The sequence below is a fragment of the Dermacentor andersoni genome, chromosome 9, assembly GCF_023375885.2.
Source record: "Dermacentor andersoni chromosome 9, qqDerAnde1_hic_scaffold, whole genome shotgun sequence".
Taxonomy (NCBI): domain Eukaryota; kingdom Metazoa; phylum Arthropoda; class Arachnida; order Ixodida; family Ixodidae; genus Dermacentor; species Dermacentor andersoni.
In genome coordinates this window covers 120,445,776-120,589,954 of record NC_092822.1, presented here as the reverse complement: position 1 = coordinate 120,589,954, position 144,179 = coordinate 120,445,776, and the positions used below count along the sequence as shown (strand labels likewise).

The 144,179-nt window shown below is 46.7% G+C and overlaps 2 long non-coding RNA genes, 1 other non-coding gene and 1 pseudogene across 3 annotated transcripts; 3 read left to right on the top strand and 1 right to left on the bottom strand.

Moving 5' to 3' along the window:
* The first annotated feature begins 34,669 nt into the window (after nt 1–34,669).
* LOC126529814 (U2 spliceosomal RNA) lies at nt 34,670–34,798 on the top strand (annotated as a pseudogene).
* A 22,317-nt stretch (nt 34,799–57,115) lies between these two features.
* On the top strand, nt 57,116–99,310 carry LOC140213259 (uncharacterized). The gene is made up of 3 exons (XR_011890215.1): nt 57,116–57,206; nt 68,632–68,735; nt 99,235–99,310. It is a non-coding gene; the product is annotated as an uncharacterized lncRNA (long non-coding RNA).
* Nucleotides 99,311–100,559: 1,249 nt separating this feature from the next.
* On the top strand, nt 100,560–121,299 carry LOC129384422 (uncharacterized). Its single transcript, XR_011890214.1, has 3 exons — nt 100,560–100,823; nt 116,737–116,769; nt 121,001–121,299. It is a non-coding gene; the product is annotated as an uncharacterized lncRNA (long non-coding RNA).
* Nucleotides 121,300–130,101: 8,802 nt separating this feature from the next.
* TRNAS-UGA (transfer RNA serine (anticodon UGA)) lies at nt 130,102–130,174 on the bottom strand. The gene has a single exon. It is a non-coding gene; the product is annotated as a tRNA-Ser (tRNA).
* Between the last annotated feature and the right edge of the window lie 14,005 nt (nt 130,175–144,179).

The following is a 144,179-nucleotide window of genomic DNA, read 5'->3' as shown; positions in this document are numbered from 1 at the left end:
GCTGGTGTGGTAATAATGGGTCGTGTTACTGTTGATGTAAGTGACATTAATTTTTCTTCTTGTTAGGAATATGTGTCTTGTTTTGCTAGTTATAGTTAGTCATTGCTTGTAGACAAACCAATGCGTGTAACAAAACACAGTAGTACACTTATAGACCACCTGTTTTCTAACACTCCTGTTTTCAAATATGCGCAAGCTTTAGATGTTAATATTACTGATCACTACCGTGTGCTTTTTGTAATGTCGAACTGCCTGAACTGAGGCAAGAAGTGTTTTACCAGGACATTATTTAACGCTGTGTATTTGCAAATAATGTACGTGCAATTGATTGGTCCCGTGTATACTCTTCCAAATGTTGTAGCTATAGTTATGACATGTTTGTAGACATGTTTACTGAGGCGATAACCACGGCCTCCACCACTTACTGTGTGCGCAATAGACATGCAATCCCGCGAGATCCTGGGGTAACGGGCGCGTTCTTGCGCTCTATTAAAACGAAATATACCATGTATAGGAAATTAAAAAGGCGACCTTATAACACTTCCTTGAAGGAGAGATACCCTAACTATTCGCAAATTTTTAATAGGACACTTTATGAAGAAAAGAAAGCTTATTTTAGCAATCGCATTGAACAGAACGGGAAGGATTCGAAAAAAAAAATAACTGGTGCCTTCTCACCCCCTTTCTAGGGTGAGACGCAAAACCACATCCCCCAGAAAAAAGAATATAGAATGACGTTGTCTACACTACACCCGAAAGTATCTGCAATGCTTTCAATGCCTATTTTTCGTCCCACATTAACTCAACTGGTAAGGATTTTGATGCAACGTACATTCCACGTACGAATGCTTCTTTTTATCTTTACCCTACAGATAAGCTTGAGCTGGCTTCAGTTATTTCTCATTTGCGAAACACAGCCTCTGGAATTGACAATGTTTCGGTGCATGTAGTTAAACTTGTAACTGACATCGTGTCACCAGTTCTCGCGCATATCCTCAATACTATATTCGTCACGGGTGTGTTTCGAGAACGGATGAAAATTGCCAAGGTGCTGCCACTGTACAAGTCAAAGTACAAGCATAGAATAGAAAACTACCGTCCAATTTCAGTGCTACCGTTCTTCAGCAATATACCCAAAAAAATATTCGCGAGCCGCCTTAATGACTACCTGAAAATGCACATAAATTTTTTCGCGGCACCAATTTGGTTTTAGAAACGACCTTTCGACACAAATTGCAGTATCAACATTTACAGACTTAATTAGAAAATCAATAGACAATGGTCATCTTGTCGCGGGATTGTTTATAGATTTTGCGAAAGCTTTCGATTCCTTCGATCATTTTTTATTGAGCGCTAAATTGCTTCATTACGGAATTAATGGAATACCTTTGACGTTAATTCGGAGTTACTTAGAAAACCAGCAACCAATTGTTCAACTTGGTGATTTTCACCAAAGAGGCCCAATGCTCTATTTGAAGTTGGATCGCACCACAATTCGACGGCACACAAAGAAGAGTAACACACCCAGCAGAGCGTTCTGCTGTGTGTATTTCTCTTCTTTGTGTCCCGTCGAATTGTGGTGCAATTCAGCTACAAGCTTCTATACCGATACAACGAGTCTTCAACCTCACCAATGATCTAGTTATTAAGCCACAATGGCACACATCTTTGAAATGTCCCAACACGAATTAGCTCTCCAACAAATCACCGCAAGCATAAAATTTTGCAGCACAGGTGTATGTACGTGCCATATTCTGTACCACTGAACTCGCAGGAATTAAATGGGCAAGCATTAACCAGCCTTACTGCTGCCGTTACTATCATCATCATGACACCAATAGAAAGACAGTGCTGCGTTTCAGTAAAGGGAGTGCTGGAGGGAAAGGCGTGACAGCGAGGCTTGAGGCTTACAATAAAAATAGCATTTACAAGACATGTTCAATGCCAAAATATGCTGCATATCACTCATCCTACTTTGGAATTGCGGCAAGCTTTTACACGTTTGAGCATGTCACAGTTTGTGTAATCATTGCTCTAAAGCTGTACAAAAGGTCTATTCAATCTGCAATCTTTATTTTTATCATGGCGGGTTAAAGACCCACTTTTCATTGGCATTTGCACCACATTTCTCCCGATATGTAATTTTGCCTTGGTGGTTCACGACATCTTCACGCACACCGAGTTCTGCAGAGCATTGGATCTGCATTGTTCTACTGCTGAAGAATTAGAGCCCTATATGAGACGAAAATATACGATTTGTCCATACAGAACAATGCTGCCCCCCCCCCCCAAAAGAAATACACTGAACCACTGGCACATGCACCAACAGTGCACACAGCAAACACTCTGAAGTATTTTCTTCATGCAAGCCAGCACACTAAGATTCTCAATGCATTTTCATTTTGCCATAAATGCATAGGCACAACCGGCTTGGCGCGACATCCGCATCTCGCACTGCAACAAATTGTGCAATGCCTTACTGTTTCATAGTGTGGCCGATAGATGACGCATGACCAAAATTCAGCATTATGCATACTAAGTAACTTGTACTAAGTACTAAGTAATCTCATAAAAAAACCCAAGTTCTTTATGAGATTAGCATTCACAGGGTACTTCACACAATTTGTGATATCCATTTATCTATTTATACTTCATTAACCTCTTTCCCCAAAAAAGTGAGCCATTTGGAAGGCACCCTGCTAGACGAGTAGAACAATCCGTAAAAAGTCAGCAACCGGCGAAAAAGTCAGTATCATAGGAAGTCAGTATCATAGGCTGCCGCATGTGTGACGTCGGAAACACAAAATTTAAGTCGGCTACAGAGAAGTGACAAATTTGGCAATATGGTGCGTCTAGACATTGCTTCAATGCTAATCACAGTAACGCTGACATTGAAGGCACCTTAATTCCTACGTACGTTGCGTCGACACACCCGACTACGTTCGTAATGTTTCCGCGAAGTAAGAAGCGTTTTTTTTATAAATGCCCGCTCAGCCGCAGTCTTCAGGAAAGCCAGTCACCGCTTCCGCACTGCCGCATCAATAAGCGCATCAGACATCTCTGACACAGAGGCTCGCAATAGTTTGATGACGTCCAATGTAACGCTCGGCGCCGACGCTTCCCTGAAAACTCCCAGTCCCGTAGAAACGGAGGGCGCAGAGGACTTGCTCTTCAACGGTGAGCGAATGAAGCCCGCCACGCTGTCTCCACAGACAAGAGTCTTCGCCTAGCTCGTCACACAGCCAGCGCACTGATGTCTTCGACAGGCCAAAATGACGCTGAAACTCCACGGCGGTCATGTACGCGAACGGGTCCAGACGGTCATACTGACGCTTGCTGCCGCTGGGTGCAATAACACAGGCTGCTGCTGCCGCCGCCATGTTCTCGAGTTGAACTCGGAGGGGGTTTCGCGATGTACGAGTTTAGCACGAGTTCGCCTGTCAATCAAAGCCAAAGGTCACGCCCCGCGCGAGGCATGTAACTCTAGTGCGCGCACCCACCACGGTTGGGCCACGCCCAACTTATCTTTCGGCAACAGCGACGCGGTGCCGAGCTGAGAGGCATCAACAATATTCACCACCGACATAAAACACGCACAACACACTGTCATCGGTGATGTACTGTGCACTACTATCAAAAACAAAGCGTTGACTGTCGCTGGCTTCTCGGGCTGAGATGGCCCCACAGCATGGTTTCATTGCCTGCATTGTGGCGACGTAGCGCACAGTAAATAATTATCGGCACGTCACTGTAGCTGCTTGCAAGGCGTCGATGCGCCGAGGGTGACGACGATGCTGAGGAGTTCGTATCGCAGCAGTCGTTTGAGATGGCTGCTCCGTCATCGGTGATGTATCGGAGCCACAACGTCGTAAACACGATCAGCGTCCGATAATCGCTCGCTCTTCAAGACCCAGGGCAATGGCATTTCTTCATCACAAGCACTGCGCACTCAACAGTTCCACCACCTTCCTCAGTTCGAAGACTCATTTCATAACCGCACACAAGAGCCCTCACCTGCCAAAATGCGATTGCTGCGGTGTCGTTACGATATCCTTCTGCGATCGCTGCTGGCTCCAGAATAAGTAATCCGCAAGCACCTTGGTGCGCACAAAACACTCAAATACTGCGTACATGCGCTCAGAGGCACTTTCAGTGGGCAAGCGATGACAAGCGATGAATTGTGTCGATGGGAAGCACGCACTTCTTCGCAATGCATCGCCGAGGCTTCGCGCACAAAGATAAACTGGTACATTTTCACTAAACTGCGTCACTACGGGCACTACCGACCACCATTTTGTAGCGACAGCCGTTGCTCCCGTATTTATGACTAGTGCGTCGTTTTTAGTTGGTAAAGCGCCTGCGATGAACAGCCGTACCACGGCGCTGCGTTTCTATTCCCCTAATAGAGAAAGAGTGGTGATGACTGACATTATTGAGAATAGCACTGTAGCGCCCCTAGGCGACTTCTCACCGTATGAACTGCCTCGTGCGTGCGACCCGCTTCAATGTATCCGCTTCTAATCTTTCGCCTCACTGTCGCCACTCGCGGCAAGAAGTGCAAAATTTAATACTTTGCTCGATCTCTGTTTGTCATCAGAAATTTCTAGCATTCAAAACGAAAAACAGACACTTAAAGAAATAAAAATGTTCGTTATTTTATTTGTTTTATTTTAACGTATTCGTTTGAGCGAAAGCGTAGGTGCAAGAATGCGCCCCATGTACCCTGTTCGCATTCGATCGAGGATATAAAGATAGTTGCCGAAAGAGGAGACACGCCCTTGACGCGCCCGGGAAAGGCGTGGCAAGCGGCTCACGGCAAGTCTGCAGACAGACAGCGGGACAGTCACGGTATTGCTAAGCTGCGATAATCTGTTGATAACAATACGCGGCGCTGGCGAGTTTCGTTGTGCAGCCGTCTGCGCTTGAAACGTGCAAGCAGCGTGCCGCGCAGGGTGCGCTCATATTGTCATACGCGGCTTTTTGTCTACATATTTTCTTGCCTGCAGCCTTTGCGCGTTTCACGCTATCTCCGTTCACTGACTGCCATCAAGCAAACTCGGGTAAAATTCGGGTGAACGAGAAACTCGGCGCATCCTGCATAGCACCCCAGGCCTGCAGTGCCATTCAGGTAGCTTAGTAGGGCCTGGGCGAGAGCTAGTTAGTGCGATACCTTAAAAGTAAAACAGTGCTAGAAGTGCGCGGACAAGAGAAGAACGCAAGGACGAGCTCTGACTGCCAACAAGAGGTGTTATTGTAAGTGAATAAATGTATTTCTCGGAAACTGGGAAAGGGGGGAGGCAAGGGTCGAGTGATGGTCAGATACCTCTTTCTCTTGTTTGGGCACTTACGTAAGGCGGGCCTTTCTTCAACATCTACAATGCTTCGAAAATTTTCCTTGCTACAGGAACTGTTTATCTGCGCAAAGCTCGTGTGTCTTCGGGTGAAGCGGCGCAGCCGCACTTGGCACAACGAATAGAAAGATTGCTTCCATTCTTGCACATCAAGTTGTTCGAATGGTCTCGACGATGGTCGCTTAGACAGTGTCCCGTTTGGTCTATATACTATCTGCGACAAGACGTGGGAGTTCGTAGATTTCTCTGTTGCAAAGAACAGCCTGTGACAGGGTTGCCTTTCATTCACTTCTTGCACAAGGTGCCTGATTTGTTGCGCCCTGAAGAAAAAACAATAGGTACAGATGCGCGCCCAGCTGTTTACTTGACTCGATGTGAAACATTGTGTTCCTATGCTATCACCACGACAGCAGAACAGGACCTTGGGAAGGTCCTGTTAAGATCTGGCCTCGTCTTTGGTGGCCCATACTTCCTGCAGTAGAGCTTCTGATAGTGAAGAAAGCACTATGATAAACTCCTATAACAGCACTTCAAGCACATCGGTCACCAAAAATACTTTCACTACGCAGATAATTTTTTTGCGGAATTCGGAGCCAAATCTGAGGAATACTCTCGCCAAATTGAACTTGTGTTCTGCGCTTTCCAGACCATTATCGTAGGGTTGTCCTTCAAGTGGGAATTGCCTGTTGAAGGCAACAACCACTTTTTAAACCTCGAGATCCTCCTCTGCAAACGCCACACCTGTTGGTTGTACGGGCAGCGCTTATAATTATTTCAACGTAGCGAACAGAGCTAGCGCTTTTGGTGCGCTCAGGATCGCCCTCTCGAATCCTGTAGCCACCCTATCAACAGGAGCTTCGACAAACAACGACTACATGCAAACAACAACCAAGCAGCACCTTCTTTCGTTACTGTATCATGTTCTACTACGGGAAGTTCCGACAACCACTGACAAGGCAAGACAAAACAGGACATTTCCAAGTTCGTGGTGATACCTTATGCACACAATGCCCCACATCGAGTCAAGAAAGCAGCTTGGTGCGTCCGTGTTCGTGTTTATTTAGGCCACAACAAATTAGGCACCTTGTGGATGTGAAGGTGAATGTGCATTAAGGTGACCTCGACCACAGGCGGTGCAGCAAAAAGCATTCATCGCTCTTGTTTTTTTTTTCTTTTTAACACAGCAGTCGTCTACGAAATTCCCACGTCTTGTGGCAGATCCTATATATGCTTATGCCAAACGAGATGCTGTCTAATCGACCGTCTGCGGGAGCATGTGCCGAACATGGCGTCTAACAATGGCAGTAATTTCCGCATTCATTGTGTCAAGTGTTGCCGCGCCCCTGCACTCGCAGACGCACAAATTTTTCGCTAGAACGATCCTGTATCCAGGGAAATTTTCGAAGCATTCTCGATGTTAAGAAGGCCTCGTCTTGCGTAAGTGTCGTAAGATCGCCCTCTTAGACAACGAGCGCAGTTTTCTCCAATGGAATAATGTGAAAGTGTTATATGCCCCATTACACAAAAATCAGGCGTTTTCGGTGGCGGCGTGACCTAAAGATGGAACCAAAAATGGCCGATGGCGTGACGAATGAAAACACGTAAAAAATGCTCTTATTGATGTCAAATTTGCGAGGCAGGTTTCGGTAAAAAAAGACAAGTAATAGAATTGAAAGGTTGGTGTACTTCGGTGTGGGAGGGAATCGAATTCAGACCTTCAGAATGCGAGAAGAGCACGCTTCCCTGTGACGACCCCGCTTATGGGGTGCAAAGGTTCGTGTTCTCAATGTTTTAATGGTTCTCTTAGGCGGAGCCTCCGAGAACCCAATTGAGGACAAAGCCGTTGGTTTGAACACACACACAAAGACTTTTAATCAAAAAAAAAGGCGTAAAGCAAATAGAACGAAACGGAAAGCATGCATAAAATAAACATTTAAGAAAACATTGCGGTAAGGAGCACACTTAGGGCTTTAACAAGGGTGCGAGTCCGGGCTTGCCACGAGGGCGGGGACGCGTCGCAGTCTCGACGCGGCAACGCGGAGACGAGCTGGCAGAAGGAGTGGCGCCGGTCTCACCAAAGGTCGTGGCGTAGGTTGACCGACCGGGCGCCGGGAGCGCGCCAGCTCTGGCGAGGCGAGGTAACGCTGGCGGCTGGGTGGACGGCGGCGGCGTTCTGGCCGGGCAGAGAGCTCGGGCCCGTAGCCCGACTGCTCCCCTCTCGCCCACGGCGCGGAAGCTCGAACGCCGGCCTCGGGCAGCAGGCGGCACGGCAGACGGGGGTGGCGTTCTGGCCGGGCAGCTGGCGCAGAACTCGGGCCCGAAGCCCGACTGTTCTCGTCCTGCCCACTGGCGCAAAAGCTCACCGGCCTTGAGGAGCGGATGGCACGCTCAGGTAGACGGGCGACGCACAGGAACAGGTTGGCAGGAGGCCCCGGGCGGGTGAAGTCCTGGTGGGCTCGGGTCCGGAACCCGACGGCCCGTCTTCAACGCCCGCTCCGGTGGTTGACCTCCTCCTGCCGTTGCTTCCTGGGACTCTCCTGGCGTCTCCCCGGCGTCTCCCTGCGTGTCCTCTTGCTTGTCGCCCCCCTTCTGCCAGCGCACCACGCTTTTTCTTGTGGTATGGCCGATTTGGCATTTACTGATTGGCTGCCCGCCGCCCCGTCGTCTTTTCTAATTGGTTGCTTTTTTCTTTTTGTTTTTCCTGCGCCGCGCGTTCACGTGCCGGGCGCTCTTCGGCGTCGTCGTTTTCCTCCTTCCAGCTCGGCGCGCGTGCACTCGGCGTCGTCTGCTCTCGACCGTCCCGAGCCCCGCACCACGTCGCGCACCACACATCACAAAAGCCCCTTTTTTAACAAGTTTTTCTGAGGAAAAACTGCCGCTCAGTGCGCGACACAGTTCACTACACTATAGTCATTGTCCGTTCACAAGAACGCACTGTAATGTTTCAATGCACAGTTCACAGAGTGGCACAGTTGACTGAGCATACAGATATAAGACATTTCAGGAAAACACAATTCAAAGAATGCACAACAAGTGAAAAATAATTGGTAGCGTCAAAGGCTATCATAATACCCAATTGAAGAAAAAAACCAATAAAGTCCAAGGTCACCATGTCCGGGGTCACAAGTCCGAGGTCAGAAGTCCGTGAAGAGCCATAAGCGAAGCATCGGCTCCTTCAGGTGACCCTTTCCCACATGAGGCGGACTAGACATCTATCTTCTCTGTCAGAGAACCCTGGCAAGTCTGCGATACCATTGCTCCAAGCAATAATGCATCTGCATGGCTTCGACCGAGTCACTGCCTGTGTTCTAATGTAGTGAACCTTGTAATGCGTGGTTGCCGCATCAATGCCAGTGGTCGAACCACACATGAGTACATGAAAGCCCAACGAATGTTCTGAACCCTTAAAGCCATACGTTGGTTGGGTGCACATGCCTGAGCCCTCCCAAGAGCGCATAGGATCACAAGCAGTTGCCCTTGCTGAATTCAAGGAACGCAGCAAGGACAACTCAATACTTTTTATTGAAATCGAACCTGGTTCCTCTGGAGCCCTGATATTTTCAGGTTCATCTTGCCCATGGTGCGAACACTCCGGCGTACTATAATTAGCCTGTTTGAGGTGTTCAGTTCTAACTTCATTCTCAACCATGCTTATGCATGGTAGCTCTGAACCTTGCACAAACCAGTCATCGCATGCGCCGGGCCCACGCAGCACTGGTTTAGATACGGAAGCAATCTGCTTCTTGTCTTGTGACCTAACAGTATCTTTGCCTACAATGGCGTGGTCACAAGTCGTCTCTCCTTGAGACACTTTTTCCTCGCCGAGGCCTGAGGCCATATCGGGGGGAACCCTCGGGTCGCCGCTGCACTGCTGTGCTGCATCCTCAATAATGGAGCTCGTCCCTTCGGAGCAAGCATTCGCGAGTGCCTCGATGCGAACACGCACCTTGCGAAGCTCGTCCTCCAGGCGTGCCCTCTCAGCCGCCTGTTCTGCCACTCGGCTTTCGCACTCCCTCTGAGCTTTCGCGCATATTAACAGCCACTTGTCTTGCACCCACCTGTGCAAGTCTTCCCCCTGCAAACCCAATCGCTGGGCTACGGTGGCTAAGTCAGACAGACTAATTTCTGGCTGTTTCTTGCCTACATATGCGCCTTCAGCCTCTGCGACTTTAAGCCGTAATTGTAAATTTTTCTCCTCAAGCGCAAGTTGCTCCCTTCTAGCATTGCGCTCCGCTGCCCGCTCTTCTCGCTCCGCTGCCCGCTCTTCTCGCTCCGCTGCCCGCTCTTCTCGCGCACGCTCTTCCTGTTCGTTGAGCCATGCCCTCAACTCCGCACCTTCTAGGCCCATGCGTTCGGCTAGCGCTAACAAGTCTCTTGTGTTAGCCATGGTCCCTAACCGCTAGAAGAAGGATCCCAACGAACGGCTTTGTCCTGTCGCACGGACGCCAATTTGTGACGACCCCACTTATGGGGTGCAAAGGTTCATGTTCTCAATGTTTAAATGGTTCTCTTAGGCGGAGCCTCCGAGAACCCAATTGAGGACAAAGCCGTTGGTTTGAACACACACACAAATACTTTTAATCAAAAATAAAAAAGGCGTAAAGCAAATAGAACGAAACGGAAAGCATGCATAAAATAAACATTCAAGAAAACATTGCGGTAAGGAGCACACTTAGGGCTTTAACAAGGGTGCGAGTCCGGGCTTGCCACGAGGGCGGGGACGCGTCGCAGTCTCGACGCGGCAACGCGGCGACGAGCTGGCAGAAGGAGTGGCGCCGGTCTCACCAAAGGTCGTGGCGTAGGTTGACCGACCGGGCGCCGGGAGCGCGCCAGCTCTGGCGAGGCGAGGTAACGCTGGCGGCTGGGTGGACGGCGGCGGCGTTCTGGCCGGGCAGAGAGCTCGGGCCCGTAGCCCGACTGCTCCCCTCTCGCCCACGGCGCGGAAGCTCGAACGCCGGCCTCGGGCAGCAGGCGGCATGGCAGACGGGGTGGCGTTCTGGCCGGGCAGCTGGCGTAGAACTCGGGCCCGAAGCCCGACTGTTCTCGTCCTGCCCACTGGCGCCAAAGCCCACCGGCCTTGAGGAGCTGACGGCACGCTCAGGTAGACAGGCGTGCGACAGGAAGCGACGGCAGGAGGAGGTCAACCACCGGAGTGGGCGTTGAAGACGGGCCGTCGGGTTCCGGACCCGAGCCCACCAGGACTTCACCCGCCCGGGGCCTCCTGCCAACCTGTTCCTGTGCGTCGCCCGTCTACCTGAGCGTGCCGTCAGCTCCTCAAGGCCGGTGGCCTTTGGCGCCAGTGGGCAGGACGAGAACAGTCGGGCTTCGGGCCCGAGTTCTACGCCAGCTGCCCGGCCAGAACGCCACCCCGTCTGCCGTGCCGCCTGCTGCCCGAGGCCGGCGTTCGAGCTTCGGCGCCGTGGGCGAGAGGGGAGCAGTCGGGCTACGGGCCCGAGCTCTCTGCCCGGCCAGAACGCCGCCGCCGTCCACCCAGCCGCCAGCGTTACCTCGCCTCGCCAGAGCTGGCGCGCTCCCGGCGCCCGGTCGGTCAACCTACGCCACGACCTTTGGTGAGACCGGCGCCACTCCTTCTGCCAGCTCGTCGCCGCGTTGCCGCGTCGAGACTGCGACGCGTCCCCGCCCTCGTGGCAAGCCCGGACTCGCACCCTTGTTAAAGCCCTAAGTGTGCTCCTTACCGCAATGTTTTCTTGAATGTTTATTTTATGCATGCTTTCCGTTTCGTTCTATTTGCTTTACGCCTTTTTTATTTTTGATTAAAAGTATTTGTGTGTGTGTTCAAACCAACGGCTTTGTCCTCAATTGGGTTCTCGGAGGCTCCGCCTAAGAGAACCATTTAAACATTGAGAACACGAACCTTTGCACCCCATAAGTGGGGTCGTCACATTCCCCGACGCCGGGCTGGCTCAATGGTTATGGTTGGCTAAAGATGTGCCTAGTGCGCGCGTCAATTCACACGTCACGTCACTGCAACCATCACTGCCTTCCACGTGTCACTTAGTCTTCGGATTTCATCGGTGCTGTCTGCTGCGATGTACTCTCGATATCAAATCCTCACTATATAAAATGAAGCGCACCTAGTGCGCTCGTCATTGCACAAGTCACGTCGCTACCTCCCGCGCTTGCTCTTTGGATTTTATCCGTGCTGTGTCTAGTGGATGGCACTCCTAAGCGTTTACCTCAGCGGCATCTCTGATACGTGGTTGCCGACGGAAGCGCGCCGCAAAGGACAAAGCAAGGGAACGCAATAAGGAATGCCGTCTAAGCTTACAACGTGCACGACGACATACGGATGAATACCTTAGCGAACATATTTCCGCAAAGTGGCTACAATGCTTTCACATTCCCGCATGTAAGCAGTCGTAAGCGTCTCTGCCGAACTTTTCCAGCTTGTTTTCCACTAAATAATTTTTATGTTCTCGACGCATGCGCGGTAAAATTTATTTGGTGATCCCTCGCTCTATTTCTTCCTCTTTGCTAGTTTTCAACCGATATATCTGTACACTAATAAAATATTACGGTCACGAATCATGCCGAAAACATGCTACAGCATGTTACCTGACCAGAAGAGCTCTTGTCGAACTCTCCACATATATTTGTGCACGCACAACAAAATCTTCTGCTCGCAGTCAGGGCTCGTCCTTGGTTTCTTCTATTATCGCGGCTTCCTAGCTCTTTTCGCTATGAAGCCGTTCGGGTAATTTGCGAGCAGACAAGCGTATACCCTCCCACAGATTACTCGCACTGGATCTCAGAACAAGACAAGAACATGAAAGGGGGTTGGATGCATGCATTAGAGCAGAACGGTGACTGCAGAATCAATTTACACATTATTGGTAGTGTTTGACACATGACTCCAAAGGACTTATGGCAGAATGGCAGAATGGATGGAAGAATGAATGAATGAATGACAGTGCTAACCTGCAGCCGCATGATTCTGCTTTCTTCGCTGTCGTCTGACAGTTTCCTTGTGCTGGGGGGACATGGGAATGGTGTCTGCATGCTCTGCAGTAGTCTTGCGTACCTTTTGTCATTGATGCTGCACATGTCCCTATGGAAAAGTGTACCACCTTGCAAGTGTCCCACGCAGGAAAAGGGGTTTGTGGATTTTCTTAGTTTTCGCTTAACGGAATTATGTGTTCTTGTATACTCAAATTACAATCTGATGCTATCATGTCTGTAGGTTATGTGGAAATCGAAGTTCAGTAATTTACTTGTGCAATATGCAAGGGCCTGCATAGTTGGGTATGCCTAATTCAAAATTCTTTCTGCCAAAGCGACGCTAAACGGCTGACGTGGGGTGTGGGACGCCGGACATCGACACCGGATTTCCTGCGAGACGGGGCCCTTCACGCTATCGCGTTCAAACAAGCAGGGCGCTGACTTCCAAGCTGAGTTATCGGCACAGGAAACGCTAGTGGGGCTCATGTTGTACAGGAGGAAAAGGAGAATCAACGCAACATTCCCAGCGTCATGACATAGTGACAAACACAACGTGCAACTTTAGGCAATATTCTGAACGTTTGAGCGGAAAAGCAATTTCTTTGTGTAATAAATAAATGGCAGGGGTGCTGACATATTGCCGCACTAGTAGGTGTATTACACATCCTTCATTTATCTGTCTCCTAAGACGCTCCGTTTCCTCACCTGTAATGCTGAAGTTTTGATACAAGCAAACGCAGCTACAATGTGTTCGATGATAGGATAGGTTTCCTTGCTTTTTCCTCTGGATGTTGTATACCTATGCTAGAGATTATACCACCTGGCAGGGGTCGGATACAACAGTCTCAGCGACCTACTGCAACAATAAGGGATCAAGCCGTCTGAGCAAGTGATTAATCGTCGCATTTCAGTAACTTTAGTTCAGTAGCTATGACAATTTTATTGGCAATATTCTCGGTTTCAAAGTCCTCACGAAGTCCTCAGTGATTAATCGTCGCATTTCAGTAACTTTAGTTCAGTAGCTATGACAATTCTATCGGCAATATTCTCGGTTTCAAAGCTCATAAAAACACTAGTACTAGAATATAAGTTCCACTGTAATCAATATTTCTTGTCTAAGTAAGCACAGCACTGTGATATTCAGTAGTTTTCATCCTATGGAGGGAAGAAAGAAGTGTAATGCTCGACTGTGACGTTGGCGTAGATCACCCCAAGGTTCATATATGGTAAAAAGCACAAGTTGGTACGGTTCCCAGATCATTTATCGAACCCATTAGGCTATAGTCTTTCAATGCAGCCTTGCGCTTTGCATTTTCGACCAGCACTCATTTGACTTAGTGGGGCCTCCACCTCGGTCTCCTGGCAGATTGCTAAAGGCTTGTAAGCCCTGGTTGATGTCTGGCAATATCGCTTAGTTGCACCCATATTCGTCCCTCCAGGCACCTTCTTGCTGCAGCAGTTCTCTTAAAGTCCAGCATGAGCCCAGTTACGTCTCCTCCGTTCTGTACACGGTCTAGCTATTCTTGTGGCCCCGCAGGATCTGAAGGTATGCAGGATTATGTTCATTCATGGCATGTAAGGGCCGTGGGTGTACTTCCAGGCCATGGCGGGCATCTTCTCGGGACTGCTGCGCAAAATGTGTTAAAAAAGGCAAATTATCCATAATCTAATTCGCACCTGGAAAAACTGCACGTTTCTTTGGTGTCACTTTAATACTGGCATAGTATCAGACACCGAGGTGAGGTGAAATAAGGAGGGCTTCCTTTTTGTAATTTCTAAATGGTTATGGATCATAGAGTTAATTTGGCAGCAACTGTTCCAGAAATGATTTCATTTACTATTCCTGTCACTTTCGTGAGGCCAAATAAACAAAATAATCGCCCAAGAGATCCGTGCGAATGGTTAAACAGCGAAGTAGAAACGTGCGGCCCCAGTATTTACCACTGGGTTAATTCTTACGGTTGATTAAACGACGGCTCCTCCGTACGCAGTAGCTGCTTGCACTCGGCTGCGCGAGCCTGTTCTTCTGCCCAGGATGCAGCATCAGCACGGCATAGACGAGCTCGTTCCCAGTTCTGCTCGTGGTGTTGCTCATCGAAAGCTGCCGACCCCTAAGGCGCACGTATGACGCGTGACTGTCCCATTTCGTGAGAAACTGCTGCGTGCGCGCTTGGCTGCGACGGAAATCAACGATGTCACTACTGGCACAGCTATTCCAAGGCCGCCTAGACAGCACTAGGTCTTTCCTGTCGAATCCAAGACGCCATGTTTACATGACCCGAGTGCCATCGAATCTAATGAGGATGCTCACGAGTAGCCAACAGTGATTTTGACGTCACCGCTTTCATCAAGCCTGCCTTCTCAAACGAAATTTCGGGCCAGGTAGCCTGACGTACTGAATCAGAGTAAACAGACCTTGTGCTATCTTGGTGGTGTTGACTAACCCCGGGCCCCTTTCTCTCCTTTTTTGCGCATGCGCATGGGGCTGCACCGGAGTTTTTGGCGTATAGGCGACCGGCCGACGGACGGACGGATGGACGGACGAATCAGCTAGCCATATGCAGCTTCGCTGTTATAAGTTGGTTACACAATCAACCGTTTCCTTAAATCTGCTTCATTTTTTTGTGGAGCGTAAGGTGCCTTTCTGTATAGGAATTCGCATTTCTTGCTTATCGATTCGGCCACCTGCACCTGACATCGATATTTATGACAGCATGGCTGGAGAAAAAACATTTTGTTTGTAAATTACATTGAGATGTGGATAATGAAAAAAGCCGGGATGAGTTCAGCAATAAACGCGGTCGTAAATAGCGCTCTAACAACTTTGTTGCGGCTGTTGGTGCTAGGGTACCGTTCAGGGCATTGAATCCATCAAGCCACGCGAATATGGCGTTAAATTGTAGAAAATGAAGGAAAAAGGGTTAATTAACTTCGTTACATGGCTTCAGTGCGCAAGCCTTCTCCATGCAGGAGGAAGTTAACGTCTCACTTCACATTTCACATCAGGACCCGCTGCCATCACTCTCGACAAGGGTCTGCTTTTCAAGCCTTTGTCTTCCCTGGTCGAGCCGACTAGGGAATCTGAAGACTGTCCAACAGCAAATCACCATCGTCGACTTCGTTGCGGTACCACGTCCATGCTATCCATAAACCACAGTAACTCCGCCTCGAACAAACTCGTTTGTAATTTGTGGAAGAAAAAAATGATCCCGCGACACCTGGTTCGTTCGTCGTTGCCCACCCCTTTCTTCGCTCAGTCTGCAAGGTGAAGAGTGGCTGAGGTCCCTTCGTGGAACCCTGAAAAGAGCCGGTTTACGCGCTGTCATGCTGGCTGGATAAGTGCCGAGGGATGGGTGGCGATTTTACTCTTCTAATTAACTGTGTCTGTCCATTTGCTGTCGTGGTTCCCTTCCGTTCATTCCTTTCTACAATTTTTCAGATAATGATGGAGTGAGCGCTTTTAGTCGTCTACGCAACGCTGATGTCTTGTTAGGAGGTGCGGTGGTATGACACGTTCAGACGTTCAATTAACACACTTGGTGGTGTTGGGACGTAACAAACACCTCCACCGCCAACAGAACCCACCTGAGGGTGACCAGATATCCTGTTGCCCGAAGCGTCAAGTTTCGGCCACGGCCTCGGGGATCGTTCTAGTTAAGATGGTTGATGCCACACGCCAGCTTCAGGGCACAGCCTTCGCTTGGTTGTGGTCACCTCCCTGGGAATACACAGGCACACGCACACACACACTTGCCGGCGCGGCTGAGCGACACGCTTACCTGACGCTATGATCCTCGTATCGCTTTACAATGTTTTATCCCGCTTTCTCTCTTCCTCCTTTTTTTGTCGTGGTCAGCTCTCTACAAGACAGAAATAGTCTGCCTAACTCAGTAACATCACTAGCGATACATACAAAGCATGAATTTAAAAAAAAAAAAAGCTCTATGCCCGTGGCCCCGGCCCAGCTCGTCTGCATTTTTATTCCGGCCGAATGCTATCATCTCATTCGTCTCCCGTTTCTTTTCACCCGTTTCTTCAGCCGAGAATCTCGACCGAGAATTTAGCGCCTTGGATATCGTATCGTAGCTTTTCAATTGTTCATTCCATGCAAAACCATTCTCTCTCCAATTTGCTAAACACCTCTACTCGCGGTGTCAGTTTTGGACTGAGGTACCACACCGGGTGCGCTTCACCACATTCGTTAATTTGGGCACGGACGACACCTTGCCCATGGTTGCTGGCGTCACACCAGAGAATAGATTCTCTGCAGAAGTCTGGCGAGACAAGTAGTGGTTGTGAAGGCAAAGCTTCCTTCTCGAGCAATCCACATTTTCGAACGGCCGTGTTCTGCCTAGAGTCACTGTAAAAAATTTCAGAGTACCGCATTCGTTTTCCCCGCGCCGCCGACGCCTTCATTGGCCCAACCGTACCGCGTGACTTTGGGGTGCCATATACCTTCCAAGCGCCGGGCGGGCCCGCTGAGTTAGAGCGCAGGAAGCGCAGGTTCCCTATGTTTTTGTGTGTTCCGATTGTAGCGCTCGCGTTTGACTGCAAGGAAATCAAGCCTGGCTGCTGCGCGTTCGGATGCAGCAACCGAACCGAGTCTGGAAAGACTTTTTTTCTCGATTCCGACCGGGAAAAATGACCGAGGCATCGTTCTGCGTGGTCACACAGAATCGGCCGGGAGAACTTCGAGCCTACAAGAAACACCCGCGTGTGCGAGGTATAAGTAGACCTTGCTTGTGCTTTTCGGCACCGTTTTAGAAGATATTTAAGCGAAGTGCACGCGGTGTTAGCGATGCCACGAAAATAGGAGTTCATTGCAGGGATCGTTCACGTGTTGCACGCTTGACGCGGGTACACGTGTACGCGTTTGTTGCTCAACACACGCGGTTATTCCGTGGTCGTCGCACGCGAAGGCACACTTGTCGCGCGAGAATTCCGTGTCCTCACGTGCACCAGGTGCTCGCATTATTTCTCCGCGCACGTGAGCGCGCTCTCGCCACGAGTTACTCGACCCATATGGCACTTGTTTTTCGCAGACCGTGACGATCTCAGTCAATAAATACATGGTCAGTGCATGTCGTGCGTCCACATAACGGCCGCTTTCTGTGCATTTGTGTTGGCACTGGTAGAAAAATAGAAATGGGTTAAATGCTAGCAATCCTTGAAGCTGCGTGTTTCCGCCACATGCACGTTTACACCTCAATTGAGCTATTTTAATTGTCCCACTGCGTGAACTTCTAAACCTTTATAACGTATTCTTCGACTCTTTCGTTGGAAGAGCTACCTTCCATGTTTTTCTTGTTTCACATGTCTGAAACAGGGCTTCATTGAAAAAAGCCCTGGGAGCCTCCTTGGGCAGCCCAGCGTTACGGTAACCAGCATCACACTTCTAACCATACAACAAACATTTGCAGGACCACTTTTGTGCTGAAGACTTTGCGAAGCCTAGAGTGGATGGGCATTCCACTTATCCTTTGCTCATTTATACATACGCATTTTGAGGTTGAAACCAATGGCAAGGTGATATTCACAACACATGCTTAAAATTTTGAGCTTGTAAGCCGAGCATTGCAATGAACTGAAGTCAGCATACATATTATGTTTTATGTTGAAATGCTACGGTGCATACCCAAATAATGTTGTGCTTGATGCATAACAAGAAATACAAAACAAGAGAACACCGGTTAGCTTTAGTTTCCCTCTGCCACTATGCATGTTACATACACCGCTCTAAAAGCACAAGAATTTTATACATCGCCCATGTAACTTAGAAAAAAAAGTGCTGCTTCACCAGCGAGCGTTCCGGCCTTTTTTTTTTTTACACAGGCAGCAAATCTTGGCAGTCTAAGAAAACAGTCATAAATAAGTTGAAAAGAGTAGCCGCTCATGAACGAACTTCACAGCGGCGTTCATAAATCACAATGTAGCAAACTCTGGCTCATTATCAGTGTACAGAAGTACATATACGTTGCTGTAATCACGAAAATGGCTCATATGAGCCTTCCACAAGATTTAGTGCGCAAAATGGTCATCGAAGTTGGTTTTTACACCTGCTGTGCACAGATCGTCTTACGATCACGGCCAAACACCGGTGCGCACACGGCAGTCGCAGTGTGCCATGCGTATACGGCGGACGAAGTCGCCCGGCATATTCGAGAACGCACGGTACCCGATTACAAACTAAATTATATGCATCGCATTTAGCTTGTGAAATTACACAACGAACGTACGTACCTGTGACACTGTCGGGTGTTAGTTTCGTCCTGCTTGGAAAAATTCAATAGAAGCCGGTGGTGGTACACGATGTTCATGCCCAAAAGCACAAGCTTGCCTCATTGCGGCTCAAAGTGACGAAATGTTTCCTTCGTACTGCGCTCCGCGGAAGGCGAAAAAAAACGCGTGCATAAGCTCCCGATAGCAGCGCTAAGCTGCTGCCCACAATCGTAGCACAGTTCCAGCGGTAAATACGATCAGCGTGCCAAACAACCACCGGCTGCATTACTTCGCATAAAATAACATTTTCTTTTCGTTCTTAGCAACCATTATCTCTGGGCACAAAGTATTTGTACTTCAGTAAACACTCAACCTGATGTGTCACCGAATATCAAGCTCTTCCAACACGGCGGCCTTCCCGCGACGCAGTCGGCTTGGAAGGTATATGGCGGTGGTCGCTCAGTGTTGCCAGTGAAATCCCGACCTTTGCGGTACTCTGAAATTTTTTCCAGTGACTCTAGTTCTGCCCTGTCAGACAGGCTACACATCGAAAAAAGCTAAACGAGGGGGAACATAACTGCCCCCGGCTTTTTTCCTCCTCCTCGCCGAACGTCGCTTTCCTTTGAACCTCGTCTCGGGATCCATATGCACTCTGACTCGAAACTTTTCAAACGACAAACGCGCCTTTCTTAATCTTTCTAGGTACTTCCCACAGGGCTGAGTGTTTTAGATTTACTAGGCCGTGTTGTATTTTCTGCCACAAGTCTGATTTTGCGACCCCTCTTTCTCTTCACACTGCTTTTGGTGTTCCGTTCCGAGTGCCTTTTTTCATTCCGTTGGTAGCTCCTCGGCTTGTCCAACTCGCTGAATTTCTGTCTCCGAAGTCAGCAAGATTTCGTCCTCTGTCTTGACTATGTCTTCCGAACTAACCATTTCCTCCTCTTTATTCGCACTGAGTTCTTCACCGTAATTATGCGCAAGACTCTCTCCCTGAATATTTGGAGGGAGAATGGGCAAGATTTCCTCCTCCGGCTGAATTACGTCTCCCGACCTAGCTACGTCAACCTCCTTCTCTACACTGTGTTCCACATCGCAACCCAGCACCTACTTCTCTTTCTGATTTTCTGTAAAGAAATTCGCAAGCATTTTCTCCTCCTGCTCAATTACACCTACCGAGCTAGCTACTTCATCATCTTTCTCTGCACTGTGTTCCTCGTCGCATCACAGCGGCAGACTTTCTTCCTGAATTTCAGCCGAGGAAATCGGTTCCTCCCGACATTCCTCTGCGGTGAGCTTGTATTTAGGTAGCGAACCTGCCCTCACTAAAGTGTACCTGCCTGCCTCGTATGCGCTCAGTCGAACTACGACCTGCCGCGACCTCTCCGCGCATGAACTCAAACAACCGCTCCGGCCACGTGTCTTGGTGAAATGATTGGTTCTCGCTAATCTGTTCAAAATTACCCAGGTAGAGACCGATGTCATTGTCTGTTTTGTACGGCTGAAGCAAAGTCGTCATTTTCACGCTTTCTGTTTGTGGCGGGGCCCTGCGGCTAAATCTCGCGATGTCTAGACTTATTTCCGTGACTTTAATTCCATGCTGCCTTCGTTCCCCGTCAAGGTCAATTTCTTGCTGCCTTATTTTCCTCTCGCGCTCCTTTTCTTCTATTCCGCGACATGTATTTTCCCAGGCATCCATGAGCTCTTCCCCTTCAAACCCACTTCCACATTCGCCTCACGAATTTCGGGCTTCCTCATCCTATGTTTAATCTCCATAACGAGTTCTGCTGCAAAAGCAGTAGCTCCTTTTTCTATAACGCTGTCATTTCCATATTTTCGAGAGGCGACTACAACTTCCAGTGTATTACCCACACACCCAGTGGCGATCAATGGTAGCTACTTGCAGATTCCTTCCAGATTCCTCGAGTCCTCCAAGACTCCACGCCATTACTGCGGCATTTGTGCCTCCCTCAGTCACGACGAGGAGGTCTGCTGAACCCGGATCCGTAGAAGTCACTTTTTCGTCGTAGTTTTCCTCGATCTTCAAAGTTCGTGTCTCCCGCAGCCACGTTAGACAGGTCCGCCGATCCTAGATTGCGAGGACTGCCTTCTTGATCTCTTCCTTCCAGATCCCTCGAGTCGTCCAAGACTCCACGCCGTTAGTGCATTGTTTGTGCCTCCCAGAGTCACGAAAAGGAGGTCTGCTGATTCCGGATCCGCAGAAGTCACTCTTCCAGCCATAGTGTTCCTAGATCTTGCAAATTTCGCGCATCCAGGAGCCATGTACACAGGTCCGCCGATCCCAGATCGTGAGGACTGCCTTCTGGATCTTAGCGCTGCCAGCCACTTGCTGCGGCTAGGGTCGTTCAGGGCATAGAATCCACGAAGCTCATCGACTATGATGTGCAATTGTAGAAAATGAAGGAAAACGGGTTTATTTACGTTAGTTACACGTCTCAAGTACGGACGCAAGCTAACATCTCAGTTCAGATCAAGACTCTCCGCCGTCACTCTTGAAAAGTATCTGCTTTTGAAGAGTGATGGCAGAGTGATGGCAAGAGTGATGGCAGTATCTGCTTTTAAAAAAATACGACTCAAAGGCAAAACATTCAGTATTTTCCGAGATTGGCAATGCTATCAGGAAGAGTCAAGATTGTGCAAAGGGACATTGCAGCAGTGAAAGAAAATTTTTACAACGTCTCATCACAAATGCTAAAAAACCAATCTTAACAAATTACGGTCCAACTCACATGACGACGAGTGTCGATGCTAATTCGAATAGTAATCAAGCAATGTAGCAACAACATCTATTACTAATGTCACGTTTATTGAATGGATGTAGTGGTAATTCTGAGATATTCATTGCTTCCTCTATCGCACACACTCCGATATCATACCAGTTCACTATGGCGCTCGCTTGCCAAGGTCGCCCACGAGCACGGATGCATGACTACGACCATGTGACAACGAATCAGTGATGATAAAATGAAGAAGGAAATATATCCATTGAACTACGTACAAATGCGCATAACACCGACGGAATTAAGACACTAACACGTTAATTAGGTTGCAGAGGCACTTAACTCTCCTTAGAAGCATTAGGGACATGCTGCCATTGCAATCTGAACCTGACAACGTTTAACGTTAGAACGTTATCAAGGGAGGCGAGCCTAGCAGTGTTATTGGATGAATTAAAGGGTAGTAAATGGCATATAATAGCGCTCAGTGAGGTTAGGAGGACAAAAGAAGCATATACAGTGCTAAAAAGCGGGCACGTACTGTGCTACCGGGGCTTAGCAGAGAGACGAGAACTAGGAGTCGGATTCCTGATTAATAAGAACATAGCTGGTAACATACAGGAATTCTATAGCATTAACGAGAGGGTGGCATGTCTTGTTGTGAAACTTAATAAGAGGTACAACTTGTAGGTAGTACAGGTCTACGCCCCTACATCCAGTCATGATGACAAGGAAGTCGAAAGCTTTTATGAAGACGTGGAATCGGCGATGGGTAAACTCAAAATAAAATACACTATACTGATGGGCGACTTCAATGCCAGGGTAGGCAGGAAGCAGGCTGGAGAGAAATCAGTGGGGGAATATGGCATAGGCTCTAGGAATAGCAGGGGAGAGTGATTAGTAGAGTTTGCAGAACAGAATAATATGCGGATAATGAATACCTTTTTCCGCAAGCGGGTTAGCCGAAAGTGGACGTGGAGGAGCCCAAATGGTGAGACTAGAAATGAAATAGGCTTCATACTCTGCGCAAACCCTGACATCATACAAGATGTAGACCTGTTCTGCGAGGTGCGCTGCTGTGACCATAGGATGGCAAGAACTCGAATTAGCCTAGACTTGAGGAGGGAACGGAAGAAACTGGTACATAAGAAGCCAATCAATGAGTTAGCGGTAAAAGTGAAACTGGAGGAATTACAGATCAAGCTACAGAACAGGTATTCGGCTTTAACTCAGGAAAAGGAACTTAGTGTTGAAGTAATGAACGACAATCTTATGGGCATGATTAAGGAGTGCGCATTAGAAGTCGGTGGTAACTCCGTTAGACAGGAGACCAGTAAGCTATCGCAGGAGACGACAGATCTGATCAAGAAACGCCAATGTAAGAAAGCCTCTAACCCTACAGCTAGAATAGAACTGGCAGAACTTTCGAAGTTTATTAACAAGCGTAAGACAGCTGTCATAGGGAACTATTATATGGATAGAATTGAACATGCTCTCAGGAATGGAGGAAGCCTAAAAGCAGTGAAGAAGAAATTAGGAATAGGCAAGAATCAGATGTATGCGTTAAGAGACAAAGCCGGCAATATCGTTACTAATTTGGATGAGATAGTTCAAGTGGCTGAGGAGTTCTATAGAGATTCATACAGTACCAGTAACACCCACGAGGATAATGTGAGAGAGAATAGTCTAGAGGAACATGAAATCCCACAAGTAACGCCGGAAGAAGTAAAGAAAGCATTGGGAGCTATACAAAGGGGGAAGGCAGCTGGGGAGGATCAGGTAACAGCAGATTTGCCGAAGGATGGTGGGCAGATTGTTCTAGAGAAACTGCCACCCTGTATACGCAATGTCTCATGACCTCGAGCGTACCGGAATGTTGGAAGAACGCTAACATAATCCTAATCCATAAGAAAGGGGACGCCAAAGACTTGAAATATTATAGACCGATCAGCTTACTGTCAGTTGCCTACAAAGTATTTACTAAGGTAATCGCAAAGAATCAGGAACAGCTTAGACTTCTATCAACCAAAGGACGAGGCAGGATTCCGTAAAGGCTACTCAACAATAGACCATATTCACACTATCAATCAGGTGATAGAGAAATGTGCAGAATATAACCAACCCTTATATATAGACTTCATTGATTACGAAAAAGCGTTTGCTTCAGTCAAAACCTCAGCAGTCATGGAGGCATACGGAATCAGGGTGTAGATGGGGGGGGGGGGGGGGAGCCACATGTAAAAATACTGGAAGATATCTATAGCGGCTCCACAGCCACCGTAGTCCTCCATAAAAAAAACAACTAAATCCCAATAATGAAAGGCGTCAGACAGGGAGATACGATCTCTCCACCGCTATTCACAGCATGTTTACAGGAGGCATTCAGAGACCTGGAGTGGGAAGAACTGGAGATTAAAGTTGATGGAGAATACCTTAGCAACTTGAGATTCGCTGATGATATTGCCTTGCTTAGTAATTCAGGAGACCAATTGCAATGCATGCTCACTGACCTGGAGAGGCAAAGCAGAAGGGCGGGTCTGAAAATTAATCTGCAGAAAACTAAAATAATGTTTAACAGTCTCGGAAGAGAACAGCAGTTTACGATTGGTAGCGACGCACTGGAAGTGGTAAGGGAATACATCTACTTAGGGTAGGTAGTGACCACGGATCCGGATCATGAGACTAAAATTACCAGAAGAATAAGAATGGGCTGCGGTGCGCTTGGCAGGCATTCTCAAATCATGAACAGCTGGTTGCCACTATCCCTCAAGAGAAAAGTGTATAACAGCTGTGTCTTACATAGTACTCACGTATGGGGCAGAAACCTGGAGGCTTACGAAAAGGGTTCTGCTGAAATTGAGGACGACGCAACGAGCTATGGAAAGAAGAATGATGTGTGTAAGGTTAAGGGATAAGAAAAGAGCAGATTGGGTGAGGGAACAAACGCGGGCAAATGACATCTTAGTTCAAATCAAGAAAAGCAAATGGGCATGGGTCGGACATGTAATGAGGAGGGAAGATAACCGATGGTCATTAAGGATTACGGACTGGATTCCAAGGGAAGGGAAGCGTAGCAGGGGGCGGCAGAATGTTAGGTGGGCGGACGAGATTAAGAAGTTTGCAGGTACAACATGGCCACAATTAGTACCTGACCGGGGCTGTTGGAGAAGTATGGGAGAGGCCTTTGCCCTGCAGTGGGCATACCCAGGCTGATGATGATGATGAGGTGTGTTGAATGCGAAAGCATTCTGACTCGCCCGCGCGATATTTTTCACTTGGTTATGTGCTCAATTTGGGCAAAAGTCAATTTTTAAGGTAGGCTACCCAAATTTTGGGGGCGGGCGAAGTTAATTTGCGGAGTCGGTCAGGCGGGATTTGAACGTGGGTGAACTGATTTTTCCAATTGGGCAAGGCCAATTTTGCGAATGAGCCTCCGAAATTTTGAGAGTGGGCCAAGTCAATATTGGGAGTGCGTCAGGTCGGATTTGAACGTTAGTCAAGTCAATTGTCTAATTGAGCAAAGTCAATTATTTAGGTGTGGGTGGCGGTGCCCGTCCGATGTCTTGGCTGCTAATTGTGGTATTTCGCAGTGCGAGCCGAAGTAGGCCCAACGCCGGGAACGGGACGTAATCAGTTGGTCATGTAAGTTAACGTTGGACGTTGGCTAGATTTTCTGCGTCATCTCTCATGGGGCACATAAGGTCCTGGCTTTAAGAATCATGACGCTGGTATAACAACAACGTGACGACGGCGACACGAGAACAATGAGATGACGACGACTGCAATGACGATGGCGTGATGGTCATGGTATGGGGGCAGCCGGATAAAGATGCAGGAATGACGATGATGGCACGGCCAAGACGGCATGATAACGATATAATGTTACGACGATGTGGACGTCTCTGACGATGATGTAATGACAGTGGTTACATAATCTAGATTGCATTACAGCATGATTTCGATAGAATGATGAACAAGGAATATCGTCGATGTATCGATGAAGGCGGTATGATGACGATGGCATGACGACAATGCTGTAACGACCCTGAAGTTAGGACGTTGGCAAAATGACGTCGTAACGACGATGGGATGACGACAACAGCATGACGTCGATGGCATGACGAGAGCAGGATTTTGAAGTTACAGTGAGCGCGATAAAACCGCTGGTACCCGCTGACGGCAGGACAACAAATGCATGACGACGACTGTATTACGGCGACACAGTGACGACTACGGCATGACAATGGCATCAGGACAATGGGGTGACAATGAGTGTTTTACAGTGTCACGAAACCTGGGGGACGACGATACATAATGACGAGTGTAGGATGATGAAACTGGAATGATGACGATGGCGTGACTACGACAGCATAACATGACGGTCTGACAAAGGACGTGATGGTCTGACAAAGGAGGCATGACAGCGACTGGATGGCGATGACGCCAAGACAAGGGTAACATAATCACAATTGAATGATTACCGAATCATTACAATGCAATGGCGAATATATCAGTGGAACAACGAACGTGCAATGACGATGAGGCATGATGGAAATGGTATGACGTTACCGAGGTGATGAAAAAATAAAGCGACTGCGTGACGATGAACCTGTGATACTAGTTTTAGGCTTGTAGCGCAGCTCAGGACGAGCAAAAAAGGAAGGAGGTAGGGGTAATCAAAGGGAACGGAAAACAGTGTCAGCGCTCCCTTTGATTACCCCTACCTCCTTCCTTTTTTTGCTCGTGCTGAGCTGCGCTACAAGCCTAAAACAGTCATGACATACCAACGCGCCCAAACTGCCACGCCTGTGATACTGGCATGACGAGAGTCGGATGACAAAGCTAAAATGACGAGGACACAATCACCCTGATGGCTTCACGGCTCCAAACACATACCCAGTGCCGTGAACTTTTCGATTAGACCACTGGGTCGGTCTGGAGGGCGTGACGCCGGCAGCATCACCAGAGTCAGATCACGAAGCTGGAATGATGGCACTTGAACAGCCATGACGGCATCAGTATGGCGGTGCGACAACAAATGCATGATGACTGTATGACGACGATGGCATGATGAGTGTCGGATGACCGAGGTGTAATGAGGACGATGCAACAACCAGGACGTCATCACGACCACGAGTCAATACCTAGTGGGCCAAGCTATTAGACAATTTCGACCGTTGCGTTGGGATGAAAGCCGTGATGACGACGATGCCTTGAAGGGGGTAATGCATCACGAAGCTAGAATTACCACGGTAGAACGACCACGACGGCATCACGAACAGAAGCAGATGCCAAGTGGCGCGACCAAGTAGACAACTTGGGTCACTTGGTCCGCGTAGGAGGCTATATAGTATAGATAGGTTGTCTTGAAATGACTGAAGTAGGCAAATAATGCGTCATGTGGCGCTGATGTGAGCGCTGCGCTCTATAAAAGCGCTGGCTTGACGCACTCGAGTGCCACAATCTCCTCAAGGTTAACACGGATAGTCAGCGTCTTATCATTTGAGTGGAAATCAAAAAATGAGCCGTCGTAACATGGCGCGAGGGACAGTCGAATGCCTTTCCTGTGGGCGACAATGATGATCGCCGTGGCGCGTCCTCGCTCTCAAAGACGCCTTCAGGGGGAGGCATCCGTGAAGAGGTAGGTCGCAGTCATTGAGAAGTAGCCTCGGGTGGTCCACAAAATCGTGGAGGTTAAGTGGTGCCGAAGAGAGGCGCCAATGGGGAGCTCCAGTTTCTTTAGCCAGATGATGACGGTAAAGTTGGCGAGAATCGAGGCGAAAGTCGTCGAAGGCACGTGTAGTGCTGTCCGTATTGTGGAAGTGACTGACGTAAAAAGTCCTTGAACAAACATGCGTGACTTGGTGTGTAAGAGGCGACGCGAGCATAGGTTGACGCTGAGGCCAAAAGCGCTGAGGAAGTTTGCTCCTAAAATGGCCAAAGTGCACGTAGCCGAATATAAACACGCATCGAAAAGTGCGCTTTAGGCCATGGTCAAATGTGAGGGAACATTGTCCCCAAGTGCAGTATTTGGAATGGTTGACCACTTGAAGCGGTAGGGAAATCGCAGAACGTTGACAATCAGTGCGTGCAGTGGGGATGACACTGATTTCAACAATCATGTCGAGAAAGACACGTTGACAAAAAGGTGACCGACGATCTCATAGGTGACGTAGAAAAGGCAGGCTAGTTGATGTGCAGGAGTCATGGGCCGCCATCAGTGACTCGCTTTTGAGTTTCCCTACGACAGGAAAGGGCGACGACACAGACTTACGCCGGTACCACCATTAACCTTCACTATAACCAGGCAGTCGGCAAAAACTCGCAACATTCCTACCATCTGTTAATTGACGCGAGTATCGGCAAAAAGAAAAAGTTAAACGAAATTGCCAGATAATGTCTTATTTTCTTTTTGTTGTTTTCCGCTGGTACTAAAAGATCTTGCGTATTAATGAACTTGTATTTTAGGACATAGAAATGCCAAAGATATATATGCCCCTTTGGGCGAAAATTCGACGTCGTCGGCGACAGTGTGACCGATCCATGGTACCAAATATGGCGGACGGGCAAAGAGTAAAAACACGTCCGAAATGCTATGATTGAGGTAACTTTCTCAGGCAGGTTCCTGTAAACAAAGCAAACTACATTCGCGGACAACTTTCTGTGGCTATGAAGGGAAAACTGAAGGGGCGGAGCTTCTGCATATGTGTAGTCCGCCAGCCTTTGACAGTGATTTTGATTGCTCGAAACAGACGGGGAGTCGACGAAGCTTCCACGTGCGACAGTTTCGCGTTTGCCCAGACGCGGATAGAAATGCCGCTAAATGACCAAACCTATACATTCAGTGGTATCCATTGTCTTATTGAACTGTTGCTAATAAGGTGTGCATGTGAATGAAAGTGCGGGAATGTTTTCACAAGTGGTCTCGCTTGTACGAACTTTGCCTCCGTAGCTTTTCATTCATAGCCACAGAAACTTGTCCGCGAGTATAATCTCCTTAAAGAAATTCGTAAATTTATATCTCCACGAGGATCGAGCCTGTGCTTCCGGGATGGAAGACAAGCGCGCTTCCCCGATGCAATGACGTTTCCACTGTTCTCTCTCGCTAAACGTGTGCCTACTGCATGCGTCATTGCACGCGTCACGGTGCAGCCACGTGCCCGACTGAAGATGTGGCCTAGTGCGTGCGTAACTGGGCACGTGATGGCAAAGACAATGAGGAAGGGGTGGCGCCACGTCCTGAGTGTATAGAATGAGCGCGCCGCCTCCCGCGCGTTACTTGCTCTTCGCATTTCATCTGTGCTGCGGGTGCGGGTATTGCGATTCGCTCTCGACGCCACGTAATAACTGTGACGGGAACCAACAGGTTGCAGTTAAGTGCCAGAATAGGAGGACCAGCGTAGCAAGCTTCTACAACAGAACTGTGTGTGGCGTGGTCCATTAACGACCACGCACTGCCCCTCTTTATTTTTCTCGTCTTTCGCAGCTGGCACCAAGCGGTGGCTGCGAAGCCGACCTGAGCGTTCTCGCGTTGCGGCGTTGGTGGGCACTACGAGCGTATAAAATGAGCCAATCTCTGGTCAAGGTATACGTTAACACACGTACTGTATCAGCAGAAATAACATCAATAGAAAGAATTTCACCATAGGGATTATAATGATTTTGCATTCCCAGACGTAGGTAGTATATAGGGTTTCCTCCGAATTTTTTTCTTGCGTTGCCCAGTGAAAAGCCAATGAGAAGTCGCACGCGACAGATGCATGCAGCATGTGCATGCAACGCCAGCTGCTTCCCTCCCAGACCCAGTCAGGTGAGCCTGTAGCATTGCCTACATCCTTCAAAGCATGGCCGTCGGGGTTACTATAACAGATCTGGCTCCAAAATTTCAGATTTTGTTTCGATATCGCGATGAGCCTGTTCGTTAAGCAGATAGCTGTTTAGCATGAGTTATAGATGCCTGTGCAAGACAGGTTTTGTAAATGAACCTGCACGAATGTGAGGTAGAATTCGCCTTATCAGAGTATCTCCGCAACCGCAATCTTGGTAATAATGTTCTTATGCATGGAATACACAACCCGCCATGTGACACCACTAAGTAAAACAGCCCAAGTGGTGCATCATATGGAGGAGAGAGCCACCGATGCGTGGCTGCACGAACGGAAGAGCAAATTTTTAGAAGTATTTAGCGGTAACTGGACACAGCACCAGACTGTGATAGACCCGCGGAAGAAGGTACTGTCTAAGAGTGACTATTCTCTGTTGAGGCTTCAAAGCTGTCTTCGTTACGCGTTCGAGCAGTTCGGCCACCTCCGTGCCCACTAGAAGCGTGGAGTCGCCTGTGCCTTGAAAGGAAATGCCGAAGTACATCCAGGTCGAGGACGTTGAAGAGGTTGGTACTGAATCAGCCCCGACACGGAAACCTTTTCGAGTTAAACGTTTTCATATCACTCAGGAGCGTTGTTCTCTAATTGAAAATTGTAGGTGTCCCTCCCACACGTACTCAGTGCTTACTCTCTCCCTTTCTTCCTCTTTCTATTCCCCATTCCTCCACCCCCAGTGTAGGGTAGCAAACCGGATGCTGTTCTGGTTGACCTCCCTGCCTTTCCTATCCTTGTTTTCTCTCTCTCTCTCTACCAACCTGTCCAATTGTAACTAGAGACCTAGGTCTTCCGTCGATGACAAGTTCATGGACAAAATCCGTGCCGTCCTGTAATAACTAATCGCTTGGAACCCTGTTCCACAAGTGGAAGTCTGAAGCCATTCATAGGTGGCTATGTTAGAAAAGAGGAGGAGAGAAGGTCGCCCTGGCGACCTCTCTCCTCCTTAAAGGAGATGGTGTAGAAATCATTCGCTACATCTACCAAACTCATATACAGAGGGCGCTGCCTACGCATTAGTTCATCTATTGCGGTAGACAGCAGGACTGCATTCTCAGCGCAATCATCCACCGGAATAAACGCACATTCACAATAGTCAAATTGCGCACATCGTGTGATACGACTGGCGTATATTTTCTGAAGGAACCTTACTAAAATTGGCGCCGCCGTTATCGTGTGAAGGTCCCCAGCTAGGGACGCTTCAGCTTTCTCAGGTAAAAAGAAGGCACAGTTTTGCCTGAATGGCGAAACACCAATTGCGATAGAAAATTATTAGGCAGCTATACGAAATAAGAGTAGTACTTTTTTCGGCCTTATAAACTGGAGACATTCCCGTGCTAACTAAATAACAGGCATGGTATCACGCATGCTCAGGTAAACATGAACAAATATCATTCGAGGACAAAGGAAACTCGCTGTCTAAATGCTGGAGTAAAGAATCGCGGTGGCACTCGCGAGCGAAATGACCTTCGTGCATATCTCGCTTCAACGTGAATAAAACGTTGAAAGCAAAGCGCACACGAAGCTATCGGCACTACCTGCACTGGGCAAACGCCGCAGATCGCTTTGAAGATAAGGTACGCGCGGGCGCGCACTTTGGCGATGTCGCAGATAGATTTCAAGATACGGCGCCCGCACGACCCCAGCGTAAGCAGCAGCCGCCGGAGAAAAACGCCCCTTCCATTTTCTCACCCTCTTGCCTCGTGGGCGACAGAAGAGGGCGTGCTCCAGAGCTGCCTTTCCTGCTCGTGCATGCGTGATTGAGCCGCGTTCGCCGGCTCACCCTCGCACACTTTCGCTCGAACATCCAGCATACAGCGCAACGACGATTTTATCGCCCTTGGGCCTTATAGGGAAGTACTAGAGGCGCCCGAGATCTGCGGAGACTTCCTGCGACAACCTGACGACTGCGAGGCCAGCATCGCTAATGAAGAAGGGCGCCAGCTTGCCGAAACCTTACATCACGGCCACCATCCTGATGTTGCACGCCGCCATTTTGGTGCTTATTAGCGCTGATTGGGACATAACAGAAAATGTCAAGCGCGTCAGTGACAAGATCGTCGCCGTGGGGCACGACAGTGCGGGACACAAAGTCCACATCCTCCGCTACAACCTACCTAACGAGCACTGACGTGATGCGGGCATGCGTGACAACAGAACCTGATAACATTTCTCGTCAACTGACGCAATTCTTGGAGCGGAGGCGCCTTAGATTCTTGACGATGCACAGCTCATCGCCAAAGACGACAAAGTTCTTCGGGCCTTTGGAGAAAGCATCGTCCAGAAGAACGGCCGATACGAAATCATTCTCCAATGGAGGGAGAACGCGTCAGAGTGGAACTTCAAGAGTACGGCATCTCACAGACGTCACTCACTCACGACAAAACACGGGACCATGGCCTCGCATATCGGAGCTACAAAGGTCCACAAAAGCGCTACTTCGATTGTTTAAATCTATTGAATCGAGTTGCTTTCTGTGATCCGTACTGAGTTCCCTTCACTCATATACAGCGGAAAACTGCTACCACGTCGACGACATTTTCCGGGTACTTTTTTCCCTTCTGTTAATGTTTCCCTCCCCTTTACCCTACCTCCAGTGTAGTAAAGTGAGCCGGGCTTTGTATTGGTTAACCTCCCTGCTTTTCATTTATAAATTTTCTTTTTTTTCTCTCTCTCTGCCTCACGACGAAACTGCTGCAAAATAGAGAAAACTTGTGAGGCCCCAACATTTCTATAAGGATGGATTACAAGCGAAGCTGGGTAGGCTGTATACATTATCACATCTTACCTTTATAAATACGGCGCCACACAACACCCACACAAGCGCCGCCGCGGTCATCATACGGCCCATGCATATGCCGCAACCGCTGCTGCAGCCCCCCCCCCGGCACCTGCGACGCAAGCGACGTTATGACCACAAAAACTCAGAAACACCACAGCACTGTCCCCAGACTCTTGCCCCCTCTCATTCTTTGTCAAACGAAGGAGACCGTTTATCACCCTTACGGGTGAAGGGGACCGTTTAGGTCGCGAAGGTGAGCGCAAGAGTGGCCAGCTGGTTGATGAACTCAGCGTCGTTCTCTTCTTCCTTCCTCCACTTGGGACAGCAAGCACGTTCACCGGTCATCGTTTTCTTCATCCGTAACATTCCTCTCGTCGCAGACGAAGCCCGCCGGGCGAGTCAATCCATTTGTCTTGACGTGAACAATTTCAAGCGGGCGACATGGACCACTTGTGTCTTGGCAGCTCATCTACCACTCGCCGTGAGGCGAGCTATGTTATAGCTGACTTCCGTGAGCCTGTTAATAACATCAAACGGTCCATCATAGGTGGCCAAAAGCTTTTGGCCAAACCCGCGTTTCCGTACTGGAGTCCACAGCCAGACTAAATCACCAGGGCGATAGGTTACCGGACGGTGGCGAATGTCGTAGCGTGCTTTTTTATCTGTCCTGCGATGCCAAAGTGCGCAAACGAGCAATACGACGAGCTTCTTCGGCAAGGCGGAGAGTCTCGGCGACAGTGGGATTTTCGTGACTACAGAAAGGGGAAACAGTGTCTATTGTGTACCGGGGTGGCTGTGCGTACTGCAGGAAGAAAGGGCTATAGCCTGTAGTCTCGTGTTTGGCGGTGTTGAACGCGTACGTGATAAAAGGCAGTACGTCATCCCAGTTCTTCTGGTCGGATGAAACATACATAGATAGCATGTTTACAATTGTTCGGTTGGTGTGCTCCGTAAGCCCATTCGTTTGTGAATGGTAAGGTGTCGAGTGACGCAAGTGGGATTAACAGAAACGAAGCAGCTCCTCTACGACGTCCGCTGTGAATTGTAGTCCATGGTCGCTGATGATCACGCAAGGCGGACCATGTCGCAGGATGACATATTGCAGCAGGACTGTTGAAACGTCAGTGGCAGTTGCGGAGGGCACGGTCGCCGTCTCGCAGTAGCGTGCGAGGTAGTCGACGCAAACAATTATCCAACGGGTTCCCTTCGTTGATTTTCGAAAAGGGCCTACGAAGTCAATGCCCACTTGTTGGGAAGGCGTGCTTGGATGCTGGATCGGCTACATGAGACCAGCTGGAGCAGTAGATGGCCGTTTGTGGCGCTGACACTGCATGCAGCTGGCCACATACGTCTCAACAGACTGCCGCATTCTAGGCCAATTAAAGCGTTCCTGAATCCGGTAGAGCGTCCTCGCCGAACATAAATGGCCAGACGTAGGGTCGTCGTGCATAGCACGCAGAATCACTGTGCGAAGGCTCTCGGGTACCACTAGGATAAAATGTGCGCCAGGGTTGGAAAAGTTCTTATACAGGAGTCTATCACGTACACAGAAATGGTTTGCTGTCGTCGAGGCGGTCGTAGCTGTGAAAAGCGGTGTTAATTTATCGTCTTTTCGCTGTTCGGCTTTGAAGCAGTCGAAGTCTGGAAAACGCGGCGACGCGGAAACCACGAGGTGATCGAAGTCGGCGGCGTCACAGTCCGTAGTACTGAGGGGCATACGCGAGAGGCAGGCCGCATCAGCGTGTCGTTGACCGCTCTTATAAGAGACGGTGAAGCTGTATTCTTGCAGTCGGAGCGCCCAGCACGCAAGGCGGCCACAAGGGTCACGAAGATTCACAAGCCAACACAATGAGTGGTGGTCGGTGACCACTGTAAAGGGGCGTCCATACAGGTAAGAACGAAACCGCTGAACCGCAAATATTACCGCGAGGCATTCTTGTTCCGTGACAGTGTAATTCTGCTCGGGCCTATTTAATGAGCGGCTTGCATGTGCAATCACGTGTTCGCGGTCACCGTAGCGTTCAACTAAGACGGCACCAATACCTATGCCACTGGCATCCGTATGGAGTTCCATCGGAGCTGAAGGATTGAAGTGTTGAAGAACCGGTCGTGACGTTAGCAGAAACTTCAACTGACGAAAAGAAGAGTCGTACTCCGGAGTCCACTCAAAGGGGGTGTCTTTCGTAGCAGGCATGTCAGCGGATACGCGACGTCGGCGAATATAGGAATAAATCGGCGGAAATAGGAACAAAGCCCCAGAAAACTACGGAGCTCCTTGACAGAGCGCGGTGCACTGAACGCTTCAACGGCTGCTGTTTTCTGGGGATCAGGGCGGATGCCATCCTTGTCAACAAGGTGCCCAAGCACAAGGGTTTGGTGGTCTCCGAAGTGGCATTTCTTAGAGTTTGAAACTATACCAGCGTTCCTGTTGCAGTTCAGGACAATATCCAGCCGCGAGTTGTGTTCGCTGAAGGTGCGGCCAAAGATGAAGACGTCGTCGAGGTAGCACATGCTTTTATTTTTATGTATGTTGTACCTGAATGTACACTTGCTTTTCTTGTAATTCCCCCCTCCTATGTAATACCCTCCTTCGAGGGCCTTTAGAAGTATTGTAAATAAATAAATAAATAAATATATATATATATATATATATATATATATATATATATATATATATATATATATATATATATATATATATATTAAGCGCTTTTTATATCTATGCATATATATAGTACGCACAATTTATCTGATTCTATTTGGACCCAAAATATTAGGCTTATTTTTGGAAGTTGCTGGAGTGCTTGAAGCCTGCTTCACTTCCGGCGTGGCTCGGCCCGGTATTGCACTATCTCCGGGATCCGTCCACCCATTCCTGTGCGCACGCCTTGATATGGACGTAAGCCGGCCAGGGTCTGCGGCTCCTAGATCTGCGCCCACATTCCTGTCGAACATACAGACGTAAGCCGGCCAGGGCACTCCCCCGGAGAACGTATGCGGGTATGTATACAGTGTGGGCTTCTCACCCGTGCTCTTCGGACAAAGGAACGACAACACCGTAGGGCAAACAATTGCAAGGGCATATATTGCAACTTTCAGAGATCAATGCCTGCTAGCCGAGTTGCTATCCACAAAACATGTCGATATGGGCGCGCGACAATCGCCGAAGTCCGACTTACCGCGACCGGATAGCAAGCGAATATGTTGGCCCCATGCTGGACACCAACGCCTGGTCGTTCGCACAAACGGTCAAGCGAACGGTGGCGCGTTCGAACGATCGTGTTCGTCCATTCCGGAGTAGGCCTCATGAGATGGTCTCGCAGAAGCACGGATAGGCGCACGCGCAGAACGTCAGCGCCGCTTTCCGACCGCGAGTCAAAGCGGAAGAGACTTCTCCTTTCTGCCCCCAAGTAACCCCGCTGTTAGGAGGCGTTAGCAAAGCTACACTCGTGCCACCTCTTGCAATGGGCTTCAACTAGACCGACTGCCGCTGGCACCAAGCCACATGGCGAAGCCGCATTACAGGAGACGGGATGTATGCGGCAAAAGAACATATCAGTGGACGCGCGAGAGTCGCGCATCCCCACAACAGGGGCTAGAGTTAACCAGATCGACTATCTGTCAAACACTTGTCGACTACGAGCACGCAAAGCGGAAATATACGTAAGCCGGACACGCCGAGGAAGCGAAAGACCTTGGTGAGGCTCACCTGACACAAGAACCGGGGAAGAGTGGTTTTAAAAGAAACAGAACGAGTCCCTATATTGTCAGATATCGGGAAGACCCAGATTTTTATGGCAGAAGAGTGGACTGTCCACATTCTGCACACTGCAACAGAGGGCATAGTGGAGGCTCTACTGAACCTGGAAGACGACAGCTCGCCGACAATAGTTCTCGGCGTAACTGCGAGGGCCAGAAGTTTCATTCGAAACTGCAGAAGTTGGCGGCTGACGGCTGGCGGCGAAGGCGATGGCTGAAGAGGTAACCCACGCACAAAGTCATTTCCAAAGAGCACGTCAGTTAGTCACGTTCGGAACGACGTTAGCGGGCTGCATGTTTCCTGGCCACTCGGCCGGGGATCCTCACTAGTGCCCTTGAACTTGTTCTTGGGCACTGACGGCATATTGAGAGTACAGCACAGAAGAAAGCGCTGAGAACCCTGTTACATTGCCACCCTCTTATCTGTTCACACGTTCGCTTACTCCATGGGAGTATAGACGTCTACCTCAAGCTGGATTACAGGACAACTTATGCGTACTCTGAGGACGCTGTTGGACTGTACAATGAAGACACGCAATCAAATCGGTCATTAGACGTGGTCGTCGGTGTCATACAGTTGCCGGGCCGCTAAAGAGTGCGCTGCCCCACTGTCTTCTTACAAGTCACCCATGCTGATCTATTTGAAGCAGCAGATATAGACTTTGTGAGGCCCATATTCTACAAGAGTGGGTCCGAACACAGAGCTGATATTGCTTCGCAGATTTGTGCGACAACACGAGCCGCACACGTTTTGCTTGTAATTTTTGGTGGCATTCCAAATGTTTCTATGAAGGAAGAGAATATGCTGGACTGTGTTACCCTACAGTGCGTTGACCTTAAAACCAGCGTCAAATGATTTTAACCATATGTATCACGCCATACAGGGAAGCGACGTTCAGCCATTCTGCACATCATGTAAGTCGGAAATTTATTGTCGGAAGAGGTGCGCGGTGGTGTGGCTTTTGCGAAAGAATGGTGAGAACCCATCAGGCCACTCTTCGCAAAGTGCTCGGAAAGAGCTCCCTTGACTACGACAGCCTCTCTATGGTTTTACCGCAGGCCGAAGTTCTCGTAAATTCTCATCCCTTGACTTTCGCCTGTCCGGACACGGGGCACCTTATGGACATTACCACAGCCCACTTCCTCCTTGTTCGCAGGCTTGCAAGATTACCGCCCTTCCGATGAGCCGCTTAAGCCCGACCGACAGCAGACACGAACACAAGGATGGAGTAGGTGCGTCGGGCTTGTTCACCAGTTCTTGCTGCGGTGGAGACGCGAATATCACCTGCAGCTTCGTTCAGCCCAGGCTACAAAACTAAGGCCTAATTTTCCACTTTGCCAGATGTGGAAAATATTGAATTGAACACGTTAGCAGGTTAGCTAGTTTGAATTCATGATAGAGTGTGTAAACGCCAATCAACGAGCACGTAGAAGGAAACAAACACACAGAGACTGCGCTACTTTCAACTATAGATGTTTATTTTCGTACGCACGATAAATATATACCATGCGAGCGGAAATAAACGTGACAGCAAAAAAGAGCATTCAGTGGTGCATGTTGGCAGTCAGCGGCAAACACTTCAGGATACTGATACCGTACTTTGCTGTTGGCAGGCTCACCGCCGACGCTCGGATACACTTGGAGGGACCGGCTGCACCCACTAGCAAGGTTACGAACATGCGCATCTGAGGATCCGTTTGGCGCATGCGCTTTACCGTCCTCCTGTGCTCTACGGTGTGCTCTGCGGACTGCCTTCATCACGTCACGAGCGTCACGTCACGAGCGTCAGGCCTTGCTCTGCCATCTGGTGTCTCCTCTGTCGCTTAAAAGGCCTGGTCCTTCGACGGACGCTTGCAGTCAGCGGCAAACACTTCAGGATTCTGATACCGTACTTTGCTGTTGGCAGGCTCACCGCCGACGCTCGGATACACTTGGAGGGACCGGCTGCACCCACTAGCAAGGTTACGGACATGCGCATCTTAGGATCCGTTTGGCGCATGCGCTTTACCGTCCCCCTGTGCTCTGCGGGCTGCCTTCATCACGTCACGAGCGTCACGTCACGAGCGTCAGGCCTTTCTCTGCCACCTGGTGTCTCCTCTGTCGCTTAAAAGGCCTGCTCCTTCGACGGACGCTTGCAGTCAGCGGCAAACACTTCAGGATACTGATACCGTACTTTGCTGTTGGCAGGTTCACCGCCGACGCTCGGATACACTTGGAGGGACCGGCTGCACCCACTAGCAAGGTTACGGACATGCGCATGTGAGGATGCGTTTGGCGCATGCGCTTTACCGTCCTCCTGTGCTCTGCGGGCTGCCTTCATCACGTCACGAGCGTCACGTCACGAGCGTCAGGCCTTGCTCTGCCTCCTGGTGTCTCCTCTGTCGCTTAAAAGGCCTGCTGCTTCGACGGACGCTTTTAATCAGCGGCAAACACTTCAGGATACTGATACCGTACTTTGCTGTTGGCAGGTGAGTTTGATACCTTACCTGCCTATTCTTTGTGTCGTTTTGCCGCTGACTGCACAGCAATGTCTCATCTATGTGGTTCATGTTCTAACGCTATACCTGTTGATGGGAAATGTTTGACATGCTGTTCTTGTAATACGAGCTTTCATGTAGGAAAGAGTTGCTGTGCGATTGCTGAAGGCACGTTTGCAAAGATGTCTTCCGCGAAACGCGAAACATGGCACTGTCCCGCTTGCAAAAGCGGCACGGCAAGCCAGTCCTCTGGAGGCATAGCTCAGGCGGACAGTACTATCGCGCAGCAGTTGAAGTCTGTGAACGAGAGGCTTGACAAGTTGTGCACAACTGTCAGTACGCTCGCTCTGAAAGTGGGTGAGCTGTCGACGTTTGGGGAGGCCTGCGCTAGAATTTCAGATGATGTTGAGGAAATGCAGAGATCTGTTGATTTTCTCTCCGCTAAATATGACTCCGTAACATCCTTCGTTACAACCACCAAATCACAAATAACAGAGCTTTGTAGCCAGGTTGTCTCTCTGTCGTCGACGGTGACTACTCAGGCGGAGCAACTTGATAGAGCAAACACAGGGCTGAATGACTTGGAGCAATACAGTCGCTCATGCAATTTTGAAGTTCATGGCCTTCCAACTAAATCTACTGAAGATTTGACTTCCTTCATTTTGGAACTTGCAGTGAAATTGAAAATATCTGATTTCAAAGCAGCTGACGTTGCCGCCGTTCACCGTTTGCGCAGTCAAGGCGTCACCCCGCCCACTATTCTGGTCCAGTTGCAGAGTTTCGCTGCGAAACAGAAATGGTTCGAGGCACGCGGAGCTCTGTCTAGTCTAGCGCAGTTGGGAGTGCTTCCACGCCTGTATTTTAATGATAATTTAACTCGTGAGAACCAAGAGCTCTTTCGGATTTCACAATTAAAGAGCAAGGAAACAAATTATAAATTTTGCTGGACAAGAAACGGCAGAATTTTTGCTAAAAAATCAGAAGGGGCGTCACTGCTCAGAATAGATAGAAAGTCCAATCGTGACAATATTGTTTGAATATGCACAGTTGCGGCTTTCTTGTCACTACTAACTTTTCTGAAGCTAAGCCATTTTTATCTGAGCCACACGGAAATGCTTTGCGTATAAGCCATGTCAATATACGTAGCATTAAGAAACATTGGGACCAGTTCGTCGCTGCAACCTCAAGTGTCCGCTCTTTGTATGATGCTTTTGTCTTGACAGAAATAAACATCCCATTGGAATGTACTGTGCAATATACTCTGCCAGACTATCAAATGTTTACATACACACGTCCTGTAGGAAAAGGGGGAGGCATCGCTGTTTTTGTTAAAAATAAGTGGTCAGTTTCGGAACTAACTCTTTCCTTCTTTCATGCTGAAGCAGTAGCGCTTCGCCTGAGCACTCCTGAGCTGTCAGTTGCCATTTTTTCAGTTTATCGCCCTCCGCGTTTCAACACACGGTTGTTTCTGTCTGAGCTAGATACTGCTTTATCATCACTTTCACTAGATGAACCTGTGTGCCTGATAGGCGATATAAATATAGACACACTCTGTCCTACGAAGGCACTTGTCATTGATTACCTTGACACTATATCGAAATGGGGCCTAGAAACAGCAATCCGTTGCGCCACACGCGAAGAATGTTTCGCGGATAGCCTTACGGTTTCATGTATCGACCACATAAATGTGCGGTCATGTAATCTAGTTATTAATTCCACAGTAGTTCAAACAAAACTAGCTGATTACTATTTCGTGTGTACTTCTTTAACACAGCCATCTGCCACTATTGCTTCTAGCGCGTCCAAGACAGAAACTTCAATAACTCATCCAAGGTTATTTGATAGACTAGTCAAACAATATGATTGGCACATACTTCTATCAACCGTGCCCCCATCGGAAACATATGAAAAATTCGTTGCCCTTTTTGATTTCTTCAGGAGAGAATCCACCCGAATTATAACGGTTAAACTGCGCAGCGCTAATGATGGTTGGATGTCAGCAGAAAGTCTTGCTGCTATAAAAGAAAAAAGATATGCTTTGGAGTCTGTGTCGCCGAGCCCCTAACTGCAACACACTTCGGTTAAAATTTAAACTTTGCAGAAACAGGGTTAATGCAGCTATTCGCCTTGCTAAACGCAATCACTTTCGCAACAAGTTTAGGAATGCCCGGTTTGACAGCCGTAAAACCTGGTCCCTAATAAATGACCTCAGAAGTGTTGGTAAAAAGCTACGCAATGATAACTACTTCCTTTCTCACTTTTCATCTGATAGCCAGAGTATAGCTAATGATTTTAACGATTTATTTTCTAGAATATCTGGTTTTTCTAGACCACACCCGGATACATGTACATTAAAAGCAAGTAACCTACAATGGGCTTATCTACCGTTGCTGGCTGATTGTGATCTGAAAACAATTCTTTGTAGTTTTAAACTCAACAAGTCCGTAGGTGCCGATGGCATCTCTGTCATCGAGCTTCGAAGGAACTACAGCTTCATCAAGGACGTTTTGATAGCAATAATTAATCATATCTTGTCATACGGCGTTATTCCAATCAGACTGAAAACGGCAATCATTATCCCACTCCATAAGAAAGAATCTCGAGGCAAAGTTGAAAACTACCGCCCCATATCAGTTTTACCTTGCATAGCACAAATTTTAGAGAAACACATGCTGCTCACTATGAATAGCTTCCTTGATACTAACATGTTATCACCGCAGCAATACGGCTTTATAAAAGGCAAAGGCACTCAGGCACTTTTGGATGATTTTTCCGATTTCCTGAATTTCTGTTTCGAAACTAGCCAGGTAGCGTGCGCATTGTTTCTTGTCGTAAGCAAGACATTTGACAGTGTCTGCCGTGACTTGTTGTTAACAAAGCTTTCTATGATGGGATTCCGTGGTTTGTTTCTGTCACTTCTCGATAATTTTCTCCGGGACCGGTTTCAGTACGTTTCAGTTCAAAACTTGCACAACGGCATTTCTCCAATCAAAGCCGGTGTTCCACAAGGTTCTGTATTAAGCCCTCTCCTATTTAACATCTACGTCAATGATCTGTCTAAGGCAGTCCCCATTAAGATATTTCAGTATGCAGACGATACAGTGTTAGTTTGTCATGCAAATCAATATTCTGATGCAGCTTCTCATCTAAAAGAAGCAGCAACGAAGGCAATGGACTGGTTCGCCACAAATTTAATCGACATTAACGTATTAAAAACACAACTTGTCTGCTTTCGGAGTCCATTAAAGAGAGTACACTTGACTAGGGAAGGAACATCACATAATTCACATTGCAATCCATGTTCTTGCGCCCCTATCGACTACACATCATCCGTAAAATATGTCGGTTTGCGTTTTGACAGCGATCTATCATGGAAATCCCATGTTTCTTATGTCTGTCAGAGGATTCGCTCAGTGCTTTGCTTACTTTACAAAATCCGTCACCTCATGCCCATATCAGTCAGGAAAACCACCGCGCATGCGTTGTGCTACAGTGTTGTCCGATACGGAATTACTGCCTACGGACATTGTGCTCTTCGTTATCAAAAAAGAATTAACTCACTAATGCGCTCCCTTTTAAAAGTTATAGGTTATGGCTTGTGTCTTGAAGGCAACACCGACATTTTTAAGGCATTATCCATGCCAGATTTTTCTTCGGTTCTACTGCACACAAGAGCCCTCGGACATTTCTGGGACAATCGTTATAAAGTACCATATGTAACTCCCCGTAGCCTTAGACCAAAATGGCGTTATCAAATACGTCGTTGTGCAACAAAATACCGCAAGAGAATGCGCGAATACTATGTTCCTGCGTTGTTTAATTATTTACCCTGTAACGTGCTGCAGGCAACATCAAAATACAAGCTCAAGAAAGCACTAAAGCGTGCGGATTTAAGCGGCTATAACATGTAAAGAAATAGACCTCGCTTACCTCTTCCTGTATTGCGCCCACAGAGTGGCTTTGATTAAAAATGTGATCGGAAAGTTTGTTCCTGCTCAGCTTTTATAGAAGCATTTGTGGTTTTGACTCATTTTGTTATTTATAATCATCTACTCATTTTGAGCCACACAAAGTAATCATGAGGTATGGTGATACTTATACGCGCCAGATGTCTTCTCAAACCTGTATATGTGCATATACGTACACCTATTATAAATGCGTACAATGTGAGTATCAGTGTATGTATATACATTTATCGCTTCCCTGTATTTCTATTTTTCTTTTTTTTTCTTCTCTTTATTTCTCGATATTGTAACAGTTTGTACGCTGCCTGTCACGCTCTGCCAGTCAAGCCCAATGTGGCTTTGGCAGGCCTGATGAATGTATTTGGTTTTATAGAAATATAAAAAGAGATTATTATTATTATTATGTCGATGAACCGTAGACGTGTCCAAGGCATGGTCAAAATACGCCGCAGTAGTTACGATAAACGCAGGAATCCTTTCGCTTATTTCAGATAGCGACACTGATAGATTGCTCACACACCTTTCCAATTTTATAGGCCTCCACAGTCTCCCTTGTCATCCTGCTATTAGCCCTGTACAAAATAGAAGTTACTTTCAAACATGCATTTGCAGGGATAATCTCGGCACTGAATACCAAAATGACTGGAGATTACTCTAGTGACGGTATACTATTGCTGTTTTCGTCTCTCATTGATCAGTCTGCAAATTTGACCAACATACGTTCTTCCGCACGAAAGCGGACTGGCATAGAGAAGCTTATGAGTGCAGATTACAAATTGTTTGCGAAGGTAAGTACAATTTGCGTTCCTTTTGTGATTCTCTATATTAACCTGTTTGCATAGCTTCTGTATGCGTTCAATGGGCAGACAAAACTACGTCCACAACCTTAGATTATGTGAAATACAATGAATGTATGATACCACAGCAACTTTCTTTGCACTGACAGTGGCACTGCTTCCCTTCGATGCACTCTTATACTTCCCGCTCAAACACTTAGCGACAGAGGTGAGTAAACACATCGGGTAACCAGAATCTCCCAGGCGCGTGGCCTGATCTCTGAAACTGGTTTCCACTTTGTGGTCGCATAGCTTCCTTGGAGAATAATTGCAAAACGATGTTACTAATGCGTGTGTTAGAAGTTTTTAATGAGCGGAATGAAATGGCGAGACTGGCTCATTGCTTCTCGGCTGATAACTTCAGCAGACTTATTTTGATGGTGAAAAGTACAATCCCAAGTCTAAAAACCTCATGAAATTGCCTTCGTGCTTCAGCAACAAAGGAGACAACACTTCAGTGTACGATGTTACATTAGTGAAACCACCGAGTCAAAGTTGTATGATTCGCAATTCAAAATAATTAAAAAATCTTCAACAAATCAAGAACGTAGTCACGGTTAGGTAGTTACAAGTGGCTTAAGCAATGCATGAACCAATGCATATACCATCTTCTTGTTTGACAACATTTTCCTCCGAAGTCCATAAGTGGAGTTAACATAAACACTAAGAAGTTCTAAAAATCTGTCGCAACTCAAAGAAAAGCGTTTTAATGTCGAACATCTCCAAACTTGTCAACGCAGCCAGTTACAAACATCATCACGTCATTCTGTGGGAGAGAATAGTACACCGCTTTTCAGTCAATGGAAAAACCGACAAGGTCCTGCCTTCCCAGTATTTAAAGAATTCGATGACTTGTTCAGACTTCGTTACCAAAAATGGGTCGTGGATGGGCAAGAGCTTTAGCGACTGTTGTAAAAACGTCGCTACATCTTTCTGCCAGCTTTCATTCCCTGACACTATCACTCGGAGGGGACATTCCGGCTTGTTCGTTTTCACTTAGAAAAACAAATCGAGGTCTCCTTTTGTGCTTTTTTTTCAATAGACCAAGATAAACCATCTAGTTTGAAACCTTTGCATATATTCTTTGCTTCATTTTGTACTTTCTTAAGTGTTATGTCTTTGTGTGCCCTGAAAGCTGACGAAATGGGTTTAGGAGCCTTTGAATCATATATCGTCCGGTTCATCACCCCGAAACCACCCTCCTTATCCGCGGGGATAACTGTAAGCGCATTGTCTGTCATGAACTTAACAGTCTTATTCAAGAAGAACCTTTCGCCAAGGGGACGCGACCATGTTAGCACATCCACTCCCTCTGATACACACCTTTCCGACTTTGCTTCAGGTACTCGCTTTGATTCTTGTTCCATTGTCAACCGATCGCGAGCATACTTCTTTGGCTGAGTCACGAATTTCGGACCACATTTGGCAGTGACAAGTGGGAATGTGCAGAGAAAACATGCGGCTACTTCTGGAACGCGCAACAAGCGAGTACTCGTGGCGACAGTTCTTCTGGATCACCGACCACACGATGGAATTTCTATGGCAGCATGTTCCACCAAGCCTTAGGCAGGGTGTACAGAAGAAGAATTCAGCATCAACGAGCCAGGCACACATTGTCGGTGATGTCGTACTACCGTAGAACGTACAGCAAGTACTCAAATGTGGCCCGAAGTTCGCGACTCAGCCGAAGAATTCTGCTAGAGATGTGTTGGCAATGGTACGAAAAGTATCAAAAGGAGTATCTGAAGCCGAGCCGAAGGGTGTGTATCAGAGGGTGTGGATGTGCTAACGCTGTCCAACCCCTAAAGAAGAGGTTCTCGTTCAATAAGACTGTTAAGGTTATAAAAGACAATGCGCTCACACTTATTCCCCCGGATAAGGAGAGTGATTTCGTAGTGATAAACAGAACGATGTATCATTCAAAGCCTCGTGTAGCCATTTCTACAACTTTCAGGGCCCACAAAGGAAATAAAAAATGAAGCAAAGAAGCTATGTAAAAGTTTCAAACTAGATGGCTTATCCCGCTCTATCCAAAAAAGCGCGAAGGGAGATCTCGATTTCTTTTTCTCAGCAAAAACACAAAAACCGGAATGTCTCCTTGAACAGATAATGTCAGACCTTGTCGTTATTTTCTATTGTACTGTTTTCTCCCGCAGAAGGACGTGATGAAATATGTAACTGACTGCATTGACAAGTTTGTACTGGTTCGATTTCAAAACGCTTCCGGTTCGACGTCGGACAAAATTTTAGAACTTCTTAGTTTTTATGTTAACTCGACTTACGCGACTTCGGCGGAAAATGTTGTCAAACAAAAAGATGGCATATGCATTGGTTTAGTATGCATTGGTTCATTGGTTCGTGCATTGGTTCAAGTGACTTGTAACTACTGAACCATGACCAGGTTCTTGATGAACGCTTGAAAAATAACACAGATGTAAAAGTGTTCAGATTTGCTGAAGAATTTCTAATTATTTTCAAAAACTAATCGCATAAATTTGACTAGGTGGTTTCAGAAACCCTAACCTCGTTCACTGGAGTGTTGTCTCCTCTGTCGTTGACACATGACGTCCCCGTAAGCAATTTCATATGGTTTTTAGACTTGGGAGTGTACTTCTCACCACGAAAATCTGCTGGAGTTATCAGCCGACAGGCAATTTCATTCGGCTCATTCAAAACTCGTAAAACTCGCAGTAGCAACACCATTTTTAAAAAATTCTTTAAAGAAGTCACGCGACCACAAAGTGTAAACCAGTTTCAGAGATCAGGCCAAGCGCCTGGCAAGTTCTGGTTACCGGATGTGTGTGCTCACCTCTGTCGTGGAGTGCTTGAGAAGGAAGTGTAAGAACGCATCGAAGGGAAGCTGTACCCATGCTGGTGCAAATAATGTGGCTGTGGTACCATACATTCATTGTCTTTCACATAATCTCAGTAGAATAGTGACAAAGTGGGAGGGGAACGTGGTTTTTTCTCTGCTTCTAAGCGTATACGAAAGTGAACGCTATGCAAACAGGTTAATTCAGCGAATAACAAAAGGAACGCATGTTCTACTTAACATCGCGAACAATTTGTAATCTGCACTCTAAGCTTGTCTATGCCATTCCGCTTTCATGCGGAAGAACGTATGTTAGTCAGGCTGGCAGATGAATGAATGAGAGACCGAAAGAGCAATAATATAAAGTCACTAGGGTAATCTCCAGTGATTTTGGTATTCATTGCCGAGATTGTCCCTGCAAACGCATATTTTAAAGTGCTTATATTTTGTATAGGCCTCAGAGCAGGATGACAAGAAAGATTGTGGAGGCCTATGAAATTCTCAAATTAGAGGACAGGTGCGTGAGCAAGCTATCAGTGTCGCTTTCTGAAAGAGAGATAGGATACCTCGGTTTATCGTTGTAACTGTTGCAGTGCCTTCGACATGTGTACGGTTCATCGAAAAGCACCACTGAATGTTCTTTTTTGATGTATCGTTTGTCTCCGCTCGCACTGTATATATTTATGGATGCAAGCCAAAAATAAAAATGTATAGTTTAACCTAGGCAGTCTCTGTGTGTCTGTTTCTTTCTACGTCCTCGTTGAGTCACGCTTACACACTATATTTTGGAAAATATGCCGTGCACTAGAAACCTTTCCAGGAAGCAACAGCCAAATACGCGCTTGTACAATCCTTCCCTACGAAAGAGAACTGTGACAGCCCGTACACGTATTGAACACATTGGAGCTCAACCAACCAATAGCCAGTCTGTATGGAGAATGGCGGCCAGGAATGAGCCGGTGCGCATTGCGGGGGTGGCCATCGAGACCTGCGGGGACAGCGCGACCCTGATTCCACGGCGAAGACGTCACAAACGAGTAGAGATTTGTTATGTTCAGGCTAGTCGCAGTGAGAAGAGAACGGAATACCTAGCAAAACCGTCCGAACAAAAGAATGCCACCGCTGCCCCGTACCACCAAACAGGCACTGGCCACTGCCAACACGTACTTGGTGTTTCCACTGCACCCTCTCCGCGGCGCTTCTGGTGCCGGTACTACGCCTCTTGGCTCAGCTATTTTTACCTTTTTCCTCCAACTTGCTGTTCCCCACTGTAGGCGTTTACTTCACAATAAACTAGCCTCCAAACGAATCCGAAAGAGTGAATTAAGTTCTTTCTTTTCTGGCAGCTGTGCGCGCGCCCTATGCCTTCTTGCTTAGTTAGGGCGCAGCGAGAAGTTGGCAGTGGTCCAAGAGCGACAGGGAGTAGAGTTAGCATAACGGCGAGAGTATACATTCACACATGGCGCCGCAGTCGTGTATTTTCATTTTACGTCAACTACCAAGGGCGCTGTTTTTTGTTAGAAATGTAAGCTGCTGGCAATGTCGAACCCCATAAAATTGTGTTGCACGACAGTTAATGAAATATGGAATACAAAGAACAACGAAATAACACTTTTTAACATGGCGCATACGGAGTTACACAAAGTGGCGACCGCGGTCAGAAACAGGCCGAGTCCATAGCAGAGCTTGTTCTGGCTGTGTGCTTTACGCCCCTTTTCTTCATTGTAGCTTCATTCAGAAGTGCGGTAGACGTAATTTACTTGGGTTATAAACGCTTCTTAAGAACGTTTGCGAAAAAAAGTGCTTCTTATGTGTTCATGCGCAAGCATAAATGTCCAGTTAAGCGCCACTGAGTGGTCCTTCGAGTTATCAACTCCTCGCGGCCAAACAAGCGTGTTGAGAAACTTGGTCAACGCATTCTGCATAGCACATGCCCTGTGCACTTCGATCCCTGGAATCATGCTACCTTGCCCGACCGCCGTAGAAACTAATGGGGACACTCCCGAGTAAGCCGGGGTGATTTTGACGTCACGTCTTTCCTCACGCAGGGCTTAGCAATTGAAAGTTCGGTCCAAGTGGCATGACGTCATAAAGCAGAATGCACAGGCCTGCTACCTGGGAAGCGCTGTAGACCAATAGACTAGGCACTCGTCTCCTGAACGTGGGGGCGTAGGTTCGAAACTCTACCGCCAAAGCTTTTCATTTCTTATTTATTCTGTTTTTTATGAAGTAATTTCCTGATAGCAATTACGAAGGTGACATTAGAGTGCAGGCTAGAACTTGCGCTGACAAGAAAGCCGCGGATAACAGAGGCTTCCGAGCGCGAGGGTGACGTGGCGTCACGGTGATGCCCTCTCACCTAACGCAACACCTCGCGCACCAGCTCGGCAGCAAGTGGGGCCCTTTGTCCGCTCGGCTGCGTACGTGATGTGGCGTCACAGCCAATGGGAATTTAGGGGCTGTTTCGCTGCTACAGACGCCGGCTTATTCACTCAATGGGCCATTTGATGGCTTCGCCTCAATAAAAGAGGCGATCGTTCTGCCGAATCCCTTCAAGACAGAGAACGTCTCGAGGTAACGAAAGGCGTTGCTCTCTTCAAGCTAAGTCCCACTTCGTGCTGGCTGTAATGTATCATTTCTGTTGCTTCAGTAGCTACGCTGCGGCTGAATATAAAAGAGATTCTACGGAGCTCTAACAAGCAATCTTTATACGTGATTGGCTCTGCGAATGTTCATTTATTAACATAAATTGTGCCCCTGATTATTGCGTAAAGAAGAGGAAAAAGTGTTCCCAATACGTCAATCGCGAGTCGTGACGAGTAACACAGCGGTCATTATGGACAAAGCACTGATGTCAGAACAGTTCGTAGCTGCTTCCGCGTGTTGGTTGTGCTTCCGGAATTGTGCGTTATTAATGGCATATTAGAAAATTTCTACCTTTATATATTATTTTGTTTGTGATCTGAATGTTGCATAAAAGAAAACGATTAACAATAATTTCTGTTCCTCCTGATTCAGCGTCTCATGAATAACTAAAAATACACGTTGATATAAAATGCCGCCCTAAACATGCATTGTTCTTGTAATTACGAAAAGAACGCAAATAAAAGATTCAAAAGTAAGGTTGTGCGACGCTTTGGTGTTTGCACGAGGCTGTCTAATGCATACAATTGTCTACACAGAATTTTGCTCATGAAAGATGTAAGAATGAAGTATTCGAGATTACTTACCCCACAATAGTAACTAAGTACATCGAACGCAGGGTCCTCTAACGTAAAACTACTCCAATCTGTTTTTATTCCAATCTCCTGACGCTAACTTTACGTAAAAGTCCACAAGAGCATCGGGCGGTAACCAGCAGCGCTGTTTGAAAAGTCCGATGAAAGCGTTCGTCGTTTATAGGAGGTCAGTTTTTGTTTTCTTGCAAAGCAAATAGCACTGCCTACATTCAGCGGATTTTCTATAGAATTGCCTGAAAATAGGCGAGCAGCACGCTCAAGTGAAAAGGGGTTCGATAGGGCCGAGTCAGCACAGCCAAAGTATATAACGGTATGAAGAGGGTCATGCGGGCGTCTGCGATTGGCCCGTTTCCCCTTACTTAGCCTGCGGTGGCTTAGCTTGTGGTGGCTTGCAACGGAAAGCGAAGAATGCCGCTAAAACGGATCCTCAACAAAGAAGAGTTGGCAAAATGATGTCGTATACGTGCCGAAATGGCTCGATAACGCTATACTGCCACGGAAAACTGTTTATTATGAGCAAATGAATCTATGCTCCCCGGCCGCTCCGAGTAGCTATTACCAGAGCAATCGGCGGGGAGCCATCTCCTATTCTTTTCAGAATGGCGCAGTGTCCTTCTATTCAGAAAAATATTCCCTTTTGTTCGGCATATTAATGAGTCTTTAACGCGCACACGTCACTTCGACGCAGTGAGTTTTCGCGGTTTTTTGACGTCGCGTGACAGACAGGCGAAGTGGTCGCAGCCCAAGAACGCATGAACAGCAGAGGATTATGATGAAAAAGGCGTGAAATCAGAAATAATTATGTTTCTTTCGTTTGGTCTAATCATGCATAAATATTTTGCACACATCATATCAGATGGGGTGTTTTCGCAGTTTTCGTGACGTATTGTGAGAGCCAGGCGAAGTGGGGTAAGGCTGAAAATATTTTGATCAATCATGGAGGACTGGTTCCAGAATTGGAATAGAAAATTTTGGAATAACTCACGTTATAGCGACCATAGTTCCGATAATACAAATCGAAGCCAAAATTTATTGCTCATTAAAGCAAACTTTAGCATGCCGATAGGCACCTTACAGTAAACGTCTCGACTGAAAGAAGGAATAAAGTGAAAAATTCATTAGTTCACGTCACCACAGAGCTACCGTAAGTGCGCCCAGAAACCGAAAGCGGAAGTTAAGCCGAAAGGAGGCCTCTCACTGCGGTTTTCTTGTATGCCACAGCAAGACTGCTGCACATCCGCATGCTCTTGACGCCGAACACCGGTGGGCAGGTGAGCGCTAGTAGTTGTGTTCCGCGTCTTTTATAGCTCAATGGAAGCATCCATTCTTCTACTAAATGATCTGTGGGTGAACTAAAAATATGCATTAGTAGAATAGTCCCTGACCACTCACAGTCGTGCCCCAAATGTGGTCCTGACTCATGCTCTTTTGAACACATGGTCTGGCTGTGCCCAGCCCTTAACGCCTCTCCACCCATCACGAAAGAGCAATGGGAGGAATCCCTCAAGAGCTGCAATCTCCACTATAAATTCCAGGCTCTCCAGAGGGCCCACGACAATGCGGCGGGAGTTCATCTCCCGGTCCCATTGTTGGCGGAGCCACCGACTTGATCTTGGGGTCCTTCGGCTCCCCTACTCCTCAATTCTTCAGGACTCAAATACAGTTCCTGTCATGTCATGGCATTAAATAATATTGCTGTGCTGGTATTCTAGTGCTGACGAGCCCATGGCCTTATGTTGGGATTGCTGGAAAGTGGATGCACGTTGTTAACAGCTGCTGATGTCATGACATGGTATTGAAGAATACCCCATGCCAATACTCATGGATGTGCAACAACTAGGGCAAATTATAGAAGCGCCAAATGAAATCCGGTCACGTCAGACTTCGCCACTAAATGAAGGTAAATCCATATCCACCGGAAGTTCATGCACAGTTACGAGAATTTTGCCGATATTAAAAAGCGATTGACTAAAATAGAGGACGCTCCTTAAGCAATTGTCACAGTGAAAAGAAAGTAAATCAAACCCACATGATGGGCTAACGAGGGGGAGATGAGATCGCCTTTATTTAATCTAGGCCCAGTTAATGCTGGTACTGGGCATGCAGATCAAATTTGGTACTTTGTTGCTCAAAAGAGTCTGAACATGATATATGAACTCAACCAGAAGCCCCGTAATGCAACACTGCAGCACGCAACCTTACACTATCATTAATTCCATGGATATTGAAAGAGCTCATAGATTAAGCTGCTTTAAACCAGGAAGACATATCAATATATTTGTAAAACTTGCGCACTTCAAAGTACGAGAACGAGTCCTTTCGTATTCAGAAAAGTTGAAAGGATCTAGCTGATTTTCGAGTATCAAAACATTGCCCTCCGAACACGCTTCAGGATAAACAGCATTTCGTTCAATCCCCGAAAATCCAACAGAAGCCATTCATACATCTGCAAGACAAGTTATTCATCACTTAGCAGCTGTACTCGCTTAGCCAAAACATAAAACTTTGGTCTCTCCCTCTGCTGCTATTATTATAGATATAAACCGTCACTGCAATCTTCTGCTTTTTTACAAACACATCTTAATCATTTTATCTAAAGTGGATCTACATAGGAACTTAAGATACGCAACTTAGTCGATCCTACTAATTCTAATCTAATAAACCTAGCTGAACCATAACATTAACGACTCTCACATCATTTATGTTTTTCCTAATGTGGGTGTCTTTCAATGTGATTGGGCTCTGAGAAGAGGTGGCGACGTTCTCATAGGTTCATGATCATATTTGTTGTGCTCAAATTAAAGTAAACACACCCATAGAAGTTTTGCTTATATTAAGCAACGCTCTTCATCGACTAATCACAAATACCTCCGTCTATCGCCCGCCTGACGCTAGCATCTTTGTTTCCGATTTCCGCGCGGCACTTCATTCCATCACAGCACGGTTCAGTCGGTCATCCATCATATTATTTAAAAACTTCAATTTTCCTACCATATATTGCTCAAACGTTGCCACGACTGCATCAAAGAATAGCACTGAAAGGGGCTTTGACAACACTTCCGTCATGTTCAGATTCACAAAACTAGTTCACAGCCCAACACACTGTAGGCCCAATTCATCTAGAACACGTGACCTCATCCCTACTTCTTATTCAGATGTTTTATCATTGACTCACATGTCCTGCTTTGGCTATCAGTCTCTACCTCGTGGTTCATTTATTTGCAGATTCCCGGCCCGCCCCCCCCCCCTCCCCCGAAGTAAGAACAAAACCAGTACACTTTTGACCACGACAATTATGTAGACATGAATATCCTACTCGAAAAAATTTCCGCGTGACATACGTACATACAATAATCGTAACAGAAAGGCGAGCATTCCCTGTTTAAACTCGACGCCTAAATATCAGTGCAAAAGAAAAATAAAGGAAGCACTGTTCCATGCCGCTAAATGCTCTGACAGCGAAAGAGCATAATTGGAATATGGTGCGGCAGAACAAAGAAACACATTCTAATTGCTCTCTATCAAAACTAAGTGCGCCTTTTTCTCGACCACTCTGCCAGACATGCTCCACACTAACCTAAACATTTCTGGAAAGTGTTGAATCATAATCAAACGCAACTACTGGCCCTATTAGACGGCGACGGCTAGCGTATTCGGGACCATGAAACTGCCGATGCACTTGATCACTCTTTCGCATCTGTTTTTACTAGCGAGGCTCATAAAGATCTGCCTCATTTTTCATATTACGACTATCACACTATGCCCGAAATCACCTTTAGTCTTGCAGGCATCGCAAATATAATTTACTCCATCAAGCTATCATTCTCATCACACATTGATGACACGAAATCTAAAACTCCAAGAAACACACCACACATTAATGACACCTGCATAATGTTTTTGAGAATTGATTGCCGGTCAGCAATGGTGCCAGATGATGGCACGGTGGGAAAAATGATTCGGTCCCAAAAAAAGGTCCGCGGTCCTTAAGCCGCGGTTACCATCCTATCTCTGAAAGCAGCAAATGTTCTAAACTAATAGAACATGTAATTACTTCTACTACGTGAATTTTTTTTTCTGTCAATTTTCTCACTCCTAGTCAGCGTAGGTTTCACAAAGATCTATGTTTGGCGGTCAATTGACGCTGTGGATTAACGACTTAAGTTCTAACCTTGAAGTAAATATTCCACTTGACACCCTTTGCTTATCACTTTGACAAAGCTATGGTACAGTACCGCATGAGCGGCCTATTTTTAAACTTGGTCATCTCAATCTTAATCACTTTGCCTTAATCTGGATGCGTAATTTTTCGACTAATAGGGAGCAGTTAGTGTACGCTTACAATAATTCCTCTACTAGAAGTCCAAGTCTGTCCAGTGTACCACAAGGCATTTTCTTGGAACCCGTTCTTTATCTAATCTATATGAATGATTTTCCCACTAATATGTCTTTTGACTAATGTCTGTTCGCGGAAGATTGTGTCGCATATCGTTCCATTCAAAATGATTATTGCTCGCAATAAGGTCGCGAGGACCTCGACAATATTATTGCTCGGTGTATGCAATGCATATCTCACAGAACACTACTAAAACTTTATTAGTTTCTTTTACACACGGAAATTTTACAGAGAAGCACCGAAATATGCAATAGATAACGCTGGAATATCATCTGTTCACCTTGGCCGTGGCCTTTTCAAGTATTCTTTCTTGGTCGCTCTCGTATAACAAGTAAACAAGTATAAATGATGAAGCCTACCCACCGTGGTTGCTTAGTGTTAGGCTGCTATGCACGAGGTTGCGGCATCGAATCCTAGCCACGCCCGCCGTATTTGATGGTGGCGAAATGCGAAAACACATGTGCGCTTAGATTTAGGTGCTCTTTAAGGAACCCCGAGTGGTTGAATTTATTCCGGAGTCCCCCACTACGTCGTGACTCATAACCAGATCGTTGTTGTGGCTCGTAAAAGCCCACACTATAATCTAACAAGGCCAATAGCACTCTAGGATACTTTTGATGGTACTTTTGTCTTGTTTCGTGAAGTTACTAAAATATATAAGATGCGTGCAGCCCAACTTGGAATACGCATGCTCTACTTGAAACCCACACCAATCTAACTTCAATACATGTACACTGAAGCAGAGAATAAAAAAAGACAAACCAGATTCAGAAGAACGACAACATTGAAATTAGAAGGGAAAGTCGGCACGATAACAGAACGGGCAGTGTCTTGCTAGTTGGAGCTCGAGCTAGCTCCCTAAGGACAAAAACATGCCGGAGATAATATCTCCCACAGTATGAGGCACGTGTGTGCTGCAGCAAAAATCCGCACTCAGCATATCTTGCAGAAATGCGAAGGCAATCACCCGAGCGAAACCCGTAGTTAACGAACACCATCTAGCAGCACAAGAATTTCAATCGAATGGAAGTATTTCTTAGCCAGCAGGTCATGATAAGCACGATATGTTTGGAGTATTTTGTGGCAAAAACGGAGAAGAGATTGATAGGACCGGGTCGAGACATAGCTACAAGGTATATGCACAAGTTTTGAGGAAGACAGAAAACTTTGAGAGATTTGGGCAAAACTCCAGAGCGATAAGCATGTAGGCATGCCTTATCAATTCAAGCAGGGTATAGTGACCAGGCCGTTTTATGCTTGGTGGCAATAAATCATTCGCAGTCCCGCATAGCCGTTGCAGTGTAGTCTTGAAGATTGCCACGCCGCAGCAAAGGAAAATGGAGAAAAAAGGGCACAAGCTCGTACCATGAATATGACGCAGTCCGTCAGCTACGGTGTGGGAGAACGCAGTCACTGAATAACGCTAGTCGAGGAAAAGGGGGTGAGTGCTCAGGCTTACAGTAAATACCACATCGTGCCGGCATGGCAACGTGACACTTCAATTTCTGTTATGGACTCTTATACTGAATGAACAAAGTGCAAAAATCTTGCGATGGGACGAACGCCTAGACCACGCCCTAAAACTTGCAGTGCGTAAACGCATTTGCTTTCGGGCCTGGTTGTGACGTTTGGCACTTGTGCATGAACGCGTTACTAAGGTAAAAATGCCCTTGCGATTACTAAAGTCATGCTTATCAAGTGTTTCTTCGCGAAATGACCGCCACCCTTAAATGCACTGTGTTCGAGGTGTGCGCTGAAGAGCAGGCGTAAACACGCTAAGCGAGAATCGATGCTCATACCAAATAGGCAAAAGAATACAATATATGCGTAGGATTTGCTCTATGTCCCCATCATGATAATCTGAAGAAAAACCGGTGCACGTCAGGAAAGTTAACATTCATGTTCTTTTTTTACTTTAGTATATCTAGTACTCCGACGTTACAAAAGTAGCAGTACTAAACTTGATTTTGTCCGAGACGGGCTTTAGGGAATAGGGGATTGGGTGGGCCCGTCCTCTACTTCCTCAGGCGGCAGTCAGGTCGTGTGCTTTGTCGGAGTCTTCGGCCATCTGGATGACCCGTAGCTGGTTATTCGGGTCTGAGCTGAGCAGTTCAGTGTCCCACTACTCAAACGTGGTGATGCGAAGGGGAAGTTGCGAGCTGGTGCGTTTTTTTGGTCCCTAGTGGAGGCACGACCACATGATGTGGGGAATATCGGCTCTACCTGCGCATAATTTACAATTTGCTGCATATAGCCCGGGATAGAGCTGGCTGTACGTCGCAAAAAGAAAAATTATTTCTTTGATCGTGCCGCACCACTGATGTCAGGCTTCATGCCAAACGTATATTCTGAACATCTCTTCATTAATTGCATTTGAGGCTTCTCAACCATAGATGTTCTTTCTTACATTCTTCACCTGTATATTTACGGGGGACATGGTCATCAACATCGTCTTTCTCGTTCTCTTCCATAGATGTACGGTATGTTCCAATTCTGGCCAGCACTGGAGACCGTGCACGTAGACAGCTAACGAGCCAGCCGAGACAACTTCGAGGGCATGTAATGGAACATGTTTCTAACCGTCCGGAAGACGCGCGGAAGACGCTTCTACGACGTAATGCCACCTCGCGGCGACGAGAAAAAAGTTGAATTTCTGTATTTTATGTATTTGCGCCTGCAAACCTATGAAAATCACGATGTAGCTCACATTAAGGGCGTAGGATTGCCTGTCTACGTTTTCCTAAAAAAAATTTTTACGTTTTCTTGTGGGCAGACAACTTTCCGTCTGGCTTTCCAAGCGTCCTGCTCAGCTGCCATCTTGTTTGGATAGGAAAGTAGCCTGCGTCGTATTTGACTTCGATGTTGTCTTCGCGAAGCTGTCTACTTTAACGTCTTTGTCAGAATTGGAACGAGACTTAACATGGCCGCTGTTCGCCTAGCCGTCTGCGTAGCCGGCTGCTTAGTTGTCTGCAGCGAGCATTAGAAAACCGCCGTAGACGTAGAGCGTAGACGTTAGGGGCACATACCCACTTTGGAGTATTGGCCAAGAACCGGGTAGCTGCATATAATAATAATAATAATAATAATAATAATAATACTAAATGAATTATGAAATAACGCTGAATAAAATTTGAGAATAGGTATATGGAAAGTAACATATAGGTTTTAGGTGATGATTTTAGTATAGCGCCGAAATAAAATAAAACAAAAATACGCGAATGTAATTTGTTTTCAAGGACATAACAAAGCCTTAAATTATGATTTTACAGTTAAGTTCTTTCTGGCCCTGCAATAAAATCCTGAATGGCATCGCAAACATTCCAATTGCTGTACCCAAGAGTCAATGCCTGCAAAGATATTAAATTATTTACATTTAAGTCTAATCTAAGAAGGCAGGATCGTGTTTCTAATGTTCTTTTTCGAAATTCAAAATGTTTTGACAATCACTAAGAAAGTAATGCGCTGTTTCATGTTCCCTGCAAAAGGGACAGTTCGGTGAAAGAGCCAGATGAGCTCTGTGTAGGTAAAATTTCGCAATTGAATTCGGAAGCGTACTTTAGTGATTGCGACTTCAAGTGCCCGCGTGTGGCTGACTTTACTATTCCTATAATGTGATAACTGCGGAAAATCTGTATAGCTTGTTAAAGAATGGGCCTGAAATTCACGCAGCGTCATGTGCCTCCGAAATCTCCCCCTGTGGTGAAAGCTGAGGCCGTGTCGTGCCCTTCACTAGAAGAAGAAGAAGATGCTGCTGACTGGAGCTCCAGTAACACACGAAAGTACCTTACGAGTTATCGGTAAGTTTACGCTTTATATGGTGTTGAAATGATGATAGACTTGCAACGGCGGTCAAAGAACAGCTTACAGGGAAACAAATTCACTGAAATAGAAAAGTTTTATACACGCTGCCCGGAGAAACTCGGATTTGGGCCATTACGCGCGTAGCATTTTGTGTACTGCTCTTTTTTTCTTTGCGCGGCCACGTGTGCTGTTTTCTGGCCATTCCCAACAAGGATTGCCAATGAACTCAAACCGCCGTCTTGATATGTCCATATGGTAACGAATAATCATATAGCAGTGCCTATGAAGGAGGCTTGGAGCCCTTAATGCAGTGAAAGAAGGCTGTGTGCCTTTGGTGAGCTGTATCCCTGGCGTCTCCCTAGCGTCTGTATCCCAGAGCAGAAACGAGAGGAAACGATATGAAGTTAGGGCGTGCAAAGAAGCTCTAGTTTTCTTGTGCTAGTTCTATTGAAGTAGTAAAACGTAGCTGTATCGGCATTCTTTGCCTAAATATGCCTAAAATCACTTGTTCAAATTTATTGTAACACACTTGTGCCTAGGAAGAACAGACGGTTGGAGTAGCTGGCATTGTCTTACGCTATGTGTGGCGCACATCGGGCGTACCAAGTGGCAAAGAAGTTTACCTTTTAGGTCTTTTGTTATTCGTGCCCTGCTGTAATGTGTCTCAGGTTTGATAACTCTAATGCCCCAACCACTGGCACGCGCCGAAAGCTTCGGCGCGCGCTGGCAAGCGAACGCGTCGCTTCGCTTCGGCTGGAGGGAAAGGGCGCGCAACCACTGGAGACAAGCTCCGACGCGCGCCGAAGCTCGCTCCTCGGTTGCGGCGCACTGTTACTGGACTATTCCGTCTTCATCCGTCAAAGTCCGGCCTAAAACAGCCTGCTGTAAACTAAGCTTGAAAGAATAAGTTAGTGATCTGTATGCGCTTTTAGATATAAAATACACGTTTGAATAATGAATATACACCTGCCGGAACAGTTTTTTTATTTTTGAAGTAACAATAGTGTACAAAATATCGACATCAGCGCTCGCGCGTCGTCTGTCTGCAAGATCGCTTTGCAAACACCTGCACGACGACGCCATATATCAAAAACTGTTGCACCATTTCATTTTTGGTAGCTTATTGCACAGCCAACTATGTAAGAATTAGGCGTGCAATGTATAACTGAAAAAAATCTGTGTTGGAAATATTGTCACGTAGTAGTGACGGTAAATAAATAGTGCCGACCCATTCGCAACGATAGCGGCGAGCAATGTCGGCAATCGTAAAAATCTCATCTGCGGGTCAAGCGCGTCGGTTTGCATACGGCAGTCGTCGAAAGTTACAGCCTATTCACTGGTGCCCGCGCGCCTTCCAGAAACTACAACACAATTCGTGTCGCGTATGCAATCAGATTAGCAAGGTTCGTCGACAACAGACAGAACCATCGATAACATTCGCGAAACTTCCGATACGTTCAGGCGCATCGTGCAGCGAGCGATAACGCTTAAACATCTTTTAGCCGGTGAAATACGGTAACCGGACACAGATAAAGCATCCGTGTCAATATAATTAAGCTTGTTGGTACATGAAAGAAACGTGAAAAAGTGGGTTCTGAGAAAATCAGCACAAACGAATTGAAACACCTGTAGCACTCAGAAAAAAAACTAGAATAGCTAAAATGTATGTAATTCGTATCTTGTCTCCCCCCAATTCTTGATTCTGTCAAATCTAGCCCATGGAGCACCTCTCTTATTCTAGGTTGTTTTGATGGATCAACACCGCATCCGGAGGCCTTCACATTGAGTGTATTGCTACAAAACATTTTCACAGTGTAAGGGTTATGTTCTATTGTAACAGGTTTCCACATATCAAGTTTGCCTTTCTTTACATTAATGAAATGACATACCGTCAGATAATACAAGCTTGAGAATTAGAGGGTTTTAATAGGAGTCTTTCGTTGCCCTTTGCCAAGTCGTACTATTGAAGCACTTATTCGAATGTATGGGAGCAGCTCATTTGCATAGTATAAGAAATATATAAACAGGTTATTTTCACAATTTATACATTTCGTCACAACAAAAAGAAAAATTGCAGTTTATCGTTTTCAGCCTGCTATGATGTTTTGACTGAGAAAGATATATTCAATTTTTTCTGCGAGGCACGGAATAATTGCTGTGGCATATTATTTTATTGCACAACACTGCATACAGTAGCCAGCCATTATTAAAACTCAGAAGAAATCAATAGCACAATGCATATGATCAGGCACATAGCATAATATTGCACTTTCTTAATTCATGCCAGAACGACGACCACAGGCGTCCTTCTCCAACAAGGTCAGCATCCATCGTGCCTTCTTACCATCGGGCTTCACACCCTCAGCACGTTCAACCTCAGCTTTGTGTTGTTTAAAGCAACCTCAAGTGCGTCTTACGGTTCCAGGAATAAGAAAGAAGACCGTCCTGCCTACCTTGGCCTTGAAGCAAGCAGCTCTGGATTGTTTGCACACTTTCTACTTTGATCGAGTCCACATATATACGGATGGTTCTTCCACTCAGACCAGCTCCACCAGCGCAGTGGTTATACCATCATGATCACTAAGTATCCAATACAAGATTTCTCACTTGACAACATCGACCGGTTCGGAGCTTGTTGCCCTCCGAGGTGCCGTTGATTATATTAATAACCAACCGGCTAATCGGTGGGCAATATTCTGCGATTCAAAGGCGGCCTTACAATGTCTTCTGTCATCTCTTCGTCGCGGGTCATGTGAACAACTCGTGTCGGAGATACGAGAAATGCACCATCATGTGATCAAGAAAGGACACGACGTCGTGTTTCAGTGGCTGCCTGGTCATTGCGGTATCTCCGGCAACGACCTCGCTGACGAAGCTGCTAGAAAAGCACACGAAGGAGCAACCCTTGTTTCAATACCTTTATCGCGGACCGACGCAGCCCAACACTTAGGCAAGCTAGCTCACTCTTTGACATTGGAGAAGTGGCACACACCTGAATTCACTCACCATCGCTTGCATTCCCTCGATCCCTCTATGCAACTGCGGCTGTTACCAGGTCTTCTGCGAAATGAGGAAACAGTGCTGTGCCGCTTACGTTTGGGCGTCGCATTCACCAGTGCATATGCATTTCTTTATTGGAATGGCTGATAGCGCCGAGTGCAATGCCTGCGGTGTCGAGGAAACCATAGAACACCTAATGTGCTACTCCCCATCTTTTGAAGATGAAAGGCAAGACCTCTGCAGAGCTCTCAATCAGCTAGATGGAAAGCCGTTCACCTTGAACAAGATCTTGGGAACATGGCCTCGCATATCGCAGCACAATACACAGGAAATGAACTCTGAAGTATGTTCTGGAGTCGAGTCTTATTAGCACAATCTTGTAACAAGCCCAGGCAACGAATGTGGAATGCTACCTGGTATACTGTTGTGGCACAAACAAATGCATATGATCAAGAAGCTTTAAGGAATGTATAATGTCATGGACCACCTTATACAGGAACAAAAGGTGCGATTAATTAAGACTTGAATCTAGAGGTGCGAGTTGAAGTATATTTGAGAAGGCTCAACTGTGGTCGCCAGAATGGCAAAAGTGGTGCTTGAAGATAGACATCAATTTATTCTGTATGCGTTCAATGAGGTCAGAATTAGATTTGCTCATTGCACCCCCCTCCTACACAGGCATACTCTAGTAGTTCGAGGCACACAGCAGAATTTCAGAAACACAACAGGTGAGTGGAAATCATGCAATATATGGCATGCAATTCCAAGAGCGTGAAGGGCATCTTGTGTAATTATCTATGTGAAGAGAAGCTTAGCATTTTGTCCAAGTACACACCACGATCTTTCATTTCATTGACCCTAAGGAGTGGAGCATCATGTAGGGTGTATCAAAATTTCACATGGTGCGTTTTGTGCATATAACTTAATGCCATAGTGTTGGAAGCATTTAAGAGTACTTATTGCTTCTGCACCAGTTTGAGAGTGAAAAAATGTCTTTTTGGAAGTCGACGCAGTGGTGAACACTGTCGACAGTCTGAAATAGTCTGAAAGTCTGAAATGTCAGCACACAAAGTCATGCTGTTGATTTATTAAAATTCTCTTAGCACTAACAGAAAGCGAGGAATCCCATATCGATTCGAAAACCTGACGCACTGAAGAGGATAGATATAGGTCGGCAGTTAGTAACTGCACATCTAGCACCTGATTTGTGCATGGGCAATGTTCATGCTACCTTCCGAGTGCTAGAAAAGGTACTAGACTTTAGGGAACTATTGAAGATGCTTGTGAGAACGAGGAATAAGTATGCTTCCATACGTCTTAACCCTTTCAGACACCACTTTATCCCGTTGATTGAAAAGTTGCTTTCACCACATCTCTTGCATCCTCAGAATCGTAGAAAGTGTACAGCTGCAGCAAATATTAAGAATTTTCAATTGTTTAGCGAGTTTTGTCAAGTTTACAAAATTTCGACTCCATGCGAAAACTCACTACAGGAACACAAAATATGAAAACATGTACTATTTCGTATTTTGAAAAGCTTGAAAAGCACTTATCCAGCCACTTGAGAATTATGCCTGGTGCACGACATTGTAAAAAACAATGAAAGAAGTGAACCCGCTACATACAACATACTGGCACAGAGTAACAACACCCAGCCGTCTACCTTCCCACTCATTTTGTTAAAACATTCTGCACATTATTCAAAATTGCAGCACAGTTCCAATAATAAGTGTTTCAAGATGTATGAAACACATTTTAAATACCATTACTTTCATCAGTGCTTTTGCTATTGATGCACGCTCCTGCTGTGCCCAATTGTGTAGACAGCGTCCCAAAGGGTTAAGCTCTGTGGACGAAATACCATCAACACCACAAGAAAGGGAAAGTTTAAGGCACTTCATATACTTGGAAACGAGGTTTTCATTGACTGTTAGCATACACTGCGCCAGACTGAGAAGGAAGGTTACTTGAAGCATATTTCACACCATATAGCAAACAGAAATGTTCTGCAAAGGCATCAGCAGTGTTCGAGAAAACACCATTATGTTCATGAAGAAGACGTACATGTTTGGCACTCCTTTTAGAAGAGAGAGCCCACAAAGCTCCAGAAATATTTTGAATTATCTGTCACGCTGGCTTCAACACAATCAATGGGGTCAAAGTGATGATTCTAATAATAATAATAATAATAATAATAATAATAATCTTAGTGGTAACTTGGCACACTAGACTAAAAAGTAGGCTGATGCCTGTATGTTAGAGCATCTGATAACCAGCCATCTGAAGCAGGAATTTGCAGGATGCAGAAGACACTTCCTTCCCCTCCACGTGCACACACACTTGCTCAATAACACAGCACGGCACACACGCACACATTCGACAGGTGCACAACACACAGGAGTGCCAATGAAGTCTGGTTCCAAGGAAGGAGAATCCAAATCGCCAGGGGGTTGGAGAGAAAGCTCTGCATGCCAGATATAATCATGGAGTTGTGGTGTCGGGCCATAGAGGCGTGATGAGGGCTCAGGCTGTGCTGACCACTTGTTCAGACGAACTGAAGAAAGATTAGTGCTGTCCAGAGAGACGTCAAACACCCTGCAGTATAGACTAGTGCAATGTTGCGTTGGTATTGCAGGGTGTGCTACTTGAGGGGTTTGAGGCAATCCTCGAAGGCTGGCATGAGCTTGTGACAACCGAAAAGACGGGAGTAAAGGGTGCGTATTGTCCGGCGCTGAACAAGCTTAAGCTTGTTAGCGTCGCGAGTTTGGTACGGGAACTATACTGATGAGCAGTACTCAAGTCGTGACAGAATGATAGAAGTGTAGAGTGCTCGGAAAACCTTAGGTCATCAGGGAAGGCAGACACGGGACACAAACCCAAGAAAGGGCCGGTGCTTACATACAGTGCTGGTGACATATGCGGAAAAGTTGAGAGAACAGCTAAATGCTACACCCAGAATGGGAAGTTCCCGAACAGTCTTTATAGAAGTGCCTCCAAGGAAGAAGGTTGGACGTGCAGCAGTTTCGTTGTAGCTGATATGCATGGCAGCACTTTTTACGGTGCTACTACAAAGTTTGATATTGTAGGCCCAGTCGTTCACCTTTACGGAATGTATTTATTGTAAGCACATATGCTGTGCATCGGCATATTGTTGTTGTGGAAGCGTTAACTTGTTAACCAAACACATTCTCCGCAGATGCATTAGTAACTTGGTTTTGAGTAGATCTTTGTCCTGACTACAATTTATAGTATCGCAGCAAGAAACATTTTAGTAGAGGCTGAAGGGATTCCAGCAGTTTAAGCATACTGACTGCACAAAACACTGATGACACCTTTTCACCTTCCCCACAATGCACTCACACCATCTACACTTTCCATAAGCAAAAAGTGAGATAAAAAATCAATTACAGTTTCATTGACTCAGTACTTGCTGCTTCTGAAGCGGGCATCGAAGCAATCGTGGTATACGCTGCTACATGCATAGGTCTTGCATGATGCAGGTCCTGCTATGCACTGCACACAGGGCACACGTTGCAAACAGATAATTTCTTTTTGCAGTGCTCAACTATAACGACACACTGACTCAAACATGACTGCGTTGTCGCGTATGCTTCAGTGCGTCAGTGTTCTTGATTGCTTCACGAGCGATTTATGCCCAACTAGCCCAGAAGACGGACGCACTAGAAAGAAGTGAGTGAATGAGTACAGTGAACATGTACTGAACTGGATTCACATGCCGAATAGAAGAGCGCAGTGTCAGCTGAAACAGGCGGCACGGCTGATTATGTAAGTACTTCCAATAGTTCGACTACTAGTGTATTTCGCTTTCGGAAGTTATCTTTACCACTGGAAACAGCGCAGAGCTTGCCCGTTAAACTTGAGTCAACCGACACCACACGAAACACGCCGCGGGTTGACCAACCAAACTTCCACACGGTTCATTCATCACATCACAGGTCACACGAAGTCAAGAGTGCCATATTTTAAATCACTGCAGCACCAAACGGACCTGAAAATTCATTTCCTTCGACAGAGTTTCTTTCTCAGGTGAGTTCGTTCACTCGCCAGTTACGAACTCGATGGACGCGCTAGGCCTACGCGTAACGTAAACAACATCGGCGATAGGCGAGTGTTGATTATCCAGGCTTCGGAGCTCGTAAACGTGTTTCCATTCGTTTTGAGCACAACAATATGCACATACAACAAGCACAGACATTGCGGCAATCGTGATTCGGTTGGCTGTTTTAGCAGACGATCGTACCGAGCCTGGCGGAACCCAGTGGGCAGGTTGGATTAGTCGGCGTCGTTCGAAGTCGCTTCGGATCCACGTCGCACTGCCACAACCCACGGTCGTCGGTCGGTTGATCGTGTCGTTGTAGGCCTACTATTACAACACTGTCTTTCAGGAACACTGTCGCGCGCGTCGTGCGTCCAAAAAACTCGGTCGATCGTTGGTGCCGGCGTCTCCGCACGGTCGGCAATAACAGGCCTAGCAGCCGGAGGCTCCGCAGCCTCCGATTGGTTGACGCCTGCGAGGCGTCGCAGCCTCTCATTAGTGCACGCCGGCGCAGCTTCGCCGCGCGTCGGCAAACTTCTAGCATCGGCAGTAGACATAATCGCTGCGCGACGTTCCGCTTCGCCGAGTTCCCGACCGACGCTTTGACGCAATTGACCCTTCGGCGCGCGCCGAAGCTTTCCGGCGCGTGCCAGTTGTTGGGGCATAAGAGGAAAGAGGCAGCTTCCTTTTTCCATTCGCACATAGCACACACAAAGGCGCACCCGCGTTTAGCTGCGTAACATGCACGGGCTAGTATGTCCCTTCAGCCAGGCTGCTCCGAAGTAGCCAGAAGCTTTTGCGGTGATGCCGCATGCGTGTACATGCTGAACTGGCTTTCAGGTATTTTGGATTGCCTGCACTCTTCATGAATTTCTGGTTGCGCAGTTTCCATGCAAAAAAGTATAAATGCATAATGAAATCGGGGTAATGAAGCGGAAGAATCAGCTGGGGCGATCCTGTGTTTAATTCACGGCTACTAGTGAGCTAGATGATGTGAGTTAGAATCCAGCTGTGGGAGCCATATTTTTCTCTCCAACCAGAATATCTTTTTTTAGATTTTATTAATTCTTATCGTACTCAGTGCTGCCAGAAATGCTGTAATTTTCATTTACGTAATTGCAAATACAGAAAAATGCTTCGTAAAGTTCTTGAAAACAAAGTTTTCTGCACCATTACCTGCAAAGCGTTGTCACAGCTGTAGCATATTTTGAAAAAGTGTACATCCAAGCTAACGAAAAATAATAACGAAAAAGCACGAGAACTTCTAGAGGCATATTATATAAAAAAGAAGGGACAAGCATGCATCGGTGACACATCGGTCACGCTTTAGAATAGGAAGGCACGTTTCCTAGATAATATGTTTGGCTGAGCCACGCCATTGGTTTTTTCTGATTTTGTGTTTTTTCTACTTTTCTGCTGCTGATACCCTGATGCGCCTGCGCTGGCATGGTGTGATATTTAAGTGTTTTCCTCGAATAAACCTCAGTTGTTAGTTTGCGCCTGTCCTGTCTTCTTCCTTGTGATCGTCTAGTAAGCGCAACCAATCTTTCCAAATTCAAGCTACGTTTAAACAGAGCCATGTTTTAGAACTTTCGCTTGACTATTAATGACTTGTTAAAGATGTTCTTAAGCTTTTTTGTGTTTTTGTGATATTTGTTGGTGCTTTGGGACTTCATATTCCATCGACAATTGAATCAATGCTTTCCCCATATGCGGCTGACAATTCTGAATTTGTTCATTTGGTAGATTGAGAAATTTGGAGAAATTAAATACCGTCCGTGAAAAGCTCCAACCATGTACAAGTCTCTCTCCTACGCACGCATTGCTTTGCCTGCGCACATAAATAATTACAGGTGATTAAATGTAGTCATCGCCAGCGCGATTGTTGTTAACGCCTGAGTTGAAAACTATCAGAATCATAGCCAAACGGATGTACACTCGCATGCTATATTCAAGGAAAAGCTTAAGCTTCCCTGCAATAAAGTAGTGACTTATTTGGCATGTGACGAAGAGTGTTTTTGGTTATGACTTCCCATGCTACCCGTGTGTACTGGGACTATGACAACTACAGGGTTTCGTCGTCGACCTGAAGCATTTTAGCCGTGCTCGACATAGCTAGTATTATCATGAAAATCACCGACTACGACCTATTTCTCTCCCGTCAGCCGGCAGCGTTCTGCCAGTAATCGTTTGATGGCCTTTGTGGTGGACAAAAGTTAGGCACAAATACTTTTTTTTTCATTTAGTTAGACATTTGAGCACATCAACTTACGATTCGCGGCTATGCCGTGTTTATCACCATTGTAGAAGATTCTTCTGTCGCAACTACGCAAAATTTCACGGTCACCCGCAGGGGCCGCATAAACTTTGCGGAGAAAATGATTAGCAATAGTGATGACGTACCGCCACAGTGGCAACAGAGAATCTGGGTGGCAGTATGTTAATGAAATTGTACCACCAATAAGTCATACTAAAGCTAGCGAAACCCAAACGACTGACAAGTGACGCACAGAATTTGAGCACTTCGCTTTCTTACCCAGACGGGAATAGCAACCAGCACTGGAAAACTAATTTCCAACCTTCCGCTGCCGCAACACTACTAGCACAACGTACAAACTAACCATGAAAGGTTTTTATTGTAAATTTTAAGGTGTGCAACGCCAGTTACTTGAATTAGGAACTGTGACATATCTTGAACGCTCTACATTAATAAAGCTGCCTGTAACACTGAAAATGTAATGTTTCGCGGCCTTTCCGGCCTATACATTTTCGAGTGATGTACTGGATGTGTGAATTGTATGATTGTAATGCTGGTCTTCAAAGATCGCCTTTAAGAGACATAGCTTACAGAGATACCGCACTGTCTTCCAGATATTGAGAAATATGCGTAAGTATCTCGCATTGTATGTCATAGCAAGGTATTTTCGTACAATAGTGGTAGAGGTCCATTATGAACAACGATGATGTTTACGTGAGTAAACAAAGATGCGCGGCTAGTAGATAAGAGGTCGAAAAAAGAAAGAACACACGCATTACGCAGGTCATTTATTGCGCGTTGGCACCACGCCACCGGTATAGGCGCTCAGGGCTAATGTTCCAAATTGCTGGACTTGGTGCATAGGGTGCTAGGTCGGATGACCGAACACCATAGCTCTTGAAATCGTGTCTTGGACAGTTCTTTTTTTTTTCTCTTCATTTTTTAGAGCAACTTCTCTAAAGCTAGTGGGCACACCATGTACCGAGTGTTCAAAATTAAGTTTGTGGTTTTTTGTTTTTAAATGAGGCATTGGGAGGCGCGCGAAGGCCAGCTGTGCAACTTAGTTATGTGGCTAGGGGGACAGAAAGTGAGATGATAATTATCATTGTCAGCCGCCCAATTACCTAAAATTGAATAATTAACTTTTCATTGACTGCAGGCAAGGACCATGCCCGCTCGTCTAGTCACCATTACGCACCAACCCTGCTCTCCGACTTCGCAGCTCGCGCCATTATTTCGGCATGGCAGCTGCCGCCATCGTTACAGGCTGCGCGGTTCGCGTTACGAGAGCTGTTCCGGGTTTTTTAATTTCTTATTTCGCCAGCCTAGAGGAGAAGGGGGACAGTTATCATCTTTGCCAATTTCTCCGCCCCGTTGTCAGACTAAACAGCCACGTCACATCAGGGAGGAGCTTTGCGTCGATCCTAACTCTTGCATGCGTGACAATGCGAATGACAATTAAAATTTGGAGTCGGATACCTCGCAGCATGGACAGGCTAGAAGAATTCTTCTCATACTGCGTAGAAACACGACTGCGTCTAACTTTTCAATATACACATGCCCACTTAGTGGAGTCAATGAAAGCTTAATTACTGAAATTTAATTAATTGGGCTGCTGACAGCATTAATTATCATCTCGCTTTCCGTCCCCCTGGCCACACAACTTATTAGCACAGGTGGTCTTCGCGTGCGTCCGAATGCCTAATTTTGAGGGAACCATAAAGCTTAATTTGGAACGCCTTGTCTATGCAGATAACTTGGCGAGTTGGCTGAGCGTATATTGGTACGATTGAGGTGATTCAGAAACGGACAATAAATTGGTCTGATTAGACATACAAAGCAGCTACATATGAGAAGAAAGGGGGTTAACCGAGGCGCCCGATTTTATTAGTCATATCATGAGAAGCCAACAAACGCTGACACCAAGGACAACATAGGGGAAATTACTTGTACTTAATAAATGAAATAAAGAAAGCAGAAAGCAGCTATATCTGTCTTGAATCGCAACACTAAATGCAGCTTAGCTTACTGCAACAGATTTTCTGTAAGGTTGCTTCTGGGCGCACCCTAAAGTACGAGGCCCCTTTGATGCACCTGTGTTTCACAGCGGTGTGGCGGGCCCTTCGTGGACCTGGGCTGTACCTCCCATCTTGGTTGTGCTACTGTTCGGCCTCCTGCTCGCCTTCATCCTCATCCCAGCGCGACACTCAGGTACCGGCCCTGCTTGGGCGTCAGGACGCGACATCACCTGATACCGTTCATACACTGCCTCATGTAAAGAGCTGGGCTACTGGGAAGCGTGACATTGCTACATAGCTCGAGCACATGTAAGAAGCAATATGTTGGGTGCAACTTTGCTTCTATCTCGTCTGCTTCCTTCTCTTCCCTAAAAATCCTGGAATTGTTCAGCTGTAATGGAACGTAATATCTCACATTTAGGAATACAGTAGTTAGAATATGTACAGAGCTAGCTCATCGTACACGCATACGTTTTCGTGATCAAATGCGCTAATTGGAGTCATGCGAAAACAAGCGAGAGACTCTACGATGCGGTGCACACCTCGACTGTAACCAGTGCTAGCGTGGCGGAGAACAAATAATTCTAACGAAAAAGGCGTACATGAGTGGCTCTGGTGCTACATACGTTATAAAACAGAAGGTTAGAGCAGAATGCACATAAAGTGCACAAGAATCGGCCTTTGAAACACTGAAACGACGCAAAATAATGCGGGAAAGGTTCCAAATGTTTTGCCTAGAGTGGTTAATCTAGAACGAAACAAACATTTTCGTATGCCCTGGTGATAGTGGTAGTGGTAGCATTTCTGATTGCCGCTTGGCACGCCGGGGTTCCATTTCCCATCGCGCAGATTTTTCTTCCCGTCGGTTAATCCTTCTTTGTTCTGCTCTTTTTTATTGCAGCAGTTCCTTTAACGTGGCAAAAAGTTTTAGCGCACTTAAGTCTGATAAACGCAAATTATAACAACCGCGCGTTCTCCCTGCCACGCGGCAACCAGATTTTTTGCGCCTTCATGTCATGCGTAAAATTACGGTGCATTTATTGCAGTGTTTCAACCCTGCCTTTATGAGCTGTTTTTACGTGTACTGTTTGGTGCTATGTAAGCCCGGTGCAATAAACTTAAATGCTTGACCTTACGCCCCGATGCGTTTGGCTATCCGACGCTAGTGAGAACGCACTTCTTCCTGTCATCTTGCCTTGTCAGATATACTCAAGTGGCAATAATGATTTTTGCCACGTTATATAAACGGCCCCAGAAAAAAAAAAAAAGATTCTGAATTACAATTTAACTTACCCCTCAGGGTACTTGAGGGGTAATTCGATATATTATGTCAACGCTAAGAATTATTGTCGAAGTCCCCTTTCAACGCGCTCGACAGGACGCCGCTTACTGTGTCCATCTAAACTGAGCATTTCGCGGAATCAGGCAGGCTGCTGTCCCTCCATCTATGTCCTTGTTTTCGCTTGTTCATTGTTGCTTCGTTCGGCCACTTCTGTCACTGTGCTCTGCCTTGTCCGCTTTGTCTCGCTTTTTTTTATTCTTATCCTAGGGTATGTTTTGTTGTGCTTTTATGTTATTCATTTATTTGTACGCATGTGTCTTGCGTTCCAAGAGTGTATCGCGTGCGTTTTCGGTGCCGTTTTGCGCCAATGGGTGATGTCGGCATGGCTAGAGGCATGGCTTCGGCGAGGCTGCGGATACGGCTGAGGTCAGGACGCTTGGCGCCAGTCACGGCCGTCCCACGGGGACGACGCTCCCAAAAGCAACAGCGCCAGAGACGCTTGGAAGCCGCTATTGAAGTGGCGTAATGTCACGCATGGGATGCGGGCATAGTGTCAGGACTCCTGTGAGGGTTTTCACGTGGAGCTTTTTTATTTGTATGTTTCCTGAAGCCGTTCATTTTCAGACGAAAGCCTTAAGTGCCTCATGGGTCGAAAAACGGTTGTCCGGCGTTATCGAAAAATTGTCTGTCTGGCGTTATGGCACCAAGATTTAATGACAACAAAATTTATGGTGCCATTCATGACCGTTGGTAAAACTTGAACCTACGATCTCTGGTGTTAATTAACGAAATGTAATTAAGGCACTAGAGATAAGGACCTTTGGTGGGACAAAAATTCAATGGCACCAAAATCGGTGGTGCCACCATGATGCTCGAATCCACGACCATTGGTAGGAGTCGATCGCACGACCTTTAAAGTTAAGGCGAAGCTAAGGCACAGTTAATTAGGGCACTCGAAACCACGAGTTATGACGGGGCTGGGACCCAGACCTTTAGTGTTAATTTAGGCAAGGTATTAAGCAGTGGCGTAGCTAGGTTGTCTGGCACCCGGGGCCCATAGGCCTTCTGTCACCCTTCCCCCCCCCCCCCCCCCCCCGGCTGTACTCGAGGAAGGCGAGAATATCGACAATTTCCGGGTTTCAGCACGAGTACAGCCGCCTTCCATACCGCGCACGTCCCCTTGGTCCCCCTCTCCTTCGCTTCCTTTCTCAGAGATCGCGAATACAGCAGGTATTAGCGGCGAGGAGTTAGGCAGTCGCCATCTATCGGAAGCGCCTCGCTGGCGTAGTATGAGGGATCACGCGGCGCGCTCCTCATAGGTTTTGCTGTCAGCGCTCAGTGAAAACACCACGCGGGAGCTCTCCCGGGCATTTCTGGAAGTACTTTCGAAACGAAACAAGTTTTTTAATGTCTAAATAATAATCTTAGGCAAACTGAAAGCCCAGAATCGTTTACAGACGCTATCTCTTTACCGAATACGTACAGTAAACGCCACTGCGCGCGGTCGCCGCGATGGAGTCTCCCGAACCGGCTTCTTGCATGAAACGTAGGCAAATGCTGAGAGCAAACGATGTGAAATATGTTCTTATAGTGTTTCTATAACTAAATTGGGCGTAATAGAATGAAGCCTCAATGCAGCGATCGCACAGATTCGCAGCGACCGACTGCGCGTCTCCATGCTTGTCCGCGCGCTGTTTCGCTTTCTCCGCGTGCGCGTTTTCGCACCGTGCCATGAGCTTTATGCCGCAGAATATGAGCATTTGACAGTATACAAGCAACCATTGTTGCGTGGGCGCTATCGGAGCTGCTCAACATTAATTTCATTGTAGAGACTTCGACGCCTAAGGGGACTGTGATGTGCCGTCGCGACGATTCAATCTTTTTTTTTCTAAATTCTTGGACTTTTCAATATTATTTCTCGAGTTGCATCGCACTATATGTTTATCGGTGTTCTCAGCCTGTGATTTCCCTATGCTGCTTTTTTTGTAAACCAGTGCATTATTTCATAACACAAACATGACCATATGCCATGCTTCTTTTTTATGTCGCTCCCTTTCCACTCCAGTGAACTTGCCAGTATCTATAGCATCGACAAGTTCATAGACCAAACCTTCATGACATTAGTCGGGCAGCGGACTCGGGAGGGCGTCTCAGTGCGCGTTTTTCGAACATAGCAGACCCGGCGTCGTAGCAGAAATCTTCCTCGCGTCTGTGCTTGCTGCATGCCCGAGTTGTAGCCGATGACTGTTTGCCGGTTTTATGTTTCGTGAGCCATGCTTCACGCAGCTTCTTGTCCCGCGGCTACGTACGAATAAGGCTGACACCGGGCTCCGTTGCGTACGTCCGGCACCGAGCAGTAGCCTTCAAAGGCAGTCACCACCTTTTGTAGTGCTTTCAATCGTTGTAAAGGAGACACTCGAGGTGGGAAAATCTCGCCACTAAATGAGGACTGCAGCGTACGAGGGAACTTAAGATCTCGTTTCCAGCTCGCTTCGGCGCTCCCGAAGCAGCCGACGCGGCCGCTATGTCCACGTGATCCCTAATAGCACGTCACGCCGATGGTGGCGCCAGCTTTTCCAGTGGTGCAGCTCGAGGCCAGTGCACGCTGTTTTTTTCTGCGCCAAATAACACAGGGTGCTGCACTGATAACTTGTGCACATGTGCACATCTTCTGTCAGACTGTAAGGCTTGGCAACCAATACAAATTTGGCATCGTGGCAAATACGGCTCACGTCACAAGTAAAAAAAACAATTATGAAGTTTTAATTACCAGTTTTAGCGGCAACATTGCATTTGCAAAATTGAAGGCCGACATTCATATCTTGCCCAACAACAACTTCACAGAAATCGTCGTCGGTACTATGGCCCGCAGTATTTTAGCTGTGGGCAGCCCTGAACGAAAACGAAAATTAAATTGTGTTTCAATGACGCTGATCTCCCTACCATATAAGAAAAACGAAAAACACCACCTGCCTCTCTGCTGCGCGGGCGCCAATGCTATGACAACTACGAGTTCTCTTCATTCTGATCAATAAAGCCTTGTTTTATTTGCTGCTATGCGGACAAACGTGATTATCCGAGCTGCGGTAACACCAAAAGATTGGGAAAATAATAGAGCACGCTTCGCGTCGATTCTTGGCGTCACCATGAAGCCAGTTCCAGCGAAACCTGTTCGTCTGCACTCGCAATGGAGAGGGTTGAGGGATCAACGCCACTGGGCCACTATTTCATATTTCTGTCGCTGCTGCCATACTGGGCGCCGCCCGCCATGCCAAAAGACTGTAGATCGTAGCACCCAAAACGATTTTGTTTAAGAAATTTTTATTGAGTTGATAATATGACTTTGAGTCCTCAATTCTTGGAATTTAGGTGCTTCCTCTAAAAGTACTAATTAAGGAATTATTAAGGATATGGTTATTACTTATCTGCCATATTTTTCGCGCTACCGAGTTCCTAGTAATCACAAAGACACAAAACTTCATAGAGTATCGGGAAATATCCTTACAAAATTCACGTATTTTTTTTGTAAAATTCTGTGCAGCTGACACAGACACTGTACTTGTGACATGAAGTCAAACAACAACAACAGTTTTCTGAAACTTTCGAGGGTAGGAAGGAAAGCGTGAAACATAACGGCAGGTTTCGCAGCGGCTTCTCGGAGCAGAGCGCGAGAGGGGAAGTAAAAGGCGAGTTGAACATCGCGGCGCCCGCGACTATATACAGCCTGTCGAGTCATTTGCCGCCAAACTCTTCGGCCGCACCGAGTTTGAAGACGATGCAGAGAATCCCATTCGCGACTTTTGACGGCCGCACTTATGCAACATCACTCTCAACGAACGCTTCGCCGTAAACGCGAGCGCCGGGCGCGCTGGTTGAACGCCCTCTTTCTACTGCCCTTCGTCTTCGCTGCGCGTTCTGAATGGAAGAGGGACCCAACAGCCTCAACGCTTTACAACGCCTGACTGTATGTTTAGCGACGCCTGCTCCCAGCATGAACACACGGCACGAGCGCACCCCACATGAAACGTTCCGCTAAAGCGAGTAGTTTAGCGACCATTTTTTAGCCCGCACATTCGTGCAATTATTTCGTGGGGTGTTGATAGAGCTGCAGCCGACAATTCTGCGGCGCAACTCATCGGATACATGAGCTCGCGCTACTGGACACTGGAGCATTCTTTGCCATTTGCGCCCAGTCAAGCCGGCGGAAAGAGGGGTGTCTTCAGGCGTATGACACCCCCCCCCCCCCTACTGGCCCCTTGCACCCGGGGCCCACGGCCCCCCGGCCCCCCCTGTTGCTACGCCACTGGTATTAAGCCGCTCGAGCCAACAATCTTTGGTGGGGCCGAAATTCAACGGAACAAAAATTTTGGTGCTACCATTGACGGTCGAAACCACGACTTTTGTCGCTAATTAAGGCGAATGTAAGGCACAATTATTAAGATGGAATTAGGGCACTCGAACATACAACCTTTGGTGGGAATAGAATCCACGACATTTGGTGTTAAAAGAAGGTAATTAAGCACTCGAGCCAACAACCTTTCTTTGGACCAAAATTCAATGGCATCAAAATTGGTACGGCCACTATTGATCGAACCCACGACCATCGGTGGGAGTCGAGCCCGCGACCGCTGATGTTAATTAAGGCTGAGTTAACGCTCAGGTAATTAAGATAGAGTTAATTAAGGCACTCGAAACCACGACCTTTGCGTGAGTAGAACCCACGACCGTTGGTGTTAAGGCAATTTAATAGAGGCGCTCGAGCCAACGACTTCTGCTGAAAGCCAAACCAATGGTTACTGGTGTGCATCGAAGCTACGACCTTTGCTGGTAAAGCGAAGTAAATTAAGATACATTTAATTAAGGCACTCTAACCCACTAGCTTTGGTGGGAGTCGAACCCATGTTTAATTGCGCGCGTTGAACTCACGGCCTCTGCTGTTAACTGAGGAGAAGTTCATTAAGATAAAGGTAATTAAGGCACTCAGACGGACGACCTTTCCTGGAAGTCGAACCAATCACCACTGGTGCGTGTCGAACCCACGATCTCTAGTGTTAATTAAGGCGAAGCTTTTCAGATGGAGTTAATTGCGGCGCTCGAACCCAGGACCTTTGGTAGCAGTCGAACCCACGACCACTGGCGCGTGTGAACCCGCGACCTTCGACGTTATTTAAGGCGCAGTTAATTCAGATAGAGTAATTTAAGGCACGCAAACCCAGGACCTTCGGTGTTAATAAAGACGAAGGTATTTAAGGTAAATTTAATTAGGACACTCGAACCGACGACCCTTGCTGTTAATTAAGGCGCAGTAATTAAGATATAGGTAATTATGGCATTCCAGCACACGGCCTTTGGTCGGAGTCAAACCAACAATCACTGGTGTGTGTTGAACCCATCACCTTTGGTGTTATTTAAGGCGAAGTTATTTAAGAGAGAGGTATCTGAGGCACTCGAACCCACGATTCTTTTCTGGAAGTCGAAGTCGAACCACTGGTGCATGTGGAACACGCGACCTTTAATGTTAATTAAGGTGAAGCTTTTCAGATAGAGTTCATTGCGACGCTCGAACTCACGACGTTTCCTAGAAGTCCAACCCACGACCACTGGTGCCTGTCGAACCCACGACCCTTGGTGTCAGTTAAGGCGAAGTTAATTCACTCTGCACTGCCACAGTTTAACACTGTGGCAGTGCACAGTGTAATATTACAGTGTGCAATCACAGTGACATATCACATATCACAATCATATATGACAATCATATATGACAATGAATATGACATATCACATATCACAATCACAATCAGTTAGGAGGCCAAAAGAAGCATATACAGTGTTAAGGAGCGGGCACGTCCTGTGCTACCGGGGCTTAGCGGAGAGACGAGAACTAGGAGTCGGATTCCTGATTAATAAGAATATAGCTGGTAACATACAGGAATTCTATAGCATTAACGAGAGGGTGGCATGTCTTGTTGTGAAACTTAATAAGAGGTACAAAATGAAGGTTGTACAGGTCTACGCCCCTACATCCAGTCATGATGACCAGGCAGTCGAAAGCTTCTACGAAGACGTGGAATCGGCGATGGGTAGAGTGAAAACAAAATACACTATACTGATGGGCGATTTCAATGCCAAGGTAGGCAAGAAGCATGCTGGAGACAAGGCAGTGGGGGAATATGGCATAGGCACTAGGAATAGCAGGGGGGAGGTATTAGTAGAGTTTGCAGAACAGAATAATATGAGGATAATGAATACCTTCTTCCGCAAGCGGAATAACCGAAAGTGGACATGGAGGAGCCCGAACGGCGAGACTAGAAATGAAATAGATTTCATACTCTGCGCTAACCCTGGCATCATACAAGATGTGGACGTGCTCGGTAAGGTGTGCTGCAGTGACCACAGGATGGTAAGAACTCGAATTACCCTAGACCTGAGGAGGGAACGGAGGAAACTGGTACATAAGAAGCCGATCAATGAGTTAGCGCTAAGAGGGAAAATAGAGGAATTCCAGATCAAGCTACAGAACAGGTATTCGGCTTTAAGTCACGAAGAGGATCTTAGTGTTGAAGCAATGAACGACAATCTTATGGGCATCATTAAGGAGTGTGCAATAGAAGTCGGTGGTACCTCCGTTAGACAGGATACCAGTAAGCTATCGCAGGAGACGAAAGATCTGATCAAGAAACGCCAATGTATGAAAGCCTCTAACCCTACAGCTAGAATAGAACTGGCAGAACTTTCGAAGTTAATCAACAAGCGTAAGACAGCTGACATAAGGAAGTATAACATGGATAGAATTGAACAAGCTCTCAGGAACGGAGGAAGCCTAAAAGCAGTGAAGAAGAAACTAGGAATTGGCAAGAATCAGATGTATGCGCTAAGAGACAAAGCCGGCAATATCATTACTAATATGGATGAGATAGTTCAAGTGGCTGAGGAGTTCTATAGAGATTTATACAGTACGAGTGGCACCCACGATGATAATGGAAGAGAGAATAATCTAGAGGAATTCGATATCCCAGAAGTAACGCCGGAAGAAGTAAAGAAAGCCTTGGGAGCTATACAAAGGGGGAAGGCAGCTGGGGAGGATCAGGTAACAGCAGATTTGCTGAAGGATGGTGGGCAGATTGTTCTAGAAAAACTGGCCAGCCTCTATACGCAATGCCTCAAGACCTCGAGCGTACCGGAATCTTGGAAGAACGCTAACATAATCCTAATCCATAAGAAAGGCGACGCCAAAGACTTGAAAAATTATAGACCGATCAGCTTACTGTCCGTTGCCTACAAAGTATTTACTAAGGTAATTGCAAATAGAATCCGGAACACCTTAGACTTCCGTCAACCAAAGGACCAGGCAGGATTCCGTAAAGGCTACTCAACAATAGATCATATTCACACTATCAATCAGGTGATAGAGAAATGTGCGGAATATAACCAACCATTATATATAGCTTTCATTGATTACGAGAAAGCGTTTGATTCAGTCGAAACCTCAGCAGTCATGGAGGCATTGCGGAATCAGGGTGTAGACGAGCCGTATGTAAAAATACTGAAAGATATCTATAGCGGCTCCACAGCCACTATACTCCTCCATAAAGAAAGCAACAAAATCCCAATAAAGAAAGGCGTCAGGCAGGGAGATACGATCTCTCCAATGCTATTCACAGCGTGTTTACAGGAGGTATTCAGAGACCTGGATTGGGAAGAATTGGGGATAAGAGTAAATGGAGAATACCTTAGTAACTTGCGCTTCGCTGATGATATTGCCTTGCTTAGTAACTCAGGGGACCAACTGCAATGCATGCTCACTGATCTGGAGAGGCAGAGCAGAAGGGTGGGACTAAAAATGAATCTGCAGAAAACTAAAGTAATGTTTAACAGTCTCGGAAGGGAACAGCAGTTTACGATAGGTAGCGAGGCACTGGAAGTGGTAAGAGAATACATCTACTTAGGACAGGTAGGGACTGCTGATCCAGATCATGAGAGTGAAATAATCAGAAGAATAAGAATGGGCTGGGGTGCGTTTGGCAGGCATTCGCAGATCATGAACGGCAGGTTGCCATTATCCCTCAAGAGAAAAGTGTATAACAGCTGTGTCTTACCAGTACTCACGTACGGGGCAGAAACCTGGAGGCTTACGAAAAGGGTTCTACTTAAATTGAGGACGACGCAACGAGCTATGGAAAGAAAAATGATAGGTGTAACGTTAAGGGATAAGAAAAGAGCAGACTGGGTGAGGGAACAAACGCGCGTTAATGACATCTTAGTTGAAATCAAGAAAAAGAAATGGGCATGGGCAGGACATGTAATGAGGAGGGAAGATAACCGATGGACATTAAGGGTTACGGACTGGATTCCGAGGGAAGGGAAGCGTAGCAGGGGGCGACAGAAAGCTAGGTGGGCAGATGAGATTAGGAAGTTTGGAGGGTCAACATGGCCACAATTAGTACATGACCGGGGTAGTTGGAGAAGTATGGGAGAGGCCTTTGCCCTGCAGTGGGCGTAATCAGGCTGATGATGATGATGATGATGATATCACAATCACATATTACAGTGTGTAATATCACAGCACAGTGTAATGTTACACTGTGCTGCCGCCGCAGTGTAATATGTCCGCGGGAGGGCAGTGCAAAGTATGCGAACAAGAGTGCGATGATTCAGAGAAATCAATGACATGCAGTGAATGTGATTGCACGTACCATACCGGAAAGTGTGCTGGTGTTTTCGAAAACACAGTAAAATCGAAGGGTGAAGCATATCGCAGAGCATGGCGATGCACAACATGCCGACGCTCTACGTCGCGTTCACAGCTGGCAGAAAACATGGTCAAACAACCTCACGCGCAAGATGATGTACCCATGTGGTTGAAGACTATTAATGACAAGCTGGACCAATTGGTACCCCTGAAAGAATCTTTTGAGAGCTTGGAAGATGCTGTTCACTTCATGAGCAAACAGTACGATCAACTTCTAGCACGCACGGAAAAAGATGAACGCCATGTCGCGGATATTAAAGGAAGGTTACTAAAGCTTGAAGAACGGGAGGAGGTCACACAGCTTAAGGCCGAGGTTGACTACTTGGAATGGCAAAGCCGTAAACTGAACCTAGAATTCCACGGAATTCCGCAAACTTACAATGAGAATTTATTGGGAGAAATAAATGCGCTAGTAGGAAAGGCGGAGCTCCCACAACTTTTGCAACATGATATTGTGGCGATCCATCGACTGGCCACTAAAAAAAAGGAAAGAAACGCCAGGTGTGATTTGTCGCTTTGCCAAACAAATGAAGCGAGATGAATGGTGGCAAAACCGGAAGAAGTTGAGCAGTGTAGATGATAAGCTGTTTTTGCAAGAAAACATAACCAAACAAACTCGTGCACTTATTTTTGAGGTGAAAAACTGGGTAAACATAAACGGTTTCAAATACGTCTGACATCACAACGGACGAGTCCTCGTGCGCAAAAGTGACGGCGAGAATGCGGTGGCCGTTTCAAGTTCTTGCGACTTGAGTAAACTAAGATAAGGAGCACGGCAGCCTCTCAGTTTCTGAGATGACTAAATGTCAATCATGGATAATGCCGACGGGGAAGGTTACGTACTGCCGCATGGCTTTGAAAGGCACCTGGGGCCAGTATATATGAAATCACTGAAGTGTTTTCATCTAAACATACGAACAGTAAAGCATAAAGTACCCGAACTTACTCTTTTTTTCCAGCAGCTTGATCACGTGTTTGACGTGGTAATGCTTACATGGAGTACAGATGACTCAAATGCTTCTCGTCTTCCTTCTTATCAAACTTTCTATGGTAACCGGGCCAGTGGTCGCGGTGGTGGTGTATGCATCTTGGTAAAAAATATTTTCTCGTGTGAGTTACTTCAGACGTTCTGCGTAAGCACAAATGACTGTGAGTTTGTTTCGTTGAAATTGCAAAAGATTGTAATTGCTGTTGCCTATAGACCTCCGAACGGAATGATGACACCAATTATAGAATACTTAGAAGGTTTTTTTTTTGCGTTTGAAAATGATTACCATTTCGATCTCATTTTGGTGGTGATGTGAATATTAACATGTTGAGCAGTGATCCATCAAAGGTTAAGCTGGATGTTCAAATAAAATCAAATGGCCTTAGAAATTTTATTAATCTTCCAACAAGAGTGACACTGAATACGTCGACATTAAATGATATTTGTGTTATAAATATAACGCCGCAGAGAATCAGAGCCGGAGTTATCGCGGCTGAGTTGAGTGATCGTTTGCCTATTTTTTATGCTGTAGTAAAAAGGTGAACATGAAACAAAATACGCCTGAAAATTTAATACACTGTATTACGCCGCAAAATCTTTCCTCATTTGTAGACAAACTTTCGTTGGTACCGTGGGACACTGTGTATAATATTACAGATGCTTGCGCAACTTACGAAAAATTCCTTAAAATCCTTAAGCCTATATATGCAGAGAGCTTTTCTTTGTAAGCTTAAAGCAAAAGAGAAAAATTCGTAAGCCTTGGATAACCTCCGACCTGGCAGCAAGAATTCGGGAGAGAAATACAATGTTTAGCAAATTTATTAAGAACAGAGATGCAGACGCACTGAAGAAGTTTAAAACTTTCCGTAACAGTTTAGACAAAGAGTTAAAAAGTGCAAGAAAACAACATTTTAATAATTTATTTACTTCCCTTTCTGGCCGCTCAAATGATCTCTGGAAGAAGCTGAACTCAGTGTTACAATTTAATGCTAAAAATCAATCAGTTCGTGAAATAAAATGCAATGGCACCGGGCTTTCAGGGAAGGCGTTAGCCAATGCTTTCAATGAGCATATTGTAAAAACCGCGGGTCAAATGGCAGCAACGAGTGATTTATAAAATATTTACTACAATAACAGTTTGGTGTCCCTTCACCCTGTCGCTGAAGCTGAAGTGACAGAGTTAATCTCAAGCCTAAATAACAGCAGTGCGTTGGATGTTAACGGGATGCAAGCGAAGCCTTTGAAACATGCTGCCTCTTTGCTAGCTCCGTGCATACGGTACATAGTTAACTTATGCCTCGAACAAGCGATATTTCCACCCCAAATGCAAGTTGCTCGTGTAAAGGTACTCTATCAGAAGGGTGACAAAAACGATATGGGCAATTATCGGCCTGTTTCTATATTGCCCGTGTTTTCAAGGGCCTTTGAAAAGGTAATCCTCAAGAGATTGAAAATATTCGAACAGAAACACAACATCTTAATTAACTGCCAGTATTGTTTCCGTGAAGGCTTGAGCACTGAATCGGCACTTCTTGCACCAGAAGAGTATATATTAGATGAAATCGAAAAAGAAAATGTAATACTGGGCATTTTTGTAGATTTTTCAAGGAGCTTTGACCTTATTAATCATGAACTGCTCATTAGGAAGCTAGAACGATACGGTATGCGAGGTGTTGCTGCTACTCTAATCCATTCATATTTAAGAAATACGCAACAAATTGTAGACATAGGCTTTCACTCGGATCCATTAGCAGTTTCTTGCGGCGTGCCTCATGGCAGCATCTTGGGACCATTTCTTTTCAATCTTTATCTAAATGACATTGTAAGTATTGGCCTCGAGCTCCACCACTGGAAAAGCTGGCGCCACCTTCGGCGTGACGTGCTATTAGGGATCACGTGGACATAGCGGCCGCATCGGCTGCTTCGGGAGCGCCGAAGCGAGCTGAAAACGAGTGTTTAAATTCCCTCGTACGCTGCGGTCCTCATTTAGTGGCGATATTTTCCTGCTTCGAGTGTCGCCTTTACAGCGCTTGAAAGCACTACAATAGGTAGTGGCTGCCTTTCAAGGCGCGCAGCCTTGTAGGCTACTGCTCGGTGCCGCAATGGCGGACGTACGCAACGGAGCCCAGTGTCAGCCTTATTCACACGTAGCCGCAGGACAAGAAGCTGCGTGAAGCTTGGCTCGCGAAACATAAAACTGGAAAACAGTCATGGGCTACAACTCGGGTATGCAGCAAGCACAGACGCGAGGAAGATTTCTGCTACGGCGCCAGGTCTACGATGTTCGGAAAACGCGCACTGAGACGTTTGCCCGAGCCCGCTGCCCGACCAATGTCATGACGGTTTGGCCTATGAACTTGTCGATGCTATAGATACTGGCAAGTTCACTGGAGTGGAAAGGGAGCGGTAAGAAGCACATATAAAGAAAGCATGGCATATGGTCACGTTTGTGTTATGAATTAATGCACTGGATTACAAAAAAGAAGCAGCGGGAAATCGCACGCTGAGAACACCGATAAACATACAGTGCGACGCAACTCGAGAAATAATATTGAAACGTCCAAGAATTTAGAAGAAAAAAAAAGATTGAATCGTCGCGACGGCTCATCACATTCCCCGTAGGCGTCGAAGTCTCTACAATGAAATTGTATTTGAACAGCTCTGACAGCCACCACGCAACAATGGTTGCTTCTACACTGTCAAATGCTCATATTCTGTGGCCTAAAGCTCATGGCACGGTGCGAAAACGCGCACGCGGTGAAACCAAAACCGCGCGGTCAAGCATGCAGACGCGCAGTCGGTCGCTGGGAAATCTGTGCGATCGCTGCATTGAGGCTTCATTCTATTCGCTCCATTTAGTTATACAAACACTATAAGAACATATTTCACATAGTTTGCTCTCAATGTTTACCTACCTTGTACGCAAGAAGCCGGTTTCGGGAGACTCCATCGCGGCGACCGCGCGCAGTGGCATTCACTGTACGTATTCGATAAAGAGATAGCGTCTGTAAACTATTCTATGCTTTCAGTTTGGCCAAGATTATTATTTAGACAGTGAAAAATTTCTCTCGTTTCGGAAGTACTTACAGAAATGTCTGGGAGAGCTCACGCTTGGTGTTTTCAGGGAGCGCTTACAGCAAAAGAGGAGCGCGCAGCGTGATCCCTCATACTACGCCAGCGAGGCGCTTCCGATAGCTGGCGACTCCGTAACTCCTCGCCGCCAATATGTCCAGAAGTAAAATTCGTCATATACGCAGATGATATGAGTATATTTTTGTCAGCAAAAGAAACCAACCAAATAGTTCGCAATGCCAACGGAATTCTGGGTAAACTTGAAAACTGGACAGAAGACAATGCCTTAAAAATAAATGTTCGGAAAACAAACGCAGTCTTATTTCATGCTAGAAACAGGAAGATAACATTAAATCAAAGGGTTCTACTGAACTCAACTCCAATTGAAATAGTACCTTGTATTAAAACACTGGGTGTTGTCTTCCCCAATACCTTGCCTTGGACGAGCACATAGACCAGTGTGCAACAAAACTCTCCCAAGTAATTGGCCTCATATATCGTAACGCAAGCATACTACCACGCAGTGTAATGATGCTAATTTACAATACATTATTTTGTTCGAGTCTTAATTATTGTCACCTAGTCTGGGCCTCTACGACGCAAACCAATCTGCAAAAAATCCATGTTTTGAAAAAAAAGTTTCTGCGAGTTATTTCGGATGTACCCAGGTACTATCCATCTGAGCCCTTATTTCGCAGCTACAACATAATGCCAGTAACAAGTATTTATGATTATTGCCTGTACAAGCGATATAAAGAAGAGATAAAAAGTAATACCTGTTTCTTGCGTCAGTTAGCGAAGTTGAAATATCACTCTACTACATATAATAAGCGAAATTTTGAAACATGGGCAATAGATACTTGTAGGACAAAATATGGCTTACAAATGTTAAAAAACCGACTGCCAAGGTTATTGAATACACTACAAAAACAAAATATAGAGCCCGACAAAATCACTTTTGCGGACCTTCGAAAATACTTTAGTGCGTAGAAGAAACCAAAAAGGGAAACAATAATAGTATAGTTAGTGTATAATTTTGCCGCGCTTTCACTGTGGAGTTATATTCGCTTTTTGCGGTGCATCTTGTGTGCGCTAGTCTCTGGTGGCGTTCTTGTATGGATAAACAGTGTCTTGAAAGCTGAATGTTTGGACTTCATAACCTGTAATTTGTATGAAGATGTCTGAATATGGAATGAGCTTTATCTTTTTGTGTGCATGGATTTCAGTGAGTGCTGACTATAACTTATATATATTATATAATTTACTGACTGCTACGTGAAGTTGCCAGTGCGGGGGCCTGCGGCCTTGTCAAGCTGCAATGCGACAGCTTTTTCTGTAGGCCTCCGACATCGTGTATGTCGGATGCAAATAAAGTTATTAATATTATTAGATGGAGTTAAGGCACCCGTTCCCACGACCTTTGGTGGGAGTCGTGCTCACGACCTTCGGTATTAATTAGGGAGAAGGTATATAGGATAAATTTAATCAAGACACTCCAACCTACGACCTTGACTGTTAATTAAGGCGCATTAGTTAAGATATAGGTAATTATGGCATTCGAACCCACGGCCTTCGGTGGTAGTCAAACCGACAATCACTGGTGCTTGTAGAACCCACGACCTTTGGTGTTAATTATGGCGAAGGTAATTAAGACAGAGGTATTTAAGGCACTCGAACCCACGATCTTTGCTGGAAGTCGAAACCACAACCACTGGTGCTTGTGGAACGTATAATCGTTAGTGTTAATTCATGCCTCCTTAGCACAGGAGCTTTCGCCTTCATCCTCTTTAGCGTATGCTTAACTGAGTTCTAAATTTTCGTTTATTAATACGGGAGCACTACCTGGTTCATTGTGCGACGCCGCCGTCATCAGAAAACCGTGGCATTAAAACTGCACACAATCTACCTAATTAAATTAATTAATTAATTCACTGACAATTACGATGCTCCCTAATGCTAAATTTGAGTGCAGCGCTACACGTGTTTTTAGTTCGCGATATATTGCGGCGTCGCACAAATCACCGTACTGACTGGCAGAGCCGCGAGATGCGGTGCTGTACAGAGAGAGAGAAAGCAAGGACAGGAATTGCAGGGAGGTCAACCAGAGTAGTACCCGGTTTGCTGCCGTACACTGGGGGTGGTGCTGTACAGGGTGCCCAGCTAACGTTAGCCAAAGTCTGAATATATGCCAATTCCACGTAGCTGGAGAGAGCCGAGGTAATGTTGTTTGCCGTCGCTTGCAGATACCCAAATTAGTTTTTCTTCGCCTTAATTAGATAATTATCCTAAATAATTTATCAATTTGTCAAATATTATAAATAGGTAAAAAGTGTTAATGAGACAGTTGTAGAGCAACATGAAAAATACCCTGAAACAGCTTTCGGTTGCTCAGTACGTGCTGCACAAAAGTGTTTTTTCCGAGCGTGAAAGAACTCCGCATATGCACGCGAAATTGCCGCGCGACTGGCTGCTCGAGGCAATTTGCGTGTATTCGCGGACTTATTTCACGCTCGGAAAAACACTTTTATGTAGCACTTACTGAGCAACCGAAAGCTGTTTCAGGGTATTTTTCATGTTGCTCTACAATTGTCTCATTAACACATTTTACCTAATTATAATATTTGAGAGGAGGAATAATTAGGACTAATTATCTAATTCGAATGAAAAAAAACAACAATCCGAGCATCTCCAAGCGGTGGCAAACAATATTACCTCAGCTCTATCCAGCTACGTGGCATTCCCATATATTTAACCTCTAGCTAAAGTTAGCTGGGTCATCCTGTATATAGTCCGCCCACACAGATGCCGCTTCCCGGCAACTGAAACCTATGCAACCGTAAGATTTAGCGGGAAACGCGTGAGGCGAAGCCTATGCGCGATGGCGAGGTTTGTGGTTATTTGTGTTTTTCTTTACCCCGGAGGGCCGACGCCGCTGCTTCTAGGTATTTCGTTTTCTTTCCCAGCGAGTGTGAGGACGTGAATGCTATCTCATTGTCGTTTAAGGTCGCTTCCTCCGCTTTCCTCCTCGCGCTCTCTTCATTATTGCCGTCTTTAATTCCTTGCGGTAATCGGCGTCCACTCGGTTACGCTAATGGAGGACGAGGCACGCCAACACTCAACACACGAATGCGCACCGAAGAGCTGCGCTCTATGATGTTCCAACGGTGAGGATTCAATCTTCTACCCCACCACACCCGCTCCGTAGCCGAACGCGCTAACCACTGCCCTAGAGTCGCAACCGGTGACAGTGACGAATAACTTCGCGCCTGTACACGTGGTTAGGCTTTGCTTGGCGGACTATTTACTAGGTCGCAAAGCGAGCGGCTGCAATGCAAGCACTTCGAGCTCCAGCCACTCGCTCTGCGTTGACCGTTGTCGGGGACCTGCAGACGCCGGAGCCGCAGCCCATGAACGGCGACGACAAATGATATGCAACGCGATTCGTCTGCCCGTCAGAGTCAGACGAGATCTACGACCTCCCCCCCCCCCCCCGCCCTCTACCAGTCTATGAGGTGGAGTTCACCTACGAGTCTGGTGAACTGGTGATTTTAGGTTCTATCCGCTGACGGGTCGCTCCGGTATCGCATAATAATGACTGTTCCCTTTTTTTTTTATTTGATTTGGAACCGGAGCCGCCAGCCTTGCTTGCATTGGTAAGGGGCATTTAAGAGAGCAGAGTTGTGGGGTTCCGAGCGCTTTTATTGGTCCTGCGACAGCGTTCCATTGGGATGCGTTTCCGAGAGCTCCACGTTCCTCCCTTTCTTGCCTGGCCGGGTGGCAGCGGGTCAGAGAGCAGGCAGTGCCGACTTCCTTTTCGCGCGAGCTCCACAGCAGCTGAGCTGGCGGGACTCCACCTGGCTGCAGACCTCCTGGCGGAGGACCCCCCGACAAAACCAGTGGCGGTGCTAAGTGACTCACGACCGGCTCTCCAGGCACTCTCCGATCACCATCGACACGGAGTCACTGAGACCCTCCTGAGAGCAAAAATCTCGGCCCTCTCTGCAGTGGGGGTAGCCATCTCCTTCCACTGGCTGCCTTCCCACGTAGGAATCGCTGGAAACGAGGAGGCGGATGTCCTTGCTAAGGCCGCCCACCACCCGACCGTTCCACTCACCAGAGCAGTCGCAGCATCGGACTTCTCCAGGCAGAGACTCAAACAGCTGCTCACATCCAGCCATCCGGATAGCAGGGTAGCTACCAACCGCGCCCCAAAACTCCTCCCTGAGAACGGCCTCTCGCGACGGGACCGTTCCACACTCCTTCGTCTGCGCACGGGCTCCGTGTGGACGGCAGCTAGGCTCCATGCCAAGGGACGCATCGCCTCGCCGGCCTGCAGAAGGTGCGGTGACGCCGAGACCCTCGAGCACCTACTCTGCACCTGTCCAGCACTAGCCCAGGAGCGCGCTCCAGTCACTGCCACCTACCGACGGTATGGACTTCCGGCTACCTCAGAGACACACCTGCTCTTCCCGGCCCGCTACCACCTCCCAGCACTGGCAAGCCTGCTTGAATATGTGTACACAAACGGGCTCCTAGATCGCCAATAGACTCCGGCCTCGCACGGCCTCTGCCCGAGCGCCGGCCATCGCCCCTGGATGATGCTGACGTCTGCTGCCTAAAACCAATCTCTCCCTTTCCCCCTCTATCCTCTCATCTTTCTTTCCCCGCCCCCATTCCCCATTACGCTGCGCCGTGCTCCCATATGGGCTGCAGAACTGAGCGTATTTTCCCCCTCCAAAATCACGAAGAAGAAGAAGAGCCCTCTGCCCCTCGTATATTATCTCGCCCACGGAAAAGTCAACCGGCTTCCCCGTTGGCCTACATTCTAGCGGGATTTCATTTCATTTCATTCTCATTTTTTTTATTTTGGCCCATTTACAAGCACATGGAGGAGGCCAAGGTAAAAGCTGCTTATTGGCAGCTTGAGTGATCCCTGGCCCCCTTTACATTTTGGCACACCAGTGGCAAAGAACACTTTCAGAAATGAAAAAATAAAGAACAGTGGGTTAAATCAATTAGAGTAATTACATTTCTTTCACTGTGAATACATGTGGTTTTACTGAACCATGGTGATTTAAATCGTAGTTTTCGCCAGACAGATGAGCTCCGATGGTGTAAAGGCATGCATGTCAATGCCGGCTTCTAGATAACAATTTAGTAGCCGTGGCAAGGTATTTGCCAGCATTTGATGGCCGTAGTTTGTTCTCGAAAAGGGTATGAGCCATTTTTCATGGCTGCGCGTCTCATATGTGGGTGTATTCTCTTTTAAGTTTGCTATGCTTGTTATTAAGTTGCTCATATTTGTTATCTGAAAGTAGCGGGTGCGAAGGAGGGTTTGTTTGTAGTGATTACGACTTTTTGTTATGTTGTACTTGTTGAAAAGAGCATCTTTCAGCCTTTCTCACGTGGGGTCTGGCTGCGCACCTGAGAAGACCACATCCAGGTGTCGGGAGGTGTGTACGTGTTCTTCTCTGCGGGCCGACGGTTCCTTCGGCTCATCGGGATCCCGGCCTCGGTGGGCGCGCGCGCTCTTCCGTATAGTCTCGTCTCGATTTCGATCGTGGCCCGCGTCCGTTTCTTCGTTTATTTCTTTTTCCACTTGCTTCAGTGCGGGTTAAGCGCTGGCAGGCGCTGGCGGAAGGACAGGCGGCTTCTCAAGACTTGGTTCTTTCTTCTTTACTTGGACACGTTATATAACAAGTAGATTCAGATTTAGTGGTGTTGTTAACCGTTGCTGTATCGAAAGCCAGTCTAATAAATGTCACGTTCTATTCGGGCAGCTTGGCCTGGGGTGTCCCTTGGGGCGCGCGCGGTCTGGCTTTCCTCAGCAGGGTCCGGCTGGGCCCGCACAGCAAGCGGGAGCGAGCGTGAATGTGGCGGCTCGGAGTGCTCGAACCCGCGTGGTACCGTAAGTTTCATTGGAGCGTGCGAGCCGTGAACCACAAGTGGCAGTGAGACCACAAGTGTGATAGGCAGAGAAACTTGCCCATGCGGGTGCGACGTAGTGAACGTTTCTGCCATAATTTCAGTTGTGTCTGTATCCAAGGCTTCTTTCTGCATTTCTCTTTCAAGGCCGCTTTCATAGCTCTCCGTGTACTCCTCATATGCAAAAGAAGCCAAATTTTATCGTCGATTGGCGCTCGACGACATCGTCCAAAAGCACCGTATATGGTACCGCCTGCGAAGGGAGCTGACGTTGAGCCTATGCTTGGCTTTATAACCACACCCGCAACCCTAGGCATTGCGATCACATAGCTTACGAATGCACATACAGCTGCTTGTGGCCTTGCCTCGAGATCATATGAACTATTCATAACGCAACTTTCTATCTTGTTTCTTTCCGTAATATCGAAATAAATACATTTAATCGTATTGTAATACCATGGTGGTGATTATTTTGCAATAGGCGGATTTAACCTAGCAAACCTGGCCGGCGATTCCTCCACCCGAGCGTCTCTTTCGGTGCTACATATAGGCTCCATGGGCCCATCAGTCCCGTCACTCGCATAAATGTGAGAAGAATGCGTTACACTTCCACTGCCATTCTTTTTACAGCGGTGCGGTGAACCGGCGAGCGCGGTAGCTTTTTCTGGTGTAGTAGACCCCCATAAAGGGAAGTTGCCGAGAAGCTGTCTGCACTGATTTGCCTTACAGTGGTAACCTTAATTTCGGATTTCGTAAAAGCTACTCAACAACAGACCATATTCACACTACCAATCAGGCGATAGAGAAATATGCGGAATATAACCAACCCTTATATATAGCTTTCATCGATTACGAGAAAGCGTTTGATTCAGTCGAAACCTCAGCAGTCATGCAGGCGTTACGGAATCAGGGTGTAGACGAGCCATATGCAAAAATACTGAAAGATATTGCTGCGGCACAATATGTGCGATCACGAAAAGGCGAGCAGTGCGAAGACATATACTTGTACATAGCTTTTCGTCTGCGTGTTCCTACGTAACATATCTGGTGGAGGTGGACGTTCCCTGTACCTCGTCACGGAGCTTCGCAGTGGACGGTACGTCGAGCCTTACTTCACGGCTCCCGGCGACGACAACCGGACTCCGCCAGTTCCGACACCTCCTGCCACTTCGACGACCAACATCACTCTCCCCGCTCCCCGTGATCCTGGCGTATTCTCGGGCAAAGATGGGGATACTTCGATGACTGGATCAGCCTGTACGAACACGTCAGCCGCAGTAACCGGTGGGACCCTACTATTATGCTCGTCAACGTAGTCTTTTACCTCGGTGGCCCACCTAGAGTTTGCTATCGCACGCACGAAGATGAGCTCACCAGTTGGGATTCACTTAAGACAAAGCTTCGGAACTTGTTCGGCAACCCCTACGGCCACCAACTTGCCGCGCAGAAGGCGCTTTCCGGCCGTGTGCAGACGTCAACAGAGCCCTATGTCACGTACATTCAGGACGTCTTGGCTCTGTGCCGCAAAGCTGACGCCCACATGACTGAGTCAGACAAGGTTGCCCACATCCTCAAAGGCATTGCCGATGACGCCTTCAACTTGCTCGTTTGCAACAACGTAGCGACGGTGGATGCTGTTAGAAAAGAGTGCCGCCGCCTGGAACTCGCTAAAAGCCGACGTATTGACCAGCAGTTTGCCCGTCTGCCCAACACCCCAGCGACATCTTCCTGTGCCGACTCTCCTCGTCCCAACAACACTGCCGATGTTACCAGGATCGTCCGGCGTGAGATCGAGGCCACCTATCCGGCTGCCTTCGACTCCAGTCCCACCAACACATCTGCAGTCACGATCTCACTGATCCAGGCAGTTGTCCGCCAAGAGTTCGAAAATATGGGTCTTCACACCATCTGCTCGGCCCATCGTCCTTATACCCGCCCGGCTTCTTCGATTCCGCCCCGTCCCGTACCTTCTTACCCACCACGTTTCCGCAACCTATATGAATGGCGCACTCCTGACGACAAGCCCATTTGTTTCCACTGCCATCGAATCGGGCACATTTCTCGGCACTGTCGCAGTCGCTGGAGTTCCCCGACCCGGCCTACTTATACCGCCTGCTCTCGCCCCCCAGGTGGCCCTTCTCGTCCCTATGCCGCACGCTCCGTTAACGCCGCCGCTGATTCTCCTGCACCGAACCGCGCCTATTCTCGTTCGCCTTCGCCCCAACAACGACAATCTCGCTCTCCCCAGCCCCGTCACTCCTATTCGCCGACTCCCTTCGGACGCCGCTCCCAGCCGGAAAACTAGACGATGCAGCGCCTCGAGGTGGCGCTGCATTGCTCCCTACGCCGCCAAATCCTCTACTGACGTTACCCACTCATCTGAACCTTCTTGACGTGCAAGTCGACGGTGTTTCTGTGTCTGCACTCATAGACACTGGGGCGCATTTGTCCGTAATGAGCGCTGACCTTCGTAACCGGCTCAAGAAAATTATCACGCCCGCCGCGATGCCTGTTGTCCGTGTCGCCGATGGCGGAACAGCCCCCGTAATTGGTATGTGTACCGCCCGCATCTCCTTCGCCGATCGCTCAACAGTCGTGCTATTCACAGTCATCGCCCACTGTCCCCATGACATCATCCTCGGCTTAGACTTCCTCTCCGCACATTCTGCTCTCATCGATTGTTCCGCCAGTACTCTCCGCCTGGACCTGCCTGTTCTGGATCCTGCTGAACCACACCCCAGTCGCCTCAGTTCCGTCAACTTCGTTCGCTTGCCACCTTCGGCACTGACCTACGTTGACCTAGTGTCTTCTCCACTAATCCCCGACGGTCACTACATCGCGGCTCCTATGCAAGACGTCCTCCTTACACACGGGATCACAGTACCTCATACAGTTTTATCTATTACGGCGCATTGCGTCTGCCTGCCAGTGGTCAAGTTTGGCTTGACGACACAAGTGCTGCCGCGCGGGATGTCTCTGGGCCAGCTTTGCTCATTCGCGGATCACTCAGTAGCATCCATTGCAGTAGACGACACTTCATCCGATGCTCCTCTACCATCGCAGTCGGCAAATTGTACCATCGCTGACTTACAGAAAATGATTGCGCCCGACTTGCCGTCCGAGCACGCTCGTGAACTCTACCGCGTTCTGTTTTCCTACCACGATATTTTTTACTTTAACGATCGCCCTTTGGCCCAAACTACAGCTGTCAAACATCGCATTAATACCGGCGATGCCACTCCTATTCATCGCCGCCCGTATCGAGTGTCACCAGCTGAGCGTCAAGTTATACACGCAGAAGTTCGCAAAATGCTTGCCAAGAACATTATTGAACCATCATATAGTTCATGGGCGTCACCTGCTGTTCTGCTCAAAAAGAAGGATGGCTCATGGCGCTTTTGCGTGGACTATCGGCACCTTAACAGGGTTACCAAAAAGGACGTGTATCCCCTACCTCGAATTGATGACGCCGTTGATTACCTCCACGGTGCTCGCTATTTCTCCTCTATTGACCTTCCCTCCAGCTACCGTCAGATTGCCGCGGACGATCTCGACCGCGAGAAGACTGCTTTTGTAACACCCGATGGTCTTTATCAATTCAAAGTGATGCCGTTCGGTCTATGTAACGCCCCTGCCACTTTTGAACGCATGATGGACTCCCTTCTTCACGGTTTCAAATGGTCCACGTCCCTGTGCTACTTGGATGACGTTATCATATTCTCCCCAACGTTCGCTACGCACCTCGAGCGCCTCTCAGCAGTCCTGGACGTTTTTCGTCGAGCCGGTCTGCAACTCAACGCATCGAAGTGTCAATTCGGCCGTCGCCAGCTTACCGTCCTAGGTCATCTCGTTGACGCGAACGGAGTGCAACCGGACCCAGGCAAGATCCATGCTGTTGCGCACTTCCCTGTTCCGAAGTGTGTCAAGGATGTGCGCAGCTTCATCGGCCTTTGTTCGTACTTCCGCCGTTTCGTGAGAGATTTCGCCGCCATAGCACGACCATTAACCGAGCTTTTGAAAAAAGACGCCCCTTTCCAGTGGGGCGATAACGTGGCCTCTGCATTCTCACATCTAATCGACATTCTCACAACGCCTCCCGTTCTGGCCCATTTCGATCCTTCTGCGCCTACCGAAGTCCGTACTGATGCCAGCGGTCACGGAATTGGCGCAGTACTGGCACAACGCCAGCATGGCCACGACCGTGTTATCGCTTACGCCAGCAGGCTCCTCTCACCCGCGGAGCGCAACTATTCCATCACTGAGCGTGAGTGTCTGGCCCTAGTTTGGGTGGTTGCGAAATTCCGCCCATACTTATATGGCCGACCCTTTTCCGTTGTCACAGACCATCACGCACTTTGCTGGTTATGCTCACTGAAAGATCCTACAGGAAGACTTAGTCGCTGGGCCTTACGCCTCCAAGAATATTCGTATACTGTCACCTATAAATCTGGCCGTCTACACAAGGACGCTGACTACCTGTCTCGCTACCCGGTCGACGAGCCTGACGACGCCGACAGTAGTAGCGCCAACGGCATTTTCTGTGTGTCTGCCTTCGCTAACATCACCGATGAGCAGTACCGAGACCTGCGCTGCGAGCACTTATCGAGCGTCTGCGCTCAACACCTACCGACGCATCCGTTCGCCGATATGTCCTCCAGGACGGCATTCTGTATCGAAGGAACTTCCTCCCTGACGGCTCTGATCTTCTTCTTGTCGTGCCAAAACAGCTACGACAGACTGTGCTCTTTGAGATGCATGACGCACCCACTGCAGGACATCTTGGGGTAACCCGCACGTACGACCGCGTCCGTCGCCGCTTCTATTGGCCTGGTCTCGCTCGCTCCGTTCGACGCTATGTTGCTGCCTGTGATCCCTGCCAGCGTCGGAAAACACCTCAGGTGCTACCTGCCGGTCATCTCCAGCCGATCACCGTCCCTGTAGAACCGTTCTTTCGTGTTGGATTAGTCTTGCTCGGTCCCTTTCCCACGTCATCCTCTGGGAACAAATGGGTAGCCGTCGCGACTGATTACGCCACCCGATACGCTATCACTCGGGCTCTCCCTACCAGTTGCGCCACTGACGTCGCGGACTTTCTCTTGCGTGACGTTATCTTGCTTCATGGCACCCCGCGAAGCTGCTTACTGACCGTGGTCGAAACTTCCTCTCGAAAGTTATCGCTGACATTGTGCGTTCCTGCTCCATTCAACACAAACTGACTACCTCATACCATCCTCAAACCAATAGCCTGACAGAGTGGTTAAACCGTACTCTTACCGATATGCTGTCCAAGTACGTTTCCAAAGACCACCACGACTGGGACATTGCCCTTCCTTACGTAACATTTGCGTACAATTCTTCCCGGCATGACACCAGCCGATTTTCTCCATTTTATCGACTGTACGGTCGCGAACCTACCTTGCCCCTAGATATGGCACTTCCTCCTGCTGCGATTTCAACAAGCGAGTATGCGCGCGACGCCATCGCCCTCGCCGACCATGCACGCCAGCTTGCCCGTGCTCGACTGACGGCCTCACAAGCCATCAGCAGTGTCATTACAACGCCCGCCATCGTGACGTACAGTTTTCGCCTGGTGCGCTCGTGCTCCTGTGGTCATCCTGTCGCCACGTCGGACTTTCAGAGAAGCTCCTTTCGCGATACACAGGGCCCTACCGCGTGCTGCGCCAGGTGACGCCTGTGACTTACGAAATCGCTCCTGTGGGTTCAACCTCGTCCTCTCTTCTGGCATCAAGTGATGTCGTGCATGTCAGTAGGCTCAAGGCCTACTACACTGCTTCCGAGTCCGATCTTTAGTCGCTCCGGGATGGCGCTTTTGCAGCCGGGGGTAGTGCTACGGAACAATATGTGCGATCACGAAAAGGCGAGCAGTGCTAAGACAACGACGACGATGAGAAGCTAGCGCGGGCTGTTGCCTCTTGGCCAAGCGCAGCGTATTTTCTTCTAAATATACTTGTACATAGCTTTTCGCCTGCGTCTTCCTACGTAACAATATCTATAGTGGCTCCACAGCCGCCGTGGTCCTTCGTAAAGAAAGCAACAAAATCCCATTAAAGAATGGCGTCAGGCGGGGAGATACGATCTGTCCAATGCTATTTACAGCGTGTTTGCAGGTGTATTCAGAGACCTGAATTTGGAAGAATTGGGGAGGTAATGGTAAATATCTTGGTAACTAACGATTCCCTGATGATATTGCCTCGCTTAGTCACTCAGGGGACCAATTGCAATTCATGCTCATTGACCTGGACAGGCAAAGCAGAAGGGCGGGTTTAAAAATTAATCTGCTGAAAACTAAAGTAATGTTTAACAGTCTCGGAATAGAACAGCAGTTTACGATAGGTAGCGAGGCACTGGAAGTGGTAAGGGAATACATCTACATAGGACAGGTAGTGACCGCGGACCTGGATCATGAGACTTAAATAATCAGAAGAATAAGATTGGGCTGGGGTGTGTTCGGCAGGCATTCTTAGATCATGAACAGCAGGTTGCCATCATTTCTCAGGAGAAAAAGTATAACAGCTGTGTCTTACGGGTACTCACCTACGGGGCAGAAATCTGGAGGCTTGAGAAAAGGGTTCTACTTAAATTGAGGACCACGCAGCGAGCTATGAAAAGAAGAATGATGGGTGTAACGTTAAGGGATAAGAAAAGGGCAGATTGGGTAGCAAACAAACGCGAGAGAATGACATTTTAGTTGATACCAAGAAAAAGAAATTAGCATGGGCAGGACATGTAATGAGGAGGGCAGATAACCGACGGTCATTAAGGGTTACGGACTGGATTCCAAGAGAAGGGAAGCCTAGCACGGGTCGGCGGAAACTTAGGTGAGCGGATGAGATTAAGAAGTTTGGAGGGTCAACATGGCCACAATTAGCTCAAGACCATGGTAGTCGGAGAAGTATGGGAGAGGCCTTTGCACTGCAGTGGGCGTGGCCAGGCTGCTGCTGCTGATGATGGTGGTAATGATGATGATAAACTTAAGGACCGACGCATGATGTGCGATCATACCATCATTTCACCGCGCTTCGTTATTTTGTTGTCATATAATCCGAGCTGTACTTCCTGCTCGCTCTGATACGACGCCATAGGTTAAATCCGTTGCCACTTCAGTTGCCCCCTTATTTTATGGTAAGAACTTTTTGGCGATGAAATTGCATACGAAAGGTGCAGCTTAGTGAATTCTTCCTCAGGTGCATTTGAGAATCATTAAAAGAGCAAACATCTGCAAAGTACAATTACGAAATCGGTGTGCAAGATGATCGTCGCTAGGATCAGTGGCTCCACTTGAATTATCATGAATTATCATATATGTATCTTGTTAGCGTTCAATTATCATGTATGTCGAACGCGCTTAAGAACAACAGCGTCTTTTAAGCCACCAGGCCTTTAGCGCTCGTTTCCTCTTTCTGTAACAAAGAAAGAAACGAAAATAATGTTCTAACTACCAGTCCAGGTGCAGCTGCCTGAGCAGCCAATTTTGAGCTTTTTGTTGTTTTCCGCGACTATAAGCCGAATGAGGTCAACGTCTGCGGAAGCTCAGTGGGCCGATGAGGAGAATAGGCTGACGCAGATAAAGCTGGCGGAACAGCGTACGTGGTGCGAGCTCTCAAGTATTTGTTTACGTGGCCTGATACACCATGACGCCGGCAGCGTCATATGAGAAACGACGCACTCGCGAGTCTTAGGGTTGCTGTTGTCAATCTTATCGCTCTAAGAAACAGTCCGCAGGGCTGCTCATGATGAAATAACGCGTCAGTGCCCGAACAGAGATTACAAATCCAACACACGTCCACCTCCCACTTTCTTGAAGAAGCTAAGGTGGCCTTGAAACATGTATAGTGTATTTCTTTTTGCTCACTCTGTCGTTGGGAGCTGCATACACATGCTGAACATGGGGCTTGCGTGTGCAGAGATATGCCTTCAAAGGCGCAAAGCTTGAAGGTTCTGTTCGTTACTAAATCTCCTATAAATGGCTGCTTCATTCCAAAGGTTGCGTATGGCGGTTGATTTAGTGTATGATAATGTGTAAAGGAGAATTCACAATGTAGTTAGCAATGCTTACATGATCGCTGATCAAATATAATTAATCGATCGTTTTATACACCATGCTTAATATATCCTGGAATTTTCGGGGCAGGTGTTGAAGTAGGAGCGCCCGACTATTTAGCTCCTATCGAAATATACCAAGCAAAAGATGTTTGTGCAGCAGTGCTAATCAGTGATACATTCAATGCCTGTAACTGCAGCAAACGCTAAATTCGGCAAAAAAAAAAGACAGTCAGTTTAGCATAGGCTAAACAGGTTGAAGGCGAACGCCTGCCTGCTCACGAGACATTCATTGTGGTACTTCACATTTCCATTCTAATGTGCCATTATTTCTTATTCTTTTCTCGCAGCAAAGGTCATGAGTTCCACTGCCTTAATAAACTATATCCTAATCATCATGGAATAATTAACTTTGGCTTAATTAACACCAAAAGTTGTGGATTCTACTCTCGTCCACCCCAATGTGAACTGGAATTCAAGTAGAATATATGACCAGTTCGCCCATATCTCCAAGTGGTTACGACTGCCACGAGAAGTCGGGGGTTCGAATGTCTCAACTATATCTTAATTACCTGTGTCTTAATTAACTTTCACTTATTTAACACCACAGGTCGTGCTGACGCTTCTTATTTGCCTCGTCGTCAGACTATCATATAAAGAAATTGACGGCCTAGTTCGCCCTAATTAGCAACAAAGGTCATGGGCTCGGCTTCCACTAAAGATCGACGGAATTAATTACAATCGCCTTAATAACCTGCACATGTAGAGGGTTCGACCCTCACCAAAGGACGAGGGCTCAACTTCCTGTGAATTTAGGTGTCACAAATTTTGGTGCCACAACGCCGGGCGGCGTAGCGCTGGACATTGCCATTTTCGTCCCGTGAGCCACCCAAAGCTTTTGCCTTAAAGAAGTCGCGATGAAAACCACAAATTAAATTGTTTTTAGTGCATAAAAGATAAAACTGTCCGAAATTGCTGTGCTGATGCCATGAAATTGCGCGCAAATAAGGCTCTCGTTTCGCCACCATGCATACCCCTCCCTTTTTCATGTTGCTTTTCGGTACTTACGAATAGACATTCCATTTACGCTTTGCCGAGCGGCTGTGGCGTGAAACTAAAGCTGAAATTCATGGCGTGAAAGCAGATGTATAAGCTTCCGCTTGAAAGAAGAGCTTAATTTTAAGTGTAGAAACTGCCTAGTGCGACTTATCAGTGCGTAAGCATTGTTTCCAGTCGTTCATCTTGCTCACATACGTCTCTGACGTATCCGTAAGCGTCTGATCGAATGATGGTGACGTTTGCATTGAAATCTCTTAACGTCCTGTCATACATGAGCTTAGACTTCTGTTTGCGGAAAGACGGCTGCTTTAGGACGAGTAGGTGGGCTAGTCGGTAATGTATTACAAGAAAACTTAGAGCGCAAGAAGGACACAGGACGGGTGAAACGAACACGGGGAACGCTCTCACCACACGGGCCGGGGGTGGGTTCCTTTTCTACGTCCAGTGTCTTTCTTGTGCTCTGATTTTTCTAGCAGCGGTTGCTTTACTTGTTACACCGACTGTAATCGTCTACTTTGTTTCGATGCCGGCTGTAACTGTAGGTGTACTGTATTCATAATCATAAACCTCAGTGGTCATGCTTAGACATCAGGCATTGGGAAATATACCCCCATAGGACCCCGTGTATACCCATGGAGCACATCGTGGCAAGCGTTATGCATGGACGGACAGATTTCCCAGAAAAGTAGGCCTATATTGCTGACACATTAATGAAAACTGCTATTGAAGCAGCGCGTTTTCTCTGCCAGAGTGGTTTCCGTGCAGTTCCGCCGTCTGGAACATGCACTAGCGATGGCAATGGCAACATTGTCGGGAGAACAGCGTCTAAAGTGCAGCGCGCTCTTCTTCCTGACATTACGCGGTTACGGCAGTTTGTGCTTTAGTGGTGTTCTGCATTATGACATCAGAACATGGCCCGTTTCCTCTGCAATACGTGCTTGGGGACCAATAGGCCAATTTTGAGGACGCTTACAGAATGTGACGTGTAAAACTGTCACCGTATTGTCTCTTTTTATTGTTATTAATATTTTGCAGGAATCAATGCCGAATTACAGGCAAAAGTAGGAAGTTTGCTCTTTTAAAATATTTCACATTCACTATACAAAATGTGCGTTAGGAAATAGGAGGAGGTTGGAAGAGAATGAGGGGAGCGGTGACATGTCGAGCATCCGCACCGAATGCGGGTAAGCCTAGTGACGCCACTGTCCATGATCCTGCTGAGAACATGTGGGCTTAGAAGTAGAACGCAATCACGTGCACCAGTCCAACTGTGCAAACCTGATGGTAGAGCGCTACTCATGTTTGTGACGTAGTACGCCACGCCCACTTGACCACAAAAATGTGGCGCCTACACTGTTGGAAAGAAAGGCCGAGAAAACCATGAAGTACAGTCCTCAACCGAATCTAAAACGCGACATGTAAGGCTTATTTCATTTGCTGCAATAAGCGTGGTTTGTTGTAGAGTACAAGAGTCTTGAATCATATCATTATCGAGCTCACGAAAAATAAATGTATGCTGTGAAACATTCGAATGTGAACTTGCTGCATTGCCACAGGTCCTGATACCTGGCTCTGGTGGCTGCCTATTGTCGGGCTTTTCGCGCTTTTCTGCCTCCTCACTGTCTTGATTCGACAGGACCACAGAACAGGTAGGCAGATTGGCGTACACAGCGATAAAAGGAAGTGCCCCAGGTCATTCTATACAGTGGAAACCTTTGCAGAGTGTTATGAATTATTCTAGAGGACAATTACACAGGTCGAGGAGTTGAGCAACGAAATTATACTAAAGTGTGTAATGGAGTATTCTACGCCTGTTATTATCACGCATTTTTTTTCGTAGTGAGAGCCCAGTGTGCAGTCCTTCCTTCCCACTTGAAAGACTGAGCTTTACACATGTTTAGCACCGCTTTGATACTTGTTATTGCAGCCCGTCAGTGCTGTTGGGAAAAAAGATATACGCACAAACTTTGCCGTTTACATTCATTTATTAAGATTGTCAAAAATGCAAGCTCGCAGCAGTGTCCACTGCAATATCTGCACTTCCAACAGGGACGAGCAATTAAGTGCATAGCAAAAGAGCATAATTTTTCACTATTCCTAGTGGCGTCATTGTAGCCTTTAGGTAAAGTCTGCAAGCTATACCAGTGGCAGTGTACATCGGCCATCATCCAGCAGAGCCAAAAATATCCCTTTTAAATTTGTCATTTCGATGCAAAACAATCATTCTGTTCGTCCAATCGATGAACTTCCTTAGCGACATGGGGAAAATGTAGGGGACCAGTACTGAAAGCGGAACAGAGAACAAAACTTCGCTTTGTCACAGAACCGTCTAAACTATAGTAAGACTGGTTAACTTATTGCCCAACAAAATTATCGCGAAACAAAGCGAATAACGTCAGAAATATTAGGAATGCACTGAAGATTGGGGAAGTAAAAAATAACTCAGAAGAAAGTTTTCCTGAGATTAGTGCTAGATGCATCTACAGCAAGCAGCGGATACCACGCTCGTCGGGGCATCCGCGTCGGGCTAATCCCCAATAATTTTATTCCAGGCATTGCACCATTTTACTCCTCTCTTTTTTTCTCCCTATTCATGCAGCTAGCATGCACATGGCTTGCTAAGCGGAATCGCTTCAATTGTTCCTAGTACTGGCAGTGTCATAATTTTACAGGAATATAGCGCATGAGAAGAATGGGTATTTTATACAGTGCGGGGGGGGGGGGGCAGCAATGGGGCAGCAGTTTCATGAGCTTTTATTCCTTATTAAAATTGATGCGCATGCTTACGATATCTTATGCTCATCTCAACTTGAATATACCGCTATTTCGTTGCCATGTTCACCAGCTGTAGGCACAAATACTTTCCTTCCTCTCTACCCAGAGGTTCAATTCTTGAAGGACGGTCTACCCACTGACTCTCAGGGCACTGGTAGCACACCAGAAAAGACAAAACAGCGCCTGAGGGCAAATGCTTCAAGCCAGCTCACAAAACGTATCACAACTCCGCGGCACCAGCTGAAAGGGAAAGAGAAAGAAACAACAGAAGTGATATCGTCAGAGCAGCCGATGAACGGGAAAGGCGGAAATCAGCTCACAAGAACTGGAACGCCGCTGTCCTCTGAACTTGACAGCGACATATTACCTGGTAAGGACGGTTCCCATCAGGGGCACGCTTAATAGTTCTCTGCTTACGTTACCAACCAAATCAATTATTGATAAGTGTTTTCTCGTTTGCTACAATTGCGTGTGGCTCAATAACAACGCCATGAGTGTTCCCCGTGATTGTTTTTTTTTTTTTTCATTCTCCTCAGCCATGTAATTATGTACGTGTGTCTCGAATAAATATTCAGACTCAGACCGGATTATTCGAAGTGAGTCGCGACAGAATCTCGCAAGGCTGAGTTTACACCTGCAAAGCTGGCTGGAGGAACGGTGATAGAGGGTTGCAATTTATGGCGGAAAATTATGCGGTGAGCACGATTTTTGTAGGAGCCATCCGCGCAGAGAAGCTTGCGGCTTCGCCGCAGCCACTTCTAATAAATGACGAAGAGAAAAGGTGCAAAAACGTTTACTACGCAGTAACTAAATGGCATATTGAACTTAAATATACAATTGCGCTATGCTAAGAATTGCGTCAATTGCACACCAAAACATCGACGTGCGTCACGCTGTTCGAGCCCTAGCAGCCAAAGCCGCGCTATTGAGTTTTCCTTCCGAACCAGCACGACGCTCGTTCACGCAATTGCGGTCAAAAGGCCTCCGAGGAATGGCAACTGTCCGAGATTTCCGAAGCAATATGTCGTGGTCGGCGTGCCGCCGATTGTGTAATACGTGTAAAGATTTCTGTTTATTTATTTATTTATTTATTTATTTATTTATTTATTCGTTTATTTTGCTTATGCCTGATGACTACGAGCACAGAAAATACATATTTACATTGCCTAACGCACCACACCAACCTCCATTTATTGCTGCGCATATCTTCGACAGTTCCTTTCAGAAGCTTAGGTTCGGCATAATTTCTTTGCGCGATTTGTGGAGGAGCATAACAAACGCGTTAATGCCGTCATAGGCAACGGAGGGGGGACGGCTGCGCGTGCATTCGTAATGTATATTCAAGTGCCACATCTCTTTGTTATGGGTACCCTTTAGTCCGATTCCATCCGCACTGATCGGATGCTTTCCAGGGCGTCCCAAAGTTCTTGGTATCTCCCCTTTCAGTGTAGGCTTAGGCATTGGTGGCCTAGGTTTAACGCCTCCTTTTTATCCTTCGGCGTATAAGGAACGCGAAATAAGGACGTTCTCGTATGACGTTGCGTGCGGCGCACATATTACCGTGGGCAATCGGTCGTTTGCCACCTTACTCCGGATGGTAGCTATCCGCTGCGCACATAATTGGCTTAAACTGCGCATTCTTACCCTTTATTGCGAAATAGAATTATTGCTTCAGGTGGAATTATTCTAGCGAATTGCTATATCATACAACGCATTTACAAAATAAAGTGCATCCCATGCACGGAGGGAATTCATGTTACGCGAAGCATTTTGGAAGTAGCTGGGTACTTAGTATTGTTTGACATTACGGAAATCATTTTTAGATGAACCAACACCTTTGTGTAAGAAAAACAACGATGTGTCTGACGCGGGCGTTTGCGGGACAAGAGCAGCAAGGCGACGGTGATGATGATTGTGGAAAGCGGACGACACGATTACTAACTACTCCGGCCGTTTGACACGACCTTACTCATGTTAATTGTGGAGTTATGCACAGGTACTGGACGAGCGTATAAGCAAGACAAACGCAGCTTTTGACGTCGTCAGCGACTAGGTGTAATGCAAATCTGTGACTACGTCAAGGAGCGTAGTTAAAACGACAGTCGGCTCTTGCACTACGGCGATGAAACATTAAAAACCGTTCTAGCTGGGTATATCGGGAAGGCGGTACAGAATCATACAGCTTCTACGTAGTGTTAGCTGCTACGAGGGGAGTATCGAGAAATGCCGGCTGATTCTAGAGGCCATACAGTTGAACACAATGTCTCCAAGCGTGAGGTATCACGATGAAAGGAGACGAAAACTTCCATAAAACGCAATCGCCAAGAGTCTCAAATGGGCTAGTCGGCTTTGGCTAAAAAGAATCACGGGTTTGATTGCGGCCTAGTACAATAACTAAAAAATAAATAGGTCAAAAAGATTGTCGCCTCGTGGTTTGATGAGTGCGCTGCTGTGCTCGAGGCGAAAGGACGGTCAGTCACGAACTACTTTTTATAACAGAGATGCAAAGCGTTACAAAAAATTTAAATACCTACCTCCCGGGAAGTCCCTAGAAGAAGGCAAAGGATGCTTCGGATTTGAAACTGACGTGACTCGGAGTAGAATGTTTGGAGTTAAAAGCACGAAAACGCGCGCAAGCATGACAAACGCATTTGGGCGGCAAGCGACAGCAGCGGCGGCATGCGATATGAATGGCGCGGCATGGCGCTCGCGAAAGCGTCGTCCGCTTTTGCTGCTTCGCTCGCTCTCGTTTGGAAAGTGTGAACATACACGTAGCGCGAAAGCTCGCCAAACTGTCAATTTCTTGCGCGCATTCATGGAGTAAAATAACGACGTGTGAGAGGTTAAAAATTGCCATTTTTCATCTGGTGCGGCAAAGTTTCACTAGTAGATTGTAGCGCGTGTATCGAATCGAGAAGGCGCCGTCTTCCTCTTGAATTTTCTTGCTTCTGTGACATTGACAAGCACGTAGACCGACTGACAAGGCTTGGGGCCATCTTGCAGAAAATGTGATCTGCTCCTAGTTTTAAGTAGTTGGCGTGAGGGGTGAATGTTTATTGAAATAGAGAATCGTAATGGTCCCTTGCCAAGGATTTCTGTTTTGCATCAAAATTGTGTACAGGAGCAGTGAACAGAGTCATCACAATGAGAACAGTCTATGGCACTAGCAAGGTTAAGAAGATTAGGAACTGAGTTGCACAAAGGCACTCAAGGTGGTAGTCAACATAACGAAGAACGAGTTCTGATTTTGTCGTCTCATCTCAGAAAGCACGTTACTAGCGCTTGGCAGCCTATGTCTAAATAGATGTGTGCTAATAATCATCAACATCAATTATGATGCATCAAGTGCTTCTTTCCGGGGAATTACATACCCGAAAATCATATATGGCAAAACATAAAGCAACGTCATTTCCATAACCTATTGCGAAACCTGGCACGAGCAATTGCATAAATGTATGAAACATAAAAATTGACGAAATCTTATGACAAATGCAACACAGGGCTGATAATAGCAGCATGGCATAACGAGGGAAAAGCAAGGAAGAGACCGGACATGAATTATACTTACAAGCAAATATCTTTATTTGTCGAACAGCGAATGCTTGCGCACAAAAAAAATCTGGTGGACGTTATATGACGAAACCCAACGGGTAAGAAGTCATGCAGGAATATGAGGCAGAAAGCACAGCATGTCGAACTAACGGACGCAGGAATAACTTAGGTATTGAAGTGCTCTTGTTGAACACTCTACAAACAGATTCTCTACAAACAGTATCTGCTTGTCCCATATTTCATCCTTTTTTTCAGATTAGACCTACTCCCTTTAATAGAGAGAATACCTCTCCCAAACAGTTTTGTTACTCTACCGCAAGGGAGTGCTAGTCCTCCTCCGCACAGTGCTAGTACTCTCCCCACAGGGGTAATAGTACCCCTCAGACCGAGGGCTTCCACTCCTCCAAACTGAGTGTTTCTACTCCCCGAAACAGAGTGATTGTACTCCTTCTAACAGAGGCATTGTACTCCTTCAGAACGGAGTGCTAGTACCCTTCACATGTGTTAAAGCACTCACGATGTAGAGCCATGGTCACGTTAGAAGGGATTCGCAATACTTACATATTTGATTCCTTCACAAGCAGTTCCTGCACTTATGCTCGGTGAATTGGATGTGATCTGTAGCCTCCGAGTTACTCAAATAATTTTTTTTCTATAGAAGGTCAAAATCATTACTGATCAGTCATAACACAACGTGAATGATAATTCCGGAAACATACTGAAGCACAAATAAAATCAGATTACAGTGGTCCATGAATCTCACAACACAGCTTGTAATAAAACAGTGTGCCACCTGGTGTTTTTATCCAGCGAACAGTCAGCATTGCGTGCCCAGCAAAACGGCGAAGAAAACGACGAAGTCAAAGATCCCGCACCAGCTGGAGAACCGTCGCTTAGGGTCTGGCATTTTTCGTGTCTGGCTGCTCATACTGTTAATTACTCTTGACTTAGCGTGTGACAAACTGGTGGAGGTGCTGGGTAATCTAATGCATGCACCAAACCCCTCCGAGCAGCAGGAGCTTCAGCCCCGTACCGGTGGTTACGGCTGTGAACCGCGTCAGCAGAAGGATCCGTGGACAAGCCCCTGAGTTCGGACTTCTCCCAGACAAAATGGCAGCTCCGACCACCCCAACTGGTATGGAAGGCACAACGCCGATTTATTTTACGCTACTCTATCCGCGAACGCCGAATCCCTTCCACGGCGCCATATATGAGGATGTTGAAGATTGGCTGGCGCACTATGAAGGTGTTGCCGCATTCAACAAGTGGGATGACGCAGAGAAACTGAAAACGCATATTTCAGCCTTAACGATGGTGCACGTGTTTGGTATGAGAACCGTGCAGATGCCCTAAATTGATGGGCAGAATTCAAACGCCAGATTCTTGAGACGTATCTGAGCCCTGATCGCCAAGAGCGAGCTGAGCGTGATCTCCAGTCCCGTATACAAATGCCGAACGAAGGTGTCGCAATGTATGTCGAGGGCATGACCCGTCTCTTTCGACGAGCCGACCCCAGCATGTCGGAAGAAAAGAAGGTGCGGTACCTGATGCGCGGAGTGACAGAGCAGCTGTTCGGCGGTCTCGTACGCAGTCCTCTCAAGGCTGTGTCAGAATTTCTTTCCGAGGCCGTCACCATGGAACAGACGCTTCGGCAGCGGGCACAATCATAGGAACGCCAAGTGAACGCTGCTTCACCTACGGACTTCTTCGGAGCTCTCGGGGCCCACGTCGATTTCTATCGAGAGCTCATTCGTTCGGTAATCCCCGAAGAACTCCAGAAACTGTCGGTACCCTCACAGCCGACGCTCAACTCCTCGTCCCCCATTCTCCGTGACGAAGTCCAGTAAGAGCCAAGAAAACCACCCTTCAACACAGAAGCTCGACCGCTAAGAACTGACAGCTCCCGTATGTCGTATTCGCAAGCTTTGAGGCAACCTGCCGCACCTCCCTCCCCGCTTCGCACTGCGTGCCAGGCCATGCTACAGCCCGTCCAAGCGGCCTCATATTACCAGTACCCCCGACAGGCCCCAAGGAAATCAGACGTGTGGCGGCCACGTGATCGCCGTCCCCTTTGCTTTCACTGTGGAGAAGATGGACACATCTACCGACAGTGCTCCTATCGAGAGCTCGGACTACGCGGATTTTCAGCAAACTCACCGCTACCTAGGTTCGGCCGGCGTCTTCTTGAAATTGAAGATTACGTTGCTCAGCAGTGCGGATCCCATCAACTCGACACCAGTCACGCTCCCCTTCACCGCGGCGGTTTTCCCCGAATCGCCGCACGTATTCGAGCGTGGTGCGGGGTCGGTCGCCCAGCCCGCGCCGGGAAAGATAATCACAGCGGCCTTTGGGGGCGAGGCCGCTCAGTCTCGACCTGCTCAAGGACCCCTACTGACGCGTACGCGGAGCGACAATACATCGACGACGACACTACCTGCTGAATACAGAAGTAGAATTTCCTTGGACATTCCTGTACTACTCGACGGTCGTGAATTGATTGCTTTAGTGGACACTGGAGCGGATTATTCTATAATCAACGAAAAACTAGCCACCCTTCTGAAGAAAGTGATGGCGCCTTGGAATCAAACGCCAGTTCGTACAGCTGGCGGGCACATCGTCACACCACTCGGCATGTGCACGGCAAGAATACAGATTCGCGGCTCTGCGTTTTTTGCCAGCTTGAGCATTCTCCCTCAGTGTTCTCGAGACCTAATCATCGGCATGGACTTTCTCAAGGAGCACGGAGCTGTCATCCACATTCGACAACGCCTCGTCACTTTCTCGACAAAGAGCGCCGCAGCGACGACCAGCACCATCCACCCTCGAGCATCTCTTCGTGTCATCGACGACGCAGTCACGTTACCACCACGTGCAAGTGTGGTGGTTTAGGTGGCATGTGACAGACTCTTACACTGTGAAGCGGTCGCAGAAAGCAATCGCTCTTTCCTGCTTTCTCAAGGTGTTTGCGCAGCAAGAAGCTTTATTGATCTCCATGATGGCCACTTTGAGGTTCTCGTCGCGAACTTCAGCTACGAAGACCGGCACCTTTTCCCCGGTACTGTCATCGCCTACGCCGACCCGATCGCCGGTGTCCCTGAGTGTTTTGTTTCCGAGGCAATCGGCACTGCTGAAGTACCTATACGCAACGTCGACATTAGTCCAACGCTTCCTGAAGAGAACAAACAACCCCTACGCGAGCTGTTGAATCCACTCTTGCGCTGCACGGTCGTCGAAGAAACATGAAACGTCGATTACGAAACACCATATTATCACATATGACGACGTCCCCCCCAAACAGCAACAGCCTTATCGTGTTTCCCTGACCGAACGACACGCGATTCAAACGCAGGTGAAGGAAATCCGTCAAGACGGCGTAATACAGCCTTCATGCAGTCCTTGGTCATCGCCAGTCGTTCTTGTTAAAAAGAAAGGTCGCACGCTTCGGTTTTGTGTTGACTACCGGAAACTAAACAACGTCACAAAGAAAGACATGGAGCCGTTGCCTCGTGTCGACGATTCTCTAGATAGGCTGAGGCGCGCGAAGCATTTCTCCTCTATGGATCTTAAAAGTGGCTACTGGCAAATTGAAGTAGATGAGCGGGACCGCGAGAAAACTGCGTTTGTGACTCCGGACGGCCTTTACGAATTTAGAGTACTACCTTTCGCCCTATGTTCCGCGCTAGCCACATTCCAGCGAATGATGGATACAGTTATCGCTGACCTCAAATGGAAAAGCTGCCTCGTCTATCTAGATGATGTCATTGTCTTTTCGGAAGCTTTTGACAAGCACCTTGGACACCTTCAGAATGTACACGAAGCCATTCAGTCGGCTGACCTTACACTCAAGCCAGAGAAATGCCATTTCGGTTACGAGGAACTGAAGTTCCTTGGTCACGTCGTGAGAGCGGCAGGTGTTCGGCCCGATCCTGAGAAGACTGCTGCCGTAGCTGCTTTTCCCACTCCAACCGACAAGAAAAGTATCCGATGGTTTTGGGCTTGCGTGCGTATTATCGACAGCTTCATTGAAAATTTTTGAAAGACTGCAGAGCCGCTATTTCGCCTTACACGTGACGACGTGCCATTCCTCTGGACTGATGAACAGACTGGCTTTGCGGAGCTACAGCGTCGATTGTCTTCTCCTCCCGTGCTCGGTCATTTTGATGAGGATGCTGACACAGAAGTACGCGCAGACGCCAGCAATATCGGCCTCGGAGCTATCCTGGTGCAACGCCAAGGCGGGACTGAATGAGTTATCGCCTACGCGAGCTGCACTCTGTCGCACGCAGAGTCCAATTATTCCACCACAGAGAAGGAGCTCGTCGCGGTTATTTGGGCTACTACAAAGTTTAGGCCGTATCTCTACGGGCGGCCATTTAAAGTTGTGACCGATCACCACGCTTTGTGCTGGTTGACCAACCTCCTAGACCCTTCTGGACGATTGGCACGTTGGAGTGTGCGATTCCAGATATTTAACATCACCATCGTATACAAGTCAGGTAGGAAACATGAAGACGCTGACAAGCTATCAAGAGCACCTCTTGAATCTCAGAATCCTGACGAGCAAGATGACAGCGCCTTCCAGGGAGCCCTCAGCAGGCAGGACCTGCTCGCTAAACAACGATCGGACGCTGAGTTAAGGCCCATCATCGATCACTTAGAAGGCGGGATCGCGTCCATTCCTCGCCCACTTTCGCGACGGTTGTCGTCATTTTGCCTACGAGAGGGCATCTTATACAAAAGAAACACAGGTGCCGGCGACAAACCACATCTTCTAGTAGTGCCTCGAGCCCTTCGCGACGACATCATATTAGCCTGCCACGACGAGCCCCCATCTGGTCACTTGGGCTACTCAAGTACTCTGGACAGGGTACAGCAACTGTACTACTGGCCTAGACTGACTGCTTGCGTCAAACGCTACGTGAAAGGATGCCGTGAATGCCAGCGCCGAAACACACCACCCTTCAAGCCTGCAGGCCTTCTACAACCCATCGACCCTGCGCGTACGCCGTTTGATCAAGTTGGAATGAACCTTCTTGGACCATTCCCCTTTTCTTTCCCCGGCAACAAGTAGATAATTCTCGCAACTGATTTATTGACGTGTTACGCTGAGACGAAGGAACTACCACGCGGGATAGCATCTGAAGTTGTCCAGTTTTTTACGCATCACATTGTGCTTCAGCATGGCGCACCATCATTCATCATCACTGACCGAGGGACCCCATTTAAAGCGAAGCTTCTGGACGACATCTTTAAGTTGAGTTCCACGAGTAATCGAAAGACCACTGCATACCACCCTCAAACTAACGGCTTGACTGAAAGACTAAACAAAGGATGGGCAGACATGCTGTCTATGTGCGTGGATGTGCAGCACGAAACGTGGGACGAAATCCTGCCGTACGTAACGTTTGCGTACAACACTGCCCCGCAGGAAAATACACGATTCACGCCGTTTAGCCTCGTTGATGGTCGATTTGTTTAAACAATGCTAGACGCCATGATTCCGTATGAAGACATCGATCAGCTCGACCAGCTAGCTCCTGACGTCAAAGAGTACACTCAGCGTGCCGAGAAAGCACGTCAACTGGCCCGTGTCCACATAAGACAGCAGCAGTGTACAGATGCAATAAGGTACAATCTTCACCATCGACAAGTTACCTATGAGCCTGGTGACCAAGTTTGAGTTTGGACCCCCATTAGATGGCGATGCCTCAGCGAGAAACTCCTGAGCAAGTACTTCGGACCATACACAGTACTAAGGCGTGTAAGCGATGTGAACTATGAAGTGATCCCACACGGAGACCTACCATCGCCCAAGCGTCGTTTACCACGTGCAGAGACTGTACATGTCGTCCGCCTCAAGCCGTATTTTACACGGGGATGTTAAGTGTGCTGGTGAAACAAACTTTTGATTTTTGCTGTCGTCGCGTCATCATCCAAAGAACTGCGAAGCGTTTTTCTTTTTTGTTCCCGATGACAGAACCCACTTTTTTTGCCTCGTGTGCATGCCTGTATTTGTGCTAGCGCGTTTTCCTCCCTTTTTTTCTTACCTAATTTGCGCACTTTCCGTGTACGTCTTGTGCTTGAGCATCGAGTCGATGCTTCATTGGGAGAGGGAATAATGCCACCTGGTGTTTTGAGCCAGCGAACAGTCAGCATTGCGTGCCCAGCAAAACGGCGAAGACGACGAAGTCAAAGATCCCGCGCCAGCTGGAGAACCGTCGCTTAGGGTCTGGCATTTTTCGTGTCTGGCTGCTCATACTGTTAATTACTCTTGACTTAGCGCGTGACAACTGTTATAGTGTAGAAACACCCTTCATATCATTTGGCTCCACCTTTTAAAGAATAAAGTATGCAATGGAAAGTTAAACATCGAACAAACGTGCCCATACTCACAAAATATTGACACTGCTATTGAAGAGAAACATGCACCATATTAATGGCCAGTAATCGCATTTCTAAAACAAAACGCATGCACTTATGTGGCAAAGGTTAAAAGTTGAGCTGATAGGCATTGGGCTGGTAACGTCGATAAATTGTACAAAAAACTTTTTTGTGCGATGTTCTAAGACAGCAGCTCATTTGATAACGTCCTGTACAGCGTAAGGACGTTCCTGACTGACAGTAGAGTGCATTTAGAGATGTGTCGTACATTCTCATGTCAGGCCGCAGGGCCAGCTTTGCTTAAGAATTATTTACATAAAGTTATTCATGTATAGGGGCTCCACCTCATTGTTTCTAAGCCTCTGCCTTGTGGTTCTACAGCAATTTCCCGTCCAGTCTCAGAGTGGTACAAAGGCGTATCATATTTCCTATTCGGTTGGCGCCCTCACGAAAGTAGTTTCCTGGTGCTGTTGGGATTGATCCGTAACACTTTCTCACAAATAAACTAAAATTTAATATATTATCTAGTGTGCACATGGCAAATGAGTATAAAACTGCAAGGAGGCCATGATGGTTGCATTTCGATGGGGTCGAAATGCGAAAACACCCATGCACTTACATTTAGGTGCACGTTAAAGAATCCCAGGTGGTCGAAATTTCCGTAGTCCCCCACTACGACGTGCCTCATAATAAGAAAGTGGTTTTGGCACGTAAAACCACATAATTTAATTAATTTAAATTAAATCTACAAGGAACAATGACGTTAAAATTTGCTCATTCTATTTTTGTCACATATGATAGCTTTTCATTCTGCCTTACGGTATGAATGCCATACTTCTGAGAGCAGCTTGTATAATTACATGATTCATTATTCTGACTAGTTGCTGACGTATAGCATGGCTTCGGATGTGAACGGAAAATAAGATAATTAATTATAGCGTTTTACGTGCCAAAACCACTTTCTGATTATGAGGCACGCCATAGTGGAGGACTCCAGAAATTTCGACCCCCTGGGGTTCTTTAACGTGCACCTAAATCTAAGTACAAGGAAAATAAGATGTGATGAATATGATGCCTCAAAGGCGACATAAGCATAAGTACAGGTAAGGCAGTGCATGAAGAAGGCAAAGAAAGACGCAAATCATAAACTTGAAAAGGCATCATGCTGTTTTACATATCCTTTCTATGCACGTAGATTTTGCATGCGGCTATGCATATACTTGCACAATTAACCAACAACCTGAAACCAAAACTTTTTTCCTACTCAAGCGGTTATGGAACACCAAAGTAAGAAAAATTATTGCGCTTCACAGAATCTTGTCTTCGTCTCAAAACAAGTATATATGCGTCTGGAGGACTAATACAGTGCCTCACTGTGCACTCTATCTTAAGCCCAGAAATTTACTGGGTACAATAGTGCTTTAATTTTATTTTACTCTATAAAAATTATGCCTGCTGAAACCATCAAACTAAGGAACTTACGCTTGATTAACAGTATATTTTGGCATCCGCCAACTGATGTTGATGACATATGTTCCAGGCAGATGCTCTCAGTTCTTTGCATTGAGCAGATCCCTGCCTCCACTAGCATATTTGGCTGGCAAGTGGATTGTCACCCTAATCGAAATCTCCTCAAATACCTGTCAGAAGTACACATATCACTATTTCACAGAAGGAGAAACTACAATTTTACTTGTGCCAACTTAATTTTTCCATTGCAAGTGACTCTGTGGCTTCTAATTAGGACGTAAAGTGCGCACCATGGTGTGGTGCGCCTCCAACCACGAGCGGTTGTAATGAACTGGTTCCGTGAGCATGTACGCAAAAGTTAATGTCTTTTTAAACCTCTGGTACACTGCTCCAAATGCTTCCCCTTTCTGGAACCTTGGAAGAAAGAATGCTTCTAAAATTAGGTGTAAAAATAGACAAAAGGGAAGTTATGAAAATCTGTCTTCTTCATGTCAGCGTTTAAAATAGAGAGTTACAGTGGTTTGTATTTGCACGCTTGCATTCATGTACTGTGCATTTATGTCAACAGCGAAGCAAGCATGACCTCTTGCTTTTTATAGTCAACACAGGCACCGTGCTCATTGCAAGTATGTATTATGTCACTATGCAAATCTGCAATGTTATTGTACCACTATTTTTTTTCGCATGGATACATTTGCTTAGAGGTAAGACAAAAAGCGGTTACTTTTCACAATACTAATCAGCTTTTCTTTAAAACACATGTCTAACTTTTCAATGACACTTGCCCCTATGTGTTTGTCCCCAGATAGCATACTTAATCTTGACTTTTAGAGACATTACAAAAAAGAAACCACGTCACGATGACTACCTAGAGCACGCGAGAATTCTCATCTTGGTGTGAGATACTGTATTTCGAAAGTTTGGTGACATTTAGTAAAATGCTGCACCCAATACTCCCACACTCTAGTTTTCTCGTCCAAATTGCATGTCAATGTATTTTGATTCTTTGGAGTGCGCTCCTCTGCACCACGTCGAGTCGTGCTAGGCTGGCTCCTTGACATCCTTGTGCCCTTGCCTGAAAAATATCCTTGTGCCTGAAAGATATCGTGTGCGAAATTCAAAGCGAGGACATGGTGTAAAACAACATCAAGACAGTCAGGAAATGAGGTCACTGCACTAAAGGAAAGTCTTAGCTCTTAGTTTTCCTGCAGAAATGCATGCGAAAGATCTAAATGACTGCAATAGTCAACTGGTAAGCTAACTTCAATTGTTAAACTTAAAGAAAAAAGAAATAACTGACAGTGACAATACTCCTACTGATAAATAGCATATTGGTCATATTCAGATGTTATAAGTTTGTCATTGTTCTGGTGTGTCACAAACACCATTTGTTACACATCCTAAGCATCTGCCCAGTATTGTCTCCCCCCCACCCCCCCCGCCATCTCTGGTTGTGTCACTGCTCAAGCCATAATTTGAGGATCGGATCTACAAACATGATGTTTAGTAGGGCTGAAATCATGGTCCTCCAGTTCAATGGATGTTACTGTATGGGCCTAAAAAAAAGCGCCACAAGGTTTGTTATGGCAAGCTTACCCACATCTCAAGACAAACAAGAAACAGTTCACCACAGCCTGCATCTAAGCTTACTAAAAGGCATGAACTTATTTTCATTTACAAGATACGAAATGTTCATTTTTGACAGACTCGACTATTGCTGTAGTTTGAGATCCAACATTTAACATTCTTGAAGGCACATAAAAGTCGCACTTAGATCACAGTGATTAGTCTATTAGACGAACTCTCTAATTTGGGTATGACAAACTACTGGTAACAAAGAATTGGGGCAAGGTTTAATTTCATACTTTATTTCTCCACTAAACATAATAAAGCAATCACCCCATTTTGATCTGCCATGCAACAGAAGAATGCACAGATTACGCTTGTAACTTTCAGAGAAAGGTAGATTTAACTATTCATATGACATAACTCTGAAGCGCCAACTCATATTAGCAAGTACACAGGCATTGCCAAAACAGTAAGTGTATGCAAAACGGCACTACAATTGTTATTCCACACAGTAGCCGTTATATTCGATTCCGATGCATAACTTGCCGCTTGGCAATTCACTGAGTTCGTACACATAAGCACCCTTTCACCTTCGCACGCCGCTCGAAAACCGCAACCTGAGACCTAAAATCAGATATACAGGTTGTCCCGAATAACTTGAGCCAACTTTAAAAATTAAACGCACTCCGGCCGCGACTTGAACCGAATGCATAATGTTGGCACTGGCCGAGAGTAGCTCAGGCTATGTTTTATTTTTCCCTTAACTAAAGGATTTGTTATGTTTGTTTAATCAACTTTTTTCTGTATTGGCTGCAGACCCCAAGTGCGATACGCAAAGTTGTGGCGCACCTTGAAAAACCTCTCAATAAATTGTCTCCAACAAGATATATCTGACTTGGTCCTTTTTCCCGCGTTTCAAAGAAAGCCCGCGAAATATAAAAAAAAAATATACCACATGGCGCGGCGCTTGCGCACTGTTATTGTGCTGCTCTGAAGCGCGGGATAGATGAACGAGGTCGGCTGCAGCGAGACTGCCGCGCGACAGGGCATTATGCCTGGTGTACGTATCTGAGGTTCCGTCTGTTATCGCCGACCTTGTTCATCCATCGCACGCTTGAGAGCAGCGCACAAGCAGCGCCTTTCATTTTTAAAACATTGGCTCAAGTTATGTGGGACAGCCTGCATACTCACATCATTTCCATACATGAGCAAAAACATCGCACTCTTATTCAGCCTAAGATATGAATTCCTCATGCGTTTTCGGTAAGCTCAAGATGACGCACCCTACTGACCTCTCGCAGCATGCAGCTGAATGCCTACAGCAAAAGTTCTGACTATCACTGGCGCTGCACGTAACTTCAGTGGTCGCAGATTACCTACCGGCGAAAGACATCGTAAAGCGGTGTCTTTCTATAACGGAGCTATGCCACCAGCAAAATAGCACCTTTTTTTATGTGACTCCTTATTTCAAAAGTGATCCGTACAAAGTAGATTGCCAAAATTAATAAATTCAAACACAAAAAACGCACCCTAAACACGCTCCGCATAGGCTCGGAATCATAGGCTGGTAAACAAACCATCTTATGCGTCCCCTCGCCTCAGGTCTTACTGAACATGACATGGTTCTGGCACCGTTTGGGATTTTGAAAGCACTTAAGTATAGCGGCAAGTGATCAAATCGCACCTAGTTATCACGGCGACTGGATTTTTGGATTGGCATCGAGAGACGCAGCGCGCTCGCTTAGTCCGTTGTCAATCGCGTCGGCTAAACGTCGTGACGACTTCCTGGCGTTAGCATGTCGTATACGCAGAATGTGTACATAAGTTAGAGCTGACTTGCTGTGGAGGATTTGTTGTTATATCCAACAAATGACGAATGACCATCGTGTTTTCGCGGCGACGCAAGATGGATGGCTGACGATTTCGCGTGGATGGCCTCCGCACAGAACACCTATGCTTCTGTTCCTGCGCGCTGGACGGATCACCTTTCTCCGGTGCTGCGCTGTTCTGCGATGTTGTGGGCGCGTGCGGTGAGGCAACTCCGAGTGAAAAAGTAGAGTGCTGGCTCCGCTTCCCTTTGCACTATGACTGCCTGTTGTTTTCGAAGGAAACGGTGTGCTCTTTTCTCAGCCTGCGTAAGTCATACATCGCCATGTTTCGGGCTAGCCTCCTACAGTGGAAGCAGGAGCTTAAGCTACGCTTTGTTCTCTATTGCCGCAAGAGTTGAAACTGTAATTCACCCCTCTCTTTCAGAAGGGCAGAATGAAAAGAGAATTGCACTGTCTCCTTGCTCACGGAGTGAGCAATGCATTTCACTCCACTCGACATTTCGCGAGAGTAAACATTGCTTTGAAGAGTAAATCGGCCCCATTACTCTTGCCATACTCTCCCTAGCTTTTAGAGCAATTGATGCCTGGCTGATAAGTGTGTTTCATTATTGTTAATCTGTATGGAATGTTTCTATCATACCATATTTGGCTAGTGTGTCGCGTCACAATAAATGTAGAAGTTAGCGTAAGCAGCACGCTGTCTTCTAACTTAGGCGTCAGCCTCTTTCGTGAAGCATTGCTGATGCTGCATCTGTTGGCGCACCACTTCTTCCTCATAGTACACGTGCTTGCTCGGCAGTGTATGGCTTGTCAGTAGCCCAGAACTGAAAATGATATTGAGCTTTGATGTTCCAGTAGACTCGCGTTTATGCAACGACCAATCTGGCCTGCTACTAGCCTATTGCATCACGTTGACGGGGCGCATACGTACTTCAGAGATGTTTTCTGAATATGTGGCATATTTTTCGTTTTCCGCAGAAAATTGTAATGGTCTTCAGCAGGCACCCTTTTAGAGCAGGTGTTTTATGAAGTTCTATCACTTTCTAATAACACCGGTGGCTCCTCTGAAGGCGTTAGTCAGGTATGGTATCAAGACTGGCCTCCGTGACCTTGCGCCCGGAGAAGGCCTAGCGTTCAGTGACGGTTGGTTATAAAAACGCCCCTTCGACGGCTCTTTCCCCATCCTGAAGGTTAACCGTCGGTGGTATTGACGCGGCTGGGCTGTATTGCGGTGAGGCAGCGGTAGAATATCCACCAACCTTGGGCTTGAAGTGGCAACTGAAGTTCGATTATGTGCAATACGCGTTGTGTTTTCTGTTGAAGACCATGGTGATTCGTTCATACGGCTTGAATTTTATTCTTAGCAGACTGAATGTAGCTCATGCCTTTTTTTTAAACGATGAGAACGCATTCCTTGCATGATGCAAACAAAGAAAAAGAGCCGGTGATAGTTACGTATTCTTGTCCTTTCTTTTTTTCCAGCTGGTGGACGAGCCCGTACGCGGCCTGGCACAAGTAAGCTCAAAGTCGGCTATAGGTACTTATTATATTTGCGTAAATTAGCCTCCCTGCAAGGCATATTGTAAACCTAACGGCAGAGTACTAACTTTGGGAATCGTCGGGTCGGCACTATAGGGCTAGCGCGGTGTGTGACAACTGTGGATCCGTAGATTGCTGGGGCGGAGCCAGGGTGCCCTCCACGGAGAGGCGAAAGGATGCATCGCCTTCCCATTGTATCCGTGGTAGTAATGGATTGTGGGTATACCAGAGCAATCACAGGAAAATACTTTTCGCATATTGGAGTATCCGTCCAGAGGTAAATAAGAAACGTAATTACCCTGACTGAAGCCTTGCGCTGTATGACGCGTGGAGGGAAGGTTCACGAATTGGCGGTGAACAATAAAAAATGTGGCTGGTGTATTGGCGCAGTATTATGAGAGAAATAGAATTAAGTACATTATTACACGGCGAGTAAAGTTTCTTATTGTTGTATCTTCTGGTAACACAAACCACAAATTTTGAGAGCCGATAATAAAACCAAAGTTTGAAAACACCAAGCAAAGTGGCATCAGCCACGGCACTGTGTCAAGCGGCATGTTTGTATTAGCCATGCAGCATCCCAACCATCCTCAGGAATTATGTATAAAATGTTCTATACACGAACAACATCATCATCATTATCATCATATGCTGTGTCCACTACAGCACGAAGGCCTCTCTGTGTGATCCCCGATTACCCCTCTCCTGCGCCAACCAATTCCAACTAGCACCTGCGAATTGCCTAATTTCATCACCACACCTAGTCTTCTGCCATCCTCTACAGCGCTTCCCTTAGCACCCATTGTGTAACCCTGATGGTCCAGCAGTTATATAACCTTCGCATTACATGGCCTGGCGAGCACCATTTTTTTTTTCTCTTAACATCGGTTAGAGTATCGGCTATCCGCGTTTGCTCTATGATCCATGCCGCTCTCTTCCTGTCTCTTAACGTTACGCCTAACATTCTTCGTTCCATCTCTCTTTGCGCGGTCCTTAAAGTGTTCTCGAGCTTCTTTGTCAATTTCCCAGTTTCTGCTCCATATGTTAGCGCCGGTAGAATGTATTGATTGTTCACGTTTCTTTTGGATGATAATGGTAAGCTTCCAGTCAGGATCTGATGGCGTCTGCCATATGCGCTCAAATCCATTTTATTCTTCTGCAAATTTACTTCTCATGATCAACGTCCCTTGTGAGTGATTTACCTAGGTAAACGTACCCCTTCACAGACTCTAGAAGCTGACTGACAATCCTGCACTCTTGTCCTATTGGCAGCCTAATGAGCCTCCTGTACTCCTTGATTAGGTAATGCCACTATGACTCCTGGTATCTCTACTGAATCAAATGCCTTTTCGTAATCTATGAAAGCCATATATTGAGGCTGATTGTACTTTGCACATTTCTCAACAACCTGATTGATGACATGGATGAGATACATTGTAAAGTATCGCTTCCTGAAGCTAGCCTGTCTGCCGTTTTAAGGCGACAATCTTTCTAGCGTCATGGTGAAGTTTGTGTCAGCAATTTGTGACCGCTGGAGTGTCCACCGAAACGTAATCACGCCATATGAAATATTAAAAACAGATTAACGAATTAAAAATGATTGATAGTGTCAGTTAGTGAATCATAACGTTATAAGAGAGATTGGTAGAGGTTAATAATGACTAGCAATTACTTAATGACTACTAATGACTTGTAATGACCACAATTGATTAGAAATGACTAGAATTGTGTAGTAATGACTAAAATGACTACTAGTGACTTGTACTGAGTACTAATGACTACGAAATGACCAACATGCCTAACGACGGCTTGTAATGATCAAAATTAATTACAAATGACTAAAAAGGCTCAGTAGTGAGCAGTAATAACTAATAATGACTGAAATTACTTGTAATGAATAGTAATGACTTTGACCAATATGTCTACCGACTACTTGTAACCACTGCAATTAATTAGAAATGGCTAAAAATGCTTAGTAATGACCAGTAATGATTAGTAATGACTGAAATGACTTGTAATGACTATGATATGACCAACATGTCTAACTACAGCTTGCAGTGACCACAATTGACTACAAATCACTAAAGATGCTTAGTAGTGAGCAATAATGACTAAAAGAAAAAAAGAGAATGACTAGAGGCAAAGAGAAAGAAGCGAATGATAAGAGGAGGAAGAGCAGGCTTTCGCCGTTCACCTCTTAAAATAGATCTTGACAGACCCTGTAATTTTTATTTTTGTTGCGTCGTGCACAAATTACTTTAATATATACTCTACAAACACAGTAAAATTCAAATGCTACCTACTTTTGCAGTGCGCCTAAGTGTTTGTCCTTGGTCTGCCTATTTTCTTCTGTGCATGCAAACTGCACTTGCACGTTGTTGCAGTGCTTGTCGCATGACGCTTCTGTAGAGTCATCCATACTATTTATTAAACACATACTCGTTAAGAAAGTTGCAGCGTGAAATAAGAAGAGAACTGAACAGTGGCAAGAGATGGTACTGCCTTTTGAGGAGGTCACAGTGCTGAGTGCACTTCGTACAATGACCCGGTATACTGAGCGGCGCTGCATGTGCAGAAATGATAAGGACGCTTTGAGAGAGGATGCCTTTGCCGTGATACGTTCGCCTTTCAGAGCTGAAGGAAAATCGCAACGCGGCCAAATCGAACACCCGTGAAGGTCATACCAATAAGGTGGGAGAATAAAACGGTTGGGGGCCAGTGTTCGAGATGCCTGGTAAGGTTTGCACAAACAAGGGCTGACGCTGGCGCACCTCGTAAATATATAAGACAGTAAACAGCGTTCGTAAGCTAATAATTGGGGCAACCATGTTCGCTCTTGAGTGCGCGAGTATGTTCATTCTTTCGTTGGTCCGTACAGATTCGTAATGCACAGACCGACTAGTTCCGCCACAGCTATTAATGCGAAATCATTAAATGGCTGAGGTGAAAAATTGGACGTTGGCGGCTTGACTACATGGTGTTACAAAAAGGCTACGAACCCTCGACGTTTATTGGAGTCGAACCTACGAAATTTCGTATTATACCTTAAGGACCAAACATCCAAATATCCAGAAAGAAATGTTTTGTTTTCTATCAAAATGTGCGAAGCACATCAAGAATAAGTATAATCAACAAAAAGAAAAATATTTTGTGCCATTTTTTTTTCTACAATAGGGTAAAACCCCAGGCAGGAAAATGGAAGTGCGCTTCACCCCAAGCCAGCTAAGGCTCCGTTTTAATTTCTATGAACAACCTCATCATATGTGAACAGTGGGTGCACATTTCATTTGCTTTACGTCCGATGTGTGACACCACTGCAGCTGCATGTCCGGCCTCGGCCTGTCTCCTCTGACCTTGCTTTCAGAAGATAGTAAGTCTCGTGTCAAATTTATGGTTCCTCCTCCACTGCTCCTGCTCCAAACAAACAAATGACACTTGCTGCCTGTTATTCAGTGTTGGCCCAAGATATTGAGCCATAAACTTCGTACTCAATACTGAAAGTCCCAATAATTTTTTTGTTACCTTTGTGCTACACTCGTCACTAAACAGTTAATTAGACGAAGTTAATTAGGTCACAGTTTAATTATGGGGTTTTACGTGCCAAAACCACTTTCTGATTATGAGGCACGCCGTAGCGGAGGACTCCGGAAATTTCGACCACCTGGGGTTCTTTAACGTGCACCTAAATCTAAGTACACGGGTGTTTTCGCATTTCGCTCCCATCGAAATGCGGCCGCCGTGGCCGGGATTGAATCCCGCGACCTTGTGCTCAGCAGCCTAACACCATAGCCACTGAGCAACCGCGGCGGGTAATTAAGTCACAGGTAATTAAGGTATTCATAAATAACGCACTCTAGCCCCTGACATCTGGTCATAATTAAGGTACAGCAGATTAAGACATAATTAAGGTGCTCGTGCCCACGACTTTTGGTGTTAATTAGGACAGAGTTATATAAAGGACATAAAAATGAGGGAGAGCTAATTAAGGCACCTGAACCCACGACCGTTGGGAGTAGAACCCTCGACCTTTTGTTGGAGTTGAACCCAAGACCTTGCTCTGTGGCGCAATGTCTAAGCATCGCGTGATGTTCGCAATGCTTTCGCATCCTCCACGTAGGATTAATCAATGTCTCTTGAATTATTATATACCTTGATCACTGAAGTTTGAATGCTTTTAGAGCTTTTACGCTTGCTCTTTTTTTTTCAGTAGCTTCGTCCGGCCTAAATGTGGTTCAAGGACCCCCGAAGGAGAAAACGTAAAACGATCAATAGAGTTGCCGCGATTTCATATCTGCTTCGCCTCCGAAGTCACCTGTTCAACATGCCTGCACTGATATCTTCACCCATCCTGTCTTAATCACACGGTGCATGGAGAAGTTGCGATTACAGGACATCTGCACCAAGAACACTCGCAGCCGGCATCGTCCTTCTACTGCGTGTTGAGATTTTGCATACTATTCACAAGAAAATGCCCGCGTAAATATATACGTTTTAAAATTGTTTGCAGATGGGAGTTTCACATACGTTTCTCTAAAGTGACATGCAAGCTTTTCAAGGAATCATTGTGACGTGAGTTGGATTCGATTCAGCATAAGAGGCCTTTTACGGACCTTTTTTGTCATTGTACAGCGGCACAATCACAATGGAGCACACCTAGTAGTTCAAGATTGCGCCAAAGAGGCTCATTGAAAAGCGGTACACATTTCATTTCATTTATTATCACCTTGAAGGCCCGAAGGCATTACACAAGGGGGGGGGGCATAGAAACACGTGTAGGAGTGGTGTAACAATGGTTACATATACCGAAACATACACAGTGGCCATCGTTGGCATCAAAGAGGGTAATTGAAGACCAGCAAACATCATGTTGCACCTACCTGGAGCCACTTGTCGGCGTCAAAGAGTTTCATCGAACAGAGGTGCTTATCCAGTCCAGCACCCATGTCGGCATGAAAGACGTTCGTTTAAGAACGGCACATAGGTGCACAATGGCACATACGCCTTCACCCAAGTTGGTCGAAAAGTTCGTTTGGAACCCTGTTACCTCTGCAAAGCAACAATGCGCTAACCATTCGACCACGGACTATACACTTACCCAGGTAGGCAGGAAAACCGTTAGATAGATAGATAGATAGATAGATAGATAGATAGATAGATAGATAGATAGATAGATAGATAGATAGATAGATAGATAGATAGATAGATAGATAGATAGATAGATAGATAGATAGATAGATAGATAGATAGATAGATAGATAGATAGATAGATAGATAGATAGATAGATAGATAGATAGATAGATAGATAGATAGATAGATAGATAGATAGATAGATAGATAGATAGATAGATAGATAGATAGATAGATAGATAGATAGATAGATAGATAGATAGATAGATAGATAGATAGATAGATAGATCGATCTCGGAAAGTGAGCCAAGTTCTGAAGAATACTTACGCATTCATTTACGTGCACATATAAACCAGATGACGATATGTTTGCATGAAGAAAAAAAAGCGCGCGCCTATTGCACTGCTGCGAATGCCCATTACCAGCAAAACTGTGCAGCACACGACATAGACGTGACACAGAATTGATATGAAAGGTATAAGCAAATTTTATTTTAGTTGAGCGGTGACGGCGGTCATCCCAAGCACACACACACGCACACACACACACAAAGAGAGAGAGAGTTTTATTTTGATCGGCGGCACGCGAACGCGCGCACACATTCTCGTCACAGCTGCTTCTTAGTCGGTGGACTTGGTTCTCTCAATCGGTGCCCGTCATTTGGCCGTGATGGTGGTGACGAATCTCTTGTGCCCGCTATGGTATGCATTGATCGGCTCGGACACAACCTTAGATTCCTTGCCCGAGTGATATCTATCCATGATCGGTGGTGAGTGGTTGGAGCCGCACGATTTCTGCGGCAGACCAAGCCAAAGCCTTTGAGCCCAAATTGTAGAAACCACTTCTTTTGCAGCCTCGAGGTATCAATGTTAATGTCGCCGACGACGATGATAGGTGAGGTGTCGTCATGGCTGACCCGTGCAAAGTGTGGCATGAATCTCTGGACGTGGCATTTGGTTGCATCCGGCGATATATACAAAGTGTATACCCAACCCCATCCGTCGTCCCCACGGCGCACACATCAGCACATTCGGTGACACTGTCCTGCGGTAGTTCGGGAAGGCTGTGGGGTTGCACACTAAACTTTCTGTCCAGAAAGCACCTTTTGAATTTAGCGTATGCTCCTTTGAAGTTATTTACTGAAGCCACATGGTACCTACGTCTCTGTGCAGTGTTCTCCACCTCGCGACGTTGGGCGTTTTGACTGACTTTCCGCGTGCACTTTGTGTTCCTTGCACGCTTTTTTCGGTGGTGTTTACCGCCCATCACTGCCGATAGCATTGTCTTTCGGCAAAGTTATCGGTGGTGACGGGCGGTAATATATATATATACCGGCGGTGGCGGGCGGTCTATATATATATATATATATATATATATACGCGCGGTGAGACCAGCTACCGGCGCAAACTAGAGAAGCCACGCTAAAGCCCCTTTAACTTCGTAAAGTAATGCCACGCTTTGAAGAATGCCACCTCCTCCTCGAGCGCTCTGGCCGAAGCCGACGCCGCGTCGCTATTGGCCTAATGGCATCACGTGGCCCCTTGTGCCGGCTTCGTTTGTTTACAATCACGCTTCAGTGCCAATTTTGATCGAGAAGCGGCGCTTGTTGGCACCATTCCTTACTATCCCATTCTGTGTTGTGATTTTCTGAACGCATCGAAGGAAGTTTTGTGGCAAGTGCGACATCGCTTCACGGCATTTTCTAAGACCATGACCCGCTGTGCCTTAAGATGCCAAAATAGCTTTAGCAAAGGCAAGAAACTATTCGCGATAGCGTCCGGTAAGCGCGACGGGTTAAGAAGAAAGACATGGCTTCACCGAATCAGGAGGGAGAACTTTGGACCAACATCCTCCACGCGACTATGCGAGTTGTGAGTGTCGCATCGTATAGTATGTGCCAAGCTTGCGTATTTTGTTGCGGAGAATAACGTAGTAGATATTGCACAGTTCACTGTGCATGTTGTCATTTGTCTGCACGCTTTAAAGGGACACTAAAGTGAAACAATAAATCAGTTTAGACTAATGAAGCATTGTTTGAGAACCCTGAAGGCAGTTATTTAAAAAGTATAGTTCGATTATTAGATGAGAAAATAAAGGTCCAAGTATTTGAATTTCGGGCCGAAACCCCAGCGCCGGTACGACAGCGTGACGTCGGGAATTCCGAAGTATGTTTTCACATATGGGCCGCGTTGGCTGAATAAAGGCTCCCAAAACTTGCCATGTTTAATATTTGGTTCCTTTATAACACAATGTAGTCAGTCTGTGCCGCTATATATAATTAGTAGGCCCTAGAAGTTGCCATCAAAATGGAAGACGTCACAGCCCCCAGGTGCGGGAACTTAACCCATTAGGGACCGGTTTCTTTATTTTCTTGCTATCTTGAAATAAATCTAATATATTAGCTTACCTTTATGCTAATAATTCACATGCAAGAATTTATTACTCTTGCCTAATTAGTTTTTGAAATATAGCCCGTGACCATATGGTCACACTGGGCCCTTACACTACAGCAAAATACGCAAAGTTAAAAACATTTATTTCAAGCCATGAAGCATCACGAAAAACATACATTGCGTATAGTCGAGCACTTATTTAGTGTGATATGGTTTAAATCATGGAATACACATGCCGACGTCATACTTTGTGCATTGTGTGTGCACCGCGCTGTTGCAATTATCTCATGCACACCTCCACCTCAAAGTGGGCCACATGGTCATACTGTGTACCATTCAGGACATCACGTCTTTGGGATTCTGCGTTGACCACGTCCTCTAGGCTTATTGTCCCATCGCATCAGGTTGCTTTGTGCAATATGCCTGCGGAATTCCACCTGCGTGACGTTGAGCCCTGTGCTAGGAATTAGCGCCCAAGCGTTGCTGATAGATAGATTACAAAGTCATATGAAAATCGGCCACCAACACTTTTTGCCACGGATTGCAATCCTATAGGCGCCTACATTTGCATCCATCTGGTCCGTACCTCCTATAAAAGTTGTACTGAGCAAAAGTGTTTTGACGGGCCACCTTCATTCGCCTCTTCTCAACACGAGAGTACCTGTCTGCAGATGACATTGGCTCTACGCCGTGTATGGTGCTTACGATCGTTACTACAGAATCGTTCATCCAGCGGACCGCAATTATCCCGTGGTCGCTCAGCACGGGATCTTCGTGCCCGTGAGGTTGGCACTTGACGTATTCTGGTCAAGCGATCGGGCACTCTTTGGGAACACTGTTCTGTTTCACTGTGCTCGTGCCTTCGTAGCCCTGTGCCTTGAGATGCCTGAGTAGCTTCATGCTTGTGAATAAATTATCAAAATAGAAAAAGAAAGGAAGGTCGTGCGTCTCTGCTGCGAGTTCTTCCACCATTTCAAGAAGTGGCGCCGCTGCTCTTCCGAAGTCCTTTTCATATTTTTCAGATGTGCTGGGATCTCCCCTAGCTGCTTGCCTTGATACACTTTGAAGTTTGCAAGGTATCTGTTCTTGGCATTTAGGCACCATACTTTATACCAGAAGCGGATAGGCTTTCCGCGTTTCAGCGCCGGCTGATAGCTGCCACCTGCTTAGATTGTCAATGAGCCCACCTGAGTCTTCATCGACCGAGTCTTCATCCGAATAGGTGCTAGCCTCTGGCGGCTCAATATAAATCACTGACGCGACGTCATCTTTCTCTACGACTATCTTCGCTATATTTTCCAACACCAACCTATTCAGACAATAAAATAAAAAATAACCACTGCGAGAACGCGTGGATGTAATGCCAAAACGCTCACGCGCATCACGGCGAAAACCGAGAGCATGCTGAGACTAGTTGCTAGAGTATCCGGACGAAAGAAGGGACTAGGTGAAGACAACCTCCTCAGGATCCATCACGCTTTCCTAATGAGCCACATTAACTATGTAGCCTCGGCCCTTAACTGGACCAAAACCGAAAAGAATAAGCTTAACATTCTCATGCGCAAGAGCATAAAAAAGGTACTGGGGTTACCAGTAACCACTTGCTCGCACAGGTTAAGCAAACTCGGCATGCACAACGACATTAATGAAGTGATCGAAGCGCAGGTCACCGCTCAGGTAGTCAGGCTCTCGTCAACCAGGGCAGGGAGACGCATCCTAGACGAGGCCTGCATGGCTCCAAGAATACTCAATGAACGGAAAATCACCTTATCCAGGGAGGCACGGGCAACTTTTGTGGTCAGCCCGTTCCCTCGGAATATGCACCCGCAATACAATGTAGGGAGGCGAAAAGCCCGAGCACGGGCGATATTACAGAAGGCCAGCGAGCATCAAAATTCGACTGTCTTTGTCGACGCGGCTCAGTACGGCAACTGTAGCACGTTCGCGTTGGCAATCATTGACGGCAAAGGGGAATTACGCTCCTCGGCATCGGTTAGGTTAGCTACGAGCGGAGTCGCAGAACAGGTTGCCATAGCCCTGGTCATGACCGACCCCTCGCGCACCAACGTTTTCACCGACTCACGAGCGGCCATCAAAGCTTTCGAATCGGGTAACCTAGCCCAAGAGGCTGCCTCCATTCTGGAAAAGAGAACAAACCCTGGCACTCATTTCATCTCTTGGTTTCCCGCCCATATGGGTGCGGACGTTCATCAGAACATACCTAACCTCAACGAGCTTGCCCATGACCGTGCGCGAGATCTAACGCACCGCGGCGGCATGGAGGCCTTATGGGGACAGGATGAAATCCAGCAGAACGATCCGCTCCTTACTTTTCACGAGATAACATCTCACTATCGGCTTAGCAGAAGGGCCTATCCTCTTCCTCACCCGAAGTTAGACAGGTCTCAGTCAGTTTCACTTAGAATGCTCCAGACTGGCTCATTCCCCTCGCTGGGCCTTCTCAGCCGTATGTACACAGACGTCGATTCGAGCTGTCCGGACTGTAATGAGATCTATTGTTCCTTAGCGCACATGCTCTGGCAATGCCCCGCGTTACCTAACGGCCCTCTAACCAGCGAAGCCGACTGGGAAGAGGCACTCCGGAGCCCATCGCTCCAGACACAACTAGAGGCAATCCAGAGGGCCCGAGAAAGGGCGGAACATCACGGTATTCCTGCCCCGACTTGGACGCGGCCAGCGGCTTCCGCGGGTCCCCGATAGGGGCCTCCGCTTAAGCTCCTCAGGATCAAATAAAGTTCATTGTCTGTCTGTCTGTCTGTCTGCCTGTCTGTCTGTCTGTCTGTCTGTCTGTCTGTCTGTCTGTCTGTCTGTCTGTCTGTGTCTGTCTGTCTGTCTGTCTGTCTGTCTGTCTGTCTGTCTGTCTGTCTGTCTGTCTGTCTGTCTGTCTGTCTGTCTGTCTGTCTGTCTGTCTGTCTGTCTGTCTGTCTGTCTGTCTGTCTGTCTGTCTGTCTGTCTGTCTGTCTGTCTGTCTGTCTGTCTGTCTGTCTGTCTGTCTGTCTGTCTGTCTGTCTGTCTGTCTGTCTGTCTGTCTGTCTGTCTGTCTGTCTGTCTGTCTGTCTGTCTGTCTGTCTGTCTGTCTGTCTGTCTGTCTGTCTGTCTGTCTGTCTGTCTGTCTGTCTGTCTGTCTGTCTGTCTGTCTGTCTGTCTGTCTGTCTGTCTGTCTGTCTGTCTGTCTGTCTGTCTGTCTGTCTGTCTGTCTGTCTGTCTGTCTGTCTGTCTGTCTGTCTGTCTGTCTGTCTGTCTGTCTGTCTGTCTGTCTGTCTGTCTGTCTGTCTGTCTGTCTGTCTGTCTGTCTGTCTGTCTGTCTGTCTGTCTGTCTGTCTGTCTGTCTGTCTGTCTGTCTGTCTGTCTGTCTGTCTGTCTGTCTGTCTGTCTGTCTGTCTGTCTGTCTGTCTGTCTGTCTGTCTGTCTGTCTGTCTGTCTGTCTGTCTGTCTGTCTGTCTGTCTGTCTGTCTGTCTGTCTGTCTGTCTGTCTGTCTGTCTGTCTGTCTGTCTGTCTGTCTGTCTGTCTGTCTGTCTGTCTGTCTGTCTGTCTGTCTGTCTGTCTGTCTGTCTGTCTGTCTGTCTGTCTGTCTGTCTGTCTGTCTGTCTGTCTGTCTGTCTGTCTGTCTGTCTGTCTGTCTGTCTGTCTGTCTGTCTGTCTGTCTGTCTGTCTGTCTGTCTGTCTGTCTGTCTGTCTGTCTGTCTGTCTGTCTGTCTGTCTGTCTGTCTGTCTGTCTGTCTGTCTGTCTGTCTGTCTGTCTGTCTGTCTGTCTGTCTGTCTGTCTGTCTGTCTGTCTGTCTGTCTGTCTGTCTGTCTGTCTGTCTGTCTGTCTGTCTGTCTGTCTGTCTGTCTGTCTGTCTGTCTGTCTGTCTGTCTGTCTGTCTGTCTGTCTGTCTGTCTGTCTGTCTGTCTGTCTGTCTGTCTGTCTGTCTGTCTGTCTGTCTGTCTGTCTGTCTGTCTGTCTGTCTGTCTGTCTGTCTGTCTGTCTGTCTGTCTGTCTGTCTGTCTGCGAGAACGTGGCAGCAGACGTGCAAGAGATGAGAATGAAGGTAAATAAAAGGTTTGGTAGCCTAAAGGCCCAGCGTGACCATATGGCAACGCGCAAGATAACACGTTCGTTCATGGATAAATCAAACATTAATATTTCACAAATGCTCATCGAAGGTCACATATTCAAAGGGCGATACGGAGGTAAGGATATCTGACTACTGCTTAAACAATAAGTGCAAAAAAAAAAACACACTTATCCCTTGGAGCGATGCATGGCAACGCTACTCGCAGAGCAACACTTATTCCCGCCTTTGTGAGGGGCTCCCACAAAACGACTGACAGCTACTGCGACTTGGTATCCATAAAGGGAACTGTAATCTGTCAAACGGCACGTCATAGGCGATTTTGGTGCCGTTTTGTTAATCTTAATTAATTGAAATCCACTTTGAAGACTAACGTGACCATGTGGTCACGCTGGTCTTTAATGGGTTAAGTAGGCGTCGCCACCCGTATTTCGCTCTTGCGCTTTTTCTGGCTTACCAAACGTCTTATCGTTGCAAGAGTAGTGTTTTTGGTGTTGTAAAAAGATAATTCACTGATGCAGAAGAAATCATTTTTCACTTTAGTGTCCCTTTAACACGATTTTTATGCAACGTCTGCTTTGTTTATGTACACGCTACGTGGTCGCGTTAGTCGTATTTGGTGCGCTTAATCGTTTTGCGCCAACCGGCTTCAGTTCGCGGGCACGCGAGGCTGCGTGCGATAACATGATTACGAAAATTTTAACATTCAGCGCAGTCCTTTTGACAAGATTTCAGTATCAATAATGAAAGCTCCTCTTAGGAGAGCAACTCTCTACCCTTTGTAGTTACTTACTAGCCTTCTTTAGATTGAATAGCTTTGTTTGCCTCATTTGTTCGTGTTCCTCGTTGGCGGTCGCCCGGTGGATTTGCGATACAGGGGCACCGATGAAAAGCGTGCGTGCTCTCCCGAAACCGTGTTACCCGGTGGATCGTCGCCGAGCGACAGCATCATAGCTAATTGAAACGTATCTGCTAATTCGCGTGACCTTTAAAGTGTGCGAAGTTTAAGATGCGGCGGTGGAGCACTCGCAAAGAAAATGTGCGGTCGCCCTTCCGTTCCCTGGCTGGTTCAGTCGTCGTTCGTGCTTAGTCGTTTGCTCGTTCGTTCGCACGCGCGTTTACTCGTTCGTTTAGTCGTTTGCTCGTTCGTTTAGTTCGCGCGCTCGTTTACTCGTTCGCTTGTTCGTTCATTCCACCATTAGTTTCTACAGTTACTATGCCTAATTGAGACGGGCTTGCTGTACACTCTTAAAAAAAAGGTAGTCGCAACTGAATCTTTTAAGGGTGTATCTGCTCGTCGCACATATGATGACCTTTTGGGTGGTAACACGTACTCTCTTGGAAATACAGTGCGGGCAACTCCCTGACAGTACCTGTGAATCTCTCCCGCAAGACCTACTGAGGTGTATGTATTACTCCCAAAGCAGGAGTTGATGCGAGTACCTCAGTGGTCCATGAAAGTATTCCTTGGTAGTGAGCGGTACCCCTTTGGAATGGCAACAATTACCCTTCTTAGGGTAGTCATCTGAAGACTCACAATGGTGGTGTACATGATTACCATGGCAAGAGTTGGTGAAACTACCTTTTGGGTGATATCATTAGCCAACAAACACTGACACCAAGGACAACATAGGGGAAATTACTTGCGCTTAATAAATGAAATAAGGAAACCATAAGGTAAAGGTAATTAAAGCGGATGAAAAACAACTTGCCGCAGGTGGGAACCGAAACCACAACCTTCGCATTTCACGTGCGATGCTCTACCAATTGAGCTACCCCGGCGCCGTTTTCGCACGCGAAATGCGAAGGTTGTGGGTCCGGTTCCCACCTGCAGCAAGTTGTCTTTTCATCCACTTTAATTACCTTTAACTTATCGTTTCTTTATTTCATTTATTAGGCACAAGTAATTTCCCCTATGTTGTCCTTGGTGTCAGTGTTTGTTGGCTTCTTGTGATATGACTAATAAAAATCGAGCCCCTCGGTTAACCCCCTTTCTTCTCGTTTATAACCTAACGGGGGTCTCGACTCCGGCAACATTGATGCCTTCAGGTAGCATATGTGGGTTTATTGACCAGTTGCCTTCACCCAAAAAGATCACGTTCTCGTGACGCCTGCGGCGAAAAGGACGTTCCACGTCCGCCGCCAAGGTCCGTGCGCGATGGCGCTGGCTAACACTCCCAGGGTTCTACTAGGACACATAAATACCCAAGAAAGTGGATGTGAAAACGGCGCCGCGATAGCTCAATTGGTAGAGCATCGCACGCGAAATGCGAAGGTTGTGGATTCGGTTCCCACCTGCGGCAAGTTGTTTTTTCATCCATTTTAATTACCTTTAACTTATCGTTTCTTTATTTCATTTATTAAGCACAAGTGATTTCCCCCATGTTGTCCTTGGTGTCAGTGTTTGTTGGCTTCTTATGATATGACGGATAAAAATCGAGCCCCTCGGTTAACCCCCTTCCTTACCTTTTGGGTGGTAACACGTACTCTCTTGGAAGTAGAGTGTGGGCGACTCCCTCAGTACCGGTGACTGTCCCGCAAGAACTACTGAGGTGTATGTATTACTCCCAAAGCAGGAGTTGATGTGAATACCTCAGTGGTCCATGTAAGTACCCCTTAGTGGTCAGTGGTACCCTTTGGAATGGCAACATGACCCTTCCAAGGGTAGTAATCTGAAGACTGACAATAGTGGTGTACATGACTACCATGACAAGAGTTGGTGAAACTACCTTTTCGGTGGTAACACGCACTCTCTTGGAAATACAGTGTGGGCGACTCCTTCAGTACCGGTGACTTTTCCGCAAGAACTACTCAGGTGTATGTATTACTCCCAAAGCAGGAGTTGATGTGACTACCTCAGTGGTCCATGCAAGTACTCCTTAGTAGTCAGTTGGAATGGCAACAATGACCCTTCCCAGGTTAGTCATCTGAAGACTGACAATGGTGGTGTACATGACTACCATGGCAAGAGTTGGTGAAACTACCTCCTGATACTTAACCGAACCCTTTGCAGCAACTGCTGTGGCCTCTGCCTGTGTAGCCAATAGGCTATCTCTACACTAAGATGGAAGCTCACAACATAATAGATTTTAGTCTGCATGTACAACAAATGCCTAGTTATTCAGCAGCTCTTAGCCACCATTATATGTTATGATAAAATGTAATACTATAAACAACTATAAAAAACACTGAGCACATAGCACTACAGTGAGTGAAACACCAAGAGCAAAAGTTTCACTACTATGACTGTATTAACCTCTAACGCATCAATGCACTATACCTGGCAAAAACAGAAGGCAGCAGTCTGATTTGCTCAACTGGAATCAATGGCCAACCTTGAGAAACACTATGCTTCAGTTTAGTACACTGAACAGCTACAATATCTCCAAGGTTATCAGGTATTGTAGCATTACAGGCATTTAAGCAAGAATTTAGTTCTTTGCCATGGCAAAGGGCCAATTTATTTCAATATACCATGGAGGCATACGTGGACAAAAATAAATTTCAATACTTACATTAAATGACCAATTTAGAGTCTCACCAAATCAACGCATTCATACAGCATCGATGCCAATGGAAGAAATATGCCTAAAGACTAGAAAAATGAAAAACAGGGCATGAAAAATAGTGCCAGTTTGATATACATGTGTTTCCTGCCCAGTACATACATCCCATAAAGCTTCAGAACTGCAATTTCTGGGCCATCTTTTCATCAAAATTGTCAAAAAAGACTTTTGTCTCACCTCCTAAGCGTTTCCGTTTGCACTGCCACCATATTTGCGTGAAATTCTGTCTGCTCCGGTAAACATCTGAAAGAACAGCACAACTGTTAAAAACTTGTAAAAATTTTATTCAATAAAAGATATGCACACATCACAGTAACCTTTAGCAAGAGCACATATAGTGATCGCAAGGAGCACTTAATTCTTGTAAGCAGAGCACCCAGTTTAGAAGAGAACAGGAAGAGCCTGAGAATAGCTATACTGCATCCGTTAATGTTCTCGTGGAATGAACCCCAACTGGCCTTGCCACCACGGCATATCACAAATCCATCATCATCATCATCATCATCAGCATCATCATCATCATCATCATCATCATCATCATCATCATCATCATCAGCCTAGTTACGCCGACTGCAGGGCAAAGGCCTCTCCCATACTTCTCCAACTACCCCGGTCATGTACTAATTGTGGCCATGTTGTCCCTGCAAACGTCTTAATGTCATCCGCCCACCTAACTTTCTGCCGCCCCCTGCTACGCTTCCCTTCCCTTGGAATCCAGTCCGTAACTCTTAGTGACCATCGGTTATCTTCCCTCCTCATTACATGTCCGGCCCATGCCCATTTCTTTTTCTTGATTTCAACTAAGATGTCGTTTACCCGCGTTTGTTGCCTCACCCAATCTGCTCTTTTCTTATCCCTTAACGTTACACCCATCATTCTTCTTTCCATAGCTCGTTGCGTCGTCCTCAATTTCAGCAGAACCCTTTTCGTAAGCCTCCAGGTTTCTGCCCCATATGTGAGTACTGGTAACACACAGCTGTTGTACACTTTCCTTTTGAGGGATAGTGGCAACCTGCTGTTCATGATTTGAGAATGCCTGCCAAACGCACCCCAACCCATTCTTATTCTTCTGGTTATTTCAGTCTCATGATCCGGATCCGTGGTCACTACCTGCCCTAAGTAGATGTATTCCCTTACCACTTCCAGTGCTTCGCTACCTATCGTAAACTGCTGTTCTCTTCCGAGACTGTTAAACAATACTTTAGTTTTCTGCAGATTAATTTTCAGACCCACCCTTCTGCTTTGCCTCTCCAGGTCAGTGAGCATGCATTGCAATTGGTCTCCTGAGTTACTAAGCAAGGCAATATCATCAGCGAATCGCAAGTTGCTAAGGTATTCTCCATCAACTTTTATCCCCAATTCTTCCCACTCCAGGCCTCTGAATACCTCCTGTAAACATGCTGTGAATAGCATTGGAGATATCGTATCTCCCTGTCTGACGCCTTTCTTTATAGGGATTTTGTTGCTTTCTTTGTGGAGGACTACGGTGGCTGCGGAGCCGCTATAGATATCTTCCAGTATTTTTACATATGGCTCATCTACACCCTGATTCCGTAATGCCTCCATGACTGCTGAGGTTTCGACTGAATCAAAGGCTTTCTCGTAATCAATGAAAGCTATATATAAGGGTTGGTTATATTCTGCACATTTCTCTATCACTTGATTGATAGTGTGAATATGGTCTATTGTTGAGTAGCCTTTACGGAATCCTGCCTGGTCCTTTGGTTGACAGAAGTCTAAGTTGTTCCTGATTCTATTTGCGATTACCCTAGTAAATACTTTGTAGGCAACGGACAGTAAGCTGATCGGTCTATAATTTTTCAAGTCTTTGGCGTCCCCTTTCTTATGGATTAGGATTATGTTAGCGTTCTTCCAAGATTCCGGTACGCTCGAGGTTATGAGGCATTGCGTATACAGGGTGGCCAGTTTCTCTAGAACAATCTGACCACCATCCTTCAACAAACCTGCTGTTACCTGATCCTCCCCAGCTGCCTTCCCCCTTTGCATAGCTCCTAAGGCTTTTTTTACTTCCTCTGGCGTTACCTGTGGGATTTCGAATTCCTCTAGGCTATTCTCTCTTCCACTATCGTCGTGGGTGCCACTAGTACTGTATAAATCTCTACATAACTCCTCAGCCACTTGAACTATCTCATCCATATTAGTAACGATATTGCCGGCTTTGTCTCTTAACGCACACATCTGATTCTTGCCTATTCCTAGTTTCTTCTTCACTGTTTTTAGGCTTCCTCCGTTCCTGAGAGCCTGTTCAATTCTATCCATATTATAGTTCCTGATGTCCGCTGTCTTAAGCTTGTTGATTAACTTAGAAAGTTCTGCCAGTTCTATTCTAGCTGTAGGATTAGAGGCTTTCATACATTGGCGTTTCTTGATCAGATCTTTCGTCTCCTGCGATAGCTTACTGGTTTCCTGTCTAACGGCGTTACCACCGACTTCTATTGCGCACTCCTTAATGATGCCCATGAGATTGTCGTTCATTGCTTCAACACTAAGGTCCTCTTCCTGAGTTAAAGCCGAATACCTGTTCTGTAGTTTGATCCGGAATTCCTCTAGTTTCCCTCTTACCGCTAACTCATTGATTGGCTTCTTGTGTACCAGTTTCTTTCGTTCCCTCCTCAAGTCTAGGCTAATTCGAGTTCTTACCATCCTGTGGTCACTGCAGCGTACCTTGCCGAGCACGTCTACATCTTGAATGATGCCAGGGTTCGCGCAGAGTATGAAGCCGATTTCATTTCTAGTCTCACCATTCGGGCTCCTCCACGTCCACTTTCGACTAACCCGCTTGCGGAAAAAGGTATTCATTATCCGCATATTATTCTGTTCTGCAAACTCTACTAATAATTCTCCTCTGCTATTCCTAGAGCCTATGCCATATTCCCCCACTGACTTGTCTCCAGCCTGCTTCTTGCCTACCCTGGCATTGAAGTCGCCCATCAGTATAGTGTATTTTGTTTTGACTTTACCCATCGCCGATTCTACGTCTTCATAAAAGCTTTCGACTTCCTGGTCATCACGACTAGATGTAGGAGCGTAGACCTGTACAACCTTCATTTTGTACCTCTTATTAAGTTTTACAACAAGGCATGCCACCCTCTCGTTAATGCTATAGAATTCCTGTATGTTACCAGCTATTTCCTTATTAATCAGGAATCCGACTCCTAGTTCTCGTCTTTCCGCTAAGCCCCGGTAACACAGTACATGCCCGCTTTTTAGCACTGTATATGCTTCTTTTGTCCTCCTAACCTCACTGAGCCCTATTATATCCCATTCACTACCCTCTAATTCCTCCAATAACACTGCTAGACTCGCCTCACTAGATAGCGTTCTAACGTTGAACGTTGCCAGGTTCAGATTCCAATGGCGGCCTGTCCGGAGCCAGGTATTCTTAGCACCCTCTGCAGCGTCACAGATCTGACCGCCGCCGTGGTCAGTTGCTTCGCGGCTGCTGGGGACTGAGGGCCGGGGTTCGATTGTTGTATTCATATAGGAGGTTGTGGCCAAGTACTGCACCAGGGTGGCCAATCCTGCTCTGGTGAGAGAGCGCGTTACCGGTTCTGGTCACCGGGATCAGGCCGCACTCCAGGCCTGTTTGTGCAATTTTCTCAACACACGGTTTTTTTTTTTGGATTTTCCGGTGGAGAATAGCGCGGCACCAGGATTTGAATCACGGTCCTCTTGCACTGGAGACGGATACTCTACCGTCCCCGCAGGAGTTAAATTAAAAATTAATTTATGGGGTTTTACGTGACAAAACCACTTTCTGATTATGCACGCCGTAGTGGAGGACTCCGAAAATTTCGACCACCTGGGGTTCTTTAACGTGCACCTAATTCTAAGTACACGGGTGTTTTCGCATTTCGCCCCCATCGAAATGCGGCCGCCGTGGTCGGGGTCCGATCCCGCGACCTCGTGCTCAGCAGTCTAACACCATAACCACTGAGCAACCACGGCGGGTCCCGCAGGAGTTGTACGCCTCATTTAACCTACAGTGGTGCCCTATTTGATCAGTCAAGGTGGACCAATGTGAGCTCGGTTATACCGCATGGATGGCACTCGGCTAGAGAACCTGGTATTTATGACCTGCACATGTGAGGCCATACATACTTGAAGATATATATCTTTTTTTAGGAGGGTTCCCGTACAGTGATAAAATAAAGGAAAAGACATTAAAAGAAAGAAAAAAAAGAAAGAAAAAGGAGCGAAAAAAAAAAGGAACGTAACAGGTGATTTGAACTCGTGACCCTTCGATGTTGCCCGGAAAGATAGCCCAGTCGGTTGGTTCGTCAGGCCCCAGGCTACTTTCAAGCGCCACAGCTCCTGCTCCGAGCCTCACACTTACGTGGAAAGAGACTCATGTTGTCCGCGATAGTCGGTGGTTGGAAGCCGAGTGGTTGCCGAGTGGTTGGAAGGCGTACTTTCTAGGAAAAATGGCCGCTCGAAGAGAAGAGCGAACTCGAGCGGCTTTAGAGGCTAGGAAAACTGCCTTAAAATATTTAGACTTGAGGGAAAGCTTCGTTAACAAACTATAACACGGCAATCAGCACTCGAATACGACGAGAGAAATTACTGAGACGGGGAAAATTCCCTTGAAAAAAAATCTGGTTTGCGAGACAAATGCTTGTATGTATTGAACCTCTTAAAAGATGAGGGGGGAAATATGCGCTCACCGAGATGGCATCGTCAGCATTACCACAAGGCACCTTACAGAGATGTGGAGAGCTTCGCGGCCGGAACGAAGCCTCCCCTCTACGCCGGCCAAGAGGGGAAAACGCGCTTTCCGATCGCTCAAGGTTGCGCGGACAAAGCATAACTCATGCGTCTAGGAAAAGCTTAACCAGGTGCGATGGCGGCACGCATAGCGTGGGAAGCTAGCCGCCAGAATAACTATACCAAGGACTGCTGCTGACGAGGGCGAAATACTTTCGTGCAATTATAATAACCCTAATAGGACTACTTTCGAAAGAAAAAAAAAAGGAAACGGCCCAGAGGGCTATACTACGAGAGCTATGACTGATAGTTTTCTATATATATATATATTCATCTCATCTATGGGATCGCATGCGCGCGCTGTTGCTTTGTCTCTGCGTGTAGTATAGTTAAGAGAGCCAGTTTAAGGGCGGAGAAGAAGAAAGGAAAGAAAAGCAAAAAACTGCAGCGCCGTGGTTTTAAAGCGCACCCGTGGTAGAGAAACGGAATGCGATATAAGCGTGCGTAGCCATGATACGCACACGACAAACTGCCTTAAAATATTTAGACTTGAGGGAAAGCTTCGGTAACAAACGATAGCACAGCAATCAGCACTCGAATATAATTATAACCCTAATGCTAATTGTAAATATTCATCTCATCTATGGGATCTAATGCGCGCGCTGTTGCTTTGTTCTCTGTGTAGTAGTTAAGAGAGCCAGTTTAAGGGCGGAGAAGAAGGAAGGGAAGGAAAGTCTCTGAAGCAAAATTACAGCGCCGTGGTTTTAAAGCGCATCCCGTGGTAGAGAAACGGAAGGCGATATAAGCGTGCGTGGCCATGATACGCACACGACAAACTGCCTTAAAATATTTAGACTTGAGGGAAAGCTTCGTTAGCAAACGATAGCACGGCAATCAGCACTCGAATATAATTATAACCCTAATAATAATTGTAAATATTCATCTCATCTATGGGATCTAATGCGCGCGCTGTTGCTTTGTCTCTGCCTGTAGTAGTTGAGAGAGCCAGTTTAAGGGCGGAGAAGTGGGAAGGAAAGGAAAGTCTCTGAAGCAAACTTGCAGCGCCGTGGTGTTAAAGCGCAACCGCATGTCAAAATACGTAGATTTTCTTTCTGTAAACCTTCATCATCATCATCATCATCATCATCAGCCTGGTTACGCCCACTGCAGAGCAAAGGCCTCTCCCATACTTCTCCAACTACGCCGGCCATGTAGTATTTGTGGCGATGTTGTCCCTGCAATCTTCTTAATTTCATCCACCCACCTAACTTTCTGCCGCCCCCTGCTACGCTCCCCTTCCCTTGGAATCCAGTCCGTAACCCTTAATGACCATCGGATATCTTCCCACCTCATTACATGTCCTGCCCATGCCCATTTCTTTTTCTTGGCTTCAACTAAGATGCCATTAACTCGCGTTTGTTCCCTCACCCAAACTGCTCTTTTCTTAGCCCTTAACGTTACGCCCATCATTCTTCTTTCTATAGCTCGTTGCGTCGTCCTCAATTTAAGTAGAACGCTTTTCGTAAGCCTCCAGGTTTCTGCCGCGTACGCGAGTACTGGGAATACGCAGCTGCTATACACACTTCTCTTGAGGGATAATGGCAACCTGCTGTTCATGATCTGAGAATGCCTGCCAAACGCACCCCAGCCCATTCTTATTCTTCTGATTATTTCAGTCTCATGATCCAGATCCGCGATCAGTACCTGTCCTAAGTAGATGTATTCCCTTACCACTTCTTGTGCCTCGCTACCTATCGTAAACTGCTGTTCTCTTCCGAGACTGTTAAACATTAGTTTAGTTTTCTGCAGATTAATTTTTAGACCCACCCTTCTACTTTGCCTCTCCAGGTCAGTGGGCATGCATTGCAGTCGGTCCCCCGAGTTACTAAGCAAGGCAATATCATCAGCGAATCGCAACTTACTAAGGTATTCTCCACTAACTCTTATCCCAAATTCTTCCCAATCCATGTCTATGAATACCTTCTGTAAGCACGCTGTGAATAGCATTGGAGAGATGGTATCTCCCTGGCTGACGCCTTTCTTTATTGAGATTTTGTTGCTTTATTTATGGACAACTACGGTGGCTGTGGAGCCGCTGTAGATATATTTCAGTATTTTTACATGCGGCTCGTCTACGCCCTGATTCCGCAATGCCTCCATGGCTGCTAAGGTTTCGACTGAATCAAACGCTTTCTCGTAATCAATGAAAGCTATATATAAGGGTTGGTTATATCCCGCAGATTTCTCTATCACCCGATTGATAGTGTGATCACAATATGATCTATTGTTTAGTAGCCTTTACGGAATCCTGCCTGGTCCTTTGGTTGACAGAAGTCTAAGGTGTTCCTGATTCTATTTGCGATTACCTTAGTAAATACTTTGTAGGCAACAGACAGTAAGCTGATCGGTCTATAATTTTTTTATTCTTTGGCGTCCCCTTTCTTATGGACTAGGATTATGTTAGCCTTCGTCCAAGATTGTGTAAACCTTAAGGGCCACCAAATGCCCGGTCGCCTCATCGCTAGTAAACTTGCTTTTCCATCTTCGGTCGAGCCCTAAATGCAGAAAGCTGAGTTGATCTTGGTGCGAAATGACATGGCAAGTAACGGCCAGCTTCTGTAACTGCTAAGTGAGCAAGGATGTTATGCCTCGGCGCCCATCCGCCAAGTGGCGGCAAAGCAAAGCAAGCGTGCTACCCTCCTGTATGCGAAGGTTGTGGGTTCGGTTCCTACCTGCGGCAAGTTCTTTTTTCTTCCACTTTAATTTCCATTAACTTATCGTTTCTTTATTTCATTTATTAAGCACAAGTAATTTCCCCTATGTTGTCCTTGGTATCAGTGTTTGTTGGTTTCTTATAGTATGACTAATAAATATCGAGCCCCTCGGTTAACGCCCTTTCTTCTCGTTCATCCTGTATGCAGGTGGCATGAGCGGGAATTTTACCAGATGTGTTGAATGACTGCAATATTTGTGTGGCGCATGTCCTTTCCAGCAAGCTAAGTGGTGAAATGGTGTACGTGAAGAACTTCCTTGGTGTCGTGTATAATTTCCTGTGCAAAAAAATGAGATTCACTGTACATTGGCAAATCTGAAAACTTCGAAAAGTGCCTAAAGCAGCATCAGCACGTAGTCGCCAAACGCAACCCTGTTTCCAAGACATTATTTATTTATTTAACCATACTGCAGGCCAATTCGTTGGCCCTAACAGGAGGTGCATTTGCGGAATTACAAACAACAAATAACAGTAATAAATTAGAAAACAAGCAAAAGAAATGCTAAGACAATTTAGAAAATGTTCAACAAAACAAAAAGAAACAACTAAACCCAGCAGGAAATACGTACATTTATGCAATTGCAAGTATCTGTAGCTCCGAAAAGAAACGTTCCAGTTCTGCTGAAAAGTCATTGGCCTTGATAACACTCCAAACACCCGGAGAAGATAGGCAATTCTATAGACTAAGACTGGGCATTCGTTATAGCTACTGTATTACCAATGCAACTACTATTTATTTATTTACCCTCAGGGCCTTTTGGCATTAGAGAGGGGAGTGGGTTATACAACAAATAAGAAGGAAATAAATCATGAGCTTATACACAATATTTGCTAATTATACAATGTTAGCTGAAAGTATGATAACTGCAGTGATAGAACACGACATATAAAAGTAACATTAAACAAGAAAAAGGAAAACACCAAGAGCAGTTCGTACAAATGTATGCTATTGTACATTGTTAGCTAGTGCTTTTCGAAAATAATCATTGTTATTAATGGAAACAATGTCAGAAGGAAGTTCATTCCAATCTATGGACGTACGTGGCAAAAATGAATGTAAAAAATGCGTCTTGTTAAATGCACCAATTTTAACTTTATGATGATTATCAGTACCGTGAGATAATTAATACGGTAGCGACATGAATTTTGGATGAAGTGTAGGGTGGTGATACAGCTTATGAAAAAATGAAAGGCGGGAAATTTTTCGACGTGTTGCTAGCGGTTGAACACCCAGAGTGGTAGTAATTGGTAGTAATTCCAAAGAATAAAACGAGTGGCGTTGTTTTGGATTAGTTCAAGGGAATGTATTAGGTTTTTGTGGAAAGGGTCCCATATAGCTGCAGAGTATTCCAATTTTGGCCGTAACAGGGTATTATAAAGTACTAATTTTAAAGGAGAGGGAGCATGAGAAAAGTTACGGCGTGAGTATCCTAGCAAGTAGTTGACTTGAATAATTATGTATTAGCCACATGTAAAATTTACATGTGGCTCCGTAGTGCACTGCTGCCGAACTGTAACAGGTGCTCGCTCCGTCGACGGTTTTATGCTGTAGTCTGGCGCTCGTCCGCCCCTTGCACAGTCGCAGAAGAGTAGCTCCGGCCACGTGACTCCGATCACTGTTGTGGTGCCGACACACGCGGCACTGTAGACGTCAGAAGGGGCGATAGCACGTTGGTAGAGTCCGGTTTCGGGCTGCAAAAGCAGAGGCAAAATTTACATGTGGCTCCGTAGTGCACTGCTGCCGAAAGTCGCAGTTTCGCCCGAAAGGTGATGCGCGAATATCGATAGCCAAACGTTAGACAGTGACAATAGGCAAGGTTTGTAATTTTATCGGCCGCATGAATTGCAGTAAGCACCCGCTTAGTAAATCAATTAAGAAGCTTGGTGCCCCGTGTGTGAGAGAGACACTGATTGTGAAAAGGAACAGGCGCCATTTTGTGCAATCCTTTAGGCGGCGTGGCTCAGCTTCTTGGGGAGGGAGAGAGAGAGACAGAAAGAAGGGAGAAATTCGAGGCGGTCACAGAGCCCTTGGCGGTCAGCGGTAGCGAGGCGGCAAATTTACACAACCACCCCGTATTTCCCAGGAAAGTGAGGAGGTGTCTGAAGGCGGAGCTATGGTGCGGGCAGTCGAACATGAGCAGATCTCGCTCACTGAACGCGCACACTAGTTGTCACTGTGTCGGCATGATACAAGAATGCCGGTAGCGACGAGACAACGGTTCAAGCTTCCTCCCGCATCAACTCGTCTCCGAAACTTGAGATCGCGCGACGTCCAGCTCTAGGCAAACGCGAAGGCCATGCACCACAGAATTTCCGGCAGCTACTAGGGTGAACACTGGCGCTGCGATCGTTCTGCCACCATGGGAGTGATGGGTAGCACGTGGGTTTGTGTGATCTTCGTGCATAGGGCTTCAGATGTTTTCGTGGCTTCGCTTATTACGCTTTATCTGAGTCTCAACTGGCCTAAATTTCAAAGCACTTTATACTTTTTTTAGTGCAGATGATAATAGGACTCCGCAAGCACGCTTATTCGCCGCTAATGGCAGTGGTTCCGCTCTCCCGTGCATCTGCGGCGTAATGATTTCAATATAGGGCTTCTGTGCTACAGATCCTGTGTCCAAATCCTACCATGGGAAAATTTTATTAATGTTTGTATAATTATTTAAAACGCAATACTTTGTGAAAAATGATCACTGAGAACTCGCGAAGCCATTTAAGAACAGATGGCTGAAGTTGAGGCAAATCCTTCTACTCCCCATCATTCACGCACTGGCTGAAAAGTCGTGCTCGCAGGGCGTGCAGCGCGCTAGACACGTGCGCCACAGTTGCCTGTAGTAATTGCATCAAGCTCTGTGCAACGCAAATCAAGCCACCATCCTTCTCGGATAGACCTGCCATGGTTTGCCTCGCACCCAAAGCATACGGGGTGCGGGGTGCAATCTTGCCGCACTTGGGCCTACCATGAAACATCACAGTGACGGTGAAAATTCACCTGGAATGCCATATAACTGGCATCGCAAATAAATAATTTACGTGCCTAACTTTGCGATCGAATCTTGTCCCCATAAGCACAACAGCCCAATGCTCTAGCTACTAAACTACGAAGGTATGTCAATTGCAATTGTGCTGTTCCGCCTACCTGGCCTTGCTACTTCGGAAGTTTGGTGCCTTGGCCATGTAACATATAACAACGACGTGCGAACGCGCAAGTTTCGATGCGGCCACAGGCTCGGGAATGAAAGTCAATCTACTGTAGTTCACGTGCCACGTCCCATATCAGCAAGTGGCGTAAGAACGTGAGAGCATGCAAGTTTTTTTTTATTCTTTCCCCATGGTAGATAGCGCTTTGTGATACTACACTGTTAGACCGCACCGCTTTCAAGAAACACTAAAGATGTTAAAGAAGCAGGTAAGATTTCTTCATCAGAGTGCAACATATCGGTCATCATGTGATCCCCGTCACGCTAACGACGGCGTCATCTCCTGTCTGTTGTTTGTGGCGCGCATGTCGCCTCACCCACGAAAACGTTTGTCCACCTGTTAACGCTTCGCAGTACTCGCTGTGTGAAAAATGTTTCGCATAACGTTATTCCCTATAGTGCGAAGGACGTCCATATATATATTGTAAGGAAGATGAGGAACGTGCGCGCAGTCGCACTGTGCCTAGCACTGTGCCCGTGCGTCGCTTCCAGCAGCCTGAGCACCACCCTCCACCTCCCGTCCCCTGGACCGCCACTGCCGTCGCTAACCCGTGGCGTACGCCGGACAATCGCCCTATATGCTTCGCATGTAGGTGTCCCGGTCATGTCGCAAGGTTCTGCCGCCGCCGCTCGCAGGCGTTCGATGACGATCGCCGAGCGCCCTATGTGCCGCCTGATTGAAATGCGCCTTACGGACCTTTCGATCCATCACCAGCTCGCTCCCAGACTGATCGCCGTCCTCGCTTCGAACGCCTCCGGTCACCCTCCCCACGTCGTCGATCGCTTTCCCCTATGCGTCGACGACCCGTCTCTAACGAAGAGGGAAACTAGACGACGCAGTTCCTCAGGCAAGAACTGCGCAAGTGTCGACATGCCGAAGTCCTCCTCCTTTACCTGCCAATGTCATTGATGTGCTTATCGAAGATGTCGCTACAGTCGCCTTAGTCGATACCGGTGCCGTTATTTCAGTTATGGATGCCAGGTTTTGCCGTTCGCTTCGTAAAGTGACGACGTCTCTGTCTGGATTGTCGCTCCGAACGGCGAGTGCTCAACCCATTCACCCTACCGCTACTTGTACTGCCCGTGTGATCATACAGCACGTTTTGTACACGATTGAATTCATAGTTCTTTCATCGTGCTCCCACGCCGTTGTTCTAGGATGGGATTTTCTGTCACGTCACAATGCCATCATCAATTGCGCTCGGGCTGAGATTGAACTTTTCCACTTTGGTGACCTGGCTTCCGTCGATGCTCATCCTGCCGCTAAAATTCTCGTGAAAGAAGACACCTGTATTCCCCCGTGCTCTTCAGCATTCGTACCAGTCTTCTGTAGTACCATATCCGACGGGACGGTCTTCTTCATGCCCTCTCATAACTTTGTTACCAGAAAAGCGCTTCCTTTGCCCTTTGCAGCTCTTCACCTTGCCGCCGGTGTGAGCACGATGCCCATTTACAATCATCTTTCATCGCCGCTATCACTGCTCCGCCGCGAATGCCTTGGTTACGTCGAGTCGGTCGATTCA